We start from the raw sequence: 135,530 nt of genomic DNA, 5'->3' as shown, positions 1-135,530 counted from the left end.
CCAGGTTTACGCCATTCTCCTGCCTCAGCCTCCCAAGTAGCTGGGACTACAGGCACCCGCCACCTCGCCCGGCTAGTTTTTTGTATTTTTTGTAGAGACAGGGTTTCACCGTGTTAGCCAGGATGGTCTTGATCTCCTGACCTCGTGATCCTCCCGTCTCAGCCTCCCAAAGTGCTGGGATTTCAGGCTTGAGCCACCGCGCCCGGCCAAATGTCAGTGTTTTAAATCTGTCACTAAAAAATCATCTAAAAGTCCCAGAAGTCAACCAGGTGCATCAGTGCACACAGAAAACAATCTAACGTAAACCATAGTGTAGAGATTTTTAGTTTCTAGTCAAGAACCCAAAGTTCTTGAAGAGGATCCAATTACAAGTTTTGGGGAATAGGAAATCCTAATGAGTGTAGGACATCATGCTGACAGGAGGTGAGGATAATCTCAGATGTCTGGAGAAGCAATAAACAGTGAGTTAGGGCAGGAGAGAGGCAACAAAGCCTGAAATAATCCCCACTAAGAATTAGTATTGCTAACTCGAGAATTTTAATTAAACAGAACAATTACAGTTGTCAATTGGAATAGATTCAGCATGTAAAACGCCAGGAATCCATGACGATAATCAATCGGAACAAACACTATGATGAGCTGAATAAGAAGCTTACACTGTGGTCTAGGATTTGTCTTCTCCTAGGTCATTGTGCCCTACATCCCTGAGACGAGCATCATGCTCTCCAGGAGGGTCCCATCCTTCCATTTGTAAGGTTCTGTTGTATTTACGTTGGGGAAAACTCCACCTCCTACCAAGCTATAGATCAAGGTTCAAAAGAGAGCTCCCTGGAAAACTCCTTGGTGCTTTGTTCACTGAAATGTTGTTTCAGGAGAGCATATTTCATCTTAATGGCTGTCATTGCTGGGAATCCAAACGCTAATTCCCAAGGCATTCTCAAATTATCATCTGTATCAGCTTCTGCCATAGTCATCCGCACCAGTGTCACCAACAATATTGTTACTAAGAACATAATTTTTAAAAAATGTTTGCTTTATTTTTTTGTCCTAAGGACAGTGATTTCTATAATGGCAACAATTGCAGTGATTTTCAAAATGTGATCTGGGGACCCTTGAGACCCTTTTAGTGGGTCTGTGGGCTAATATTATTTCATAATAATTCTGACACTTATTTTTCTTTTTCATTATTATTTTCAGATGACATTTATATTGCAAGAGATTGAATGCAGAAACAAGAATTCAGCTGTCTTTTATTAAACAAGACATTAGAGAGATTTGCAAAAATGTAAAACAGTGTCACTCTTCTTTTTATTTTAAAAATATAGCTATTTTTCATAAAATATGTATGCTAACATAAAATGGGTTTATTATTATTTTTAAATGAATTAACCAATTTTTTTGTTTTACTCTATAATATGGTAAATGTCAATAGTTATAACCTACAGAAACACAAATTCTTTGGATCCTAAAGCTCCACCACCTAACGTGCTATAGATCAAGGTTCAAAAGAGAGCTCCCTGGAAAACTCCTTGGTGCTTTGTTCACTGAAATGTTATTTCAGGAGAGCATATTTCATTTTAATGACTGTCATTGCTGGCATCCAAACTCTAATTCCCAAGGCATTCTCAAATTGTCAACTGCATCACTTCATTACTTTTTAAGAGTATAAGCGGGTCATGAGACCAGAAGGTTCAAGAACTGCTGCCTTAGGGTATATACCACACTAGTAATGTTCATTTATGTTCAAATGACTATTTTTCAAAGTATTTGGAGTATCCCTTCCTGCACGCTTATGTTATGATCTAGATATACAAATCCATTTAATTCATTTTGCTGTTGATGTCTAGGGATTGGATTTTTTAATATTTGGTTCTACCATTAAATAAAATATTTTTACATAGTCCCAAGGTCAAATCAAATTATATCCAAAGAAATCTTTCTCCTTCATCCTAATAGCCTCTCTCACCTTAGAGTAATAGTTTTAAATGTTATGATGTATCCTTCTGTTGTTTATTATAGGCATATATGTTTGTATTCTTAACACCCTTCTATTAGATAAACAATAATGTGCTACATAACAATTTTCTCTATCTTGCCTATTTCACATATATATCTTAAAGATCATTTATAATATGTGGAGATTTTCCTCCTTTATTATTTCACAGCTGCAAAATACTCTGGGTTTTCTTCCTTTTCAGATTATTGCTCTGTAGTTCTTCCTTGTCTTGGTAGCTGCCTGACAGTTTTGAAGAAGTTCACAAAATGCCACCTCAAAATATGTCACTGGCGGCACTTAGGGAACAGCAAATGCAAGGTGGGGTTTTCTCTGAATTCCCCATATTTGCCTATAGACAATCCCTCCAAAAGGAACTAGAGTGTCATCAGTCCCCTCCCCATCAATCTCATCACCCAGGGAAGATTAACTTATATCACCGGAGAGGAGACTGGAAGTTGATACTATGCAGTCACCTATTCTTTGGAGGGACCATTCATCTTTTCCAAAAATAATTTCCTTTCCCCTACATTGCCTACATCCCCCTTCCTGTCTTCCCTATGAAGAGAGTATATAAACTTCTAGATCTCACTGGATTTGGGGGCATTCACTTCTTTTTCATATGATACCTCCATGAACAAAATACATTTTTTTTTTTTTTTTTTTTGAGACAGAGTCTTGCTCTGTCTCCCAGGTTGGAGTACAGTGGCGCGATCCTGGGTTCACGCCATTCTCCTGCCTCAGCCTACCGAGTCACTGGGACTATAGGCGCCAGCCTCCACGCCGGCTAATTTTTTTTATATTTTCAGTAGAGACGGGATTTCACTGTGTTAGCCAGGATGGTCTTGATCTCCTGACCTCGTGATCCGCCCACTCGGCCTCCAAAAGTGCTGGGATTACAGGTGTGAGCCACCACGCCCGGCCACAAAATAAATTTTTGTGTCTTTCTCTTATTAATCTGCCTGCTGTCAATTTATTTCATACACTTAATTATCAAACCCTCAGAGGGCAGAGGGAGTCTTCCCTCTCCTACAGTTCCAGTCAGATTGTTTTCTAGTTGTTTTAAACATAAGGGTTGATCTAAGATGTCTGGCATACCATTACTGAAAACAATTACTAAAAATAGAATCAATAGTATAGTATTTGTTAACATGTTTTAAAAATATCAATAACTAAATTATTCTAGGACTTCCAATTCTTAAAATCTTCAAAATGTAGTTGTATAAAATGATATAGATCAGTGCTGTCATACTCTCTGGTCCAGGGATGGATTTCTCCTATAATAATTCAAATTCCCACTAATGATGTGTAAGTTAGCAAATTAGTTGCCATGTTTGTTCAGTTGTGTATCACCACCAAAGAAGTAAGTTGCTAAATTAAATGTAAATAAATACCTAGCCATAGAACTAGAGGAAGAGATTAAACAATGTGTTGTTGGATCAAGAAATCATGTTTCAAAATTTAAACAAATGAATGACTTTTATAGTTCAAGTGTCTGTGAAGTCCAAAATAAAAATACAGACATTAATTGCACTACCTTATTGGTAGAAGAAATAGCAAGTACCTTAAAAAGTGCATATCATATTGGAATCAAATCTCTTGAAGGCTAGGCAATTCATCCTGACTATGTTTTTCTCACCAAAGAGCTTAACATTGAACCATCAAAATATATTCACTTTACCATCTGGGACATTTTAATCAAACCTCTCATCTGTTCAATCACATATTTCACTTCAGAAAGAAGAACTTTCACTTCTGCCTTGTTTTTCAGAACTATCTATATCTACCACTTTTCACATTAAGATGATCCTTCTCAAGCCATCAGAGAACTAAGTGACATCTGCAATGAAATGGCTTTACCAGTTTTGTCCTTTGGTAATTCTGTCATCTATTTTTGCTGGATCCAATCCCTGGAGACCATCCTGCCTTTCTAAGGGATGCTTCTCTCTTTCAGCTACCTTCATGTCCTTTAATGCAATTGTTGCTTCTTTCTGTCCTGGTGTTGTGCTTTGGCAGTGGTCACACCCATGGAGCATAGACTTCTAACAAGGCACAAAGCATGACTTTGAGTTTTCTGTTGTAATTTGATGGAATTGGCCAGGCGCGATGGCTCATGCCTGTAATCCTGGCACTTTGGGAAGCCAAGGCAGGCAGATCACCTGAGGTCAGGAGTTCGAGACTAGCCTGGCCAACATGGCAAAACCTTTGGTACTTCCTTTGGTAGAACTTTCACTTCTGCTTTGTTTTTCAGAACTATCTATATCTACCACTATTATCTACTAAAATATATCTATATCTAAAAATATCTATATCTACTAAAAATATAAAAATTAGCCAGGCGTGGTGGTGGGTATGGTGGCGGGTGCCTGTAATCCCAGTTATTGGGGAGGCTGAGGCAGGAGAATCGCTTGAACCAGGAGGTGGAGGTTGCAGTGAGCCGAGATTGTGCCACTGCACTCCAGCCTGGGTGGCAGAATGAGACTCCGTCTCAAAAAAAAAAAAAAAAAAAAAAAAGGAATTAAGAAACATTGAAAAATATATACCATTCACTGTGAGAAAAAACTTCATCTCCTCCAACTGGGAATCTCAGTCCATTCTATGTATGAAGGTGATGGCCTGCAATAACCTTTTGAGGCTGCTATCATCCTATCCCTAGTTTATGGGTGAAAAAATTGATGGACAGAGAATGGGAGTATTTTCAGTATATCACTTAGAGAATCAGTGAGAGAGTCAGTCTATGAACTTTGTGGTGGTGGGTGGCCTTCCCTGTAGAAAGGATAGATTCCATGATCTTTTGTACCATCAAATAAAATACTTACAAACAAATGAGAACTAGCCATTTGTATTTGTTTTGTTTTAATAATGCAAATAAGATGTCATTCTAGACCTAAAAAAAATGTTTTTCTCCCTCTTGTTTCCAAATTTTAGGATAAAAGGCAAATAGAAATTTGTTCTTAGAGAACCCTGGACAAATTCTCTTTATGAGGGAGGATCAAGCAATTTCACTATATCATCACCACACAATTAAATTTTGCCTTTCCTGTGAGAAACCAGCATGTATAGCAGTCTGCCTATTGAGTATCGTACTGAAATTAAGACAGATTAAAGTCTGTATGAAACTTTTTCAAAAGAGACTATTGAAAAATTGCAACTTGTAGGTCACATAATGCCTGCAGACACCCTATATGTCTTTTGTCTAAAATGTCTGCCAACTTGCAGTTGACCATCATTGCTGTCTTGAAAGCAGTGATGAAGTAACATGAAGTAACTTTAGATAGGGAATTATGAGCACTCTCTGTCTAAAGTAGTAGCCCCAGTAGAAAGACCCTCTTTTTTCACCCTCCTAGAGGGTGGAAAATTTAGATCTGCCCAAGTAAAGAGCTGAAAAATCTCATTGTGGAAAAGACATAAATGTTTAATTATTTGCAATACATTTTTTGAAAATGTAGCAGTTTAAACGTTAACATATCCTCATTCTTAGTTTTTGTTTTGTTTTGTTTTTGTCTTCCTTATTGCTTATTATCAAATAACCAAACTTGGGCCTAGCCCAGAGAAGGGAGTCACCCATTTCTGACTCCTGTGGACTGTTCTCCATGTAGGAAAGCAGTTATTAAGGGCTAAATTGTGTGCCTCCCCATCCCTAATAAATGAAGTCCTAATCCCCAGTACCTCAGAATGTAGCCGTAATTGTTTACAGAGTCTTCTTTTTGTTTTGTTTGTTTGTTTGAGACAGAGTCTCTCTCTGTTGCCCAGGTGGGAGTGCCACAGCGTGATCTGGGCTCACTGCAAGCTCTGCCTCCCGGGTTCACGCCATTCTCCTGCCTCAGCCTCCCAAGTAGCTGGGACTACAGGCGCCCGCCACCACGCCCCGATAATTTTTTGTATTTTTAGTAGAGACGGGGTTTCATCGTGTTAGCCAGGATGGTCTCGATCTCCTGACCTCGTGATCCGCCCGTCTCGGCCTCCCAAAGTGCTGGGATTACAAGTGTGAGCCACCGTGTGTTGATAGAGTCTTTAAAGAGGCAATTAATGAAAATGAGGTAATTAGAGTAGGCCCTAATCCAATATGACTGGTTTCCTTTTAAGAAGAGGAAATTTGGGGATAGGCATGGTGACTCAGGCCTGTAATCCCAACACTCTGGAATGGTGAGGTGGGAGGATAGCTTGAGACCAGGAGTTCAAGACTCCATCTCTTAAAAAAATGTTTTTTAAACTACAAAATAAGAAGAGGAAATTTGAACACAGACATGCACAGAGGAAAGATGACCTGGAGACCCAGGGAGAAGATGCCATCTACAAGCTAGGAGAGAGAGAAGAAAGGAGGAGGAGGAGGAAAGGGAAGAGAAGAAGGAGAAGAAGAGGAGAAGAAGGAGGGAGAAGGAAGAAGACGAAGAAACTAATACTGCTATGTCTCAAAAAACAAAGAAACCACACCTTAATCTCAGACTTCTAGCCTCCAGAACTGTGAAAAAATTAATTTCTGTTGTTTAAGCCACTAGGTCTGTGGTACCTTGTTATGGCAGTCCTAGCAAACTAATACAACAGTCAATACATTAATACATTATAATGCTACATGTCCAATCCTTTGTCTCCTTATCATAGATACCACTAGCACTTACTAGTGGATCATAGATACCACTAGCACTTACCTCCCAGGCCTGGAAAAATAAATTAAGTAATGCATAGTATCTAGAAAATAGTACACACTCAATAAATGGCAGCTGATGACTAATGTTATTTTTTTCCCCAATGTGGCAAAAGCAAGATATAAGTACCTTATGGTTTAATCCTTGTGGGCAGATCATTAAATGCAGAGCCATAATGCAAATTTTGACATTCAGGAGTCCGTAACAGAGTATTAGAGCAAACTAAATCAAGAATTTTCAGATATACAGGGAAATAAGAAAGATGAATATGTGAATAACAAAATACTGAAAATAGAAAAAGTAGATGTGGCACTGAAGCAGGTTGTTCTGATATTCCACATTAGTGAAGAACCTACCAAGCTGCCTAAAACAGAGGGAAGGAGTACAGCCCTGGAAGCCCTTTGGAGATTGACATCCTACTCCATATTTGCTAGCCTGGTAACTTAAATACCTCAATGAGTGTGTAATTCTCTTTATTGTCTGCAATACGGAGATAATAATAAACTCCCACTTTTCTTACAAGTACTTTATGAGATGATGTCCACTGCTTCTAAGCATGTTCTTGGAACCTGGATGAGGTGTATATATGAAAGTTACTGTGAAATAGTCATTACAATTTACTTTTCCTTTCAACAAAATAAGCTTGAGAAATAAAAGTAAGCATAATTTTGTAAATGTTCCACCACAATGTAAGCTTCTCCAGGTCATATATTTTTGTATTTCCTGAGTTGAGCATACAGTAGTGGCTCAAATAAATAATACATTAATGAAACTAGTGTTTTCTCAGATCTGTATCAAGTACCACTAGAGTTGTGGACAATGTTTATGAGGAGTTTATGAACTTTGGTTTTTTAAATGTTGGAACAGAGAATAAGAATATCATTCTCTTTTCTATTCTCTTTAAATATTTCTGATTAAGTGACGGGAAAGAAAAGTGTCAATTTGGTGCTAGCAGATGTTTAAGGCCTCTCTAACACTTGTTAATCTTTCCTCTCTCTCTTTTTTTTTTTTGTTTTCAATTTTGTAACAAAGAACAGTTTTTAGGCTCTAAGTAGCAGACAGCAAGCAGCATATAACTAGAATTGAATACTACTGTTTTATTTTATACTGTTTTATAGTTACCTTCTCTTTATGATCAGAGGTAGAAATTTTCCACTGGAATACTGATGTAAAGCTTTTAAAATAAATTGATTTCATTTTATACATAGTGTAGCTTGTATCCAAATACAGCAAAAAGAAAAAGAATTTTAAAGTGGTACTCACATAACTGAAGTTTGAACAATACTAAATAAAATAACCAATGTCATAAAACAGGAAATGGCAAAAGATACTATGGTTATACAGCCAGCCTTCTGTATATGTGGTTCTGCTTCCATGGTTTCAACCAACCAAGGATCCAAATATTTAGGGGAAAACATCAAAAATAACAACAATAAAAAAGTGACATAAAAAAACACAATATAACAACTATTATATATATCATTTGCATGTTTTAAATATTATGCGTAGAGATGATTTAAAATATAGGGAAGATATATGTGGGTTATATGCAAATACTACACCATTTTATACAACAGATTTGAACATCCAGGGTTTTTGGCATGCTAGAGGAATCAATTCCCTATGACACTAAAGACTACAGTATTTTATATTATCTTTATAAATTATATGTCTATTTATATTATAAGAACATATAAATTATGCTGTCTTTAATATTAACTATAACTGCTATAGGAATTCGGAAAGGGTAAATATTCTGGAATGCTGCAATTTGAGAAAATTTTTTGGAAGAGATATGACAAGGCTCAACCTTGAAAGAAAGGGTTGTATTATCCATTACAGTGTACACATTATCCCCCAAATATAGCAGCTTATGACAGTAAACAGTTATTACCTCTCAGAGTTTCTGAGGGTCAGGAATCTGGGAGCAGCTTAGCTGAATGGTTTTTACTCAGTGTCTATCTCTCATGAGGCTGCAGTCAATGACTGTGATTACCTAAAAGCTTGACTGGGACTGTAACTTCCAAGTTGCAAGAAGAGGCTCACTTATGTAACTGTTGGCTGGAGGACTCATTTTCTTCCACACGTCTCTAGAGGGCTACTCTTAATAAGCGCTGGCTTCCTTCCTCTGCAGTGAGTGATCCAAGACAGATTGGCAATGATGGAAATCTCTTATCTAATCTTGGAAGTGACATACCATCACTTCTGCCATATTCTCACCAACCCTGGTGCAATGTGGAAAGGGCTACACAAAGGTGCAAATATCAGAAGCCATCTTTTAGGCTGTTTCCACAGTACACACTGAAAAATGTGTCTCTCAGTCCTTACAGGCATAATATCACCTGGGGAGTTTCAAATATACCAGTTGCGGCCAGGCGCGGTGGCTCATGCCTGTAATCTCAGCACTTTGGGAGGCCGAGGTAGGCGGATCACTTGAGGTCAGGAGTTTGAGACCAGCCTGGCCAGTATGGTGAAACCCTGTCTCTACTGAAACTACAAAAAAATAAAATAAAATAAAATAAAAAATAAGGCATGGTGGTGGACGCTTGTAATTCCAGCTACTCGGGAGGCTGAGGCAGGAGAATCGCTTGAACCTGGGAGGCGGAGATTGTTGTCAGCCAAGATTGGGCCACTGCACTCCAGCCTGGGCAACAGAGCAAGACTTCATCTGGAAAAAGAAATGTGTGCATATACCAGATGCTCAGGCCCCGCTCCTAATCAATTAAATCAGAATCTCTGCAGTAGGGTCTAGTTAATAGTATTTTTTCCCCCACAAACTTCTACCAACGATTGTGATGTATGATTAAAGTTGGGGACCATTAGTTGAAAGAAGAATGAGAAATAGGGAATATAAACCTGATAAATAGGCCAGGCACGGTGGCTCACACCTGCAATCCCAGCACTTTGGGAGGTCAAGGCAGGCAAATCACCTGAGATCGGGAGTTCTCGAGACCAGCCTGACCAACATGGAGAAACCCCGTTTCGACTAACAATACAAAATTAGCTGGGCGTGGTGGCGCATGCCTATAATCCCAGCTACTCTGGAGGCTGAGGCAGGAGAATCACTTGAACCCGGGAGGCGAAGGTTGCAATGAGCCGAGATTGGGCCATTGCACTTCAGCCTGGGCAACAAGAGCTAAACAAAGAGTCTTCATACCCTGACTCACCCTGGGAGGTTTTCCTTCCTTCTATCCTTTCTGAAAGGTTGAGCAAAGAAACAAACAACAACAAAAAACAAAAACAAAAAAACTGATATATCATTGAAAGGGCCATTTGATTATTACCTAATTAGTGGATAATGTACTACACAAGGAAATATGAGAGATTTTGCTGTCTTGCTCTGAGACAGGTAGAAATAAGGTACTGATCTAAAGAAGTTGCAGAACACCGGCCAGGTGCGGTGGCTCACGCCTGTAATTCCAGCACTATGGGAGGCCAAGGAGGGCGGATCACGAGGTCAGGAGATCGAGACCATCTTGGCTAACATGGTGAAACCTTGACTCTACTAAAAAATACAAAAGATTAGCCGGGCGTGGTGGCAGGCTCCTGTAATCCCAGCTACTCCGGAGGCTGAGGCAGGAGAATGGCGTGAAACCGGGAGGGGGAGCTTGCAGTAGCCGAGATCTGGCCACTGCACTCCAGCCTGGGCGGCAGAGCGAGACACCCTCTCAAAAAAAGAATTTGCAGAACACTGAAAGTCAGAAGTAGGGACATGCATCACATGGTGGGCATGGCTTTAATATTTGAGACAGTCTTATTTGTCACAGGCCCATGTTTGTGGTGTTTCTAATGCTCCCAACTGGACGCAGATTCAAAATTCGTGATTCTCCCACCAGCATTTGCTTAGTTAAGGAAGCTGTGGGGAACGGGTACTATTCTGGGAAAAAAGGCAGCTGTTGAGAGTGAAAGACCTTGAGTTCCCATATCTTTAGGGAAGAGTCTGGCACTTCTTTGGGATTCTTCATACCCTGACTCACCCTGGGAGGTTTTCCTTCCTTCTATCCTTTCTGAAAGGTTGAACAAAGAAGTAATGACATGTGGAGTACCTTGCATATTATCCCTTTAAAGTCCAGGAACAGGGGGTTAAGATGGGTACAGCTGATCACACAAAACCCACAGCTTTCTACAGCTACTAAAAATTTGAAATTTAGGACAATACTATCCAAAGCTACTACAGTGTGATATAAGGTCCTATACATTCTTGAGGCTGCTTCCCCATTTGTGTTACTCCACTTCCAGTTACTGTTCTCCTTGTTCCCTCAGTTCCAGCCACACTGACCACTTTGCTGTTCCTTGACTAATACCAGGTATCTCTCCTTCCCACAAACACCTCAGGGCCTCTTTACTTATTCATTTTTTATTCTGCCTACAATCCCCAAAGGCCCACTCCCTCATCTCATCTTTTTTAAAATTTCAACTTCTTGATGAACATTCTATGATTATGTTATTTAAAATAAGAAATACAAAGCCTATCTTTCTTTTCTGCTTTATTTTCCTCCCCAACATTTAATATTATCTTACATCATAAAAGATATATATATATATATATATATATATAGTTCCCTTATTAGAAAATAAACTGTGAGTGCATAACTTTTTGTCTGTTTAGTTCACTGTAATATTTCTGGTCGGCGGCCGGGCGCGGTGGCTCACGCCTGTAATCCCAGCACTTTGGGAGGCTGAGACGGGCCGATCACGAGGTCAGGAGATCGAGACCATCCTGGCTAACATGGTGAAACGCCGTCTCTACTAAAAATACAAAAAAATTAGCCGGGCGTAGTGGCAGGCGCCTGTAGTCCCAGCTAATTGGGAGGCTGAGGCAGGAGAATGGCGTGAACCCGGGAGGCGGAGCTTGCAGTAAGCCGAGATCGCGCCACCGCACTCCAGCCTGGGCGACTAAGCAAGACTCCGTCTCAAAAAAATAAAAAAAAATAAAAAAATAAAAAAAAAAATATATATATATGTGTGTGTGTGTGTGTGTGTGTGTGTGTATATTTCTGGTCTAGAAGAGTTTCTGGAACACAGCATGTGCTCAACAAGTATCTACTGAAAATAAAAAGGAACTGGAAAACAGCACTGCATGGGCGGAGCTTTGTGATTCAGTTTGATAGATAGGTGAGGGTGCCCTAAGCCTTTCAAGTGTTGAATAAATATATAAGATTCCTCTTTAATGTACATGAAATATGTGTATAATCATAATTCACAAAGTATTCTCACTGATCCTTACAACACTGACACGACTATGAATTGCTGTTATCTCCAACTTACAAATATAGAAGCTGGGTGTCAAATAAACCAAAATCTTGACCTCTTGAAGTGGTCATTTGTTTTAGGAGTTGGTCTCCTAATTTCAAAACTGAATACCGGTGTAAGTCCCATAGGCCAACCTTGAAAGAGAAGATAGGTAATGTGGGTTAAAAATAGATTACAAAAAATTTTTAAAAAGAAAAATGGATTACAAAACAAAAATATTAAAGACAAATAGAAGACTATCTAGAAACAAATTGTATTTCTGAGATTATTAGGTCTAACAGAACAAAAATTATAAAGATACAGGAAAGACAAGATCTCTGCTTGCTCATAGGCAGGGTGTATATGTGTGGGAATGGTTCAAACAGGAAGGAACTCTGGAGAAGCTTCAAGACAGGAAAACAATGCAAATTGTAATAGACATAAAAAAGGTTTCAGGGGAAGTAAGACTTGGGATGGTCCTCAAAGTGTGGACAAAAAGTGACTTTACAGAAATGGAGGACAGCTATAAGAAACATTTCAGGAAATAATAATTGTACTTTGAGAGCCTAATATTATTTCATTCCTTGACTGTATCAGTAACAGTACTAATTTCAGATTGAATAATGTTGGTGGATCTAGTAAAGCAATAGACGTCTTCTTTCTTTCTTTTTTTTTTTAGTTGGAGTCTTGCCCTGTTGCCCAGGCTGGTGTACAGTGGTGCCATCTTGGCAGACTGCAACCTCCACCTCCTGGGTTCAAGTGATTATCATGCCTCAGCCTCTGGAGTTGCTGGGATTACAGGCATGTGCCCACCAGGTCTGGCTAATTTTTTTTTGTATTTTTAGTAGAGACAAGGTTTCACCATATTGGTCAGGCTGGTCTTGAACTCCTGATCTTGTGATCTGTCCACCTTGGCTTCCCAACATACTGGGATTACAGGCATGAGCTACAGCGCCAGCCTAGCAATAGACTTCTGCAAATGTTTCTAGCAACATTTTGGAAGTTGGAGAGAAGACAGTCATTGGTTTTGACTGCAGACTTGGCTCCTTAACTGTGCTTGGCGCCTTAACTGTCCTTGGCTCTCTGAGCTCATAAATTCAGCCTAGATTTTGTGCTTTTCATTCACATAGGCCCATCTAAGACCTCCAGCTTTTTAATGAGAAAAGATTGATTAATACCTAGAAAAACAACAAAGGTGTTAAGTTTCATGATTCTGGTATCTGATAGTCTGTAGCACAATTGGGACTTGTATTTCCACACTGATTACTGGAAAAGGCAAAATGGTTTTCCCAGCCTAAACACTGGGAGACTGCACTTCTGTCATGGAGAAAAGGCCTTCCCATGACTCTCCTGCCTTCACATTTCAAAAATATTGCCTTTTTGTTTATAATTTCCCCCTTATTACAGAAAAAACCAGTAAGGAGAATATAAAGTGAGATGAAATGTGGAGCTGACTCAGAAAAGAAACTGACCTACATTCTAAACTCTTAATCAAGGAAAATTTTGATCATGTTAAAAGTATAGTAAACAGAAATGCCATTCTTTATAGTGGTGAGACATTAAAGGTGAGAGGAAAGCATGAAGCACAATCAAGTTACATCTTAGAGGAGCTTCATAAGACAGGTGTGAAAGTCGGGAGAAGTGTGGAGTACTTTGGTCTACCTAGGACAAATGTAAAAGAAATTAATTAGTAGAAAAATTCCATCTGCCAGCATGGCATGTGGATTAGCAAGGAATGATCCAGACCTCATTTCTAACTGGTGGGAAGAGGTGATGTAAATTGGTTCTTATTTCTTTCCTTCTTCTTTCTCCATTTTAATCTCAATACCTTTAGGTCATTTTGTGCAAATTAGGCCTAAAGTGGAGGTAGCAAGAAAGCACATTCCCAGCATTCATATTACAAAAGAAAAATTGAAAGAGAATGCCACCTGGATTACATGCTAGTCACTGAGCATCCTACCAGGAGGCCTGAAATTGTGGTGTAACCTGTAAAACGTCCAATGATATTTCAGTAGAGGTTGATAGGACTTTTACTTTAAAGAATACTTGGTTTTCTAGAGAATAACTTACTCAACAGGGGATCCTCAGCGTTGAAATTGAGTCCGGATAAGTGAAATACGCACAATAAAACTCCCGTTTTGTGTATTTGACGTTTGTAACATAAAATTCTTGGTAGCAGATAATATTGGAAATATCATAAGGCCACAATGTATCTACTGCATAAATTAAGAAGCATTTATGAAAGGCTTTAGGTTAAAGCTAACTGAACGTTTCAAAACTAGGGATAAACGAACGTCAGTTGTTTAGGAAGTGTGGGTATCTCTGAAAAGAGTCTTTAGGGTGTGGGTCAGGAAGAACCTGGTGGAGTTCCAAGTGGACGAACCAGAGAGGAGCTGACTTGGAGCTCGTGTACTTGGTGACGGCCTTGGTGCTCTCGGACACCGCGTGCGTGACAGGCGAACAGCGGTCTGGATCTCCCTGGAGGTGATGGTCGAACGCTTGTAATGCCCCAGGCGGGAAGCCTCGCCAACGAAACGCTCGAAGATGTCATAACGAAGGTGTTCAAGATCCCCATTGCTTTGGAAGAGATGCCGGTGTTGGTGGACCTGCTTCAGCACCTTGTACAAGTACACGGTGCAGCTCTCCTTGCGGCTGCGCTTTCGCTTCTTGTCTTAGTAATAGCCTCCTTGGAATCCTTTTTCAGGGCTGGGGCTGACTTGGTGGGGTCAGGCGTGCTGTAATTTAACTGCAGAAAAGGTACAAATAATAGGAAAAAGCGGCCGGGCGCGGCAGCGCGTGCCCATAATTCCAGTAGTTTGGGAGGCGGAGGCGGAGATGGGCGGATCACTTGAGGTCAGGAGTTCCAGAGCAGCCTGAACAAAATGGCGAAACCATGCCTCTCCAAAAACATCTAAAAAATTAGCTGGGCGTGTGATGCACGCCTGTAATCCCAGTTACTGGGGAGGCTCAGGGAGGAGGATCGCTTCAGCCAGGAAAGAGGTTGCGGTGAGCCACGATCGCGCCGCTGCGTTCCAACCTGGGGGCAAAGCCAGACCCTGTCTCAAGGAAAAAAAAAAAAAAAGTGGCCGGGCGCGGTGGCTCACGCCTGTAATCCCAGCACTTTGGGAGGCCAAGGCAGGCGGATCGCCTAAGATCAGGGGTTCGAGAGCAGCATGACCAATATGGTGAAACCCCGTCTCTACTAAAAATTACAAAAATTAGCCGGGCTGTGGTGGCTGGCGCTTGTAATCTCAGTTACTCAGGAGGCCGAGGCAGGAGAATCACTTGAACCCAGGAGCGGAAGTTGCAGTGAGCCGAGATGGCACCACTGCACTCCAGCCTGGGCGGCAGAGGGACACCATGTCTTTAAAAAAAAGAAGAAAAACCTGTGCGTTGTAACGTCCTATTCACGAATTCTTATGCAAATGAGGTGATTAATACATTAGTGTGTAGGACTGGTGGCGATTCTAGATGACGTCATATGCATTTTTGTCCAATCCAAAGAAACGTGTTTCATAACAGCGATTCCATTGGTTTAAATAAAACTGCAATTTGAGCCAATGGCACAGCTTTATTTTCGCGCCCAGTATTGACTATAAGTAGTGGAGTTCTGGCAAAGTTCTCTAATTTCTTCTCAGTTTGTCTACCGATCGTTTCTTCGTCATGTCTGGACGCGGCAAGCAGGGAGGAAAAGCTCGCGCCAAGGCGAAGACCCGCTCTTCTCGGGCTGGTCTCCAGTTTCCCGTGGGCAGAGTGCACCGGCTGCTCCGCAAGGGCAACTATGCTGAGCGTGTCGGGGCCGGCGCCCCGGTGTATCTTGCGGCGGTGCTGGAGTACCTGACCGCCGAGATCCTGGAGCTGGCGGGCAACGCCGCCCGCGACAACAAGAAGACCCGTATTATCCCGCGTCACCTGCAGCTGGCCATCCGTAACGACGAGGAGCTCAACAAGCTGCTGGGCAAAGTGACCATCGCTCAGGGTGGTGTCCTGCCCAACATTCAGGCCGTGCTACTGCCCAAGAAGACCGAGAGTCATCACAAGGCCAAGAGCAAATAATGTCTCCATAGCGTCACTTTACAATACAACGGCTCTTTTCAGAGCCACTTACTATTTCTGCGGGAGAGCTGGGCCACTGGTTAAACATTCGGAACGTTTATTGTGAAAAGAAAAGCATTTTTCATCTAAAGCTTAGTAATGACTTTAGGGAAAACCTTACAGGATTCAGGTGACTTGTTTAAGTCAGAATGTGAACAAGTCATTTAATACAGGGCTTACAAGAGTGTTCGCTGTGTTTATTCATCGCGTGTTATATGTACTAGAGCCAATAAGAAAAAAATCCAGGGCCAGGCGCAGTGGCTCACGCCTGTAATCCCAGCACTTTTGGAAGCTGAGGCGGGAAGATCGCTGAAGCTCATGAATTCGAGATCTGCCTAGGCATCATAGCCGATACAAAAATTAGCCGGGCGGCATGGTGCATACCTTTAGTCCTAGCACTTCAGAGGCTGAAGTGAGACAATCGTTTGAGTGGGGGAGGCTGAGGCTGCAGTGATCCGAGCCCGCGCCACTGCACGCCAGCCTGAGTGACAGAGCGAGACTCTGACTCGGGTAAAGAAAAAAAGGAATCCAGTACAGAATGATAGTCATATCAAATTGGCTATATCAATGCCGAACACAGTAACGCCGAAGTAGCTGGCGCCTAAGTGGCTTAAACGCGGAGAAACCACGTACTGATGATGGAACAAAACTGACCAATCAGATTATAGAGCGGGGCTTTTAAAATTTAAGAAGCTTCTTTGTAGCTAGGCGTCAGACAAAGTTTGACACCAACTTCGAAAACTGCCTGCCTGATCTAACACATTGTGCACAGCAATTTTTTAGAGATCTCTGGGTGGCTCTGAAAAGAGCCTTTGGGGCTTTGTTGCGGTTTTCACACGCCAGCTTCCTACTTCTTTTTGGCAGCCGCCTTCTTGGCCTTTGCAGCTTTAGGTTTTGCTGCTTTGGGCTTAGCGGCTTTGGGCTTTGCCGCTTTCGGCTTAACTGCCTTGGGCTTGGCAGGACTCTTGGTTGCCTTTTTCGGTTTGGCCGCGGCCTTGGCCTTCTTAGGGCTCTTCGCCACTTTTTTGACGCCAGCCGCCGCGGGTTTCTTCGCCTTCTTCGGAGTCTTCTTCACTGCCTTTTTCGCCCCTGCAGCCTTCTTGGGCTTCTTAGGCGTGGCCCCCGCGGGTTTCTTAGCTTTAGCGGCGCCTGCCTTCTTGGCTTTGGGCTTAGCTTCCCCGGAGGCCGCCTTTTTGTTGAGTTTAAAGGAGCCAGAAGCACCAGTGCCCTTGGTCTGCACCAGGGTGCCCTTGCTCACCAAGCTCTTGAGGCCCAGCTTGATGCGGCTGTTATTCTTCTCCACGTCGTAGCCACCGGCCGCTAAGGCCTTCTTAAGAGCTGCCAAAGAAAGGCCATTGCGCTCCTTAGAAGCTGCCACAGCCTTGGTGATCAGCTCTGAGACTGGGGGCCCAGTCGCTTTGCGCTTAGCCGCGCCAGCGCCGGCCGCCTTCTTAGTTGCCTTCTTCTTAGCGGGGGATTTCTCCACAGGCGCTGGGGTGGCTGTTTCGGCAGGAGCGGTTTCCGACATGGTGGCAAGAAACTGCTAGAAGAGAATAAGCTCAAAATCCAAAGAGCAAGTTTTGCATTGCTGCTATGCTCGGGCCCCGGGCTTATATAAGCCGGCGCTGCCCTGTGATTGGTGGAGCGTCCAATCCACCGCCCTCTGGCCGCCGCCGCTCGCTGTTGGACTCCCAAATTGTGTTTGTTAGTCCTCAAAATTTGATTAAATGCTTAAAACAACGGTACAGAATTTGGCACTTTGAAGCTCCAAAGGAGGAAAACAGCCTCCAGGTTCACATACTTGTTTGTGTTTTCACGAATCTCGTGCAATTGATGAAAGATATTTTTAAAAATCCCTTCTGCTTTTCACAAGAATCCAATGGGCTGAGGGCATCATGTTAGTTAGTAGCGTGTCGCGATAAATTTCTATTAAGTATCCGGTGAAAGTTATTTTTTAAAATTCGCCCATGAGTTCACGCTTTGATTTTTGCAAGAGAAAAGACACTGGGTTCCTTGGTTTGGGCATGAACTTTGTTTCTAACTGTAGCAAGTAACACAGGCACGGGACAGCTGGTTGCCTACAGCCCCAACTTAACCACACAGACTTGACTTTACAAACTGGTTCTGTGTCCTAGGAGTTTCCATGTGCTGATGTCTTTACAGAATGGGATTTTTCAGCTTGGAAAAGTTCCACGGTCAGAGTGACTTCTTCTGCATTGCAGCACCAGTAATTCAAGTCGCTTTGACTTAAGAATCCAACTACCCAGATTCAAATTCAAACTTAAATGTGTTATGTTTTCTAATTGAAGTGTTTTCCCTTTTTAGTTCCTGGGCAAATCCATTAAAAAGTGGAAGAAAAATAACAGATAATTCAGTTTAGAGAAAATTCAAACCTGCGGAAAATTATTCAAGAGCGCCCTGTCATCCTCAAATACACAAACTGTTTAGGGGACCCAGGATTCTGTTAGGTTTTCAAAATGTTCTCACTGCTCCCCCTGAGTCTCCACCCACATTTAACAAGCTGCACCATCAGGAGTACTCTCTTCTATAAGCAGCCAGGATACATCAATATGGGTATTTTTGTGTGTTTAAATGCTAGTATTTTAGAAGAATATCTGGCTATTGACTGAAAAGATTGGATGGGATATTGAGCGACTTCAGGTTATAGAAGTTCAGAGGAACTCAGGAAAACACAGGCAAATACATTGAGGTTGAAATAAATGGTGAAGTTTACGATTTATAGGATGTGGAGGGGATTGGACAGGATGCCTGGATGATAAAAATGATCAAATAATGATTTGGATTCCTAATGAAATCAACAGTCACTTATTTCTCACCCTTGAAATGCTGTGCAAGAAAATTTAAAGTAGCCAACACATTTCATCTTCTCTCTAAGAACTCCTGGAGAGGTTGGCAGACTATGGCCAAATCTGGACAATGGCTTGTTTCTGTATGGCCCTCAAGCTAAGAAGTGTCTTTACATTTTAACAGTATTGTTTAAAACAAAAACAAAAACAAAGGCTGGGCACGGTGGTTCATGTCTGTAATCTCAGCACTGGGGAAGACCGGGATAGGAGGGTTGCTTGATTTCAGGAGTTCAAGACCAGCCTGGGCAACGTAGTGAAACCTTATCTCTACTAAAAATACAAAAAATATTGCTGGGTGTGGTGGTGCATGCCTGTAGTCTCAGCTACTTGGGAGACTGAGGTGGGAGGATCACTTGAATTCAGGGTGTCAAGGCTGCAGTGAGCAGTGATAGCACCACTGCACTCCAGCCTGGGCAATGGAGCAAGATGCTGTCTCGAACAAGCAAACAAACTAAAAACTAAAAAGAATGTGTGACAGAGACTATATATGGCCTTTAAACTCCAAACTATTTATTATCTAGCCCTTTTGCTGTGTTATAAATTTATCCACAGAGACACAGATTTTGTACAGGCCTCTTACCAAACAATGCAAATTGAGAACTAAAGAAAAGGAGATCTTCACAAGAAAATGTTCTAACCAAGCACTTTCTGCTGTTCCAAACACAAAACTTAGAAGGTCCAGGAGAAAAAAACCCCAAAACTCCATGCGTAGTGGGAGCAGGGGTATAACAATAAGAGCTGACACTCATTCAGCATTTACTACCTGCCAGGAAGTAATCTTAAATATGTTCTACAGGTTTCTATTAATTTGCCACATTTACAGCTATGCAGCATGAGGCCCAGATAGAGAATGAATAACTTGCCAAAGGTTATACAGCTATGAAGTGGCAGCTCTAAATTTTAAACCTAGAAACATGGCCTCAGCTCCATTATGGAGGGAAAATCCTTGAAGAGGTGAGAAGAGAACTATCTTTGAAGCTTGGAAGAGGCAGTGTCAAGTTGCTCCTACACCTAGCAGACAGCCACTAAAAGAGCTCTAAGTTAATTGTGGGAAGAGGCTTCTGGCCCCATGGATCAAAAGTGGTTTGTTGTTGTTGTTGTTGTTGTTGTTGTTTTTCTGAATCAAATCTTAAGTTTCTGAAAACTGTATATGCTTATCCAACCCTTTAAATGTGTGGACTTTTTTGCTCATCTGTGGTGATGGATATCACAAAAATTATGCACAGACCTTTTCTTCTTTCTTTCCCTTCCTTCCTTTTTTCTATTTATTTATTTATTTATTTTGAGATGGGGTCTCACTCTGTCACCCAGGCTGGCATACAGTGGCCCGATCTCACCTCACTGCAACCTCAGCCTCCCGAGGAGCTGGGATATTTTTGAGATGGAGTCTAGCTCTGTAGCCCAGGCTGGAGTGCAGTGGTGCGATCTTGGGTCCAAGTGATTCTCCTGCCTCAGCCTCCCAAGGAGCTCTGATTACAGGCGCCCACCACTATGCCCAGCTAATTTTTTGTATTTTTAGTAGAGACGGGGTTTCACCATGTTGGCCAGGCTGGTCTGACCTTGAGATTCGCCCACCTCCATCCTTCCTTCCTTCCTTCCTTCCTTCCTTCCTTCCTTCCTTCCTTCCTTTTCTTTTCTTTCATCAATTATCCTTAGTGAGCCTGTATTTTATGTGTGGCCCAACACAACTCTTCTGCTTCCAATGTGGCCCAGGGAAGCCAAAGGGCTGGACACCACTGCATGCCTCTTTGCAAGAGTGAATCCAATATGAGAAAGAAGGGAAGGCACAGATACATGGCTGAGCTGGCTGAGAGCACTGGGGAGAAAAACTGCCTTCACATCTCTGCCAAACTCTAAACAGCTGAAAATACTGGACAAGTTTGGTTAGAAACCAGGAAGAGCTTTAAATACCACTTGAAGTTGAATACCCAGACTGATTCTCTCGGAAAAACCAAACCAAACCAAACCAAACCAAACAAAAAACAACAACAAAAAAAACACCTCATGAAAATCCAACTCCACGATCTATGACAAACATATTGTGAAATGACAGGAAAATACTTTTTAAGGTCCACTTACAGAGCTAAAAGTTCATTTCACAGTCGGTAGGTTAAAGTATCCCTCTTCAGAGGCCCACTACCTAACACATGGCTTGCTAAACATTACATTGAAACAGAACAAAAGTGTTGAGCTTTTGGTCAAAATTGTTACTTGCGTGGGGTACAAATGGCAACTTTGTTACATGTATATGCTCCATGGTGGTCAAGTTACATGGGGTATACGAGAGCTAAATAGCTTACATTGTACAAATTAAGTAACGTATCATTCATTCTTTCCTCCCTTCTGAGTCCTGATTGTCTATTGTTCCACTCTCATGTGTGCAGTTTTTAGAGCCTGATTTTTGGTTTTTGGTTTTTTTTTGAGAGGGAGTCTGGTCTGGCTCTGTAGCCCAGGCTGGAGGATAGTGGCGCGATCTCGGCTCACTGCAACCTCCGCCTCCCAGGTTCAAGCAATGCTCCTGCCTCAGCCTCCGGAGTAGCTGGGACTACAGGCGCGTGCCACCCTCCCGGCAATTTTTTTTTTTTCAGTAGACGGTTTCATCGTGTTAGCCAGGATAGTCTCGATGTACTGACCTTGTGATCTGGCCGCCTCGGCCTCACAAGAGCCTGTGTACACTCACTATATTACTTGTTCCCTTCCTTAGGGGCAGATAGACAAGCAGGAAACACATTCCTCAAAGAACAGTAATACTTTTCAAAAGTTAAACTTCATCTGCACAATTGTCCCTATGACATATGTCTTTTTTGAATGGTAATCCTTATCAGTAGGAGCAGGTTCTGCATGTGGAATTGACTTAGCATACCAACAGCCTGTGACCTAACTCCTGCATTAGTGTGTTGAGCCACGACTATGTTTTGTCCACAACTTGTAAGTAACATGGATTTAAGACACGTCTCAAAATCTACAGCTTCCTTTCGGTGACAATTGAGGGGCTCTGAAAAGAGCCTTTTGGGGTTGGACAGACTTTTTGGGATGATAGAAAAACATTTATGCCCTCTCCCCTCGGATGCGGCGCGCAAGCTGGATGTCTTTGGGCATAATAGTGACGCGCTTGGCGTGAATGGCGCACAGGTTGGTGTCCTCAAATAGCCCCACCAGGTAGGCCTCGCAAGCCTCTTGCAGCGCCATCACCGCCGAGCTCTGGAAGCGCAGGTCGGTCTTAAAGTCCTGTGCGATCTCCCGTACCAAGCGCTGAAAAGGTAGCTTCCGGATTAGCAGCTCAGTGGACTTCTGGTAGCGGCGGATCTCGCGCAAAGCCACGGTGCCGGGGCGGTAGCGATGGGGCTTCTTGACTCCACCGGTGGCCGGAGCACTCTTGCGAGCCGCCTTGGTGGCCAGCTGCTTGCGCGGCGCTTTGCCGCCGGTGGACTTGCGAGCTGTCTGCTTTGTCCGTGCCATTGCTAAGTAGGCCTAACTACTTAACACAAATGAGAGAAAAAAAACGGATCATCCCTGTATTTATAGCTGCCCTCGCGTTCTGATTGGACAGTAGACTGTGGCATGCCACGTCTCACACACGGAATTGGCTCCCAGTTTAATCTGCCAGTGAAAGGGAGACATTCCGCCTCAGCTTTGGGTCAAGAAACGTAAAATGGTTTTGATAGCTAAAGAAAAACAAAAACGGAAACAAAAAATCCCCCTAAACTCTAGGAATTTTCATGCATCAAAATCCTGTTTAAATGTAAGCTTGAAAAATCTAAACTTGCCTTGCACTATTTGAATTATGTGGTGTCATTATTGGTTTGACAAAAAGTTAAGGAACGTGAAGGAAAAGTGAAACTAGAGTAAATTTTTAAGTGGAGGTATTGAAGGGGATATGAAACTCGAGCGTTGTAGGTATGCCAGTATTTCTCAAATTTAAACGTACTTAAGAATGTTTTAGAAGTTGGCCGACTTTTTCTGTAAAGGGCGATATTGAGGCATTTTGAGCGTTGCGGACTAGTGTCATAGTTACACAGCCCTTGCATTCATAGCGGGAAAGTAATCGACACAAGGTAAATGAGACCGGATGTTCCACTGTGACTTGCAAAAACCGGAGGCGTTATAAATTTGGCCGTCTATCAGAGAATACGACACTTTTAACCACTAAGTAATGCTGAAAGGGGCACCGAACCGCAATAAACCTTAGAGACTGCTTATGTAGAATCGCTAATTTGCCAAAACTGCCATACGTTTAGATGTTCTTAGGACATTAAGGCTCTAGTCTACAGCCCTTTCACAGATTTCATGGGTGGCCCTGAGAAGGGCCTTTGAGGAATGGGATAAGTAAGGAAAACACTCAGCCGCCAAAGCCATAGAGGGTGCGACCCTGGCGCTTGAGCGCGTAAACCACGTCCATGGCCGTGACTGTCTTGCGTTTGGCATGTTCCGTGTAGGTAACTGCATCGCGGATCACATTCTCCAAAAACACCTTAAGAACTCCGCGCGTCTCCTCGTATATAAGGCCTGATATGCGCTTAACGCCTCCTCGCCGTGCCAGGCGTCGGATGGCTGGCTTGGTGATACCCTGAATATTGTCGCGCAGGACTTTGCGGTGGCGCTTAGCGCCTCCTTTGCCCAGACCCTTCCCACCTTTGCCGCGCCCAGACATATCTTGTACTAAGTAAAATGCAACACAGCGAGTCTCGCAGCAGTACTTATACATATAGTGATAAATCGGACCTGATTGAGAACTGTCCACACCAGCTGCATCCGGTCAGTCAATCGCAGACCTTACGCCCTGCCAACGACTTCAGGAAAAAAATGGAAAGGGCGGTGCTTAAACTCCAGATTCTGAAAATGATGCCCAATTAAAAGTTACTGAGCTCATCTTGCCCTTCCACAGTGTTTTAGGTTGACCGCCGCTGCAACGACATTCCTTTGGCTGGATCGTTGCAGCCTGTTTTTCCTGTCACTTCTTAGCATCGATTGCTGTAGTGCTTTGTGGCTGCTGGAATCAAGTGGCGCCATCTCTAGAGGGGTAATCACAGTCGTTTCGGGCAGTTGTGAAATCGTGTGTAGAAACTGCTTCCGTACAATCTCGAAGTGATCAGCCTGTGGAGTGGCTGACTGCGAAAGACTACACCTGATGATAGCTCCAAGGTGGGATTCCTCACCTTTCCCAAATTTGGTTCTCTATTCTTTTCCTTACCTTTTATTCTTTCTGTAGCTGTCCTTTCTGTTCGTTTACCTCCCTCCCCGACCACATTTTTGGGGCAAGAACTGATTTCCTATTTTTTTTCCCCTCATTCCACCTAGAAACACTTCAGGAAGCTGTTTGAGAAAGAAAGGTGGCTTTTACCCTCTAGTTCCTTCGAGTGGTGAAGATGCCGCTTGAGCTCCCTCTTGTTCCTCTTTTCTGTTGAACTAGGAAATCAGCTGTGCCCGGAAACCCTGTCTTTTACATTTACAAATAAAATGCAGGAGGGAAAGACCAAGGATGACTTTATTCCAAGAAAAAGAGTTTCAAATGGCTGGACTCTGTGGCTTACGCCTGTAATCCCAGCCCTTAGGGAGGCCGATGCAGGTGGACCACGAAGTCAGGAGTTCGAGACCAGCCTGGCTGAGATGGCGAAACCCCTTTTCTACTAAAAATAAAGAAAATTGGCCAGGCATGGTGGAGGGCGCCCATAACCCCACCTACTCGGGAGGTTGAGGCAGGAGAATCGCTTGAACCCGGGAGGCGGAGGTTGCAGTGAGCCAAGACCTCACCACTGCACTCCATGCACTCCAGCCTGGGCAACAGAGTGAGACTCCATCTCAAAAAAACAAAAAACAAAACAAAACAAAAAAACAGTTTCATGTTGGGTGACCTTCCTGACCTAGGCTGGCCCTGCTTTGCCCTGCCTTCCAGCTATCAGATTCCGTTTCTCAGTAATGTTTACCTTTTATATTTCAAAAGTGTTAGATTATTTATGCCTTTAACAAACATGTAAGTTTATTCTAAAAGTCAGTCTCTCCAAGTATATTATGAACTATTCTATGATTACTGTATGTGCAAAACATTACATACTTATGTTGTATCAGTTAATCAATTTCTCGCTGAGCTAGGCTGGTCTCCCCCCCCCCCTTTTTTTTTTAACAGAGTTTCGCTCTTGTCCCCCCAGGCTGGAGTGCAATGGCGCGTTCTCTGCACACTGCAATCTCTGCCTCCCGGGTTCAAGCGATTCTGCAGCCTTAGCCTCCTAAGTAGCTGGGATTAAAGGCACCCGCCACCACGTTCAGCTAATTTTTGTATTTTTAGTACAGGCGGAGTTTCGCCGTGTTGGCCAGGCTGGTCTCAAACTCCTGACCTCAGGTGATCCGCCCACCTCGGCCTCCCAAAGTGCTGGGATTACAGGCATGAGCCACCAGGCGGGGCCTTTTTCCCTCTCTTTTAACAATGGAACCTAAGTGCTTAAACTTGAAGGTTTAAACCCTGTATCTCATGTGGCGCATTAATCTCAGCAATCCTCTTTTCCAACTACAGAAAAACTAGGCAGCATTTTGGACCATAAAACAAGGTATTGAATATGTTATTTTATAATTAATTTTTTCAAGATGAAATCTAGAAGCACTGAAAACCCTTATAAGTGCTCCTTTATCTGGTGAAGGAAACTGTAGAATAAGAAACTTTTATTTTACTCTGTTAGGCTTTGTAGTTGGGCCCTACAAATTAATGAAGCAACAAAAACAAACACAAATTAAATTGACAAAAGACAGATTAACAGGGGAAAAGATTTATTGCTGTATATATGCATATGGGAGCCTTCACAGAAAGGGAATAAAAGCCCATGGAGGCAGACAGACCCGGGGGTTTGTATACCATTTTAAAGAGGTGGTGGTTTCCTAGGGGAGTAAACTGTGGGAAGGAAAATATAGGGAGTAAACTAATGGAAGACAAGGATTATCTGATGAAGTCTTGTATGCAGGTTCAAGTCATCTCAGGTGGTAAGAATTGTCTCTGAGGGCCATTCTCCTCTTCTGATATAACCAAGGAGGACATCTTTACCAAGGGAAATGTCTTTTATACATGAAAGGAGTTGTTTTTGTTGCTTCATGAAAGAGAAACTTTTACCGTTTTCAGTGCTTTTTCTGTGTCAGCTGTTTCTCAAAATAATCCTTATAGCCAAGTGGTATATTTTGGGGGAGGAATATTCTGGTTGTCTATATAACATCCTGTAAACCAAAAGGTATCTGAGGCAGGTGTCAATCAATTTAGAAAGTTTGTTTTGCCAAGATTAAGGATGGGCCTGTGATACAGCCTCAGGAGGTCCTGATAACATGTGCCCAAGGTAGTTGGGGTATAGCTTGCTTTTATACAGTTTAGGGAGACAAAAGATATCAATCAACATGTGTAAGATGTACGTTGGTTCGGTTCAGTAAGGCAGGACAACTCGAAGTGGGGGCTTCCAGGTTAGAAGTAGATTCGAGACAAAAGACTGCATTCTTTTGAGTCATTGATCAGCCTCCCATTGAATACACAATTTAGTCTGGCTCAGTGAATCTGCATTTTTACGTAAATAATAGGGCAGAGGACGCAATCAGATACACATGTGTCTCAGGTGAGCCTCAGAAGGATGACTTTGAGTTCTCTTTATCCTTTGTCCACAAGGAATTTCCTTATGGGAAAATTGTAAGGGAGGTATGTAGCTTTTTATTATAGCTATCTTATTTAGGAATAAAATGGAAGACAGGTTTTGCCTGACATAGTTCCCAGCTTGACTTTTCCCTTGGCTTAGTGGTTTTGGGGTCCTGAGATTTATTTTCCTTTCACAATCCTATGAAAGATCTCTGGTTTACTGATTGCCTTGAAAATATTTTGCCCTTGGGCTGGGCGCGGTGGCTCACTCTTGTAATGCCAGCACTTGGGGAGGCTGAGGCTGTTGGATCACCTGAAGTCAGGAGTTCCTGACCAGCCTGGTCAACCTGGTGAAACCCTGTCTTTATTAAAAATACACACGAAGCGGCCGGGAGCGGTGGCTCACGCCTGTAATCCCAGCACTTTGGGAGGCCGAGGTGGGCGGATCACGAGGTCAGGAGATCGAGACCATCCTGGCTAACATGGTGAAACCTCGTCTGTACCAAAAATACAAAAAATTAGCTGGGCATGACGGCGGACGCCTGTAGTCCCAGGGGAGGCTGAGGCAGGAGAATGGCCTGAACCCAGGAGGCGGCGCTTGCAGGGAGCCAAGATGGCGCCACTGCACTCCAGCCTGGGCAACAAAGCGAGACTCAGTCACAAAAAAAAAAAAAAGAAAAAGAAAAAAAAAAAAAAAAAACGAAAAAAGAAAAAAAATACACACAAAAATTATCTGGGCATAGTGGCGCATGCGTGTAATCCCAGCTACTCAGGAGGCTGAGGCAGGAGAATTGCTTGAACCTGAGAAGCGAAGGTTGCAGTTAGCTGAGATCACACCACTGGACTCCAGCCTGGGCAACAAAGCGATACTCTGTCTCTAAATAAATAAATATAAATACAAAAATGCTTTGCCCTGGGAATATTTACATTGTTGGGGCTCAGAACATAATTCCCCAAAGTATGGCATATTGACATGCTGTAGCTTCTCAGGAGGCTGAGGCAGGAGAATTGCTTGAACCCGGGAGGTGGAGGTTGCAGTGAGCCGGGATCACACCACTGCACTCCAGCCTGGGCGACAGAGCAAGACTCCATCTCAAAAAAATAAAGTAAATAAATACAAATAAATAAATAAATAAATAAGTGCATTGCCCTGAGAATATTTACATTGTTGGGGCTCAGAACATAATTCCTGAAAGTATGACATCTTGGCATGCTGAGTACTTTGAACTAAAGGAGATTGGAGGACCCTCAGAAGCAAAGTCTTTCCGACCTCCTCCTGTTCTCCCCTGGAAGAGAGTCATACAAACCAGAAGGTCTCTTCCCCAAAGTAGGTCACAGAAACTACAACTGCTCTCCCTCAAAGCAAGCCTTAAAACCTAGAAAGTTACCCTCCCTTCTCCCTTGAAGACTGTCATTCCAAAGGGGTCCTGCCATATCTAGGAGGACGGAATGCTATACAGAGAGGCCAAGAAGAATCTGGACAAGGTTTGCTAAGTTTCTTCAATACTGTCTTTGTCTAAACACATTTCTAAATGTCTGTCTATTCTTCATTGGAGGTACATATGAAAATAGATAGTTTTCCCTGGATCTTTGGAGCTTCATTTCTGAAGTCTCTAGTGTCAGGTAAAACTTTGATTAGATTCATTTGTTATGCTTTACATTTGTCAACCTTTTTTTTTTTTTTTTTTTTTTTTTTGAGACGGAGTCTCGCTCTGTCGCCCAGGCTGGAGTGCAGTGGCATGATCTCGGCTCCCTGCAAGCTCCGCCTCCCGGGGTTCGCGCCTTTCTCCTGCCTCAGCTTCCCAAGTAGCTGGGACTACAGGTGTCTGCCAACAGGCCTGGCTAATTTTTTTGGAATTTTGGTAGAGACGGGGTCCCATCGTGTTAGGCAGGATGGTCACCATCTCCTGACCTCGTTATCCGCTCGCCTCGGCCTCCCAGAGTGCTGGGATTACAGGCGTGAGCCACCTGCCCCGGCTGTTAACCTCTTTTTTGTTATAGTTCAGGCTGTGACCCTTATGGTCTCCCAACTTCTGTGCTCTACAGCATTGACATCTGTGTTTTTCAGATATGTAATTTTTTTTTTTTTCCCCCGAGGCAGGCTCTTGCTCTGTCACCAAGGTTGGAGTGCGATCTTACCACCTCAGCCTTCCCAGATCCTGGGACTACAGGTGTGATCCACCATTCATGCCCAGCTAATTTTTATATTTTTTGTAGAGATGGGGTTCCACCATGTTGCCCAGGCTGGTCTCGAACTCCTGGGCTCAAGCGGTCCACCTGCCTCAGCCTTCCAACCTGCTGGGATTACAGGCATGAGCCACCACACCCAGACCCTTGAAAATTCTCTGTGTTAAATGGTTAAATCAGATACTTTGTTAGTTCTCTTCTCCTGCCAGCATGGAAACGAATAGAAGATTTCTTAATTTAAAAAAAAAAGTTTGTTTCATTTAAATTAAGTACCTTTTTAAATGACTCCTTTTTGTTTTCCTCACTTATGATAATGTTAATTGATATGACAGTTGCTCAGTATATCCTTGTTGGTTAACTGGAATATATTGTGTATTCTTTTCACATTAAAAAAGAGTTGTACTGCCTGAGGCAGGCAGATCACTTGAGGCCAGGAGAGTGAGACTAGCCTGGCGAAGATGATGAAACCTCGTCTCTACTAAAAACACACAAAAAATTAACTGGGCATGGTGGCCTGTACTTGTAATCTCAGTTACTCAGGAGGTTGAGGCACGAGAATCAATTGAACCCAGGAGGCAGAGGTTACAGTGAGTCAATATTGCAGCATTGCACTCCAGCCTGGGTGACAGAGCAAGAAGCTGTCTCACAAAAAAAAAAAAAAAAAAAAAAAAAAAAAAAAAGTTGTACTTCTACCATGCTCAAGATTGACTAGAAAAAAAGAAAACAAAAGAAATAAATAATAGAAATTAAAAAGATATTTTAAAAAGAGATTTAAAATATTTACTTTTCCTGGCCGGTCGCTGTGTCCCACGCCTGTAATCCCAGCACTTTGGGAGGCTGAGGCGGGTGGATCACGAGATCAGGAGATCGATACCATCCTGGCTAACACAGCGAAACTCTGTCTCGACTAAAAATACAAAAAACTGGCCGGGCGTCGTGACACGCGCCTGTAGTCCCAGCTACTCCGGAGGCTGAGGCAGGAGAATCCCTTGAACACGGGAGGTGGAGGTTGCAATGAGCCGAGATCGTGCCACTGCACTCCAGCCTGTGCGACAGAGCGAGATTCCGTCTCAAAAAAAAAAAAAAAGTTTTACTTTTCCAAGAGAAATGCTAGCAGTATTTTCATTTCCATATAATTCCCTCTATGCTTAAGCAAATGAATGAAGTGTGCTTATCTTTTCGATGTTCTGGGGGATGCTTGCTGATCTGCAGTTGTCTCTGACAATTTCTTAATGTCCTTACTTTAGAGTACTGTAACCGCCCAAGGTTGCCCCCTGCCTAGATAGAGCCTATTTATCAATACAGGGGAATTGCAATAAAGAAAGAGTAACTCACGCAGAGCCCGGCATTCGGGGAGTACAGGTTTTTTGTTTGTTTGTTTTGTTTTGTTTTAGCGGTAGCAAGGTTTATTGTGAAGAGCGAAAGGACAAAGCTTCCACAGCGTGGAAGGGGACCCGAGCTGGTTGCCCAGGGAGTACGATTTTTAAGGATAACTTGGTGGATGGGGAGAAGCCAATGAGCCGGGAGTCCTGACTGGTCAGGGTTGAAAGCACAGGGAATCGAAGCTGTTTTCTGGCACTGAGTCGGTTCCTGGGTGGGGACCACAAGATCAGATGAACCAGTTTATCGATCTGTGTGGTGCCAGCTGATTCATCAAGTGTAGGGTCTGCAAAACATCTCAAGTGCTGATCTTGAAAGCAGTTTAGGGAGGGTCTGAATCTTGTAGCCTCCAGTTGCATGACTCCTAAACCGTAATTTCAAATCTTGCGGCTCATATTTGCATCTAGTCCCCAGGCAAGAAGGAGATCTGCCCCAGGAAAGGGCTGTTATGGTTTATGGTTTTTGGTTTTTTGTTTTTTGAGATGGAGTCTCACTCTGTCGCCCAGGTTGGAGTGGAATGGCTCGATCTCGGCTCACTGCAATCTCTGCCGCCCAGGTTCATGCGATTCTCCTGCCTCAGCCTCTCGAGTAGCTGGGATTACAAGCGTCTGCCACCGCGTCTGGCTAATTTTTGTAGTTTTACTTGAGACGGGATTTCACTATCTTAGCCAAGCTGGTCTTGAACTCATGACCTCGTTATCCACCTGCCTCGGCCTCCCAAAATGCTGGGCTTACAGTTTTTGTTTTTAAACTATAAACTATGTTTCTCCCAAAGTTAGTTCAGTCTATGGCCAGGAATGAACAAGGACAGCTAGGAGGTTAGAAGCAAGATGGAGTTGATTAAGTTAAATCTCTTTCACTGTCTCAGTCATAATTTTGCAAAGGTGGTTTCAGTGTTGGCCTCAATCCTTTTTAATATAGCTTAAAATTTCCATTTGATATGCCACCTATTTATCTCATTGACACCTAGTTTTGTTTGTTTTGCATAAGGCTTTAGAATTGGTTGATAGGTTGTGTTTTACATGGCTTTTCCCCCTCTTTGGTCTTCATTCACAAATAGTTTATTTATTAGTACTTCTAGTTCTCACTTCACCTGCTCCAATACGCACACATAAACACACCACACACACAAAGACACCCCCCCCCCACATATATATGTGTATGTATATATATAGAGATGTGTGTGTGTGTGTATATATGTATATAAAACACAATGAGACCCTGTCTCAAACAAAACAAAACACCATTTGCAATTCAGTTTTTTCCTCTCCGTTAATTTATTCTCTGAAATCTTGCATTCTACTTCATTGGCCTTTGCCAGGTCAGAACCTTAAACATGAGACATGGAAACATCAAGTTTTCCTTCTTCCTTGGCCTCGCCTCAGAGAAATGACCATCCCTGCTCTCATCCTCAGAGCATCTTTAAGCGTTTTTTTGTTTTGTTTTTTGAAACAGGGTCTCACTGTTGCCCAGGCTGGAGGGCAGTGGTGTGGTCTACGGCTCACTGCAACCTATGACTCCTGGGTTCCAACGATTCTCCTGCTTCAGCCTCCCAAGTAGCTGGGACTGAAGGCACACACCACCATGCTCGGCTAATTTTTGTATTTTTTGGTAGAGACAGGGTTTCACCACGTTGGCCACGCTGGCCTCCAGCTCCTGACCTCAGGTGATCAGCCCACCTCATCCTCCCAGAGTGCTGGGATTACAGGCATGAGCCACCGTGCCCCACCTGCATCTTTAAGCTTATAATGCCTCCAAGTGGTATTAAGACCTATTGAGACGCCAGGTAAGGTTATAGCCCCAGCAACTCCAGAGGGTGAGGGAGTAGTATTACTTTAGCCCAGGACTTCAACGTATCAGTGAGCTACGATGGCACCACCGCACTTCAGCCTGTGACAGAGTGAGACCCTGTCTCTAAAAAAGCAAAACAAAAAGATCAATTAAAGAACTTTGAAGATACAGAATCCACTGCCCTTCTTGACTTCTCTTCCTCTTACCGTGCCCTTATTATTATTATTATTATTATTATTATTATTATTATTTGAGACAGAGCTTTGCTCTTGTTGCCCAGGCTCCAGTGCAATGGTGGGTGCAATGGCGAATGTCAAGGGATTCTCCTGCCTCAGCCTCCCGAGTAGCTGGGATTACAGGCATGCGCCACCACGCCTGGCTAATTCTGTATTTTTAGTAGAGGCAGGGTTTCTCCATGTTGGTCAGGCTGGTCTCCAACTCCTGATAGGTGATCCACCTGCCTCGGCCTCCCAAAGTGCTGGGATCTCAGGCGTGAGCCACAGCGACCGCCCTCTGCCCTCTTGCCTGACGTTTACTATGCCATATGTGCTATATTCTTTGAGTGCTTATGGTTTTTTGTTTTTTTTTTTTTTTTTGGAGACGGAGTCTGGCTGTTACCCAGGCTGGAGTGCAATGGCACGATCTTGGCTCACTGCAACCTCCGCCTCCCAGGTTCAAGCAATTATTTTGCCTCAGCCTCCCGAGTAGCTGGGACTACAGTCGCAGGCCTCCACGCTCTGCTAATTTTTTGTATTTTTAGTAGACGGGGTTTCACCGTGTTGCCCAGGCTGGTCTCGAACTCCTGAGCTCAGTCAAACCGCCCGCTTCAGTGTCCCAAAGTGCTAGAATTATAGGCGGGAGCCATTGCTTCCCGCCGAGTGCCTACGGTTTTAAACCTGACTTGTAAAACTCTATCAAGAAACCTCTTAGTTTCTCCTGAAAGTCTTTCAACCTATCATTGAAAGGATCAGAATTTACTTGTAAAGAATTTAATTGGCTGTGCTTGGTGGCTCACACCTGTAATCCCATCCTTTTGGGAGGCAAAAGCAAGAATGTCAGAGGCGTGTGAACCAGAGCAACTCCATCTTAAACAGCAGCTGGTAAAATATGGCTGAAACCTCCTGGACTGCATTCATAGACGGTTAAAGCATTCTAAGTCACGGCATGAGATAGGAGATCAGCACAAAATACAGGTCATAAAGACCTTGCTGATAAAGCAGATTGCAGTAAAGGAGCCAGCCAAAACCAAAATGGTGATGACAGTGACCTCTGGTAGTCCTCACTGCTACACTCCCAGCGGGCCATGACAATTTACAAACGCCATGGCAAGGTCAGGAAGTTACCCTATATGGTCTAAAGAGGGGCGGCATGAATAATCTACACCTCGTTTAGCATATCATCAAGAAATAACCATAAAAATGGGCAACCAGTCTGTTCTACGGAGTAGCCATTCTTTTATTCCTTTACTTTCTTAATAAACTTGCTTTCACTTTGCACTGCGGAGTTGTACTGAATTCTTTCTTGCAAGAGATCCAAGAACCCTCTATTGAGGTCTGTATTGGGAACCCTTTCTTTAACAGGAGGATCGCTTGAGCCCAGGAGTTCAGACCAGCCTACCAGCCTGGGCAACATAGCAACCCCGTCTCTATTAAGAATATATATATTTTTAAGTTTATTCAAATGAAAGCTGGGAATAGCCATTTGGAAAATAGACTCCAGGATCAATGGAATTAATCAGAGCGCCAAATATAAAAGTAAAGATCTTGCTTATATCGATAGAAAACAAAGAAATTTAGTAGAATTTTAAGTTTCTGTACAAAGGTGACTTACGAGTTACAATTTGACTAGTTACAGCTTGTTTTTATTTTCTTTCACATTTAAAAGAGTGTATTTAAAATTCCATCTTATACAATATGATAGTCAGGAAGTCTTTGTGTAAGATAGAAAACAGGGAAGTTCATCTATAATGAGACTCAATAGTGAAGAGGTAAGTGGTCTTCCCTGGTGTCCTGTAGTCATTTACAACATTTTACCACAAAAGGCAGATTTATAAGAGAAAAGGCTTACGAATGTGTTAACGTGCACATAGGAGACAACCGCAGAGTGTTTACCCACTTTCCAACTAGTATACAGAAGTTTACATTCTTTGGGCAGAAAATGTTTACAGAAAGAATGTGTGCTTGGGTCGTAGCTAAACAGGTTAACCAAAGGTTCTGAGAAGAGGGATTCTGCTGAGGAGCAGTAAATGATTACTAGGTAGAATGAGTGGATTGGGGAAAAGAGATTAACTTGTAAATAGTTCTCTTTGGAATTTGAATGCTCCTGGGAGACAACATTATCTTGAGGGTCTGTTCAGGTACGGTTACATTCTTTTTTTTTTTGAGTCAGAGTTTCACTCTTGTCACCCAGGCTGGAGTGCAATGGCGCCATCTCGGGATCTCGGCTCACCACAACCTCCTCCTCCCGGGTTCAAGCGATTTTCCTGCCGCAGCCTCCCGAGTAGCTGAGATTACAGGCATGCGCCACCACGCCCTGCTAATTTTTTGTATTTTTAGTAGAGACGGGGTTTCTCTGTGTTGGTCAGGCTTGTCTCGAACTCCCAACCTCAGGTGATCCGCCCACCTCAGCCTTCCAAAGTGCTGGGATTACAGGCGTGAGCCACCGCACCAGGTCAATGGTTATATTCTTGATCTTTTTTTTTCCATAATAGATAACGAGATTACAGGATAAAAAGAATAAAAAACAGTTGTTCTCGTTGGTGGGCTGGGACTTTAGGCCAATAAAGGAACTTCAGAGAACAACTTCATCTAGTGCTTTGAGATAGAGGATTTAGAGATTTTGCAAAGCATGGTCAGAGAGAACTTGAAGCTTCTTCAGTTCAGCATGTCAACCCACCATATTTTTGGTTATTAGTTTCTGAGCCTCAAGAAGATGTAACTGTCATGAGGTCTTGAGCATCATCTGGTCTGAGTTAGACAAAGGACAGTGAAGGAGGCAGATAATGCATAACTAAGATCAGTGATTGGAAGCGGGGAGGTCTGGATCTGTCCTAGACATTTACAGAACAAGAACAATGAGGAAAAAAGTTAAACTATAATCTAAGAGGCATAATTGAAAATATGCTACATGAATCAGTCTTCAGGGCTTAAGTTCACCTTTGGCATAATAAATTTAGAAGTCCCTGAAATTTTATTTTATTTATTTATTTTTTATTTTTGAGACGGAGTCTTGCTGTCACTAGGCTGGAGTGCAATGGCGTAGTCTCAGCTCACTGCAACCTCTGTCTCTCGGGTTCAAGTGATTCTCCTGTCTCAGCTCCCCAAGTAGCTGGGACTACAGGCGCACCACCACATGCAGCTAATTTTTTGTATTTTTAGTAGAGACGGGGTTTCACCATGTTGGCCAGGATGACCTGGATCTCTTGACCTTGTGATCTGCCTGCCTCTGCCTCCCAAAGTGCTGGGCTCACAAGCGTGAGCCACCGCGCCCAGCCCTTTTCTTTTACAGTATGAATTGAGTGGCAATAGTAAGGTTGATGGAGTCTTGAGTTCAGCTCTTGTTTTTGACATTTACTTATATCTTGACCTCAAAAAAGAGAGCATTGGTTAGTATTCATCCACTATATTTTACTTATTCAATGACTTAAATTACCTCTACTTTCATGTTATCACAAATATCTTTGATGAATACTCTTGATCTGTCCTCATATGGGTCTACAGGAGAGTTTTCTTGGAGCATAGGCCTGGGCACAGAAGGAATGGTTCTCCAAATGTCTTTTGCAAAGCCACTATCACTAAACCACCACATGAGAGTGAGTTTCTCCATCTCCCATCCGACACTAAGTTATACCTAGTGCTATAAACTGAAAGTTTGTGTCCTCACAGAATTCACTGTTGAAGCCTAGTCTCCAATGTGGTGATATTAGATGTGGCCTTTGGGAGGCGATTAGGTCAATTTCCCAAGGGAATTATTTACATTTAATCTCTGTTCCCCAAGCCATTTATTCACCCTATTAATTATTTATTGTCTGTAAACAAAATTACCTATATTTCCCATCTTTTCTCTCCCTTCTGAAATCAGGCTATTTAAGTATTTGGGCCTTATTGGGATATTGGATGATCACTCAATGATTCTCTCCCATGTATACATCATAACTTCATTTGCCATTTCTCTTATTAATCTGCACTTTGTGAGTTGATTTTTCAGTGAAACTTCAGATGGCAAAGGGGAAGTTTTTCCCTTGGTTCTCTATAGTACTTGTATAGATTAAAAATTTAATGTAGCTTGTACTAGTTTCCATCTCAGAAAATTCAGTATTTCTAATCTTGTGCAGATAAGAAACCTTATTATTATCAACAGATATATAGAAAAACATGTTTTTTACATTTTAGAACCTTTTTGTTGCCCAGGCCGGAGTGCAGTGGTACAATGTTGGCTTTGCCACCTCTGCCCAGGCTGGAGTGCAGTGGTACAATCTTGACTCACTGCAACATTCGCCTCGTGGGTTCAAGTGATTCTCTTGCCTCAGCCTCCTGAGTAGCTGGGATTATAGGTGCGGGTCACCCCATCCGGCTAATTTTTGTATTTTTAGTAGAGACAGGGTTTTCTCGTCATGTTGGCCAGGCTGGCCTCAAACTCTTGACCTCAGGTGATCCACTCATCTTGGCCTCCCAAAGTGCTGGGATTACACGCGTGAGTCACTGGGTCAGGCCTAGAATCTCTTTCATATTGAGAACCATATTTTTGGGAAACAGTTTTTGTAGAATCTCAAGATTCCATTTGAGTGGAAATCTACATAAGCTTTATTTATAATATATTTTCAGTGACTTTGTTTCCTGTCTTGTTTTATACGCTTTCAGGGCTTCATCACTTCTGGGAAGGAGGGAGTGGTTCTGAAGCATTTGTTCTCATCTTTTCTGCCTCCTAAACAAAAATGTTTCCTGTTTTGGAACACAAGATTGGAAAATGTTGCTTTGTGAAGCAGAAGCTAACAGAAATCATAAAAATAAATAAACAAATAAATACTGGCCATTAGCAGAAGTGACATCATTACAGTGATTTGTTTCTGTGTTACTAATCAAACTGTATTATTTCCCAAATCTTGACCAATGACAAGAGTGACTTCTCAATCCAATCTTATCAGAGAATTTAGGTGTATTTCCCCAGTTCCATGAGGATGAAGGTTGTTTTAAACTTCTGCTTTGATTTCTGAAGTTTCAATAATTTGAGTCTCTGGAATTAACCAACAGTAGAAAGATAAACAGGAAAAAAAAAAAAAAAGACATACACATTTATTACCTGCATATGCACAAGAGCCTCACAAAATACAATGCTCCAAGAAATGATACTGTGGGCTAGGGGAGGTACCCAAACGTCGTTAGGATGTTGATCCCAGCCAGTGTCCAGGCCCTTGCCACTGTTGCCAGAAAGAATCCAAGGACAAGTCAGAAAATAGTGAAAGTACAGAGGTTTATTGCAAAGTGAAAAATACACACTCAAGGAAGGAAAGGGCAGGCTTACTCAAGAGAGTCAGTCTTGCCCAGCAGTGATTGGGACGTCTATCTTTGTGGGTTTCTTTAACCAAGGGGTGGAATATTCATGAAGATTTCTGGAAAAGGGTGACAATTTCTCAGAACTGTGGTGCTATCCATTTTTCCATGAAATATGGGTGTTCTCAGAACTGTCATGGTGTTGGTGGGTGTCTGATTTGTATGTTAATAAGTGTATAAAGAGGTCCCAGGTGAAAGCTCGGTCAAATCCAGTGCCATGTTGGGTCAACTAGGACTTACTCAGCTTAGCAAACATTTCGGTTTTCAGGGTCTTTTTGGCTCCTAGCTTGTGCAGCTATTTCAACAGCTTCCTTTTTGCTAGTCATGTGAAACTGCTGCCTGGAATTTTCAATTCTCTTGTGACCACCCTATATTATTTCTCTCTCAGAAGGGCCAAATAATTGATGTTTTTATACCATTCTGAGACTACAGAAAGAAAAAAGGTCTTAGGACTTCTGGGGGGTTGGAGGAGGTGGTGACACAAGTTGTAGGAGGGTGAGGGAGGAAAGGCAAAGGTTTTCTTGTTATATAGATAAAGTCTCTCTGGTAATCGCAGAATAGCTGACAGCCTGTGACAAAGTAGTTTTCTCTCCTTTGAGTCAGTCTTAGATACTTCTTTAGGCAGGAAAAGGGGCCTCAGAGAAAGCCAGTACTTGCATCCATGGTTTACTAATGTAGATTTTCTTGATAGGTATAAAGTTCTCTTACAAAAGAGTTTTTCAAAGCTATTCCTATGTTTGCAGTTTCTCTGAATAGCCATCTTGAAATAGGACAAAGTGTACTTTGGGATGGCATATTTTAGTCTCCCACAAGGGGTACTCCACACTAAGATTCAGAGATAAAATCAAGTTCAAGGAGTATTTTTTGTGCGCCTAATGTGTTTTCTGGGGCACTGTCCAAGGCCCTAGAATATACTACTGCATTTAACCTTTAAAGCAATCTCTTGAGGAAAGTAAAGTGAAGGAAATAAAACTCTTTTACCCCAAAAGATATTTCTTTGACCTATTTTGAAATGGCTGCCTCAGGGCCCGCAGGCCAATGAGGCCCTGCGAATCATCAGTCTTTTGTGGGGGAAATTTCCATTTGTTGCCAGGCCTTCCCTTTCTAGTCCTTTCCTGGATCTAGGAGAGATTAACTGAGAGTCTGATACCTTTTTTATTTTTACTTTTTTAAGAGACCGTCTTGCTCTGTCACCCAGGCTGGAGCGCAGTGTTGCAATCATAGTTCACTGCATCCTTGAACTTGGTGGGCTCAAGTAATCTTCCTGCCTCAGCCTTCCGAGCAGCTAGAACTACAGGTGTGCGCTGCAACACCCAGCTTTTTTATTTGTTTTTCGTGGAGACAGGATTTTGCTGTTACCCAGGCTGATCTCAAACTGCTGGGCTCAGGGAATCCTCCCTCCACAACCTCCCAAAGTGGAGGGCCTGAGCCGCCACGCCCAGCCTGACAAGAGACATTTACCATCTATTTTTTCTGAGGACTGCTGCCTGTGAGGTTTCAGCTACATAACAAGACCCCCCACCCCTTGCTAGCCAAGCCTCTTCCTTTCTCCCTCCTATAATCTGTTTTGCCAGGATCTAAGCTTGCATTCTTTCTATAACCTCAAAGTGATATATAAATTTCTGTATCTCATTGGTGGGTGGGTCTTCATTTTGAAGTCTCTCGCGTCTATGTGCTAAATACACTTGTATGCCTTTTCTTCTATTAATCAACCGGCCTCACGTCAATGATTTTCAGCTAGTTTCCAGGGATCCAAGGCCAGTGCCCGTTTCACAGTTAAGAATGGCATTTCATATAACCTGTAATCTAATTGTTAGTTATGGGGTTCAGGACATGCTATCCCCAATGTTCGGCCCCAAAGGACAGCATGTGCAAGGATTTTGGCTTTCCCCTTGAAGCAGATTGACCTTGGATGTACAGATTTCCTCGGATAAAGTAAGACCCTTTTGTGAGATGGGCCCAGAGAAAAGGACCATCTTAGAAGACAAAGGACACAGGAAGGAATCAGAATGAACAAGCCTTGACGAGTTTCCCCCAGTTTACCCCTGTTTTAAAGTTGATTTAAGTCAACCAATGGTGTGACAGCTATCCTCCGTGAGAAAGTAAGTGGCTCTGAAAAGAGCCTTTGGAAACAAGTAGGAAACCCAAGCTAGAGCAGGGGATTATGCTCGCTCACCACGAATACGACGCGCAAGCTGGATGTCCTTAGGCATAATAGTGACGCGCTTGGCGTGAATGGCACAGAGATTGGTGTCCTCAAAGAGCCCCACCAGATAGGCCTCGCACGCCTCTTGCAGCGCCATCACCGCCGAGCTCTGGAAACGAAGGTCAGTTTTGAAATCCTGCGCGATTTCTCGCACCAGGCGCTGAAATGGCAGTTTGCGGATGAGCAACTCAGTCGACTTCTGATAACGGCGGATCTCGCGCAAGGCCACAGTGCCTGGCCGGTAGCGGTGGGGCTTCTTCACACCGCCAGTCGCTGGAGCGCTTTTGCGCGCTGCCTTGGTGGCCAGCTGCTTCCGCGGTGCCTTGCCGCCGGTGGACTTGCGGGCTGTCTGCTTCGTCCGAGCCATAGTTGAGAAAGTTATGCTCTGAAAGAAAGCACTGAATGAACAGTGGCTTCTACCAGAATTTATAACGATGATCTGATCCTGATTGGTCAGAACTGCTGTGGGAATAACCTGATTGGTTCTTAGTACTATCTTCATTTGGTTCCTGCCACCTCTTCCCCCGCCAACCCCTCCCCCCGACGGAGTCTCATTCTGTAGCCCAGGGTGGAGTGTGGTGGTGCGATCTCAGTTCACTGCAACCTCTGCCTCCCAGGTTCAAGCGATTCTGCCTCAGCCTCCGGAGTAGCTGGGCACTTGCCACGACGCCGCTAATTTTTGAGTAGAGAAGGAGTTTCACCGTGTTGGCCACGCTGGTCTCAAACTCCTGACCTCAAGTTACCCGCCCGCCTCGGACTCCCAAAGTGCTTGGATTACAGGTGTGAGCCACCGCGCCCGCCCTCCGTGCCAATTTTATTTATTGTTTTCAACCAATCATGTTAAGATTCCCCCAATGAAAATATAATCTGACCTAGAATTTGTATAGGTCAGTCGTAGTCTTAAATTCATTTCCAATGGGTCATTTTTCCTATTTCGGATCGTGTAAAAATATATACAGTAGAACAATGTATTTGCTAGTACTTCCAAAAAGTAGTTCCGTTTTGTAACTGCTTAATTAAATCTTTTAATGACTATATCAACACCCAGAACAAAAACAACTTAAATTTAGTCTGGCACATTCTCCGCTAAAACACCAAAACCTTAGTTTTGCCCAGTGTAGTGTGGGGAAGGAGTTTGATAGGTGCTTGAACCAATAAATGGTATCTGACCTCTTCATTAACTGAGTTTAAAGCAACCCAATGGCTTATTGGATTAATTATGTAAATCATTGTTTAATTTCATTAGCATGCGCGGAATTATAGGTTTGGGTCAGTGATTAGATTTTTGCCAGTGAATCTGGGTAGTTCTGACAACAGCATTTTATTAGGATGGAGATTTTAGTTGATCAAAGGACTACCAGGTTCTGGTATTGATAAAGACCCATAAAAACAACAAAAATGTTGGTTTAACATTTGTTGTATTCACAGGAGCAAATGATCACCAGAAATACTTTTGTTTAGGTTTTGTTTTTCTTTTTTTGAGACGGGGTCTCGCTCTGTCTCCCAGTCTGGATGCAGTGGCGAGGTCTTGGCTCACTGAAATCTCAAACTCCTGGGGCTGAAGTGTTCCTTCTGCTGTCAAGTTTCTTCTGCCGCCAAGTACAGGCAAGGGCCGCTGCGCCCTGCATTGATTTTTTCTTTTTCTTTTTTTTTTTAGATGGAGTCTCGCTCTGTTGCCCAGGCTGGAGTGCAGTGGCGTGATCTCGGCCCACTGCAACCTCTGCCTCCTAGGTTCAAGAGATTCTCCTGCCTCAGCCTCCCTGGCAACGCTCGCCACCACGAACGGTTAATTTCTGTGTTTTTAGTAAGGACGAGGTTTCACCATGTTGACCAGGATGGTCTCGATTTCTTGACCTCGTGATCCACCCTCCTTGGCCTCCCAAAGTGCTGGGATTACAGGCGTGAGCCACCGCGCCCAGCTTTTTTTAAGAGGCAGAGGTCTCGTTATCACGGTGGTCTGGAAATCAAAGTCCCAAGAGATTTCTCCCCTCCCCACCCACCTGCCTCAGTTTCCCAAAATGCTGAGCACGCGTAAACCACCGCGCCCGGCCCCAAAATGTTTTTTAAAGACCTAGAAAGGTGTTTGTGGGGAGGGTACAATGAAGGACGGTCGTTTAACGGTATAATGAAGCAATTGGATAGTATTCACTAGGCCTGATTCAATACCTGCATTTTACCCAATAGGAAACTAATGACCTCAGTGCTTGAACTCGGCCACAAATTTCTGATAGGTTTGGAGAACAGTGCTCAGTTCTTCCGTAGAAACGGTGGGTGGCTCTGAAAAGAGCCTTTTGTCTTATAAGTTTACACTTTTAAAGTCCAGTCCTTACTTGCCCTTAGCTTTGTGGTGGCTCTCAGTCTTCTTGGGGAGCAACACGGCCTGGATGTTAGGCAGAACACCGCCCTGAGCGATGGTAACTTTACCAAGCAGCTTGTTGAGCTCCTCGTCGTTGCGGATGGCCAGCTGCAGGTGGCGCGGGATGATGCGAGTCTTTTTGTTGTCGCGGGCTGCGTTGCCCGCCAGCTCCAGGATCTCTGCGGTCAGGTACTCCAGCACCGCCGCTAGGTAAACCGGAGCGCCGGCCCCGACCCGCTCAGCATAGTTGCCCTTGCGGAGCAGGCGGTGCACTCGCCCCACGGGAAACTGGAGCCCGGCTCTAGAGGAGCGGGTTTTGGCCTTGGCGCGAGCCTTGCCTCCCTGCTTACCACGTCCAGACATGATAAAACGACCTGTGACCTAAGTCAGAAAGTGACTGGAAGGAAACTAGAGGGACGCATTTTATAGCGGCTGCTGGGGGCGAAAAAGAAGCTGGGCCATTGGCTAAGCTTGCGGCTCTCTCTTAATGCAAATAAGGTTTCTGAATATACGTATTTTCATTGGACTATATTGATATCGACGTCATCTGAGTAACTTCCAATCAGACAGAAGAGTTTCTCAATCTCATCTGCATATAGACTTGTGAATAAATAGGGCATAACCTAGCTTGTCTTCATTCTTTTTTCTTGAGTGGTCTTTCACTCTCCTCCGCCATGCCTGACCCGGCTAAGTCCGCTCCAGCCCCCAAAAAGGGCTCTAAGAAAGCCGTAACCAAGGCCCAGAAAAAGGATGGCAAGAAGCGCAAGCGCAGCCGCAAAGAGAGCTACTCTATCTACGTGTACAAGGTGCTGAAACAGGTCCACCCCGACACCGGCATCTCATCGAAGGCCATGGGCATCATGAACTCCTTCGTCAATGACATCTTCGAGCGCATCGCGGGTGAAGCTTCCCGCCTGGCGCATTACAACAAGCGCTCGACCATCACCTCCAGGGAGATCCAGACGGCAGTGCGGCTGCTGCTGCCAGGGGAGCTGGCCAAGCACGCCGTGTCCGAGGGCACAAAGGCCGTCACCAAGTACACCAGCTCCAAGTGAGCTCGCCCGCAGCTGCCGACAATCCAAAGGCTCTTTTCAGAGCCACTCACGCTTCCAGAGAAAGAGCCGGTGCATTTTGCTTGTAGTCTTTTGAGTGGGCTACGGCCGGCCTCCGTTAGGAGGGAAGATGGCGGGAAAAAGTTGCGTGTCAGTATATACGCTCAGTCTGACAAATTTAGTTTAGGTCCTTAGGTGCCCTTGGGGAAAAAGCCTTGCAGTTGTGCTTTAAACTACAATCACAAGTTTGCTTTCGCTGACTCCTTCCTTTTTTTTTTTTTTTTTTCTTTTTGAGACGGAGTCTTGCTTTGTTGCCCAGGATACAGTGCAGTGGCGCGATCTCGGCTCACTGCAAGCTCCGCCTCCCGTGTTCAACCAATTCTGCCTCGGCCTCCTGAGTAGCTGGGATTACAGGCGCCCGCCACCGTGCCAGGCTAATTTTTGCGTTTTTAGTAGAGACGGAATTTTACCATCTTGGCCAGACTAGTCTGCAACTCCTGATCAACCCGCCTCGACCTCCCAAAGTGTTGGGATAACCGGCGTGAGCCATAGCCCGCGCCCGGTCGGGTTAATCTTTAAATGCCTGTAACGTCCCCCTTCTCTGATTGGTCAACGCTCTATTTGAAAAGCCCGCCAAGGGCTGCAATTTGCCAGATAGTCTCATTCGGGTCGTGTTTTTCGAAGAGGTTCTCCGGGCATGGGAATGAATTTTCCGTTATCTGCAGGTGGGATTTTAAAGTCCATGATTAGGAATCCTGAGACAGAAGTTGGAGAATCCCTCATTTAAAGAGAAGCGGACCCCAGAAGAGATCACAGAAATAGGAGGTAAACCAAGAGCGTGGGAGTATAAGGGAGTGGAGACTTTCAAGGCATGATCCCCTCTTCTCAACAGTGCCTGAATTCTCAGCATTGCATCCTCTGCCACAGCGTTATCCTCTCTTAAATAAATAACTTCTACTGTAAATCTTTAAAAGCAAAATAGCAAGCCCCTCCACAATTCCACTCCAGGCTTTAAAATCACCCCGTAGCTTTTCCTTTATTTTCCTGCCGTCACTTCCTTTGCAGCTCTGGGTGGAAGGCTATCTCGGACGAATAGTGTCGTCTCTGTCACAGGTGACAAACAGCCCCGAATTATGCCAACTGGTTAGCGGGTCGTGCAAAATACATGTAGGATTTGCCGTTCACTACCTTAAAATGTTCTCTTCCCCAGTACCTTGTCATTAGTTTGGCGCCTCGGGCTTGGCGACAGAGCTTATCGACAAGCTAAGCTACTTGGAGAGCAGTCCCCTAATTTCATCATGTTCCTTAACTTGGCATCACATTTGTCGCCTCCCTTCATTCCTCGTCGCTCTCTTTTACGAGATTGCCCATCCCGCGTCCCTGAGAGAACATCTGAGGGATGATTAGCCTCCGAGTGGGTGAGAGAGCACGTGTGACTTTCTCTTGCCATCTTGTGGCAAAAAAAGCAAAAGCACAAGTTCAAGGCGTTGTGTTTTCTGGTCCCAGTTAAAATGCTTTCTTCTTAACTTTCTACTGAGTCAGTGGGCTAGGGTAGGGTTTCCATTTTTCACTCCTTTTAATTGCAGGATTCAAGCTTCTTCAAGAGTCGTTAGTGCGGAGGTTAAAAGGGAGCGGGAGGAGGGTGGGGGAGGTAAATAGAAAGAGCGAGGAGTGGGTAAGGGAGGAAGTCCTGTTGAGTTTTGTGATCTGGTCAGAGCTGTCCAAAAGAAATAAACAAATAAAATCAAAAGCCAAAATGCTTTGTACCCTAAAATAAATAATAATAGGATCACGCTTTCTAGTTCTATTAGATTAAGACCCCACACTTACAACTCAATTTAACCTTAATTTTCCGTTTAAAGGCCCTGACTTCAAATACCAACTACACTGAGGGTTGGGACTTCAACATTAAGTTTTTTTGTTTTGTTTTGTTTTGTTTTGTTTTTTGAGACAGCCTCACTCTGCCGCCCAGGCTGGAGTGCGGTAGCGCAATCTAGGCTCACTGCAACTTCCTCCTCCTGGGTTCAAGCGATTCTTCTGCCTCAGCCTCCTGAGTAGCTGAACTACAGGCAGGCACCTGCCACCGCGCCCAGCTAATTTTTGTGTTTTTAGTACAGATAGGGTTTCACCATGTTGTCCAGGCTGGTCTTGGACTCCCAAAGTGCTGGGATTACAGGCGGGAGTCACTGCACCTGGTCTAAGTTTGGGGGAACACAATGAAGTCCATAACAGCACTTAAGACCATTTTCCGTGCTTTCATCCCAACTTTCTATTCCAAGTTCTCCTTTATAAAATATCTACATTTAGCTTAATTTGCAGATAAGGTGACAGTTATGATATTCCTTAAACCAGAAGTTAAAAGTCAGTTGCTCACAAAGGCCCAGCACATTAGAGCAAAAATATCTGGATATTAAAAATCATGCCTTATCTCTATAAAGAGAGGTGCTATTTGCTATTTTTCTTGAAACACACTAACTTCTGACACCATATTTCATTTTTCCAGTTTTGATAGAGATAATCGACCAAGATATATTTAACTGTTTTCTTAATTCTGCTGTAAGAACAACCATAGCACAAGCATATTGATAAATGCCAACTAATATGGAAACTAACAGGACCAGTGGGAACTTGAGAAGTGAAGACAAAACCTGTGCAATTTGGTTTCACTGATTTCTCCCTTCTAGCAATGCAAGCACACGGACAGTGTGACTTCTAATTTTTCAAGATTATGTGCAGCTTAATATGAAATATTATAAATTTTCAATATTGACAACTAATAAAACATTTATATCATGGTACAGACTATTAAAAAAACAAATCTGCTGACTTCATCAAGCCCTTCACCTCTAAAATAGAGATCTCGTGAAGCCCTTCATCCTTGAAGTTGAGATCTCTGGACATTAACAAAGATTCCTGTATCCATGACAAGCTTTTCACCAAGCTGCTCTTTCTGCCATCAGGGCCCACATCAAATGCCCCGGACTTCCCAACTTTCTAAATCCTCAGCTGAAAGTAATTCATTCCTCACTTGGCCCCTCTGGATAGCACATCAGGCCTCACATACATCAGGCATTCAAGAGTTATTTTCTGCCAGTTAAGTAAACAGGCAAAGTGAACTAAAGAAAAAACAAAAAATTCAGTTCTCACAGCTATGAGGTAAAAGTGGTGAAAGACGTTCAGAGTTGTTCATCGTGGATTGAGTAGTTACCCGGGTAAATAAACCTGTTCTTTTCTATTTATGTTACATTTGTCTTATTTTTAAATTAATGTTATTCTTTGTGGGGGTGGGGACTTCCTAGCGAAAACCATAAGGCCTGCTAGACAAATTCTAAAAGAGCTGTAACACTATTTTTTATTATTAATATTATTCTTAATTGACAAATCATAATTGTATACATTTTTGAGAAAGAGTATGATGTTTTGATATATTGTTGGGGCTCAGAAAACTATAACCCAAAATGAAGGCCTCAGCAGCAGCCTCAGAAGCAGAAGCTTTTCCCTGACCTCCTGCCCTTCTGTCTCTGATCTGTCATTCTCCCTCAAGCTTAGCCACAGAAACTAAAATCTCTCTTCCCCAAGGCAGGTCATAAAAACCAGAACCCCTTTTCCCCAAAGCCAGCTGTAAAACCTACAAATATTATTGTAGCTCCCCTCACCCACCCCATTCCACAAGGCTTTTTGTATGAAAACTGGCCATTTATGGTCAGAAATTGTCTGCCCTCCTTTGTTTGACTATAGGTCATAAGATCCCTATTCCAGAGAGGGACCTGCCCCATACCGAGAAGGAAGGAATGCTGCTCAGAGAGGCCAAGAAGAATCTGGACAGACAGGCCTTTCTGGGTTTCCCTACTGTGTTTATTTTCATTAGATCCTACCCTTCATGTCCAATCATTTCTACAAGGCTGTCCATACTTTATAGAACCTTAAAAACAATGGACAATTTCCCCTGTATCTTTAGGCCTTCATTTTGAAGGGCTCCCATGTGATGTACAACTATGATCAATTTTTTTTTCTCCTATTAATCTGCCTTTTAGTCAGTGATTTTTCAGCAAACCTTCAGAGGGTGAAGGGGAAGCTTTCCTTTACTCTGTAATGTAATTCAAGGAGTGTTTCTTTCTTTTTCTTTTTTTGCCTTCACTCTGTTGCTGAGGCTGGAATGCAGTGGCACCATCCCGGCTCACTGCGATCTCCATCCCGGCTCACTGCTGTCTCCACCTCCCAAGCTTAAGCCTCATGTCTCACTCAGCCTCCCAAGTAGCTGGAACCACAGGTATGCACCACCACGCCCAGCTAATTTTTGTACTTTTCGTAGAAGGGGTTTTACCCTGTTGGCGAGGCTGGTCTGGAACTCCTGGACTCAAGTGATCCGCTCACCTTGGCATCCCAGAATGCTGGGATTTTCATGTGTGGGCCACCGTGCCTTGGCCCCTTGCCTCTATAGTGTATACTGAAGGAGTTCAGTAAATATCATCCCAAATATTTGCCGCATTGTAAATATGCCGCATTGTCATGCTGATTAATTCATGCTAAAGTCATTTGGGAAATAGCAAATGCACAGAGGGGCTTTTTCTGAATATCTTTTATTTGATTAAATGCAGATTCTCCAGGAGAAGGAAGTTAATTAATCATGAAAATCCTTCCTAGGCATTTTTATCTATCTTGGGAAGATTAACAGCAACAGAAGTGGAATGGAGAAGAGACTAGAAATTGGCTCCTCGTCCAGATAGGCCACTATCTACTCTGAAAGCCCATTCCTGTTTTCATTATCGTACTCTTCCTAGGTCGCTCCAACTCCCCTTTCTCCTTACTCCTCTATTTAAATAGAGAAATAATTTAACTTGTAGAGAGTTGATAAAATGCTGAATGGTTCCGAGTGATGAATGTGGAAAGGAGGTGGGGAGAGAGGAAAGCTAGTCTTAATACCCTTTTCCTCCAAACCTGAGCAGTTCTTGGCCAGAGAAATAGTCTCCCACACAAGGAGTTTCATGGCATCTCTAAGAAATTCTGAGATTAGAAAATCTCTGTAGTTGGCATCCAAAAGAATAAAATGGGCAACTGAGGACTAATAATTTGAGGAATTAGAAAGTTTAAGTTCTATCCACCACTCGCCCTGGCTGCCATCACCTCATTTTATGTCATTTACTGGATTGTCTGTTCTTCCTGGTCTCTTTTTCCTCAACTAAAAGTGATTTCTAAAGTCTCTTCCAGAATAAATAGTTGGCTTGTGAAAATAGATCTCCTCCATATGGATCACATGAAGCTATCACTAACAAATGTCACATACCATAAGACTTGTTTCAATCATGGAAAAAGTAGTTCTACACTGCCAACCTAAATAACAGAGGGAGGCTCTCTAAAATAAAATATATCTTGGGGGACTAGAGCATTGTAATGGGAATATGCATGCCAGAGTAAATAAGGTGAGTATATAGGAAGGTAAAAAAAAGACAAGGTTAAAAAATCAATTATTTACATAATTGTTTAGAAAGAATTATCCTTGACCATAAAGACTGAGGACTAAACTCTGATTTTTATCTTGCCCAAATTCCCAAATAAGGGGTCTGGGGAGTCATGCCCTACAAATCATAAATTCTCATCAGATGGGTTTTATTTAACCCTATATATCATGAGTTACTTTCCAACCTGACTCTGGCATAAAACATTATGAGACAAGGAAGAAAATAAAAATATTTTACACCAAAAACCATGTTTCTTTGCCATATTTTGAAATGACCCTGCAAAGTTGTTTTTTTGTGTGGGGGAAAATCTGCGTCGGTAAAGAATCTCTGTTCCAGACCCTCCCAATCCTAAAGAGATTAACTAAGATCTGAATAGGAAACATTTGTTGTCATCTATTTTCTCTAAGGGCAGCCACTGTAAGACTTCAAAAGAACTTGGTCTCCACAATCTTTTTCTTAACCTGAACACTCCCTTTCTGTTAATCCCAGGTCTTCAGACAAATTCAACCAATTGTCAACCAGAAAATGTTTAAATTCACCTGTAGTGAGGAAGCACCCCATCCCCACCCCCCACCCCAACACTCCTGCCCCGCCTGGGCATCCTGCCTTTCTGGACCAAACCAATGTATTTCTTTTTTTTTTTTTTTTTTTTTTTTTTGAGAAGGAGTCTCGCTCTGTCGCCGGGGCTGCAGCGCAGTGGCCGGATCTCAGCTCACTGCAAGCTCCGCCTCCCGGGTTTACGCCATTCTCCTGCCTCAGCCTCCTGTGTAGCTGGGACTACAGGCGCCCGCCACCTCGCCCGGCTAGTTTTTTGTATTTTTTTAGTAGAGAGGGGGTTTCACCGTGTTCGCCAGGATGGTCTCGATCTCCTGACCTCGTGATCCGCCCGTCTCGGCCTCCCAAAGTGCTGGGATTACAGGCTTGAGCCACCGCGCCCGGCACCAATGTATTTCTTAAATGTATTTGATTGATGTCTCCTGCCTCCCTAAAATGTATAAAAGCAAGCTGCGCCCTGACCACTTTGGTCTCATGTTCTTAGGACCTCCTGAGGGGTGTGTCACAGGACACAATCATATTTGGCTCAGAATACATATCTTCAAATATTTTACAGGGTTTGACTCTTTTCATTGACAAGATCAATAACGAAGGTAACACCAGTTCAAGGTTAGACAGACAGTTACTGGATGGATGTCCTTATAAAAATATTTTTGTGTAAATCTGCAAGGGCCTTTATACAAGGTTGTGGTTTTTATAATGTTTTGTGATAGTTTTTATGATCAGATATACAAATATAAAAACTCACTCCTCATGGCCTTCCTGGGCTCTATTTGTCAGAGTTTTCTTAACATTAGTGATTACATTTTGATTCTGACAACTTTCACAATACACTGACAGTGTGCTCTGAGGTCCCAAAGTGTCTGTCTTTACAAAACGACTATCTTTATATAGCTGCTCTCTTTTCAATTTCATGCTTGCTAATAGGAAACTATATACAGAAAGAAGAATGACAGCCTTGTACAAGATTAGGAGGTAAATTGAATTCACTACTTTGGAAGGAGGCTCTGTCTACAGTCACGATATCCAAGAATAAACTGAAAATTCATTATTAAATAGGATCCAGGAGAAAATAAAAAGTACAGTTCCGTTTTTCTTGTTTTTTTTTTTTTTTTTTTTTTTTTTTTTTTTGAGACGGAGTCTTGCTCTGTCGCCCAGGCTGGAGTGCAGTGGCGCGATCTCGGCTCACTGCAAGCTCCGCCTCCCGGGTTCACGCCATTCTCCTGCCTCAGCCTCCCGAGTAGCTGGGACTACAGGCGCCCACAACCGCGCCCGGCTAATTTTTTGTATTTTTAGTAGAGACGGGGTTTCACCGTGGTCTCGATCTCCTGACCTTGTTATCCGCCCGCCTCGGCCTCCCAAAGTGCTGGGATTACAGGCGTGAGCCACCGCGCCCGGCCTTTTTTTTTTTTTTTTTTTTTTTTTTTTTTTAAGATAAATCACATGTGTCCCTGCTTATCTGTGTGATTAGAAAGTTTCTTACTGAGAACAGTGTTGAGTTTGAGACCAGCCTGGGCAACATGGTGAAACCCTGTCTTTACTAAAAATACAAAAAATTAGCTGGGAGTGGTGGTGCACACCTGTAATCCTATCTACTTAGGAGGCTGAGGCAGGAGAATTGCTTGAACCCGGGAAGTGGAGGTTGCAGTGAGCTGAGATGGTGCCATGGCACTCCAGCCTGGGCGACAGAGTAAGACCGTTTCAGAAAAAAATTGTATTGCCATGGGGCTATATATAAGCAGGAGTGAAAACGAAACGTGACAGATGAACATCAAAGTCATAATAGACTTGCCCTGAGAAAGTCGTTAACAGGTCTGGGGATGGAATTGAAGAATACTTACATTTCATGAGTGTTTTCCTCTTTTCTCTAAATATAAAAGAAACCTGTAGTGAATATGTCATGATGTTAATAATAGATCAAATCCGTGTGGTCACTTTTAACTCTTCTATAATTTTTTAAAAGGTAAAATAAGGTGATGAGTAATGAGAAATGCTGATGTTTCGGTTTAATGAATTGAAAATTGTGGCTATTAACTAATATTTACCAACTCACCAGTATCTAAGATGTACCAGGCCTTGTTCTAGGTATGATGGCAACTACAGTGCCAAAACACAAAAATCTATCCTTTTAAATTTACTTCCCATGAGAGAGAAAATACTAAATGAATAAAGACACAATATACTGCATAGTAATAAGTGCTAAGGAAGAAAACAGACTAGGAGCAAGACATTTTTTGGAAGAGTTGTTATTGAAAATAACTTCATGGTCTGGCGAGAGGGTTCACGCGTGTAATCCCAATACTTTGGGAGGCCGAGGCAGGAGAATCATCTGAGCCCAGGAGTTCGAGACCAGACTGGGTAAAAAAAGTGAGACACCTTCCTCCCACCTCCCATCTCTACAATTTAAAAAAAAAAAAAATACAGCTGGGCTAGGCGGGGAGCACTTGTACTTCCAGCTACTCAGAAGGCTGCTTAAGCCCACGAGTTCGAAGTTGCAGTGAGCTATGATCGCGCCACTTGGACTCCAGCCTGAATGACAGAGTGAGGCCCTGTCTCAAATAAAATATAAAATAAAATATAAAATAATAAAAATAAAATAAATACTTCCAATTCTCTTTAACTGAATCTCTAAAATTTAACTACCTATAAACTGGAAACTCTAAACTTAAATTATAGTTTACAGGCCGGGCGCGGTGGCTCAAGCCTGTAATCCCAGCACTTTGGGAAGCCGAGACGGGCGGATCACGAGGTCAGGAGATCGAGACCATCCTGGCGAACACGGTGAAACCCCATCTCTACTAAAAAGTACAAAAAAAAAAAAAACTAGCCGGGCGAGGTGGCGGGCGCCTGTAGTCCCAGCTACTCGGGAGGCTGAGGCAGGAGAATGGCGTAAACCCGGGAGGCGGAGCTTGCAGTGAGCTGAGATCCGGCCACTGCACTCCAGCCTGGGCGACAGAGCGAGACTCCGTCTCAAAAAAAAAAATTATAGTTTACAAAATGATAGTATGTAGAGGTGGAGGTATTTCAGCTCATGGACTTAGTATCAATTCCCGCTCTGTAAGATGGGATACCTCTGATTTCTTAACTGAAAGCTGCTTTCTCATTTTCTCCTCTAAGGAATGTGAATACTTCCATTTGCTGTCATTTTCCCTTTGATTGACCTAGCAAGGGAAGGAAGGGTGGTGACAGTATATCCCAAGTAACTTTTTGGGGATGGGGGGAAAAAAAAAAAAGGCTAGCAGAGGATGGTTTCGATCCATCGACCTCTGGGTTATGGGCCCAGCACGCTTCCGCTGCGCCACTCTGCTACACGTGGAAGTCTGCTTTGCCGGGAAATTCTTTGTGATGTTTACCTCAAAAGTTGGGGATTTTGGTTTTTTGGTACAGTTAAATAAATCTGATTTCCACCCCCCACCAAGGGCCACTAGTCCTATTTATGCTGCAAACATGAGGATGAGTTCAGCGTGTAGTGGTATCAACCATTCTGAAAGCAAAAAAAGGAAAACCTCGATGTTTCTGTAAGAAAATAGCCTGTCGCTACCCTGCCTGCTTTATCATGTAGTCAGGACGTAAGACTAAGGCAAAAAACCGTATAGGGAAAATATCCAACTTCTGAAATGTAATACGTAGTTTTCAAGAAGCATAAAACGTCACCGCTGCATTGGCCGGGAATCGAACCCGGGCCTCCCGCGTGGCAGGCGAGAATTCTACCACTGAACCACCAATGCTTGCTGTGCAGGTAAGCCTTGCCGTCTCTAGGAATGCTTTGCCATTTTTCAGGAATCCAACTGATACCATCGACTTTGTTTTCAAAAAGATATTTAGGTAGCTTTCCGTTCTTATTGAATAGAGCCTCATAACAGAGCCTTCTTGCCTTCTTCCCTTCTTTTCAGGAAGAAAAAATCCCTTTCACTGCAACTTCAAAGCGTCTCTGGCAACACTGGAGGCTGGCCCGCGTGTGGGCTGCCCGGCTCCGGCACGGTCTCAGCGGCGCAGTTGGACTGCTCCGACTGGGCCTGCACCTTCACCACGCGGGTGCGGGCTCCTGAGCTGACTCTGTCCGCCGCTGCAGGGCCCTGGGTATCCACTTGCCAAGTGGTCTCAAGCTCCGGACTCTTTAAGTTTCAGGAAGCGCTATGGAAGATGCCAAATTCCTTAGTTTGGGAGGCAGAAGACATTTTATGACCGTGGGGAGGCTCAAAGTCCAGATGGGTTCAGGAGGGAACGGGAGAGGTAGAATAAGGTTACATGAGCACGAAGAATAAAGAAAATGAAGTGGAGGAACGCGGAGGAAGAGAATCCGAGCAGAGGATAAAGGAGGTAGGGCGGCCAAAAGAGGAGGGAGGAGGGGAGGAGCCAGAGGGAAGGGGAGGCAAACAGGAACCTAGTGTTGCTCTCCACTGGTCTCCCCAAAGAAAAGGGAGGCAGTGGGGGATTTAAGAGTTTTGTGGATTTACCTTATGCTTCAGTTGCCATGGTTATGGGGTGGCACTGGAAACTTCTTCCTGGCAAACTGAGCGCAAAGGTCTCATTGAAGAATAATTTCCACAACGGGTGCAGTGATGACTCTAATACAAATATAAAAATGAACCCGGGTAAAAAAAATTTGTGTAACTCAATGAGGTAATTGGTGAGGTGTTGATACCTGTTCAAAGGAGAATCCAAAGAGTGCTCGCAGCACATATAGGAGAATCCAAAGAACAGATGCTATTTATAGATCAGGAATATTAAAATAGGTGTGTAAATGAGGCCAAAACTGTTTTGGTGAGATGTTCCCCAAACGTGTTTAAAGAAGATGGCCATCCATTTTGTCCCTGCCGCAGTATATAATTAATTTGCATGTCCATAGATACGAAGAATTTTGTATTGCCATCATTATCTACAATTTGCAGAGTTGTAAAATAGTTCCCGTACAATCGGAATCAGATGACACAGAAAGATGTGTTATAGTTTTCCTTTGAAGCACAAATTTTTCCAGCAATCTTTTCCTTTTTAAGGTAGATTGCTGCTCAACCTTGCCTGAGCATAAATGTAAGGGCCAAACTCAGAAGTTAAACTTGCTTTTGAAAGCTTATCAATGCCAAAAGCACTGGTCTGATATTCCTGATCATATTCTGGGGAAAGTCTTGGGTGGGGATTCTTTTCCTTTCTTTTCTTTTATTTCTTTCTTTCTTTTTTTGTTTTGTTTGTTTTGGTATCTTTCTGTCGCCTAGGCTGCAGTACAGGGCTGGTGATTCTTAAGACCTCGGTTCACAGAATGTGAATGTTTGTGTCTCTCCAAAATTCATATGTTGAAGCCCCAGTTCCCCATGTGACATATTTGAAGGTAGCTGGGAGGTAATTAGGTCATGAGGGTTAAGTCCTCATGAATGGAATTAGTGCCCTTATAAGAAGATAGAAAGACGTTACCTCTTTCTGCCATGTGAGGACACATCATGGAGGTAACTGTCTGCAAACCAGGAAAAATACCCCCTTCAGAACCAGGCTATGCTGGCAGCTTGATCTTTCCAGCCTTAGAACTGTGAGAAATACATGTCTGTTTAAGCTACCCAGTCTATGGTGGCAGTTTTTGTTGTTGTTGTTTGTTGTTTGTTTGTTTTGAGATGGAGTCTCGCTCTGTCACCCAGGCTGGAGTGCAGTGGCGTGATCTCGGCCCACTGCAACCTCCGTCTCCCGGGTTCAAGCGATTCTCCTGCCTCAGCCTTCTGAATAGCTGGGATTACAGGCGCCCGCCACCACGCCCGGCTAATTTTTGTATTTTTGGTAGAGATGGGGTTTCACCATATTGGTCAGGCTGGTCTCGAACTCCCGACCTCGTTATCCACCCACCTTGGCCTCCCAAAGTGCTGGGATTACAGGCGTGAGCCACTGCGCCCAGTCTATGTTGTTTTTTATAGCAGCCCAAGCTAAGACAGTGATGAAAGATCTGGACTCACTCTCTAGAAGCCTGTGCATGCACACACATATCTGCATTCGATTTCAGATATGGAACCTAGTTTAAATGAGGTAGGTTAGATACGGTGATCATAGCGTCTCTTAAAGGAGAACAAACTTGCTAAATAAATGGAGAGGACAAATTGCCTGACAGTGCACAAACCAGCCGCATCCTGGACTTATGGTTGGTGTCATGCGCGTTGGTGTGAAGAGACCACCAAACAGGCTTTGTGTGCACAATAAAGCTTTTTAATCACCTGGGTGCAGGTGGGCTGAGTCCGAAAAGAGAGTCAGCGAAGGGAGATAAGGGTGGGGCCGTTTTGTAGGATTTGGGTAGGTAAAGGAAAATTACAGTCAAAAGGGGAGTTGTTCTCTGGTAGGCAGGAGTAGGGGGTCACAAGGTGCTCAATGGGGGAGCTTTTTGAGCCAGGATGAGCCAGGAAAAGGACTTTCACAAGGTAATGTCATCACTTAAGGCAAGGACCGGCCATTTTTCACTTCTTTTGTGGTGGTATGTCATCAGTCAAGGCGGGGCAGGGCATTTTCATCTCTTTTGTGATTCTTCAGTTACTTCAGGCCATCTGGGCCTATACGTGCAAGTCACAGGGGATGCGATGGCTTGGCTTGGGTTCAGAGGCCTGACAGTTGGAACATTCTGCAGCAAAGAATTAGAAGAGCAAAAAGGGGGGAAAAAATCCTCCAATAGGCGCAAGCACAGAAACCCGTGATTGGTGTCCTTAAATTGACCTATACTCATTATAGCAGTAAAAAACACACCCCAGGGGGATATTTAACATGCTAATGAGACATGCGATGTATGTGCTACCATGCAAAACCACAGTGCACCAAGAGACCACCCAGAACATGTTTTATAGCAATGTCCTCCCACCTGCTCATGAATAATCATGTAAGACTCCCGTGAGGCGAGTTTGTCCAGTATCAGCCAGTACTGTCTCTTGAGCAGCCCTCTCTGATCAGCTTTATCAGAGTGTACTTTCGCTTTGCAATAAACTCTTGCTTATTTAGGACTCACTTTCAAATTATTTTGTGCAGTGAAGTCAAGAACCTGAACTGGCCCACCAGCAACATTAGAAACCGTACTCCAGTAGTTCTAGGGCCTCTGCTCTCCCTCTTTTAACCAGGAAGGTGGTTTTCAGCCGGGCGCGGTGGCTCATGCCTGTAATCCCCGCACTTTGGAAGGCCGAGGCGGGCAGATCACCAGAGGTCAGGAGTTCGAAACCAACCTGACCAACATGGAGAAACTCCGTCTCTACTAAAAATACAAAATTAGCCGGGCATAGTGGCGCATGCCTGTAATCCCAGCTGCTCGGGAAGCTGAGGCAGGGGAATTGCTGGAACCCGGGAGGCAGAGATTGCAGTGAGCCGAGAGCACGCCATTGCACTCCAGCTTGGGCAACAAGAGCAAAACTCCGTCTCAAAAAAAAAAAAAAAGTAGTTTTCATCAGTACCATCCCTCTCATGCTGCTCATTCATTCATTCTCACACCTACTCTTCAGCCTCGCCTTTGTGAAGGCCCCCTCCTTGGGGAAGCAGCTTAGATGGGAAGGGGATGGGGAGCAGATAATGTGTAAGTAGGTACACACCAAGCTGTATTCCTGAAAATCACCCACGAGGCCCTACTTCCCTGCCTCCTGCCACACATGCCTCCTCTCCTCCCACGCCAGGCCTTGTTCACTGTGCTTCAACCAATGAAGAGCCAGGTAATTCTTTAGCGCCTTCCAACCACAGTGTATTAGCCTGTTCTCATGATGCTATAAAGAACTGTCCAAGGCTGGGTACTTTATAAAGGAAAGAGGTTTAACTGAGGACTGGGGAGGCCTCGGGAAACTCTCAATCATGGCAGAAAGGGAAGCAAACACGTCTCTCTTCAAATGGTGACAGGAGAGAGAAACAAGAGCCCAGCAAAGAGGGAAGCCCCTTATAAAACCCATCAGATCTCATGAGAACTTACTATCACAAAAATAGCATGGGGAAAACTGCCCCCATGATCCAATTACCTCCCTCTGGGTCCCTCCCATGACACATGGGAATTATGGGGACTACAATTTAAGATGAGATCTGGGTGGGGACACAGCCAAACCATATCACACAGACTCAGTACAGGCTTTGCAGTTTGTCTTCCCTATGCCCATAAACCTCTTCCCCAAGAAATTCCTGCAGGTCTTTCACCTTCTTCAATTTTACTCCTCCTTTAAGTGTCCATTTGTCATCACTGAGGGCTTGCCTGATCACTATTTGACGCAGCAACATCTGCCTTCAAACAGAGAAATGTACACACCCTACCCCTCTTTCTTGCTTTGCATTTTTCTTCATAGCAGTTAGTTCCTTCTGACCTAGCATAAATTTCACTTTATTTCCTGTCCACCAGATTAGATGTCCCCAAAAGAAATGGATTTTTGTCAGTTTTGTTTACTGCTGTGTCTGCAATTTCTGAAAATATGCAGGCACCGAGTAGATGCGCAGTAAGTACTTATCAGTAAAGTAATATCTTTTCCTCACCCATCTCAAGGTTCATGGCTGAGGCCCCTATAACAAAAGACAAATTAACAACAGAAACTTATTTATTCTAGGTTTTATGTGACACAGAAGCCTTCAGAGACAAATTTCAAAGATACCTGTGTATTTCTATGCTAAGTTTGATGAAGAAATGGATAGCTGGGGAGAAATATCATTGTAGGACAGAAGGGGTATGATCTAATGGTAATAAACTGGGGGGATCTTAGCAGACCTGTTTAGATTCTTCTGTATTCCTATGTCTTCAGAGATAAGGACATTTCTTTTTTTCTTTTCTTTCTTTTTTTTTTTTTTGAGATGGAGTCTTGTTCTGTTGCCCAGGCTGGAGTGCAGTGGCACCATCTCGGCTCACTGCAAGCTTTGCCTCCCAGGTTCATGGCATTCTCCTGCCTCAGCCTCCTGACCAGCTGGAATTACAGGCACCCACCACCACACCCGGCTAATTTTTTGTATTTTTAGTAGAGACGGGGTTTCACCGTGTTAGCCAGGATGGTCTTGATCTCCTGATCTCGTGATCCGCCTGCCTCGGCCTCCCAAAGTGCTGGGATTACAGGCGTGAGCCACTGCGCCTGGCCAAGATAAGGCGCAGTGGCCAAGATAAGGCTTTCCTCCAGGTTTAGGGAGGGTACCTTTGGAATGAAAGTGAGAGTTAATACTTCACTAATTCACTTTATGACCTACTTTAAAGGAAGGTTAAAGAGTGACCTTCCTGCTTCTGATGTTTTCTCAAATGCCAAGGTGCCATATTTTGGGGTAGCATGTCTTGAATCCCATCAAATGAATGAGTAAATTTGTACCCCTTAGCATGGTGTTGTTCACCTCGTAGACACTTGAAGGATGCAATGTTGGTTGGTTACTCAGCATTCAATTTGACAACAGCTCAATTTTCAAATAGTGTAAACCAGTGGTTCTCAAACTTTGGCATGCATCAGAATCACCTGGAGGGCTTATTACACAAAGATATTTAGGCCACAAACTCTAGGGTTTCTAAAGCAGTGTGTCAGAATAGAATGCAAGAATTTGCATTTGTAACAAGTTCTCAGGTGATGCCATCAAGGCATTCCATACCTTGCTGGCTGTAATACTAGCTGCGTCAAATCGGTATAGGTCTATAGCAATCTCACCTCCTGCCTCCTCAGAAGAAAGAATTAGACTGAGGGTCATAAGGCGGAGGGAGAGATAGAGGTAAGGTTTCGAGCAGGAGTGAAAATTTTATTATTATTATTGTTATTATTATTTTGAACTAGAGTCTCACTCTATTGTCCAGGCTGGAGTGCAGTGGGCACAATCTTGGCTCACTGCAATCTCTGCCTCCTGGGTTCAAGCAATTCTCCTGCCTCAGCCTACCAAGTAGCTGGGACTACAGGCACACACCACCACGCCCAGCTGATTTTTATATTTTTAGTAGAGATGGGGTTTCGCCATATTGGTTAAGCTCGAACTCCTGACCTCAGGTGGTCCACCTGCCTTGTCCTTCCAAAGTGCTTGCATTACAGGCATGAGCCACTGCGCCCTGGGAGAGAAAGTTTATTAAAACGTTTTAGAGAGGAATTAAAGGAAGTAAAGTACACTTGGAAGACGGCCAAGTGGGTGACTTGAGAGACTCAAGTGCGCTGTTTGATGTTTGACTTGGGACTTTGTATGTTAGCATGCTTCCATTGGCATGTTTCCAGGGAGTTGCATTCCTTTTCCCCTGATTCTTCCCTTGGGGTGGACTGTGCTCATGCACAGTGGCCCTGCCAGCACTTGGAGGGGCTGCATGCACAATGTGTTACTGAAGTTGTACACATGCTTACTTGAGGCTTTCTTCTTCTTCTTCTTCTCCTTTTTTTTTTTTTTTTTTTTTTTTGAGATGGAGTTTCGCTCTTGTCACCCAGGCTGCAGTGCAGTTACATGATCTTGACTCACTGCAACCTCCACCTCCCTGGTTCAAGCAATTCTTCTGCCTCAGCCTCCCAAGTAGCTGGGACTACAGGCATGTGCCACCATGCTTGGCTAATTTTTGTATTATTACTACAGACGGGGTTTCACCATACTGGCCAGGCTGGTCTCGAACTCCTGACCTTGTGATCTGCCCTCCTCGGCCTCCCAAAGTGCTGGGATTACAGGCATGAGTGACTCTCATTTTTATCAACTTTTGTCTCTTGTTTTTAGAATTTTCTTCATGCTTAACAATCCTGATATTCTCATTTTTTTGCTCAAGTTTTCCTGTGAAAAACCAAGTTAACCTATAGTGTTTCTCTAGTGAAAAGGACATTTCTCTGTTAGATTGGCTGGACAACCTTGACTAGATAATTGTCATGTTTCAATTTCTGCCCGTGTACAATGGAAATAAGAACATCTGTTCAAAGAGATAAGAAATGTGATTTCTTTGAAAAGAATAAGTTATTTCTTAAATAGAAGATGTAATTCAATTACACTTTTAACACATATGAAAAGAGTGGTTTAGTGGCAAACAACTGGAATTTGGAGGTACTGGCCAGAATTCAAATTTTGGAACTCCCTGTTACAAAGTATGTGTCAATCTGAGCCACAGTTTTTTTTGTTTTGTTTTGTTTTTGAGACGGAGTCTTGCTCTGTAGCCCGGGCTGGAGTGCAGTGGCCGGATCTCAGCTCACTGCAAGCTCCGCCTCCCGGGTTTACGCCATTCTCCTGCCTCAGCCTCCGGAGTAGCTGGGACTACAGGCGCCCGCCACCTCGCCCGGCTAGTTTTTTGTATTTTTAGTAGAGACGGGGTTTCACGGTGTTAGCCAGGATGGTCTTGATCTCCTGACCTCGTGATCCGCCCGTCTAGGCCTCCCAAAGTGCTGGGATTACAGGCTTGAGCCACCGCGCCCGGCCGAGCCACAGTTTTTACCTGCTACTGAGGGACAATAATATTTGAAACGTTATTGTAGCAGATACTCAGTGAGAACTTACTATGTTCCCAGAATTATGCTGAACCATTAAATTTCTGAACTCTTACAGTATTCCCTGTAATCCAGTAATAGTTACTATACCTATTCTGCAAATACAAACGCTGTTGCATTCTTGAGCTTACCAGAAAGTATTGTGAACCCCCAAAATTTGAGACAGGTCTCAGTTAATTTAGACAGTTTATTTTGCCAAGATTGAGGACACACACCCATGACACAGCCTCAGGAAGTCCTGACGACATGTACCGAAGGTGGTTGGGGCACAACTTGGTTTTATACATTTTAGGGAGACATGAGACATCAATCAATATATGTAAGAAGAACAGTGGTTCCCTCCAGGTAGGCGGGGACAACTCAAAGCAGGGAAGGGCTTGCAGGTCACAGGTAGGTGAGAGATAAACTGTTGCATTCTTTTGAGTTTCTGATAAGCCTTGCCAAAGAAGGCAATCAGAATATGCATCTGTCTCAGCGAGCAGAGGGATGACTTTAAATAAAATGTGGGGGAAGGTTTGCCCTGAGTAGTTCCCAGCTTGACTTTTCCCTTTAGTTTAGTAATTTTGATTTTTCTTTCACAGTATCAACAAAGTTTTCAGGATACAACTCAGACTTATAGTCCTTCCATAAATGGTCCTAAAATCATTTGTTGACTGAAACATGGAGGATTCCAGTTAGCCAGCTAGGCTATCAGGAGTAACAGTGAACTTCACACATTGCAATTCACAACTGCAATAGCAACTATGTTGTGACTGTCACCTGGCCAACATGATTGTAAAAGTCATAGATTATAGATGAACAGCAATTTTTAAGAGAAGTTAAATGTGAGAAAATATACATCTTAGAATTTATGAAATTTGGAATATAAACTGTGGGGCATAGAAGCAAACATCTATAACTGAACTAAAATTCTCTCAGGCTTGCAACAAAACGTGTTGTCAGGGAACATATGTTGCTATGATTTGAATCCTTTTAACTATACTGATAGATGTTTTATACTCTAGAACATGGTCTATCATGGGAAATGTGTGTGCGCTTGAGAAGAACGCATATTCTGCTGATGCTATGTAGAGCCTTCTATAAATGTCAAATAGATCACTTAGGTTGATAATGTTCAAGTCTTCTATATGCCTACTGATTTTCTGTCTATTTGTTCTATCTATTATTGATGAAGGGGTGCTGAAATCACCTATAATCATGGCATACCTACCTCTTTCATCTCTACCAGATTTCTCTGTATGTATTTTGAAGTTTAGTTATCATGTGTATAAATGTTTAAGATTCACATGTCCTTTTGGTGGATTGGTTTATTATTATTAAATGATTATATTCTTGGCAATATTCTTTACTCTGAAATCTACTTTTTCTTATAATAACATAGCCAATTCTTTTGATTAATGTTACTATGGCTACCTTTTCCAATCTTTTACTATTTACTTTTGTGTGTCATTATAGATACATATATATACACATACACAAACACACACACACATATATTTTTATTTTATTTTATTTTATATATTTTTTGGAACAGTCTCCCTCTGTCACCCAGGCTGGAGTGCAGTGGCACATTTCATGGCTCACTGCAACCTCCGCCTCCCGGGTTCAAGTGATTCTAGTGCCTTAGCCTCCCAAGTAGCTGGGATTACAGATGTGCTGCTACTGTGTCCTGCTAATTTTCATATTTTTAGTAGAGACGGAGTTTCCCCATGTTGGCCAGGCTGGCCTCAAACTCCTGACCTCAAGTGATCACCTTGGGGTCCCAAAGTGCTGGGATTACAGGTGTGAGACACCATGCCCGGCTAGTGTCCTTATATTTAAAGTACCTTTCGTATAGACAGCATATAGTGAGCCTTGCTTTTTTATCAGTCTGATGATCTGTGTCTTTTTATTGGAGCATATGTGGGACACATTTTGGTACTGGAAATGGTGTTTAAAAAAAAAAACCTGTGACATATTTATGGGACTATTATTGTTATTCTTAATGTAAATAACTTAGAAAAGTAAAATATGATAAATATGACAATGTATTTTGTGTCTATATTTAAATTATACACAGAGAGACAGACTGTATTATCTTCCTAATAATTCCACTATCCATATGGTGCTAATACTCATGCACCTTTTAAAAACTATATTGATTTCTTATATCTGCACAAAAGATTTTATTTTTTCACCAATTTTTGCCCTGTGGTCAATTCAGTGTATGTACTGAAAAATGATATAATCTATGTGTTTGTTGTTTTAAACAGGAAAATGTATACAGTTTACAAATTCTCATAAGATAGTAATGATACTACGAGTAGGAATACAGTTGGATTCTTGCTCATTTCCTTAAGAATCTAAAATTTAAAAATCTGACCCTTCAAAAGTAAATTTTATGCTCTTTTCTTTGGAAGATGATGGACTATATAGCCCTAAATGATACAGATGATGCAGTACCATGAATGATGGCCCTTCCCAAAAGATATGTCTACGTGATAATCACTGGAATCTGCAAATGTTACCTTATATGGAGAAAGATGTGATTAAGAATCTTGGGAGGAGGCATTTATTCTAGATTATCTGAGTGAATTCTAAATGCCATCATGAATTCCTGTAAGAGACAGGCAAAGAGGGATTTGACTGAGGCTCACACAGAAAAGAAAGAGATATGAAAATGAAGCCAGAGCTGAGAGTGATGTAGCCACAAGACAAGGATGAGCAGGGCATGCCAATAGTCACTAAAAAACAAAAAAAGCGGAAACAAGTTCACCACCACCACCACACCTCCTCTGCCCACTACCCTCCAGAGAGAACATGGCCTTGCTAGTACCTTGATTTCGGACCTCGGGCTTCCAGAACTGTGAGATAATAACTTTCTATGGTTTTAAGCCATCAAGTACATGACAATTGGTTATGATAGCCCTGGGAAACTGATACAGTTGATTACTTCACTGTATCCTTTGTTTAAATATTCCATTAAACCCCATCTTTTATCTTCAGGAAGTTTTTTAAAAATCTAACCAAATTTCTCCTATATTGTAATTGGCAGAGCCATACACTTTTTGGATTGAAAGGGATCTTATAAGTCACATAGTCCAACTTCCCTTGGACTACTTCTCATATTTGAAAATCGTTTCTCCACAGATATTTACCCATTCAAGCCATTTCATGTTTTCTAGCATTGACTTCTATATGCTAAATCAGAATAGCTTCCATCCAGTTCTTTCCTTGGAATCAACTCAATTTCTTTTACATGACATTATTCCAAAGGTTTAGTTATATCTATCATTTTCTCTGCCTGTTTTTGTTTCTTTGGTCATTAACAGAAATTGTTATCACAAATGTTATTTCACAAAAGAAAATTCCTAAAACAGAATTTAAAGAGGAAAGGCATTTTCCTCTTTAATCTCTATTTTATATAGAATTTTATTTTCCCAAATTGCCAGAAATGGTCAGCTATTTCATCATGGTATAACATCTATTTGTGTGTGTGTGTGTGTGTGTCCTTATATCATGCTCAGATCTACTTTTTAATTTTTATGCATTAGTAGGATTTCTAACCTTTATGAGACAAACTAAGCTATGCACATGATTTCCCTTTAAATACCTGAAGAAAGCTCTGCTTCATACTTTGACAAAGCATTTTCTACTCAACATTGAAAAAATAAATGCCTTCAATAATTCTTCAAGAGGCATGATGTTCTGATTTTTCAATTCTCTAGTCATTATTTTGTGTAGGCATTTTAGTTTTATAATGTATCTCTTAAGATAAAAATCCTCAAACTAAAGCCAATAATCTACATGTTTTATTATCCATATGTCTTAGCTGGGCTTCTATGGGATTCACTGCCAGTCATATTTCTACTAATACTATTCTGTAGTATACGAATGAAGTAAATGAGTCCATCTTGATTTATGTTAAATTTCATCCTTTTATTTATTGCTTTTATTTTTTAATTTTAATTCTGATTTCTCTAGAATTATTAATTTCCCAAAGTTTAATGTCATTTTTAACTTATGAAGTCTGTTCTCTTTAAATTCATGCAAGTTATTTATAAGTGCATATTATAGTAGGACAAAACACTTAAGTCTTATAATGGTATTTTCAGGGTGATAGTGTTTTATTAATCACCTTTTGAGTGAGATTTTACAAAAAGATAGGGACAAATGGAACCGCTTTGACATTTTGGTCATTATTGCTCCATGTTGTACAGAAATAGATAAGAATTGTTTGCAAATTCTATTCAGAAATCAAGATTTATGGAAGTCCTAGCCAGAGCAATCAGGTGAGAGAAAGAAGTAAAACACATCCAAATAGAAAAAGAAGTGCAACTATCTCTGTTCACTGAGAATATGATTCTATCCCTAGAAAACCCTGAAGACTTTGCCAAAAGGCTCCTGGAACTGATAAACTACTTCAGTGAAGTTTCAGGATACAAAATTAACATTCAAAAATTAGTAGCATTTCTATACACAAATAATGTTCAATCTGAAGCCAAATCAAGAGGGCAATCCCATGTACAATAGCTACACACACACAAAATTCCTAGGAAGACATCTAATGAAGGAGGTAAACGATCTCTATTAGGCCGGGCGCAGTGGCTCACGCCTGTAATTCCAGCACTTTGGCAGGCCGAGGAGGGTGGATCAAGAGGTCAGGAGATTGAGACCATTCTGATTAACACGGTGAAACCCTGCCTCTACTAAAAATACAAAAAAAATTAGCCGGGCATGGTGGCAGGCGCCTGTAGTTGCAGCTACTCGGGAGGCTGAGGCAGGAGAATGGCATGAATCTGGGAGGCCGAGCTTGCAGTGAGCCGGGATCGCACCGCTGCACTCCAGCCTGGGCGACAGAGTGAGACTGCTTCTCAAACAAACAAACAAACAAACAAAAAGATCTCTATTAGGATAACTACAAAACACTGCTGAAGAAATAATAGATGACACAAACAAATGGAAAAACATTCAATGCTCATGGATTGGAAGAATCAATATTGTTAAAATGGCCATATCAGCCAAAGTAATCTATAGATTCAATGCTATTCCTATCAAACTATGAACGTCATTTTTCACAGAGGTAGAAAAGCTATTCTAAAATGCATATGGAACCAAAAAAGAGTCCCACTGGCCGAAGCAATTCTAAGAAAAAAAGAACAAAGCCAGAGTCATCACATTACCCGACTTCAAACTATCCTATAAGGGCTACAGTAACCAAAACAACATGGCACTGGTACAAAAAGAGACACATAGACCAATGGAACAGAATAGAGAACTCAGAAACAAAGTCACAAACATATAGCCATCTGATCATTGACAAAAATAAGCAATGGAGAAAGGACTTCCTATTTAATAAATCGTGCTGGAATAGCTGGCTAGCCATATGCAGAAGAATGAAACTGGGCCCTTATCTGTCACCATACACAAAGATTAACTAAAGATAGATTCAAGTTTTAAATGTAAGACTCAAACTACAAGAATCGAAGAAGAAAACCTGGGAAACACCATTCTGAACATGGGGCTTGGGAAATAATTTATGACGAAGTCCTCAAAAGCAATTGCAACAAATACAAAAATTAACAACTGGGACCTAATTAAACTAAAGAGCTTCTGCATAGAAAAAGAAACTGTCAACAGAGTAAACAGACAACCTACAGAATTGGAGAAAATATTTGCAAACTATGCATCCAACAAAGGCATAATGTCCAGAATCTCTAAGGAGCTTAAACAATTGAACAAGCAAAAAGCAAATAACACCCATTAAAAATGGACAAAAGAAATAAACAGACACTTCTTGAAAGAAGACATATAAGGAGCCAACGAACATATGAAAAAATGTTAATCATCACTAATCACCAGAGAAATGCAAATCAAAACCACAGTGAGATATTATCTCATACCAGTTGGAATGGCTATTATTAAAAAGTCAAGAAACAACAGATGCTGGCAAGGCTGTGGAGAAAAGTGAATACTTATACACTGTTGGCGGGAAAGTAAATTAATTCACCCATTGTGGAAAGCAGTTTGGGGATTTCTCAAACAACTTAAAACTACGATTCCACTCAGCAATTCCATTACTGGGTATATATCCAAAAGAAAACAAATCCTACCGAAAAAACACATGAACTCATATGTTCATCACAGTACTATTCACAATTGCAGAGACATGGAATGAGCCTAGGCACCCACCAACAGTGAATTAGATAAAGAAAATGTGGTACGTATATACCACGGAATACCATGAGTCATAAAAAAGAAAAAAATCATGTCATTTGCAGCAACATGCAGCTACAGGCCATTAACCTAAGTGAATTAACACAGGAATAGAAAACCAAATACTATATGTTCTCACTTATAAGTGGGAGCTAACCATTGGGTACTCATGGACATAAAGATAGCAACAGTAGACACTAGGGACTACTAGAGTGGGTAGGTGGGGAGGGGGACAAGGGTTGAAAATCTAACTATTGATACTGTGCTCAGTACCTGGGTGACAAGATCAATCATACCCAAAACCTCAGTATCACAAAATATGCCCAGGTAACAAACCTGCAAATGTACCCCCTGAATCTAAACTAAAAGTTGAATTAGAAAAAAAAAAAGAAATCAAGAATTATAGGCTGAGTGCAGTGGCTCACGCCTGTAATCCCAGCACTTTGGGAGGCCAAGGCAATTGAATCACCTGAGGTCAGGAGTTTGAGACCAGCCTGGCCAACATGATGAAACCCTGTTTCTACAAAAAATACAAAAATTAGCCAGGCGTGGTGGCACTTGCCTGTAATTCCAGCTACTCTCCATAGGCTGAGGCAGGAGAATTGCTTGAACCCAGGAGGCGGAGGTTGCAGTGAACTAAAATTGTGCTACCATACTGCAGCCTGGGTGACAGAGTAAGACTCCGTCTAAAAAAAAAAAAAGAAAAAAAAATTATTATACGTATCTCTATAACATAGTTTAGTAATTGTTATTCTAAATGAAGCCAGAATATATATGTATATAGTCACAAGGTAACTGATGGCAAAATATATATAAAATTTTGTCATATGGTTTTAGAACTTACCAATATGCAATTTATTAGATCAATTAATGGCTCATTTAAAAAAATATAAAATACTTCAATCTCCATCACTCTGGTTTCTCTACTATTTTCTCATAATTCTTTAAAGGACCCTGACATTGCCTTTGAGCTGACATCAAAATTTGTCTCTGGAAATCTAGTATATCATTTAGTTAGACTTTAAGATATGAATACATTTTTATTAAGGAATGTCCCCTCGTATTTCTATATACTCTATTAGTGTTTTCTCCTATTTTCCTTTAAATTATAACTCATTTCTAAAAATAAAGGATAGAAACTCAGCAAGCAGCATACCTTTATTTATTTTAACTGTTAGCACAGCTGTTCCTAAAGTGTGGTCTCCTAACAGGCAACATAAGTATTACCTGGAAATTTGTAGAAATGCAAATTATCAGGCCTCACCCCAGACTTACTGCATTAGAAGGTCTGGGGGTAGGTGACCCCCACCAATCTGAACTTTAAAAGCCCTACAGATGATTCTGATGCAAGTTAAAGTTTTAAGATCCACCATGTTGGGTTAGAATTATGCTGAAATTTATGTTGTTACTGTAAGGTTTTGAAGTAAAACATTCTAATTGTATTTCTTAGTTACTGCATTTTATACTTTTATGACATATTTGATAAAAGAAAAAATTGGAAAAAGAATAATAATGAAGCAGTTAATATAATTATAGTGTAACTCACAAAATCAACCAGATAATCAACTTATAGTGTTTATTTTCTCTAGCATTTTTACGGGCTCTGAAGTCCATATGGAAGAAGTTGAAATTACGATCTATGCTACCTCAAGGGAACTAACATGATATTAATAAGCATTTCTTTTTGTACAAGAAATGTGCATTAAACAAGCTGTGGACATGATTATATAATGTGCTTTTTAATGACTTAACCTATAAGTGCTTGCTTTCGTTTCCTTTTTTTTTGAGATGGAGTCTCACTCTGTTGCCTAGGCTAGAGTGCAGTGGTGTGATCTCTACTGCAACCTCCACCTCCTGGGTTGAAGCGAGTCTCCTGCCTCAGCCTCCCTAGTAGCTGGGACTACAGGCCCACACCGCCACGCCCAGCTAATTTTTGTATTTTAGTAGAGACAGGGTTTCACCGTTGTTGCCCAGGCTGGTCTTGAACTCCTGACCTCAGGCAATCCACCCGCCTCAGCCTCCCAAAATGCTAGGATTACAGGCGTGAGCCACCATGCCTGGCCCCTTTAAGTGCTTTCGAGGTTAACAGGAGAGAGATAATATATAAAATAGAGGAATAATTTTAAAAGGTTAAAAGCAGGCATTTGATTTCAGTCTAAAATGTAGCTACAACTTTATTTGGTAGATGGAATAAGACACTTCAACTTAGAAGTGCGAAGTACAGAAACAACAAGATCTAAGTAAAACTGGGGGTTGGAGAATCATTGTGGATTTTAGTATTGTGTTGATGTGCGACTAGTGTTAAAATTTAGGCTAGGGCTGTTAACCTTATATCGATAATTAAGACAAGGTTTTGGATACTTCTGTTAGATCTACAATTGTCTGAAAAATAATTTGTGCCATGGAGTTTGTGTGTGTATGTGTGTAAGGATGAGGGCATCTGTATGTGTATCAAATGTTTTCTTTCTGGGGAAAGAATTTCTAAGCTTTTATTCTGGTTTCAGAGAAGTCTAAGACTCTTCCTGATGTATACAGACTAGTGCTAAGATGTTTGAGACCTTAAAGATTTTAAGGCTACGCTATTTTGATAATTCATAAAAGATCAGTTCTCAAGATTTGTGCAATGAATATATTTAGGCAGTGGAAAACAGATATAGTTCTCTGTTGACATTTTATTTGAAGACCACCATAATAATTTTTCTAAGAATAGTAATGATAAAGCAATTTGGAGAGAATTAAATTATAAGCTATGTAAAATTGACGTCTTTAAAAGGCCTATAATTTGGGAATTCCTTATTTATTTATTAACACCCTTGCAAGCAACCTCTCAAAAACTCCCTTTACATCTTTGTTTCTAAGTGTGTGTGTATGTGTGTATTACTGAAGAAATGATTTCTGGATCAGAAAAGTCTAGTTTACATTGAATTGTACAAACATTGATGTAAAGTTTGACAAACCTTGAAAATGTTTTGATTAGTTTTTGGTGCATTGGAAGGCCAGTTCTGGGGGCTTGTTCAATGAAAATGTTTAGGCAACAGAAATAAATATAGCTTTTTGTCAAGGAAATTTTCTTTGAGGGAGATTACAATAGTTCTCTATAGTAATGACAAAAATAGGGCAACTTGCAGAGAAGTTAGTAAGCTAAGTAAGCATTGTGTCTTTAGCAAAACTTATCATTTGTATATTTCTTATTTCTTGATTAAGAAGACTCTTGCAACCAACTTTTTAAAGGCTTCCTTTACCTCTTTGTTCCTAAGTGTATATATAAGGGGATTCAGCATGGGTGCAATGATTCCATAGAAGAGAGAAACCATCTTTCCCCGGTCTTTGGAGTGGGGTGAAGGTGGTTGCAGATGCATGGAGATAGCTGTACCATAAAAAAGTGACACCACAATTAGATGGGAGCCACATGTCCCAAATGCCTTTCGTCGACCTTCAGCAGACTGGGTTCTCAACACTGCTTGGACAATAAAAGCATATGATATAAGGACAAGTGTCACGGGTATTAGAAGGAACAGCACACTGATGAAGAATAGTTCAGCCTCATTTGCTGTTGTCTCAACACAGGACAACTTGAGCAGAGCAGGGACTTCACAGAAGAAGTGATCCACTTCTTTGTGACCACACAGTGGCATCTTAAGTGTCCAGGTGGACTGTAATACTGAATTGCTAAAGCCACTAATCCAGGATGCAGCTGCCAACTGGAGGCAGAGCCTCTGGTGCATGACAATTGAGTAATGTAGTGGCCGACAAATAGCTACAAACCTATCAAAGGACATGATGGCCAGGAGAAGACATTCAGTGGAACCCAAGGCCAGGAAAATGAAAAGCTGGGCCACACAGCCACCATAACTGATTGCTTTCCTGGTGTTGCATATGTTTACCAGCATTTGTGGAACTGTACTTGTGGTATAGCAAAGGTCCAGGAGTGAGAGATTGCTAAGAAAAAAGTACATAGGGGTGTGGAGTTTGAAATCCAAATGTAACACAAGAATTATTGTCAGATTGCCAAAGATTGTCAAGATATAGGAAAACAGAAACATCACAAAGAGTGGAATCTCTAGCCATGGTTGATCTGTGAAACCTAACAGAATGAACTCCTGTGGGACACTCTTATTTACCCAATTCATGTTGAATGGTTCAACTCTTCATTCTCTGAAATACAAGAAGTCAGGAAGTTAACAACACACTTACTGATTTTGTCAGCTATAATCATTTTGCCAGCTATAATCATTTTGCTAGCAATTTACATAAAATTACAGACTGATCCAATTAATGTGAAAAAGTATTGATAAAAATATAAATATTTATCCATCCAAGTATTTAAAAAGTGTTTATATATTTGTAACAGCGTATCAGCAAAGTGAATTTCAAGAATCCATTTTTTTTTTTTTTTTGAGACGGAGTTTCGCTGTTTTGCCCAGGCTGGAGTGCAATGGCGCCATCTCAGCTCAATGCAACCTCTGCCTCCATGGCTCAAGCAATTCTCCTGCCTCAGCCTCCCCAGTAGCTGGGATCACAGGCATGTGCCACCACACCTGGCTAATTTTGTATTTTTAGTATTGATGGAGTTTCTCCATGTTGGTCAGGCTGGTCTCAAACTCCCAAGTTCAGGTGATCCTCCCGCCTCAGCCTCCCAAAGTGCTGAGATTACAGGCATGAGACACCGTGCCCGGCCTAATTTCAAAAATCTTAAGCCATATTTTCAGTTTCCAAATTGACATAATGTATCCTTTGATATTTTACTGTTTGTAAATGTATTTTTCACATTCTTCCTACCTAGATATCTACTGTGAGGTAGATGTAGATACAATTTCCTCTCATTTGAATTCATTCTAATTTCTCCTCAAGGCCAGTGAGATTCCCTGATTGTAGGAATCAGTTAAAATTAGTTAAAGCCACCTCCCATTATTCCCCTTCCCTCAAAAAAGTCATGTAGACAGTATCTAGTAAGTTATCAGACACAATTTAAGGAGACACATCCTTTTCATTTTAGAAGCTCATAGAATTTGTATAGATTCCTTAATAATATGATATTTGAAGTTGACAGGCTGGTCTCATATCCCTACCCTCTCTAATTAGTTACATTCATGATATTGGAATGCTTCTAACCCTTTGATCTCCACACTTCTCATTTGTAAAATGAAGATGATACAGTGGTCCCCCTTTATCAATGGGGGATACATTCCAAGACCACCAGTGGCTAGATACCTGAAACTGTGGGTAGTGCCAAACCCTATATATACTATGTTTTTTTTAATACCTACACAACTATAATAAGGTTTAATTTATAAATTAGGCACAGTAAGAGATTAAGAACAATAATAAAATGGAACAAGTATAACAGCTCCACACCCCCATTTATTGTAATAAATGTTATGTGAATGTGGTGGCCCTTTCTTTTTTTCTCTTCAAAACACCTTATTCTAGTGTACTCACCCCTCTGTGTTCTGATGATCTGATAACCGAGATGGCTACTCAGTGACTAACAGGCAGGTGGATGCTCTAAATCAAGCTTGTCCAACCTGAGGCCCACGGGCTGCATGCAGCCCAAGATGGCTTTGAACGCAGCCCAGGACGGCTTTGAATGTGGCCCAACATAGATTTGTAAACTTTCTTAAAACATCCTGATATTCACTGATGATTTAAAAAAAAAAAAAAAAACTCATCAGCTGTTGTTAGTGTTGCTGTATTTTATGTGAGGCCTAATACAATTCTTCTTCCAATGTGGCCCAGGGAAGACAAAAGATTGGACACCCCTGCTCTAAACAGAGGGAAGATTCCTGTGACTGGGTGGGACAACACAAGACTTCATCAGGCTATTCAGAATGGCGTGAATTTAAAACTTCTGAATTGTTGACTTCTGTAATTTTCCTTTTAATATTTGCAGACCGTGGTTGACTGTGGGTAACTGAAATTGTGCAGAGCAAAACCACAGATAAGGAAGGACTACTGTAATATTTTTCTAAGTTGTCTTGATGTGGAGTATAAATGATATGAGGTATAAGCGCACACATTTACCCTAGACTCACGCCTTTAGAAATGGAGAAAAGTGGATGAAAGGAACTATAGTGATCCAAGGTCTGAGGTGCTCAGAGAGGAATTACTTATGATTTTTAGAACTTTAAATTTCCTAGGGTTACCAATGGAAATGACTATGCCTGTTAAAACTCAACATCTGATTTCCTTCTTAACCCACAAACCATCAACTCCAACAAGAGGGGGTCATAGTAAGCATATGATGTGAGTATAAATGTGATCTTTACTGTAAATTGCCTAGCAAAGTGCCTGGCACATAGACGCACAGCCATGTCAGAGAAAGTACAACAGTTCTGCAGGAACTCTGAGATGCTTTGAGTAGAGGCTATTCAGCCCCATACATTTCCTGGAGGGACTAATACGCCAACTCTACCAGCTAAACATGTATTCATCCCCCCCAAAATCTTAATGGGACACTTAATTATTTTATTACTTTATCAATATCAGAATATTTGTTTTTCAATTTCCTTCATGTTCAGCAAAATGTTAGCAATGTGAATTTTAATTTTTCTAGTTATTTTAGAGCCATTCGTTCCCTAATAAATGTCTCCTTGACTCTCATATGAAAAGAAATTTGAGATTTGTAGTCATAGATGTGGATATGAAATGATATTCAAAGGTATTTTTAAGTGAAAAGAGGAAGTTACTGAACATTTGTATAGCATGATTCCATCAGTTTATAAAAAGAATATAATATTAGTATAACATATATATACTAATATATAAATTAAAAACTACCTTGAATGATACAGAAGAAAGTATTACTCCTAGGAAATCAAAATGGTGGTGAGTAAAGCAGACTTTACTAATAAATTTACCTATTTTTTGTTCAAGTTTTTAATAAGCAGACATTACTTTTGTAATTTTTTTTTAAATGACTGTGCTGACCAATTTATTCTCTGTATTCTACTTTCAGACTAGCATTGCTTTAGTTAAGACTTTGATCTCCATGAGGGTGAAAATATTATAAGAAATATAATTTTTTTATTTCTTGATAATTCCTTAAAATTCAGTCTGAAAGTACAAAGAGTTTTTTAAAGGATGGATTGTAGGAGCATTTTGTATCTTACTAGTAATATATATATATATTACTATAATATATATATATTACTATTATATATATATTACTAGTAATATATTTTGCTAGCAATTTACATAAAATTACAGACTGATCCAATTAATGTGAGAGACAGAGAGAGAGCGCCAAGGAATGCAGGAATCAGATAAAACAAGGCAAATGGCCTCAGTAAAGACAGATTTCATATACTTCACAATTTCTTTGAGTTGCACAAGTATTGAAGAGATCCCCTCAAACCCATAATTTTGGGATGGCTGAAATGCCCCAGTTCATTCAGGACTGCTGAATGTACTCCTGCTATCTTGACATAGTCACTAACAGAGTCACTCCTATTCTCAGACACGTTCCTGTTTGGTTAAATTATAACGTCTCCTGCATTTATTGCTCAGGAGATCTCTCACTATTAAGGACACTGCATGTGCTTTCTCCTTTAACATGGGTCAATGGCCCTTCCTTCCTGACCAGGCCGTCTGTCTTACTTTTCTCCTTAGAACTCAGCTAAGAGACTGCCTCACCAAAAAGCCCTTTCACTGAGGATTATAGAAGAAGGAGAGAATCAGTTAACTCTTTTCAAATTAATTGACTGCCTCACTCTGAGATTCAGTCCTTACAAAATAAATAAACTGCCCTCTCATCAATATAACATATTAGTGTATCCTGTTATGTAATATCCCCTCGCATTCTGTAGTAAGGGCACAAGGAGGGGGGAAATATTTATCACTCAGGTAGGAAGCCCTGGAGCTGAATAACAATGATGCAGCTGGAAAGCAGTGAGGGGAGGAAGCTGGAGATTTCAGACCACTGAATTCTAATATTCTGTCTTACTCATCTTTGCATACTTTCTCATCTTCTAAACAAACAGTTGCCTCAAATATTTATCCACTCTTAAAAGGATATCTTTAAATAGCTGTGGTATCCTTTTGTATTTCATACATTTTATGTAATTTAATTTCTGATTCATATCCCTAATTTTAGGATTAAAATGTTTGTCAACAACTAAAAAGCAAAACAAAACAAAACTAGGAAGTCCTTATCTGCATCTTTAAGATTATATCAAATGGGCTACTGAGTACTTACGTGTTAATACCTGCTCCAATTGCTTGCAATTGTGGCTAATGTCTTAAAGGTGGTAGATTTCTCTGCTTTCCAATAAAATCACATTGCCGGCATCTCCAGCTACAATTATTCTCATTTTGAATAGCAAACATTCCATTGACTAGCAAAACAAAACATTTGAATTATGTGATATATCTAGCAGATCAGAAAGAGAGCGTAGCAAGTGGATTAAAACAGAAGTTAATGGAAGAGAATTTTAGAAAGCTGCTGAGGGGATCTTTATAGTTTTTATCTGTGGTCACTTTAGAATGTTTTAATCCCTAGTTTAGAATACTTACCTAGATGAATACGCATCCTTACCTCCTTTCTTACCTGTGTATTGGTTGACCTTATATTTGTCATCTCCCTCTTGAATTTTCTCATTATATATTTTTAACATTAAAAACAGATGAGGCTCAACAGAGTCTTGGAAGCATCTTTTAAAATTGCACTGTGGAAAAAAAAATCGAGACAAGAGAGGCAACAAGAGTTTTAGTCCCAAACCTGCCATCCGAAGTCACTGTATAATTGGGCGAGTTAGTTAATAGCTTCGGCTGTCAGTTTTATTTTCTGTAACATTATAGGGTTGCTATTTTCCTTACAGCATAAAACTGTTTTACTTCTATGTTTTCTTAAAGTTTCTCATATCCCTGTGAGATACATTTCCAGATACCGTCTTTTTGCTGGAGTATGAGAATGAATCGTAGGACCATTTTCTCCACACAGCTGATACATTGTACAAGGAAGTTTGTAAAAGAAAAAAATTCCTGTTTATAAAAGATTAATTTTGTAGGTAGAAACCTGAAATTATATACTCAAAGAAATTACTTTCCTGAAGTCCTAGGTCTTGTAAGCAGCAAACTGAAGATTAGAACAAAAGACTGACCTTCTCTAAAGTTCTTATTTCCCATAGAAATTACAGATATGCTCAAAATAACATTATGTATAACAATAAAGCACCTAAAAGATGAAGCTAAGTCAGATTTTTCCAGCAGATAATTTGGTCTTTGCTGAGATTTGAATTACAGACTATAACATGAGTGCTTACTTAGAACACTCAAATTTTAATGTAATTTTATTTCATAATTTTTAGAAATGTTTTCTACTTACCTCCATTTTAAGCAATTAGAGGTAGATCTTTGTGTGTGTGTGTGTGTGTGTGTGTGTGTGTGTGTGTGTGTGTGTGTAAGAAGGCTTGAGTTCAAACGGGACTAATTTAAAGTGCACAGATAAACATCTTCATACATTTAGTTGTATAATTGATTTCATGAAATTTTTTTACTTATTTTAATTCCACTCAATATGCAGTAAGTCCTGAAGTTTCTACTCAGAGTTAACTAGATAATAAGGATGAAATATTGCTGATGACCAGAATGTGGTGTGCAGCATCACATCACTTGGAATTTAGGGTGTCAACTGCTATTCTCGGAGAATCTTTCGAGTCAGTTTTGCAAAATGATAAAAGAATTTTCTCTATTGATTGTAGTGTTTGTTTTGGTCACTGGCAGAAATCTCAATCACTGAACTGCAAAACCCTTCCCCGCCCCGGCGACCCCAGTTTATAGTAGTAAACAGCATACCCAGTGGGAAGAGAAAGGAGATGTCTATGAAGTGATGTTCCTCTTTCAAAACTGATTTGCTAAGCAAAATCCTTTCTCTAGGGACTGAATCCTCAACTTTTTCTAATGCAAAAGGCATGACAATGGGGACTAAACTACTTTATCAAAAAACACTGGAATTTTATGCTATTAAGATTGAAGTTAGTTTTCTTCTGTAAACTATTTCATGAGTTCTTTAAAGCCAATTACTTCTATCAGGAAAGAAGTCTTTATTTTTATTACTATTTTTTTAAAATCACAGCTGCACATGCCAAGGGAATAATTTTTTTTTTTTTTAAGACAGAGTCTCACTCTGTTGCCCAGGCTGGAGTGCAATGGCGTGAGCTCGGCTCACCGCAACCTCTGCCTCCCGGTTCAAGTAATTCTCCTGCCTCAGCCTTCCGAGTAGCTGGGACTACAGGTGAGTGCCACCACGCATGGGCTAATTTTTTTGTATTTTTAGTAGAGACGGGATTTCACCATGTTGGCCAGGCTGGTCTCAATCTTCTGACCTCGTGATCCGCTCACCTTGGCCTCCCAAAGTGCTGGGATTATAGGCATGAATCACCGCGCCCAGCCCAAGGGAAGAATGTTTTTATTTCACGTGTAAAATCTCTAAGATGCAATCCGAGATCATGTTCCCAAAACTTTGATTTCTATATCAGAAAATAAGCTACCATTTATCTCAAGAAAATAGTGTATTAATTTGATTTATGGTATATTTTGTATAAAATGGCTTTTTAAAAAGTTAATGTGCAGCAATGTATCTAGTATATATTTTCTTTGATGGATTTTGAGTTTTCAGTCTCAGTTTCTAAGGTCTTCCTCAGTTCAGAATTGTATCTGGCCCCTTAAATTGCCTGGTTTAAAGTTTATTTATAGTACAGTATTTAATCCAAACGTAATACTTTCATTTTCTATATGTTGTAATGTGCAGATTCATTTAAGTTGTTTTCTAGATTAATAAAATGAGAAGACATGTTTATAATTCTAGAAAAAATATTTGGTATCTATTAAATAGAAAAAAACACTTTTAACAATTTTGAAAAAATACTACAAATAGCTCAATAGGAAAATAAATTACATAGGCAGTTTAGAGAATAGCACAGTCAAATGATCAATAGATATAAGAAAATATGATCAAGTTGTCAAATATAGAAAGATATATCTTTTTAGTTCAACATCTCCTTCTGAGAGAAGGATATATTAAAGTAATGATGATAAAGCTCCCCATTTTCACCAGATCAGAAACAAAAGGATAAATGAATTTTATTGCTAAGGTGGATGAAGGAAGACAGTTACTCACAGATTATTGGTGGATATTTAAAGTGTTATAGGCATTCTGGTGAGAAATATGGCAATAGTTGCTTACAAACTATATATATTGTCATTCTAGCACTGTTACTCCTGGGAATCTTTCCTAGGGAAAGGAAATTAACAGTATGTAAGGACACATGGGCAATGACGTTTATTGTAGAGATATTTTAATGACCAGAGATAGAGAAAAACGTGGTTTTCTTTTTGGTAGATAGTTTTCTAAATAATTAATATGTTCACTGAACAGAATAATATGCATCCATCTAAAATAAGGAACTATAGGTCTAACAGACAGCTTGGAGATATTTTCCTGGGGTATCGCTGGGTGAGCAAATAAAGAAGCAAAAAAGGTAAAAAACATGGTCCCAGTTTTATAAAATAATTATTTAAGGCACCATAAATATGATTTTCTGTATTGTATGTCTGTGTGAGATTACATAACAAAAGACCTTTTTTTCCCCCAGAATAGTAAGAAAGGCCACTTCTTACATAATTAACAAGAGTAACTTGGAGAGAGGCAGACAGTAATATTAGGAGGAGGAGCGGGGTGAGGAGGAGAAAGAGGTAGATGGGACATGAAGTAAAACTGGAAAGAGAAAGAAATTAAGATTTTACATACAATTGATTTTTAAAAAATGTAATAGCAGTGGTTACCCCTGAATAGAAGACCAGGAATAAGGGGAAAAATTGTACTGGTGTGTGAACTTTGTTTTTTTACAATATTTTCAAAAAGGTTTTATTTATTTATTTATTTATTTATTTATTTATTTATTTAGACAAGAGTCTTGTTTTGTGGCCCAGGCTGGAGTGCAGTGGTGTGACCTTGGCTTACTGCAATCTCCACCTCCTGAGTTCAAGTAATTCTCCTGCCTCAACCTCCCAAATAGCTGGGACTACAGGCATGCAACACCATGCCCAACTAATTTTTTTGTGTTTTTAGTAGAGACAGGGTTTCACCATGTTGGCCAGCCTGGTCTCGAACTTCTGACCTCAAGTGATCCACCTGCATCGGCCTCCCAAAGTGCTAGGATTACTGGTGTGAGCCACCGGGCCTGGCCAAGAGGTTGTAATTTAAATAAACAAAAGTATAGTTTGAAAAGAAAGTAAAGAACTAAGCAAGAAAATATGAATAAATATAAATATTCTGTAGAATGAAACAATTATGCAAAAATGGAAATGATTTCAAAAGTTCTGAAACTTAGAAACTATCAAGTGATACCCACTTACGCAATTCTGGAAGTAGGGAAGGATCTGCTGAATTTATTATTACTAGCCAGACATGTGCCATCCTTTCAAAGGATTATTTCACTCAGTCCTCATAAGTGCTCTCTGAGAAAGCAATTCACTATTTGCATTCTATAGATGTAGAAACTGAGGCTTAGGGTGATTAAAATAGAATGTGTCAGGGAACTGGTGACATAATATGGCTGTTCCACTTTTATTTATTTATTTTTGTATTTTGTATTTTTTTTGTTCTTTTTTTTTTTTCATGCCTTCCTTCTTACCACTAGGACTTATTTTTCAGAAATATACTTGTTAGCATTTTAAAATAGAAAATGTATCGAATATTAGAACAAAATTCTGTAAGTAGCAAGGTGGGCAAAGTGTTTTCTGTCAGATAAATATTAAGGAAGCATGAAAGACTGGATATAACAACTTTCCCAGGAGAAATGGAGATAGGATAAGGACCAAATTTTACTAACATTTAAAATGAACCCTTAGTACTGGAGTCCAAAGGGAGTGGGTAGTATTCTAAGAAATCAAAGGGAATGCTGAAGCTTTCTCCAAACAAGGCTAGCCCAACAATAATTTCCTCAACTAATTCCATGTTGCCATAAGAAATCCAAAAAAGCAAAGCCTTCAATACAAAGAATCAAGTCCTGTTTTATAGTTCTCTCTCTCTCTCTCTAGATACACATGTGTGCATGTATAAATTTTTTGAAGCATTTGTGTGTGTTTTGGACCTGATACCCACTACTCCTAAAGTTTTCAGAGGGTATATCCTCCAAACAAGAATATTCTCCATTTCCAGCATAACCATCACAACTAGGAAATTCACACCATTGCAATACTGCCATCCAATCTACACACCACATTTAAATTATGTCAGTTGCCTTAGGAGTGTCCTTCATAATCAACTTTTCCTTTTGGTCTAGGATCCAACTCAGAGTTATGTGTTGTATTTAGTTGTGATGTCTCCTTAGTTTCTCTGTATCAGGAGCAGTTCTTCAGCTTTTCCTCATCTTTCATGACATGGTATTTTTCAAGAATGTTGGCCTGTCACTGAGTAGGTTGTCTCTCAATTTGGGGCATTTGACTTTTCTTCATTATTTATTTTTGGCAGGAATACAACAGAAATACTGTTATCTTCTCATTCATCATATTAAGAGGCATCTGATATCCATGTGTCTCATTATTTGAGATTTTTTACTTTTATTACCTGGTTTATGAAGTGTCTGCTAAGTTTGTCTGCTACAAAACTAATTAATAAGTATTTTGCATTTATTAACTGAGATGTATGTTGTAGAGAGTTACTTTGAAACTGTATAGACATCATGCTTGATGTATATATATATATAGACATCATGCTTGATATATCCAGGCATTGCCTGGATAAATTCCTTTCTACCTAGCAAAGGAAAAGGTGAACATCCTGAATCAGAGGAAATGACCACAGACTGGATTTATGGACTCCCAGGGCCCACATGAAATGAATTTAGGTGAAAACAGTATTTATCATTTGACTGCCACCAATCTCCACACTCAGTAGTTGACCAAGTAGAATCTCCCTTCTGGGGAGATTTCAGAGAATAATGTTTCTGTTAAACACTTGAAAGATGTATTGAACTCCAGTTGCATTATCTCTTTAGCCTGTGCATAAAGCAAATTGAGATTGATGAATGAAATGGATTATTATAAGCTTCATAAGGTGGCAATTTTAATTAATTGTTACTTTCAGTTTGACTTGCTGTCCTATTTGACCACCTTGACATCTGGCAACCTCTCACTGACACCTCGATTTTAGCCCACTGAAATAGATTTTTATCTTTTGATCTCCAGAACTGTAGGATAGTACATTTATGTTGTTTTAAGTCATCACGTATGTGGCAATTTGTAAAAGCTGCCACAGGGATATAATAAACTAAGTGAGCTAAATTTCAACTTTGGAGAAGAAATTAACTGTATTTGAATGTTCTGCTTCTATTTCTGAATCAACTCATGAGACTGTTAGCTTTGTGTGTGGCTGAAAGCAAGAGAAAGATCTTGAATCTGTCCATCTATAGGTGAGCAATTGTGGCTTTAGCTGTCATACCCAAAAAAATCCAAAAGTGCTTGATCTGTCTGAAGCAGATTGGAATGCTATATGGAGGCCATATATGCCTTGATAGAAGTATTTTAGCAGAGGCTACCAGATTTCTGCAGCATAGCCATGCCTTCTTTAGCAAAAAATGATCAACTGAGGGAAATAGAAAGGTGAGAATCCTAAATTACTGCTTTAAAAACAGGACATTCAGATCTTCAGACTTACGGCTAAAAAAAATAAAATAAAATAAAAGGAGACCTCACATTCTTAATTGTCTTAAGAAATGTAGATTATAGATATATGTATATAGATATACACATATATCTGCGCATAATTAAATGCAAAGCTCTTTAAATGAATTGCTGAGTGTATTTTACTGATTCTGTTAGCTTTTTATTTTGAAATAATTTTAGACTTACAAAAAGTTACAAAAATAGTTGAGAGAACTCATGTATACTCTTCAACTAGACATTTTACATAATCATAGCATAATTTTCAAAGCACAGGAAATTACCATTGATAAAATACTGTTAAAATTTTGCAAACTGGGCCAGCTGCAGATGCCCACACCTGTAATCTTAGCACTTTGCCGAGGTGGGAGGATCACCCAAGATCAGAAGTTCAAGACCAGCCTGGCCAACATGGTGAAACCCGGTTCTCTACCAAAAGCACAAAAATCAGCCAGGTGCAGCGGTGCACTCCTGTAATCCTAGCTACTCAGGAGGCTGAGGCAGGAGAATCGCTTGAACCTGGGAGGTGGAGGTTGCAGGGAGCAAGATCAAGCCATTGCACTCCAGTCTGGGTGACAGAGCGAGGCTCTGTCTCAAAAAAAGAAAGAAGAAAAAAAAAAGCAAACTCTTTCACAAATGTCCTTTTACTATCCCAGGATCTCATCCAGGATCCTACATTGCATTTAGTTGCTGTATCTCTTTAGTCTCCTCCTCCAACCTGGGACAGTTCCTCAGTCTGTCTTTCAAGACTTTGACACTTTTGAAGATTATTAGCCAATTATTTTATAGAAGTACCTTCAGTTTGGGTTTGTCTGATGTTTTCTTATGGCATATATTGAGGTTATATATGTTTGGCAAGAATATCACAAGAACGTTGAGGTGCTCCTTTTAGTACCTCATATCAAGATGTTCACGATGTTTTATTGTATTACTATGACAATAACTTTGAACACTTGGTTAAGATAATTTCTTCCAGGTTTCTCCACTGTAAAGTGACCATTTTTCCTTTTTAAATTTATAATTATCTTGAGAGGGAATATTTTGAGATTATGCAAATATTCTGTTTCTCATAATATTTTTGCTACTTACATTGGTGTTCATCAGTGATTCTTGCCTGCAACCATTATTTCTGTAGCATCTATTTTCTATTTCTATTGCTAATTCTACATTTATTTATTGGAATTCTACTGTAAAGAAGAGCTGTTATTTTCCCCCGTTTGTTATTTGTTCAGTCATTTATTTAAACTCATATAGACTCATGGGAATTTGTTTTATTCTATTGTTTGTAGTCCCAATACTATCATTATTTAATTTACTGCTAAAATTGTCCTAGATTTGGCCTTTGGGAGCTCCTTCAAGTTGACTCATGTATCTTTTTAACATGCCCCATCACTATTTGAGAACTTCTATACTCTGTGTCACCACCAGCTGTTCTAGGGTCATCTTGGACTTTTACTTCCCCAGCCCTAGAATCAATAATTTTTCTAAGGATCCTTGGTTCCTTTTACTGGAAAATATATTTAGAAATCAAGATCTAGGCACCAGGTGTGCTCATTGCTACTGATTTGTTATTGCTTCCAGACTCTCAGTGAACAGAGCATACACATACATTTTTATTTCTGTACCTAGCTCTGCGTGTGTGTGTGTGTGTGTGTGTGTGTGTGTGTGTGTGACCACAGTTCATACTAATGCCTCCGATTCCAATCTAAATACCACAGAGTTTATCTGCATCAACTCCCTCCATTCCTTTCTTGTACCTTCTTTCTTGGACAGTGAGAAATTTGGCTCTCATTATCCATAATATATGTACTTATTTGCTCAATTCTAATACACAAATAGCTTTAGAATTACTAATCCACTCTGTTGGGAATAACAATTTTACTAACTAGAGTACAATATTTATGTACAGTTCTTTTTGCTTTTATCCTTAGATGAGTCTGTCATCAGCAAAATAGTCAAGATACTCTTTTTCCCAAAGTGAATTAGGTTAGTTTTTTTTTTTCTTCCTTATCCTCTTTAACTTGCTTTTGTTGCTCATTTGTAATGCAGGTGGGTTAATTTATTATTCTCTGTATTTCTTTTGGGCATCTTCCATTCCGGTTGACTTTAATTATTTATTTAAATTTGGATATATGAAGCATTACTATGGCTATAAAAGTTAGAACACACAAAATGTTATATGTACTTACGAAAGTGTCACTCCCCCTCAGCCTTTCCATTCCACTAATTCTCCCATTTTTAATACTGTATTCCAAATCACCACCTCCTCTAACCCTGTGGGTAACTAATCTTATTAGTTCCTGGTTTATCATTCCTGTCTTTCTTTTTGTATAAAGGGGCAGATATGTGTATCGTTCATTACATGTCCTTCTTTCTTATATGAAAGAACTGTAAGATAGTACATTATATGAAAGGTAGTATAGACTGGGTACAGTGGCTCACGCCTGTAATCCCAGCACTTTGGGAGGCCCAGGCAGGTGGATCACTTGAGGTCAGGAGTTTGAGACCAGCCTGGCCAACATGGCAAAACCCTGTCTATACTAAAAATATAAAAATTGACTGGGTGTGGTGGTGTGCACCTATAATCCGAGCTACTTTGGAGACTGAGGCAGGAGAATCGCTTGAACCTGGGAGGCAGAGGTTGCAGTGAGCCGAGATTGTGCCACTGCACTCCAGCCTGGGTGATAAAGTGAGACTTCATCTAAAAAACAAACAAACAAACAAAATAGAACGATGATATATAGTACTCTTTGCACTTTGCTTTTTCCATTTAACAATATAACCTGAAATCACTCTGTATTACTTCATACAGATCATCTTTATTCTATTTTAAAAGTCTCTTTAAAAACTTTTTATTTTGAAAAAGTTACAGATTTACAAGAAATTGCAAAAGTAATAATAGAGGTCTTTTGTACCCTTTACCCAGTTTCCCACAATGGAACATCTTACATAATAATAGTAAAATAACCAGGAAATTGACTTTTATACAATCCATAGGTTTTACTCATTTAACTAGTTCTACAAGCATGTGTGTGTGTATAGTTCTATGTAACTTGTCACATGTAGATTTGTGTAACTATTGCCACAATCAAGATACACTATTGTTCCATTTCTACAAATATCTCTTGTGTTACTCCTTTCTAATTACACCTATCTCTTTCTGTTCTCGATGCCCCATCCCTAACTCTTGGCAACCACTAATTTGTTCACTATCTCCATTAATTTGTCATTTTTGAGAATGTTTGTTCATAAATGAAATCATATAGCATGTAATATTTTAAGATGAACTTCTTTCACTCAGATTAATTCCTTTGACATTCGTTCAAGCTGTTGCATGTATCAATAGTTTGTTCCTTTTTACTGTTGAGTTATATTTCATGACATGGAAATACCATAGTTTGTTTATTCACTCATTGAAGGACATTTAGGTTGTGTCTGTGTTTTGGTACTACAAATAAAACTACTATAAACAGCAATGTCTAGAATTTTCTGTGAGCATAAGTTTTCATTTTTCTGGGATAACTGTCAAGAAATGTGACTGCTGGGTTATATGGTAAGTGTATGTTTAATTTTTTAAGCAGTTATTTTCTAGAGTGGTTGTACTATTTACATTTCTACCAGCGATGTATTATAGCTCATTTCTCCGTATTCTTGTCAGCTTTGGTGTCATCAGTATTTTAAAAAATTCTTCTATTAAGTATGTAGTGATATCTCTTTGTGATTTTAATTTGCATTTCCCTAATAGGTAATGATGTTGAACATATTTTCGTGTGCTTATTGCTGTCAGTGGTAAACATCAGCTCTGTGGTAAACATTAGCTCCTGTCTTTTGGCCATTTTCTAGTTGGATTGTTTGCGTTTTCACTGTTGAGTTTTGACAGTTTTAAAAAAATATATTCTAGTTAGGAGTCTTTTGTCAGATATATGGTTTGTAAATACTTTCTCCCTGTCTATAACTGGTTTTTTAATGCTTTTAACAGGGCCTTTCACAGAAAAACATTTTCAATTTTGGTGAAGTCAACTTATTTGTTTTCCTTTTATGGATTACGCTTTTGCTGTCACGTTTTAGCATTTACTGAGATTCTTGAATATGTTGGCTGATGTTTTTCATTGGTTTTGAAAAACTCTTAGCCATTATCTCTTCAAATTTTGCTTCTGCCTTGTATTTTCTCACTTCTCTTTCTGGTACTCTATTTGTATCTTAAATTATTTGTATACATCTATACAAATCATTATGTTCATAATTTGTTTCTATTCTTTTTTTCTTTCTTGTTGTTAGTTTGGGATTTCTTCTACTTTTTTGTCTTCCAGTCACAATTCCTGTATTATGAGGTTAAAATAAGACTACAGGGGTTGGTGGGTTTTTTTGTTTTGTTTTTTTTTGGGGGGAGGGTTTGCCTTGAAAAATGAATTACATGCTAATATCCAGAACCTACAAAGAACTCAACCAAATTTACAAGAAAAAAGCAAACAACCCCATCAGAAAGTGGGCAAAGGATATGAACAGACATTTCTCAAAAGAAGACGTGCATACAGCCTACAGACACATGAAAAAATGCTCATCATCACTGGCCATCAGAGAAATGCAAATCAAAACCACAATGAGATACCATCTCACACCAGTTAGAATGGCGATCATTAAAAAGTCAGGAAACAACAGGTGCTGGAGAGGATGTGGAGAAATAGGAACACTTCTATGCTGTTGGTGGGATTGTAAACTAGTTCAACCATTATGGAAAACAGTATGGTGATTCCTCAAGGATCTAGAACTAGAAGTACCGTATGACCCAGCCATCCCATTACTGGGTATATACCCAAAGGATTATAAATCATGCTGCTATAAAGACACATGCACATGTATGTTCATTGCGGCACTATTCACAATAGCAAAGACTTGGAATCAACCCAAATGTCCATCAGTGACAGACTGGATTAAAAAAATGTGGCACATATACACCACGGAATACTATGCAGCTATAAAAAAGGATGAGTTTGTGTCCTTTGTAGGGACATGGATGCAGCTGGAAACCATCATTCTCAGCAAACTATCGCAAGAATGGAAAACCAAACACCGCATGTTCTCACTCATAGGTGGGAACTAAACAATGAGATCACTTGGACTCGGGAAGGGGAACATCACACACCGGGGCCTATTATGGGGAGGGGGGAGGAGGAGGGATTGCATTGGGAGTTATACCTGATGTAAATGACGAGTTGGTGGGTGCTGACGAGTTGATGGGTGCAGCACACCAACATGGCACAAGTATACATATGTAACAAACCTGCACATTATGCACATGTACCCTAGAACTTAAAGTATAATAATAATAATAATAAAAGAAAGAAAAATGAATTACATTTATGTATTTTTAAAAATAATTTCAACTTTTATCTTAGATTCAGGCGATACATGTGTAGGTTTGTTACATGGGCATATTTTGTAATGCTGAGGTTTGGGGTCTGATTGATCTCGTCATCCAGGTATTGAGCATATTATCCAATAGTTAGTTTTTTAACCTTGCCTTCATCCCTTCTCCCTTGTAATCCCCAGTGTCTATCTTTATATCTGTGCGTACCCAATGAACATGCTGTATTTGGTTTCCTGTTCCTGCATTAATTTGCTTAGGATAATGCCCTCCAGCTGCAACCGTGTTGCTGCAAAGGACATGATTTTGATATTTTTAATGGCTGCATACAATTCCATGGTGTGTATGTACTACATTTTCTTTATCCAGTCTACTCTTGATTGGCACCTAGGTTGAGTCCATGTCTCTGCTACTGTGAATAGTGCTGCAATGAACTTATGAGTGCAAGTGTCTTTTGGTAGAATAATTTTCCTTTGGATATATATCCAGTAATGGGATTGCTGGGTTTAATGTTAGTTCTGTTTTAAATTATTTGAGAAATCTCCAAACTGCTTTCCACAATGGCTGCACTAATTTACGTTCCCAACAACAGTGTAGTCAGACTAAATTTGTAATTTGTTATTATTTTACTGTTTATTTCTAGAATGCATATTTTATTCTTTTTTGTGTATTTCAATTCTCTGGTGAAAATTCTATAAGTTTATGTATTTTATCCATATTTTTCTCTAACAAAATAATCATAGTTATGATCAAATATTTGTTTGCTAACCTTAAAATCTGGTTCATCTAGGGATCTCTTTCTAAGTCCTCTTTAAAATTTTTTGATTATTGATTATATGGTCTTCTTGGTCTTCTCATGTCTAGTAACTTTTTATTATATACTAGACATTGTGTAAGTGGACAATAGGAGCAATAGATGCTGTTATTTTCCACCAAAGGGGTTTCTCCTTTAGGTAGATCAAGTAAGCAGATTTTCTTCCACTTCACTGTCCTTCACCCCTACTTTCATATCTCCTCACATACCAGCCACAGTAAGCATTTTGATTCTTTCATTTTGGTAAATTCTTCTAAATTATCACTTTTCCTTTCTCTCTATGTACATTTTGTTCTTTTTATTAGTAATTCACCCCTTAATCATCCATCTCTCTAAATTTTCTTCAAAATAAACTAAAATCAATGTAGAGTAAAATAAGTGCTAAAGTCAAACTGCAAATAAAGAGCTTCTGGTATTCTGCCAAATACAACAGAGAGGAATAGCTGTATTAGTCCATTTTCATGCTGCTGATAAAGACACACCCAAGAGTGCGAAAGAAAAAAAAAAGGTTTAGGCCAGGTGCGGTGGCTCATGCCTGTAATCCCAGCACTTTGGGAGGCTGAGGCAGTCGGATCACGAAGTCAGGAGTTTGAGACCAGCCTGGCCAAGATAGTGAAACCCCATCTCTACTAAAAATATAAAAAATTAGCTGGGCATGATGGCGGGCGTCTGTAATTCCAGCTACTCAGGAGGCTGAGCCAGGAGAATCACTTGAACCTGGGAGGCTGAGGTTGCAGTGAGCCAAGATTGTACCACTGCACTCCAGCCCAGGTGACAGTGTGAGACTCTGTATCCCCCTACAAAAAAAAAAAAAGAAAGAAAAGAAAAGAAAAAATGATTTAATGGACTTACAGTTCCACATGGCTGAGGAAGCCTCACAATTATGGTGGAAGGCAAGGAGGAGCAAGTCACATCTTACATAGATGGCAGCAGGCAAAAAGAGAGCTTATGCAGGAAAACTCCCATTTTTAACACCATCCGATCTCGGGAGACTTATTCACTATCATGAGAACAGCACAGGAAAGACCTGCCCCCATGATTCAGTTACCTCCCACTAGGTCCCTCCCACAACATGTGGGAATTCACGATGAGATTTGGGTAGAAACATAGCCAAACTATATCATTCTGCTCCTGGCCCCTACCAAATCTCATGTCCTCACATTTCAAAACCAATCATGCCTTCCCAACAGTCCCCCAAAGTCTTAACTCATTTCAGCATTAACTCAAAAGTCCACAGTCCAAAGTTTCATTTGAGATAAGGAAAGTCCCTTCCACCTATGAGCCTGTAAAATCAAAACAAGTTAGTTACTTCCTAGATACAATGTGAGTACAGGCATTGGGTAAATACAGCTGTTCCAAATGGGAGAAATTGGCCAAAACAAAAGGGCTACAGGCCCCAGGCAAGTCCAAAATCTAGTGGGGCAGTCAAATCTTAAAGCTCCAAAGTGATCTCCTTTGGTTCCATGTCTCTCATTCAGGTCATGCTGATGTAAGAGGTGGGTTCCCTTGGTCTTCGGCAGCTCCACCCTTGTGGCTCTGCAGGGTACAGCCTCCCTCCTAGCTGCTCTCATGTGCTAGTGCTGAGTGTCTGTAGCTTTTCCAGTCACACGGTGCAAGCTGTTGGTGGATCTACCATTCCGGGGCATGGAAGACAGTGACTCTCTTCTCATAGCTCCGCTAGGCAGTACCCTAGTAGGGACTCTGTGTGGGGGCTCCAACCCCACATTTCCTTTCCACACTGTCCTAGCAGAGGTTCTCCATGAGAGCCTTTCCCCTGCAGCAAACTTCTGCCTGGATATCCAGGCATTTCCATATATCCTCTGAAATCTAGGCAGAGGTTCCCAAACCTCAATTCTTGACTTCTGTCCACCTGCAGGCTCAACACCACAAGGAAGCTGTCAAGGATTGGGGCTTGCACTCTCTGAAACCACGGCCCAAGCTGTACATTGGCTCCTTTTAGTCATAGCTGGAGTGGCTGGCACACAGGGCACCAAGTCCCTAGACTGCACACAGCATGGGGACCCTGGGCTTGGTCCATGAAACTATTTTTTCCTCCTAGGTCTCCAGGCCTGTGATGGGAGGGGCTACTGCAAAGTTCTCTGACATGCCCTAAAGACATTTTCCCATTGTCTTGGTGATTAACATGTGGCTCCTTGTTACTTATGCAAATTTCTAAAGCCAGCTTGAATTTTTCCTCAAAAATGAGATTTTCTTTTCTATTGCATTGTTAGGCTGCAAATTTTCCAAACTTTTATGCTCTGTTTCCCTTCTGAAGCTGAATGCCTTTAACAGCACCCAAGTCACCTCTTCAATGCTTTGCTGCTTATAAGTTTCTTCCACCAGATACCCTAAATCATTTCTCTCAAGTTCAGAGTTCCACAAATCTCTAGGGTAGGGGCAAAATGATGCCAGTCTCTTTGCTAAAACATAACAAGAATCACCTTTGCTGCAGCTCTCAACAAGTTCCTCATCTCCATCCAAGACCACCACAACCTGGATTTCATTGTCCATATCATTATCAGCATTTTGGTCAAAGACATTCAACAAGTCTGTAGGGAACTACAAACTTTCCCACATTTTCCTCTCTTTTTCTGAGCACTCCACACTGTTCCAACTTCTGCCTGTTACCCAGTTCCAAACTTGCTTCCACATTTTCGGGTATCTTTTTAGCAGCATCCCACTTTCCTGGTACCAATTTTCTGTATTAGTCCATTTTCATGCTGCTGATACAGACATACCTGAGAATGAGAAGAAAAAGAGGTTTAATGCACTTATCATTCCACATAGCTGAGGAGGCCTTACAATCATGGTGGAAGGCAAGGAGGAACAAGTCACATCTTACATGGATGGTGGCAGGCAAAAAGAGAGCTTATGGAGAAAAACTCCCATTTTTAAAACCATCAGATCTCGTGAGACTTATTCACTACCACAAGAACACCATGGGAAAGACCTCCCCCCATGATTCAGTTACCTCTCACTGGTCCCTCCCACAACACATGGGAATTCAAGATGAGATTTGGGTGGGAACACAGTCAAACCATATCAATAGTCAAGTGCAACAGGAAGAATTTTTCACCTGGGCCTTGATTCTTTCAGTATTATTTTTATAAGATGAACATCCTCATCTGAAAGAACATCATAAGGAAGGAGATATAGTTAAAGGAGTAATGATAATTATCAAAGAGCTACTGTATGTCAGGGACAATGCTAAATATTTAGTGTTTCTTACCTTATTTAACTTTCACAACAACTCTTCAAAGCAATTTTTCTCTCTAATGATAGTAAATGAGCCTTCCTAATTTTTGAGCCTGCAGTGATTGTTTCTGAGCTAGAGTTTCAGCCATTCTCTAAAGGCTATTCTTCTTTCTCTTTATTCCAGAGATGATTTAAATTCTTATTCTTTATGAAAAATGGTCAGTAGTTTAATGCATTTGGAGCATAAAACAAACAGGCGCTCTTTAGATAGAGTTGGAAATGTGAAGTTGGTACAGAACTACATCAATATTAAAGAATATGCATGTATTTCTCTAGACAGGGTCATTTCAGGACTTTACGTATGGGCATAACAAAGCCTATATTTTAGGAGGGCTCCTTTTGTAGCAAAGCGAAAGATGGTTTGAAGTAGCAAGATACTAGAGATTAACAAAGGAACAGGCTAGTATAACAAATCATGCAGAAGTTAATGAGCTACTGAGCTAGCACAAGATGAGTAAAAACAAAAAAGTTAGTTGGAGGTATGAAAGACAGAGGTTAAAAGTAGCCCTAGAGACTTATTGAATATGAGCATTCAGGGAAATAGATGGCCTAAGAAAATGGTGGTATTTCAAGACTTGTTGACTGGACAAATCACAAAGGGATGAAAATCAAAAAGAGCAGGTTTGAAAAATAAAGTTTGAAGAAATAAGAAATAATGGACATTTGACATCAAATTTTATACATACTTGTGATGTAACTATTATAAGTAATCTGTTCTTCACTTCCACAAAATCTACAATGATAACAATTAAATTGCAATAAAAAAGACTGAATTAAATGTAATTGCATCTGATGGAAAAGATGACTGATATAGCTTTCATTTCTTTTCCTGAAGACATTCTATGATGTCATATTACAAAATGTTAAGTCGTATGGTAACACGTTGGGAAGCACTTCTTGCATCACATATAACCCTTTGATTGTATTATTTTATTTCACAGAAAGTAGCTTTCCATGACTATAATAGTTCCATCAGTTACAAGTTTAAATGTATTTGTAATGAGTTAGGAATGGTGGTGGGCCAAGAGTGAATAAAAGGGGTAGAAGCGAGGTGGCAAAAAATAAATTTAAATATTGCTTCTAAATTTTCTTCTTTGTTTAATAACTTAATATCCCTTCTTGAGTTAACTGCCCCATAAGGACCTCATCTCCTTCACTTCTCAGAGGGACTCATTATCTCAGATAGGAAATTCTTGAGAGCATCAAATTCTCTAGGTATTTTTCCCTAGTTTCCAAGAGAAAATATTAGCTAACAGATAGTAATATGAGCTAATAACTGAATCTAAGCATAGAAAGCAATTATCAGGAGGAATAGTCATCTGACCATGCCAAGAAGTTTGTTGGCATACAGAATTAATATTGATTAATTTTGACTGCACCTCTATGTGTTTCAGTATTTCTGTCTAAAGAAAACAAGTTGCATGTCATTTGTCTGTAAATTAATGGAGATGATAGTATTATCATTGTTTCTAGCTAATATATTCTATCTCTACTTATATAGTTAGTGGTATTAAGATTACATGACTTTAATAATGTTTATATTTAAAACATAGTATTTGACAAACTAATGACCAGATATTTTCTGTTCTGTTGACAAAAGTACCTGGAAATAGTCACTGAAGTTAGTAGACTATTAGCCTACTATTAAAATTTAAATAACATTTTAAATGTACAAACTGCATTTATATGTTATATTTCATGTGTGTCATCAATTAAAACCTTTGGTTGCAGAGGTAAAATGTAAAATTTATCTCCCTTAGAAGCCTTTGATAGGTAAATATAGAACATATGCTTTTGAGATACAGTTGTTTCTATATTGTTTACTTAATGACTATAACAGATAATCAAGTGATCTGAAACGATTGCATACTGTTATTTACTGCCTTTTTAAAAAACTAAAACTTGTTAATTTATTCTGACTTAGCTGATGTCATTTGTCAGTCAGATTGATAATAACTCTCTTGAAATAATTTTATACCAAATTTGGCAATTTTGAAATAAAATTATTTTAATATTTTTGGCCTTTTTAATATTAATTTTAAATGTCAAAAATCAATCTTTTTCTTTTTTTAATTCACCCTCCTCTTGATATACCTATATTTGTCTTAAATAGAAAACATTCAAGTTAAACTTTATGGTTAAGGATTTTTAAATTGCATAGAAAATTCATCTTAAGTAAACAAAATGGTGAAAGCACTTTATTAATAGCACTTCTTTGCACTGCATATACTAAGCAAGTGGTAGAGGATAGGAAACACAAAAAGAAACCAAAGCACACATATATCCTGGTACATCTTTTCCATGACTCTAGGTTCTGCTCTGAACTAAGTATAAGGTGGCCACTTTTGGTACCTTAATGCTTATTACTATGTACTGGTCTTGATGACGAAAATAGACTCTTGAAGATTTGGTGCTGTCTCTTGTTTCTCTCTTGGGTGAATCTGCATTGTGTGTGTGCATGCCTATGTGTGTGTCTGTGTGTGCTGGGAAGAGCGATATTTCCTCTGAGGCCATACTGTCCCCCAAACCTTGTTAGGGATAATTAGTGACAGGAGTTTTTGAAAAGCAGGTTTTACTCCATAGGGTGATCAGAAAAGGAAGTATCCAATCCCATATCAACTCCGAACCCTATAAGGAGAGTTTCCTTTTCAGACTTGAATCTTTAAGTGTTTCCTGTGCTGGATGTACATCAGAGAACCCCCAACTTCCCTCATGCTGCTTCTTATCTGGCTCCTTATCTGGGGCTGGGTGGTGGAGTATGTGGATGTACCTCATAGCTGTACCTCGGGTGATGTAACTATTGTGTGCTCATCAACATTCTCTCTTCATTCACTCAGATTTAGCTCTGCTAGGTACTGTTGCCCCTTTGTTTTTTTCCCATTCTTTTGGATTTCCTAAATGTCATCTTTCTCCTCTCCTTGTCTTCACTCTGGTCATCCCATTTGGACTTCCAAGTGAAGTCCCAAAAAGAGAAGCAACACAGACGTGGCTTTTCTGAGGTTGCAGTCAAATTTGGTAAGTTAATGGTGTAGTAAGAAATGTGACCTAGGCCTCTAAACTACCTGAGGATCTGGTTTCCCTAGAACCTTAGGCTGTGGCCAAAATCATGGACAATTAAATGTATTATGCCAATACCTCACAGTCTGTCTATGCACTTTATTTACATAGATTTGGTCAAATTTTAAAGATTGTGGTGTAATACCATTAATGTTAGGAGGAAGCTAGAGAGAGATCTTTGAGTTTATTAGTGGAGTTATTACCAAAAACTTAATTTAGAGAGTAGAACTTAATGTATTGGAAAATCTTAAGAATAAAATTATGAACTGTAGTTCTGCATTGCATGAGAGTATGTTGAATAATGAGCTCTCAGTAATTGTGAGTGGTAAGTATTGATACTGGGACTTTGAACTCCAACATGGAGAGTCAATGAAAGAAACAAAATGTTCTTCTAGGTTTCTTATGACTTTGAATTTACCTCATTTTCCATTTGGCACAGAACGAGCAGCCTATCTAGCTATGAAGTGTGCCCACATGTTTCTTAACCCTGGGACCTGATAATCCATTCCTCCAAACTAACTAAGCAGTAAATCCCCATTCTGGTTCTTTATAAGCTAATTAGCTAATAGTTGGTGTTGGAGTATTATTTGGTTCAATTTTTTAAAAATATTGTGAAATTTATATTACCTGGTCATGGTTACAGAAGTCACTCAAGAAAACAAGTTTGTCTTGTTTTCCAAAACAATAGTAACACATTTAAATGCCAGAACTGATGAGCTGCTTCACTATAATTAAATAGTTAATGTGTATGGCTCTTGTGAGAAAATTGTCATGTCACTGTATTTAGAAGCCATTCTATTGAATTCAAATAAGGATAGACATACACATATCATTTAAAATAATATTCTTGGCACACAAAGAAATTATGCATTAGTTATTTAAAGTCCATAAACACAGGAATGCAATTCTCACAAAGGGAAGGTTCGATAAGGAAGAGTAATAACTGAATTGATATGATCATATAAGGAGAAAGGCAGTGAACAGATGGCTTAACCACTTTGAATCAAAATGAAAAATTTATGAAGATAATCCTAGTTGAATAATCCCTGGTTGATTTGAAAAAGAAGAAAAATAATAAAACAACTTGGGTTTATTATATTCCACTTTATGGCTGATAAACATTCATAGGGAAAATGCTGATTATGATAACTATGGAATGAGACAGTCACTGCCAATCACAGTCGCCTTGCACTTTCTTCCCGTAAATACAGATGATGCCAGGCCTAGGCTTATTTTGGCAGCAGAGTTTCTGTGCCCAGTGAACTTGGTGTTAACCCATCCTAGCAGGCAAATTTTAACTGTATTTCTCATTTTCCGAATAAAAATGTGATTTGTTTCTCTACATCTTTGCCGGTAATACCAAGACAGTTACCTACCTACCTTATTCAATTTATAACCAATAAGTCTTTTTATATTGAACTTTGTGCAACAAGTCAAAGGACATGAGTTTTAGTCAAATTTTACAACTTATTTTCTCTATGTGCAGATTTAGTATAATTACTGCGCTGCTCAACTCTACAGTGAGAATTGTGATTGATGAAGTGATCTTTGGAGTGATATCACAGGGGATCTAGTCGGCTCCATGACCCATTCCTGTGATCTGGAGCAGGTTATTTCATCACTCTCAATAGCTTGATGTTGACAAATAAAACTGCTGACCTCCTGGGACTTCTTTGAGAATGAAGTGAGGTAAACTCTATCACACAGTTAACATTAGTGCCTTAGCTCATAAGAGGTACATATCGGTTACATTAATATTTAAATAACTTGTAATTTATATTTCTAAAACATTTTGAGATATCTAAAACACAGAAATTTACAAAGACTAATAGAAGAAAACATGTATACTCTACCATTCAGAATTAATAGCTATTCCTTTATGGCCATATTTTCTTCCAGATATTTTTAAAGAAATAAAACATTTTAGATAAAGAGAAAGTCCCAGTCCTTAATCCAATTTTCTCTCCAGAGGCATCCAGTATCATCAGTTTGGTATCGACCTTTCCAGTTCTTTTGTAGGTACCTATATGTTCTTCTTTAACCATTATATAACATCATCTTTTAAAATTCCCATTTTATCCAGCTAGATATTATCACATCCACCCTTCACTACTGTAGAAACTTGTTGCAGCCTCTGGACTGATGATTTTGACAATCCTTTAATTTCCAATGTCAACGTTTGTGTGTGAGTGTATGTTTCTGCAAAGATTATGGCGACTTAAATTAAGTGTCAAAGTTTAATGTATAAAATCTTAAAGCTGTTGCTGGGAACACATGTCATAACATGATTTAATTATGGCAAAGCATTCTTATAACAGTGGGTTTGTACCCTGTTTTGTGCCTCTATGTACCTGAGAGATACAAAAGATTCCCTTTTAACAGTCACAATACTATTGCTTTTTACTAACTGCTTAGTTAGAAAAGTATTCAAAAATATTAGTAAGTGGGACTCTGCCTTTAGTTAATTAATATTATATAGTGCATTCACCTTAAGACATAAAATCACCACCAAGTGATTAAAAATGTAAGGAATGAAATCTTTTCATTCTATGAGATCATAAGAATCAACTAAATACAATATTCGATTCGGCTTCTTAGAAGTGGATTCTTCGGGAGAATAAAATGTGGAATACTAGTTCCATTGGAATTGAGTTTGGGGATTGCCTTATTTCTGTCTTTCTATCTGTGTGGAAAAGCATTCCCAACATCAGAAAAGTCACTCAATCGCAGGGTTTAAATACATCTCAGCGGTGTAAAACAATTGATCACAGAGGCTTTGGATAGGCTGAGGATATTGAGGTGATGATGTAAGCTTTTCATTGCTGTCTTGTCTGACACATCTATGTCAGAGTCATGCCCAGTAAATAAAATGAATAGGATCAGAGATGTAGATATAAATAATAATGAAGTATCTTCTTCCTAAAATTTTGCTTGATCGCTTGCACCTTGTTGAGTTTAGATATGACTCTAGGTTTTCCAGTATTTATGAGACAGTATTTAGAATGAGATTTCACCTAATAGCAAGTCTGGTTCTCTGATCCAGAGACACAAACCACTATTTATTTATTTCTTTTTTTGAGATGGTGTCTGGCTCTGTTACCTAGGCTGGAGTGCAGTGGTGTGATCTCACCTCCCTGCAACCTCCACCTCCCAGGTTCAAGCAATTCCCCTGCCTCAGCCTCCCAAGTAGCTGGGATTACAAGCGCCAGCCACCACACCCAGGTTTTTTTTATTTTTTATTTTATTTTTTTTGGTACTGTTAGTAGATGTAGGGTTTTACCATGTTGGCCAGGCTGGTTTTGAACTCCTGACCTCAAGTTAATCCACCCACCTTGGCCTCCCAAAGTGCTAGGATTACAGGCGTAAACCACCACCATGCCCGGCCCAATCCACTTTGTCTATCCAAGGGTCACGTACGGCTAGAAACATTTACTACTTCTCCATTTTTAAAAAAGGTGGAACATTTTGAGTGTTAATTCCCTTAGCTTTTGAAAGTAATTTTTTACATCCTGCCCAATTGAAAAACAGTGATGCAAAATGTTGGTAAATCATCACAGCCAGGAGCAAAAAAAAAAGGAACTCTCCCAAATGCTCTGCTCCTCAGACCAAATAATGATTTAATCCATACCTATTAAAATTTTGGGTCAAGCATCCCACATATCTAAGGAAGTTGCCATTCTACTATTTTACCAATCATTCACTTCTGAAGGGCTATATCTCTGCTATTCACAGGCACTCATCTTTCTCTCAACAGGTAATATGTAGCCACAGGTGATGGAAAAGGATAATACAAGTTCTTTTGAAGGCTTCATCCTGGTGGGCTTCTCTGACCGTCCCCACTTAGAGCTGATCCTCTTTGTGGTTGTCCTCATCTTTTATCTGCTGACTCTTCTTGGCAACATGACCATCATCTTGCTTTCAGCTCTGGATTCCCGGCTGCACACACCGATGTATTTCTTTTTGGCAAACCTCTCATTCCTGGACATGTGTTTCACCACAGGCTCCATCCCTCAGATGCTCTACAACCTTTGGGGTCCAGATAAGACCATCAGCTATGTGGGTTGTGCCATCCAGTTGTACTTTGTCTTGGCCCTGGGAGGGGTGGAGTGTGTCCTCCTGGCTGTCATGGCATATGACCGCTATGCTGCAGTCTGCAAACCCCTGCACTACGCTGTCATCATGCACCCACGTCTCTGTGGACAGCTGACTTCAGTGGCATGGCTGAGTGGCTTTGGCAATTCTCTCATAATGGCACCCCAGACATTGATGCTACCCCGCTGTGGGCACAGACGGGTGGACCACTTTCTCTGTGAGATGCCAGCACTAATTGGTATGGCCTGTGTAGACACCACGATGCTTGAGGCACTGGCTTTTGCCCTGGCAATCTTTATCATCCTGGCACCACTCATCCTCATTCTCATTTCTTATGGTTACATTGCAGGAACAATACTTAGAATCAAGTCAGCTGCTGGGCAAAAGAAAGCCTTCAACACTTGCAGCTCCCATCTAATTGTTGTCTCTCTCTTCTATGGTACAATCATATACATGTACCTCCAGCCAGCAAATACTTATTCCCAGGACCAGGGCAAGTTTCTTACCCTTTTCTACACAATTGTCACTCCCAGTGTTAACCCCCTGATCTATACACTGAGAAACAAAGACGTTCAAGAGGCCATGAAGAAGGTGCTAGGGAAGGGGAGTGCAGAAATATAGTAAGGGGTGATTAAATTTTGGGATTGTCTTTTGACCCATCTTCTATACATGTTGTTAGACCTAGCAAATATAGGAATGTTTTGGCATTGCAGAATGAAGAAGCATTTAATGAGATGGGGGAATTCAATGGTTAGGTAGGTCAAGAAAGTAGGGACTGGGAGCAGCGGCTCACACCTGTAATCCCAGCATTTTGGGAGGTGGGAGTATTGCTTGAGTCCAGGAGTTTGAGACTAGCCTGAGCAACATAGTGAGACCCCCATCTCTATGAAAAATATAAAAAGTTAGCCAGTCATGGTGGTGCATGCCTACAGTCCCAGCTACTCAGGAGGCTGAGGTGGGAGGATCACTTGAGCCTGGGAATTTGAGGCTACAGTGACCATGTTTGTGCCACTGCACTCAGTCTGGGTGACAGAGCAAGACCCTGTCAGAAAGAAAGAGAGAGAGAGGGGGGAAAGAAAGAGAGAAAGAAAGAGGAAGAAAGAAGGAAAAAGAAAGAGAAAGAAAAAAAAAAGAAAGAGAAAGAAAAAGAAAGAGAAAGGAAGGAAAAAAAGAAAGATAGAAAAGAAGGAAAACATGTAAAACATGTAATATTCCTCCTGAGTTGACAATCACTTGTATTCCTTTCAAGTCCTTCTAAATCAAGCATCATCACCAGAAGCCTCCAAAATACTGGCCGTGAATATAGACACCAGCCATTTTTGTTCTCATACCAGTTTCTATTACAGTTATTTAATAGGTCCTCAACAATATATGAAAAGAAATATCTTAGAAGGACTTAGTAGGTCCTCAACAGTATATGAAAAGAAAGATCTTCGAAGTCGTGCTGAAGAAGTACTTATTTTTTTCTAGAAAGTTCAAATGTGCTTTTATAGTGCCAAATGCTTGAATGAGAGCCAAAATAAATTGTTTAATTATCTAGCTTTAGTATCTCCAACACCATAACCAACCATGGATTCCGCACATGTTGAATTATTTATATAATTGAGTTTAATGACATTTATGTTTGATTTTCTGAGGTGATAGAGAATCAAGAAGAAAGGAGATAAAGCAAGACCATGAGGTGTTTGCTTTATATAGAAGGAAGAATTTCTTGTTACTACTCGATCCTTGTTATTACTTGTTAATGGCAAAAGAAAGCTAAGGAGTCTTCTTGATTAAAATGTTTGAAGATTATTCAATCTCTGCTTTTCTCATATGTTGTCAGGATAACCTTGAATAGAGGCAGAGAGAAATGAGATCAATTCTGGGGGGCTGTTAGAATCTTAATGATTGGGTATTCCCCAAGTGTTGATTTCTTCACATTTACCTTAATGATAGCAGTACCTCAACAGTCATCAGGGAAATTGATTTGAATGGTTTATGTCAAATGAATGGATGTCCACCTTAAAGGTAAGTGTGTTTCTTCAGATCTGACATATCATTTGAATCAATCTCATCTCAAAACTTTGGAAAACATCTATTATGTTAAAATTTCTGCAAATGAATAAGGGATTCCAAAATTTGGGAGTATTGCCAGCAGCATCATTAGGAACTGGATACAAAATGGGTTTAGCAATTTCTCAGTTAAGCTCCCTCAAAAATTTTAAGAAAAGTCAGGTTAATCTAGAAGCCTTAGAAAATATACCACATAGTTAATGTATTTTCCTCCAAACATATAATTGTCAGATACAATGTGCGTATTTGCTACTTTTTGAGCTCTAACTCTTGTATTTTATCCAGGTGGATTATATTATATTATATTTAGATTAGTTAGGGTTTATGAGAATGGGGTTTTGGTTTGGTTTTGATTGTGGAAGATATTCAGTTATTTCCATAAGAAGGCAGAAAAATTAGAATATATTTGATTTTTCCTACATTAATTACACTGAGTAAAATATGATATTTGTCCATGATGATGTTTATTAAAGGGATCAATTCAGCCAACAGAATTGAGACCCACAGCTTAGCATTTTCCGTCTCTTCTACTAGAAAACAACTTATGATATGTGTCTTACTAGCATGTATATGCTATACATTTCTAAATAAATAAAAGTCCTTTTAGAACCATTCTCTAAAAACAATGATTATATTAATTTTTTATAATCTCCATACTGTTTAGACATGCCTTACTTTAGAATTCATAGGTAAGACAGAAGATTAAAAAAACAGAGTATAAATCTCTATAGATACATTGATTTTGGAAGCACCCTGTGGAATTTCCGACTAATTTTCTTCAAAACTTTATTTTTTCTCCATAAGCTTTATGTTAATTACACTCTCTTCTAAAAAACTTAGAATCATTATTATAGGTTTTAGGGAATAATCAGTGTCAGATCTCAAGGGAAAAATGTCCTTAATAACATTGGTTATGTCCTTAAAAACATTAACATGGCCCAGCATCACCTTTTACTTATTTTGTAGGATAGTTTATAAAGTTGACATAGCTTACTTAGGCATAAAGTGAGTTGAATCAAATATATTCTAATAGTTCTGCCTTGGGAATCGTTCATGGGAATCACATAATACTGCCCATAATTTAAAAAAAATCAGAAACATTTTATCCTCTACAGATTCTTCCTTTTGCTAATCTATGACTCATTCTTACAGTCTGGTCTTTTACACAGACAGAGCAGATGGAGGTTTAGATAAAAGAGCATCAGGATCCAACCCACTGTGCACAATTGCATATCTCTTAGCCATGATGCTGAAACTAACTCCAGGAGAAATAAATATTACATATATGCCTCTGTGCATGTTTTTCTACTCACTGTGATTTTGAATTATGATCTATAAGAGGACAGCTCAATGAGTGCCTATTAATCAGATTAGCACATCACTTTCCATCTTGTTGTCTTGATGGGTAATACAACAGCCATGAAGACAACTTTCATCTATTTTATATGTTGTCTATTTTCAAGGTTTTCTTCCTTATTTATCCATTCAGTAAATATGTATTAAGCACCTACTATGCACCAGGCATTGTTCTAGGTACTGGAACAAAATAAACAAAAATACACACCCACAAAATCATCATAGCATTGAGCTTATATTCTAGTGGAGAAGAAAGAAAACTGACAAATAAAAGAAACGTGATAGTTAATATCTTTGTAAGTGTTATGACGATAAGTATAACAGGGAAAGGTGGGAGGAATTATGGAAGGGCTGCAATTTCAAATGGAGGAAGTCAGGGAAGACCTTAGAAAGTATGTTCAAGCAAAGATCTGATGGAGATAAGAAAGCAAAGAAAACACATCTGTGGGAGAGTGATCCCAGCAGAGAAAGTCGCAAGCACAATATTTTTTATCTCAGGAAAATGAGGAAGAACCAGAGAAAGGGATTGAGTGAGCAGGAGGAAGATTAAGACCAGGTGTATCCTGAAAGAGCAGAAAGCGTTTCCAGAAGGAAGGAGTGATCAACTGTCTAACATGTGACTAGTAGGTCAAGTGAGATTAGAAGTTTCATGTCGTAAATGGGAATCATGTATATGCAATTCCTAGGAGAAAGATTTGTAAAGCCTCCTTCACATGATGTGCTTTCATAAGCTCCTCCTAGTTAATTCCACTCCTATCATCATAATATACCCCATCCAATAATAAGCAGTCAGGCCTGGTATCAGAAGTCAATATCTTAAGTTTTTCTTCTGGGTTTTTCAGTTACCTTCCAGTTACCTCCTGGTCTCTCCCTGACCCTTTCGTGTGGTATTGCATGCAGCTGCAGCCTATCAACACTCAGAGAGTTCTCACCTGAAGTCAGGCATACAGAGTCTCAGGAAAATCATGCTGCTGCAAGCCACTCTTTCTTCCCCCAAATCTGATACACATATGTCAAAGATAAAGTTAGCTTTGAGGTTATATAGATCCACAGAGAGAAGGGTCAAGTGTTTGAGAACATGGGCTTCCTTGCATAATTGGAATTTCATCTCTACTTTAGATTTAACTTCTCCATTCTTCAGTTTCTTCACTTAAAAATGTGAAATAATACTGCCATTCTCCAGGGGCTATTTTGATGTTTAAATGAGTTAATACATGAAAGCATTTAGAATGGTTCCTGGCATGTTGTAAGCACAATGCACATGTTTATAGTGTTGTCGCAATATATAAAACATGGTAGAGATAAAGACCGTTAGAACAGTATTAGCCTGAAACAAGTTGATAATAAGTTCAGATGGAAAAACAAAAAAATGAAAGAATAGCTAAGAAAACACTGAAAAGTAAAAACCATGAAGGAGCACTGGCCCTTCCAAACATTATCATAAAACTCTATAGTTAAAATAACATGGTACTAGTGCATGACTATGCCAGTGAAATAGAATAAAAAGTCCAGAATTAGACCCAAATATATATGGTAATTCAGTATATTACAAAGATGACATCTGAAATAACTAGGTAAAAATGGAATTATTTTTATTCGTGCAGGATCATGTAGATCATTATTAAAAAACATGAGATCCTTTCCTTACACCCACTACAAGAATAAACTCCAAAGGAATTGAGGATCTAGGTAAAATTGAAAACATAAAAGTATCAAAAGGAAATGGATGAATTCCTCTTGATGATTGACTAATTCGTCTACATATTAAAAAAAATTATGGCAAAAATATTGTAAACAAAGTCAAAATGCAACTGACAAAAGTAGTAGAAACTATTCACAATGTATAGCACAAAGGGCTAATATCTCTAATATATAAAGAACCATTGAAGGAGGAAGAGCCAAATATCAAATAGAAAAATGGAGAAATGAAGCAATCAACAAACCAGACAAAAATTATTCTCAACATATAAAAAATTTAAATGCACATATAATTAGACAAGCACAAATTAAAACAATATTGAGATACTATTTCTCACTTATTAGATTGGCATTAAAAATATTGGCATGTTCTTTTAGTGAAGCTCCGTGGAAGCAGGAGTTCCAATGGCCAGCAAGAGCTGAGCTGAGCTGCCAGTTGTGGGAGAAGTCAATTAAAACAACAGCCAAAATGAAAGGAGCAATCCTTTAAATCCATTAAAGTAACTGCCTTTAATCACTTACTCTGATAATATTGTAAAGCAGCTAAACTGGAGTAAGTGCTCCCCACACTTCCATTATACCCTGTGAACTAGCACAAATCTGGGGAATCTTCTCAAATGCTGAAAGTCCCAAACAAAAGGCTCCTGCAGTTCTGTCAGAGGCTTCCTAACCAGAGTGACTCCATCTTGAACAAAGGCTGGATAAAGCCAAACCTGCTGGGTTGCCTTCCCAGGGAGTTGGACACTCTTGGTTACAAGATGTTTATGGTTGAGGGACTGAGTTAATGATGTTAACTAACTAAAGACCCAGAACTTATTGAAATGTCCCAATACTTTAAGAATGAAAAGCATTCTTAGTTTAAGGATAGATTTTGCTTTAAAAAATAAAAGAATACTCATAAATTCTTACTGAAATCAATAGTAACATAGGAAAATAACAATACTAGTAGCCTGTCAGAAGCTGATCCTAGACTTTTAATAAACACTCTATTCTTAACACCCTATATAAGCAAGCAGTATGTTTAAGGTGGTGTGTTCCTCCTCTTGCTTTCTGAGGATGCTCTACTTTGTAACTGAAGTCTCTAATAGGTCATCTTAACTTCACTATACTCTGTGACTTGCCCTGAGTTCTTTCCCATGCAAGATCCAAGTACCTGCTCTTGGAGTCTGCGACAAGTCCCCTTTTTCAGTGACAGTTTTATGGACCCAGTGGTTGAAGGGAGGGACAGGAAGAAAGGCTGCAAGTAGAAAAGTAGTTAATATTGAGTAAAAGTGAATAAAAGTGCCTTTAAGTTTACCATCCCCTTCTTCCGGTATGGAGGTATTGGCAGAGGCACCTGAGGAAGATGTTGGCAAAAGACCCCAGATAAAGAGGCCTCTAAAAGGAAATGCCTGGGCTAGGAATGCCAAGACACCAAAGAGCATAGCAAGCCAGTGGGGGGCCCGAGTTCTTGGCTGCAGCTCTCCTAGGATTGCCATACATTGGCTGTACATCCAGTCTGGTGTGAGGAGGCAGTTTTCCCCTAGGGATTCTGCCAGGTAAAATCTTTGTAATTGCCTGTGACCAGACTTGAAACATCGCACATAGATTTCTAGACAGGAGCCAGAATTCTCCTAGTGTACATTGCTGTTGGGAATGCAAATGAGTTCAACCCTTCTGGAGGAAAATTTGGGAATATCTAACAAAATCACACATGCTCTTATCTTTCTACCCAACAATCCCATGTCTAAGAACTTACCCTGAAGATACATCTCCTTCAGTACAACAACACATATGTACAAAGTTATTTGTGCAGCATTTCTTATAAATTAAGAATATTGAAAACAACATAAATGCCTCTACATAGGAGTGATCATATAAACAATGATATAGTTATACAATAGACTATTATGGAACAAGGAACATCTTTAGGAACCAATATGCAGTAATTTCCAGGACATACTGTTAGGTGTAAAAAGCAAAGTACAAAAAAAGTATCTATAGCATGTGACTTTTGATGAAAGAAAGCAGAGGACATTAAAAAAATACATGGATGTATGCTCATAAGAAAAAATAAAAAGATAAGCAAAAATGAAGAAATTTATTTCTGAAGAGACAAGTAGAAAGAGGGTATGGAAAAAATGGTTCAGTGAGAATGATGATGGAGTATCAGGTTTATTCTTAAAAATTACATATTTTTGATACTAGCATAAAAAGTATTTTTAGTTTTCATTTCTATTTATCTGTTGCTACTAGATAGAAATGCAATTGAATGTTTGAGTATTTATCTTGTATATTGCAAACTTGCTGAATTCACTTAGTTCCAGAAGCTTTACTGTATACTCAATCAAGTTTTTTACACAGGCAATCATGTCATCTGTGAGTAAAGCTACTTTACATCTTCTTTTCCAATCTAGATGCCTTTTCTTTGCTTTGCCTTAATGCACTGGCTATAACTTCCAGAACAAAGTTCAATAGAAGAGATAAGAGTGGACATCCATGCCATGCTTCTTATCTTAGGAGAAAAGCATTCCGTTTTTCCTCAGTAAGTGTGCTGTTAGTTATACATTTTTCATAGATGCTCTTCAGCAATTTGGGGAAGTTCTCTTCTATTAGACTACTATCAAAATGGATGTTGCATTTTGTCAGACACTCTTCCTTCATCTACTAAGATGGCCATATGGCTTTTCTTTTATATTTTCTGTCTTGATGAGTGGCAGAATATTCTATCAGATGCCAAAATATGCCACTTCGGCATGAGGATTGTTTTGAGCTAAAGGCACATGAAAAACAGTAGGTACAAGAAAGGCACTCTGACCTTTCTTTTTCTTCCTAAAATCAGTAGATAAAACTTCCATTGGAAAGAAATGTTCTTATCACCACAAATGGGAAGTTGAGTCCAAAAGAATTCTATACAAACAGACCTTGTTAAAGTAACTCATATCTTCCTTTGCTCTCCCCCATTTATTTTAGTTATTTTTCTACAAATTGTCTTTCTTCAACGTAGTGTAGAAGCACTTGGGTTGTGCCACTTCTTTGGGTCTTCATTTTCCTATGAGGCCTCCCATGTGTATGTAAAAAATCTGTGTGCTTTTCTACTGTTAATCTGTCTTGTACCAATTTAATTCTCAGACTTAGCCAGAGAGCCTGAGAGGACAGAGGTAAGTTTTGCCTCCCCTACAATGTTTTATACCCATATTGAAATTTGGTCAGCTCTTCCTATGTACTATTTAGAAAGGTATATTGAAGTATCCCAATATGATTGTGGAATTGTTTCTATCTCTTTTTAACTGTCTATTTATCTTGTACATATTTTGAATAATTGTTATTGGATACATACAGAAATTAAAATTGTTATTTCTTCCTGGTGAATTGAATCTTCTTCCATTCCAAAATATTGCTCTTCTTTAGCTGTGCATCTTGCTTTAGCGTGTACTTTTTAAAAATAATAATAGAGCAACATAAGCTTTGTTTTCATTCACATTTACATATGCTTTTTACTATTCTTTTACATTCAAATATTGTGTCCTTATATTTAAGTCTTATTTTATAAGCAGCTTATGGTTGGATTTTTTTCCTCCAGTCTCATAATTTTAGACTTTTAGTTTATTTATTGTATTTGTATTCAATATAATCATTGATATATTTGGATTTATAGTTACTATGTTACTATTTCTATTTGATTCACTTGTTTTACATTCTCTCTTTTTTCTTTCTCTTGAATTTATCAATTTTTAAATTTCATTTTACCCTATACTAGCTAATTAGTTTTACATTCTTTAACATTCTTTCAGTGGTTGCCCTGGATCTTGTATGTGCATATTTGGGACCAATTATAGATTAACACAATTTATGACATTTATTATTTTTTAAAATCTTAGACAACCTTAATACCATTTGCCTCATCATGCCTTCTATGTTATTCTCTTTATGCCTTTTAATCCTATAAGATATTACTATTAATGTTTTGCACAATCAACATTCATTTACAGTTACCCATATGTTTACTTTTCCTTTTGCTCCATATCTTCTTGTATTTTTAGCATTTTCACTTGAGTTAATTTTACTTCCTTTTCAAAAACTTATTTTAGTATTTATTGTCATATCTCTCAACTGGCAATTAATTCTCTTGGTTTGGGTTTTTTTTCTAAATATGCTTTTACCTTGAATTGTACTGGTGCAGGTTAGGTTCCTGGCAAGAAGATTCTGAGACAGAGGTGGGTGTGCAGGAATTTATTGGGAGATACTCTGTAAAACACTTGGAAAAGAGAAACAAGCTTGGCAGAGGGAAAAGTTGAACTTTAATGCATTCACAAAGAAGACCTCAGCAGATCCCATAGGGAACTCTGAAACTAGGCTGGCTCTTAAAAATTGTCCCTATTTGAGGCAAGAGTGACTTTATGCCACCATTTTGATCGGTCATTGTATGTGGGCTGCTTCTGGAAGAAGGAATGACCTCTGGCAGGTCAGTTTTCCTTAGCTAAGACAACCCCTAAAGAAAGTTGACAGCTAGGAAATACGTCTTTTATTTCTGAATAAGGACTGGCTAGCATGTTGCAGTGTCTACCATAGTCCACTCTTTGTGTTTTGATCCATTTCCTTATATGTGTTCTTAGATACGTATTCTCTTTTAAAATTCCACGGAGCTTCTTTTCCTAAGGAAAACTAGTGAAGGTTAGTGAGATGATCTACAACTTCCATCACTCCAGCTGGTTTAGAGGCCACGGCTGATGTTTATCATAGCCTTTCTCTGTTATCTATTCCAGACCTCCCCCATCTTCAGCAGATCCTGGTAACTTAAACTGGTGAAGTGACTCAAATCTTGATTCCTGACTCTAGTCACTACGTCCTTTTAAAATTGGGCTTGCTTCACTTGTATGTTTGCTCTGAAAATTGGGCAAGGATTTGCCTAGAGTTGACAAAGATACCACTTCCTGTCTCCTCATGTAACAGTAGCTCTAGCTCTCCCTGATGATCAGGGTAAATTGTCCCTGCTTAAGGTGATGACTCCACTTCTTACCTGCTGGTCCCTTAGTCTGAGAAGCCTGATAAGTTAGATTGTTGCCTTGGTCTTTGGTGGAAGTTTTCTCCCTTTGGGAACCAGGACCTCTGAACCCACAAACCCCAAAACTGTGGGGATGGGATGCACAAATTCCTCAAGTGGATCACTGACAGTGATGAAAAGTACAGCCATTCCTGCTTCCACTCCTTGGTTCCCAGACCCATGTATTTTGTATACTAGATACAAAGTATCATCTAAGGGTGTTTGATTTAGAATGTCAACTGAATCCTGGAGCACACCTCCTAGTCTAGTAAAGTTCTGCCTCCATAGTGGTACTTTAGCCTTACCATTAAAAAGACATTCGTTGTTTTTTCAGGATAGCAGCTTCTGTGTGGTGTAATATATGACACAACCAATGGAGTCATAATCATTTACCCACTGCCATACTTCTTCACTGCATTATTCTTCACAAAATGTTATATGAAATCTCATGCCACTCTAATATAAACCACCAGATAGTAAAGAAGGTTGAAGACTTATAGGCAAGAAAGATAGGCTCATACCCAGCATATTCTTGCCTATACTTTTCAAAATAAATTGCTGCCTCTTCTGATTTGGAAAGTGTCTAAGCTGGTAAACTTATCTTCAATCTGGTCACCAATTTGCTAGATCAGTTTTGATAAGAGGGAGCCAAAGATGTTGGGTCCACACATTGCCTCCATCTCTTTTACCAGAACTACTGCATTTACAACTCCGCTGTGCCAGGACTGGGATGGTTAATGATAGAGGTTGGCTGATGCCAACTAGCTTAGGCAACTATCCAGATGTTGAGTCCATCTTCCATAATGGATAGTCCCTGGTGGACATTAAGGTGTAATGCAAAGTTCTTCACACTTATACTAACTTCCATGTAACCATCTACATACCCTGTTTCAGAAAAAGTGGTCTCAGATCTTCCATTCTTGCTCCTTAATTAATCAGCCAGGCCATTTTTTACCTCCCATTATATTCTTTCTTGGGTCACTTCTTTCTTCACACAAAAAATAGATGGCCTAGTTCACTTCCCAGAGTTCTTCCCATTGGGAAGATTTCTCACCAATGTCTTTAGGACCACTCATGAGTGGTGTTGTAGTGTAAAAGCAATCCATTTTCAGCTCCTGTGAACACATTGGGCTGACCCCTCTATGAGCTATGTATGAGCTTTCTTCTCTACTGCAAGCTAGTTATTAGCCACCCCCAATTTCTGCCACAGACAGACATAGAAATGAACTGAAGGAGAGGTCCCAATGCAAAAAAGATGAACATATAAGACCAAGCTACCTGCTCCTGAAGCTTACTTAGACTGCCAGCCTTGCTTGTGCCCTGTCCAGGATATACCATTTCCATCTAATATTGCATTGCTAACGGCCCACCCAACCTTATGATTTAATGAATCTGGACAGAACCCAGCTCATGATGGGCAGTTCTTGCCTCATAGTTACTTGACGTCATGCGGTCAGACTCTAACTCTACAATGCCTACTAGCATGTCATAAACTGGTTTTACAAACATTTATAGTTCTCTATTTCAGATAACTTTAAGAACTCTAGGGGTCTACACTGCAATTCTACTATTTGAGTTTAACCTGTGGCTTCACATGATGCCTAGAGTTGTGGAATACTATAATTATGTTGCAGTCTGGAATTTCTGAAGAGACTTTTCCTGTTCTAGGGCCCACTCAGAGATGGCAACCTTCCCTATTGGTAAATACGTTGGAGGAGTATCCAAAATGCATTTACTGCTGAGGCTGCAACTCACAAAGTCTTATGGGGAGCTTAGGAGCTAAGCTGGCCTTTCAGAGTTTTCCCAATAGAAGCAAAGAAGATGAGTCTTTGTAAACTGTGGAGGAGGTAAAACCTTGGCCAAGGCATTTCCCTATGGCCAAAGAAATTTCTAGGGATGATTCATCGGTCATCAGTATCTTAGGACCTTGGGGATGAGTGCCTTGGCCCTGAAGACGTTATCTGGGTGGAGCACCATAGTATCTATGAGACTAGGTCTGTAGATCAAGAGGAGCTGCATCCAAACGCAATGCTGGTCATAGGATCCTGGACTTTGAGGCTGATGCCATGATTGGACAGACTTTTGGGGATCATGGAAAGAAGTAAGCATATTTCTTATACGAAAAGATTGTTAACTATGATAGATTGATTATAAAAATATTTCTAATTCTATAGCCCTCTCTCTTTGTAAGTATAAATACACTTACAAATACATATTGTAAGTGTATTTATGCCACTTACAATGTAACTTTGTAGCATCTCCCATCAAGAAGTAAAGTCTATTCCCTGAGCCCTTGAATCTGAGTTGTTTTGTGACTTCTTTGGTCCACAGAATATGCCAGAGGCTTTGCATGGTTCCAACTCCCTTTCATGCTTCTCCAATTTTATCTTGAGAACATGCTCAGGACAGCAAGGTGAAAAATGACATACACTGAGTAGAGCTATTTTAGCCCAATTTTCTCAACTGAGGCTTCAGCCAAGGCTAGCAAAATTATTGTGCCAAACTGTATTGTCCACAGATACATACATGAGACTTGAGCAACTGAACCACTCAGCTAAACCAGGGACTTCTAAGCAAAAATAATTATTTTTGGATGTCCCAGGGATTTTGTGGTTATTTCTTCCATAGTATTATATTGAAAATAGATAGCAGATATAATTTATGACCCCTTTTGTAGGGCCACCATAATTTAAATACCAAATGTGATAACGACATTGCAAGAAAGGAAAACTAGGGACCAATCTCTTGTGAGCCTAGATATGAAAATCCTAAACAATTGTTAATCAATTTTATCTAGTGTTATACAAGAAGTATAGCATATTGCACTGGTGGTGTTTATCACAGGATAGAGTGGTGTAACATCTGAAAATCATTTCATACTATTTATCAATTAAAAAAATTTTTGGCAAATCTCTATAGATTTGGACAAAGCATTTGATAAAATTAAATGCCTATTTATTTTTTTAAATCTTAGCAAACTAGGAATATAGTGAAAATTCCCTTAAGCTCATGAAGAATACTTACAAGAAATCTGCAGCAGATATCATACACAATTATAAAGTATTGAATGAGACACAGAGGCCCACTATCATCACTTCTTTTTGGCATTATACTGATGGTCCTAGTTTGTGTAATAAGACAAGAAAAATAAATAAAATACACTAGAAATGGAAAGAAGTATAATTATCATTTTTTCCCAATGACATGATTGTATGGGTTCAAATGCAAAAGAGTCTACATAGAAACTATTAGACTAATTAAATGAGTTCATGAAGGTCACTGGAAAACAGATCAATGCACAAAAATCGATTGTATCTATACATATCAGCAACAGACAAATAATAAAATGAAATAGGGAGATAATTTGATCAAGATTTTGTGACAATAAAAATGACAGATTTTACTACTGGAGGTATTTTTAAAAGGAAGCCTCAAAAGAACACTTTCATCTTTGTACCCAAATAACTTCTTTTTGATAATTGCAGCATCAGATTAAGGGAATCACTCTTTTGACTGTCCTTTCTTGAAGGAAACCTTATTGTTGTCTTCAGTTACTTCAGATATTTCTCATATCACGTGATCTTACTATTCACTGCTTTAAAATCATTATTCTTATGAATTTCAGTATGGAGCATTTTATAATTATAGTAGAATTTCAGCCTCTTCCCACACCACCCTCATTTCCTCTTAACGTGAGCCAACGTCTTCAGTCTTTTCTGCTGTTATAGAATTTCTTTTACAGAAAATACAACTGGCTCACCTGCCTTATTGATATAGAATTTGATTCTAATTTTCAGCACATTTGCAAGACAGAGCATTTTATATAAAACATGATGTTCTCCCTCATTACTTTTCCTTTCCGCAGTGCATTCATCATTTATGTACATGAAAGAACTTATTTCCACTCAATAATTTTTGCAAAACATTCAGTGCAAAGAATAGTATAAAGTATATTTCAACCAAATACAGGCATCAGAATGAGATAAATATTGCTAAGGATTTATTCAGCTCTCCCACTAAAGCATTCACACATTCCTATGCTTTCACAAACTAGAATACTATTTCTAAGGCCAATAAGATCTGTAAGGTTCTCAATCTCACACCTTTCCAAATTTTCCTATGCATTTGTATCTAGCTTCCATTCTTGAATCCTTGCTTTTTGGAGGCCTAGCTAGACCCTGCCCTGAACTCTACATATACCCAATATACAGGCATAAGGTACCAAAATTACATTTATGAAAATGCCTAAATTCTTCCAGAATCATGCCACTCTAATTTTGGGGGCAGTAACTAAAATTGGTTGAGTCATAATATCAGTTCATGGAAACCTATCTAATCCAAGAATGCTCCAAGTTTTATCTGAGCTTCTACATACTAAACATAATGATGTTGCTGACCTTCCCATCATAAAAGGGAAAATATAAACTAAGAATGAGGTTTGGGTTGAGAACATGTTATGTTCTCAGGTACCATTAAATCAAGCACAAATACCCATGCACATTTGTGGCAGTAGCCCAAGACCCTCTCTTGTTTTGCTCTGATACACTGTTTTTCAAATTCTATATTCACCTAGTCTCTCAGATATTTAATACTTGGCATTTCCTAAAGAACTATTAAAGGTTTATCTTTCTCAATGCTCAGTTCCCCCTTACATACAAAGTTCTTCCTGAGAGCTAAGCCTGAGTGATCCAACCCCCAAGGCTAGTCACTAAAATATTACTGTAGCCAAGCCTAATTCATTCCGATATAAGGAGAGGTAATTGATTAGATGGTCATAAATTAATATACAAAATTATAATTATATTGTTTCAAGAGATCTTTCACTACTAATCAAGTAAGTAGTCCTCTGGGAAATTAGGGTAAATGGGGAGTGTTGAGTTTGGCAAGAATCATCCTTAAGCATTAGTCAAAGAGGAGAAATTAAACTTGAACAAAAATGTAGATTCATAGTAGATCTAGGTTTCCTAACAAATTATGTTAATTTAGGAAGTTTGTTTAACCTCTCTAAGCCTCCATTTCCACATTAAAAAAAATAAAGTGTAGCAATTGTAAGGATAGAAATGTAAGGATACAAATGTAAAACATTGTAAGGATAGTAAACATTGATATTATTATTAGTAGTAGTATTAAACTGCAGATTCTCCCCTGTTTCCAGTCCCTTGATAACTGAGCATTATTTCTTAATTTTTCACTTTAAGGACTACTGAAATTTTTTAGTTTATTTACCTTGGTTCATTCTGCAAACTAAAGATTTGTCTTTATTTTCTTATTTGTTTAACCCTCTGTTTTTGGTGTTTTTTTTTTCTTTAAATACTATTCCCTTTACTTAAATTATCTATTATAAGCATTTATGGGAAAAAAGAAAATTCAACATTATAAACATTTTCCCCTGATTAATCCCGCCCTCATGCTCACTCTTACTTTCAGTGATAAGCACTGTTACTAGTTTGGGAAGGTTTTAAATGGTATGCATTATTTTTTGTGGATTACATCTTACTCTTTTTCCCTGGTTTACTTGATGCCCCTTCCTTCTCCCTTCACAGTTGTCAGCCTCTGCCCTCTTCAGATTGCCCACATGAAGGAGCTAATAAGTATTCTTTATTATTCTTCACTCTCGTGTAATTCCATGCAGGTGCACAATACATAAAGTTATTGTTTATGTAATTAAGATCATGTTATTTATTCCTTTTTACATCTTCATTTTCTCACTCAGCAACATCACAGGCAAATACTTCTGGATTAGGTTAATTACTTAGTCAATTTCCTATTGAGAAACTAATTTTTCTCTACTTTGGCCACCACAAACATTGCTACAATAAAAATCATTATTTCTATGATTTGTGTACTGGTAAATTTACTCCATAGAATAGATTTCCATGAATGGCATTGCTATGTTGATGAGTAGAATATTTTTTTCAAGATTAACTGCCCTATTTATTTCTAAAATGTCAGTGACACTTTGAATTTCTAACCATAATTTATGAGAGCCTTTTCCCTTCAGCAACATTAGAAATAGGAGTTACTGCTAGTTACATTGTTTTTTCAGTCTGATAAGTGACTCATCATTACTACTTTAATATATTTGTCTGAATATTTGGGAATTTAAAATCATATATAGATTTTCTATTCTGAGTTCACAGTATATATATGGTCATATCATTTAGCATTTTTTCAGTTGTGTTATTTGTATTTTTCTTGGGCTTTATAAAAACTCTACTTATAGATACCAACCTTTTTCATAACCATATGAGAAAACATATTTTCTCATATCTACTCATCCTTAAAAGCTGATGAAACTACATATTAGAATGTATAAAAACAAATCCTGTATAGAAAAAACTATAGAAAAATATAAATCTTTTTTTAATCTTGGAAAAATATCTAGGAAATTACATTGAACTGAAGAAGAGTTTTTTAACTAAGGCTAGAAATTCAAAATCTATGAAAGAAAAGAAACCTATTTGGATACATAATGAAGAAAACTACTTTATGTAAATCAAGGTAAAAATATTTCTACATCAAATTAACTGGAAGCCTATTTTATTGCATAATAATTGACCTCAGGATTTCAGAGTAAATGGACAATTTTCTGTGGCTTGACAGAACTTGCTTAGTAAAAAGGAAACGAACACTCAGTTTGGTGGCACAAAATCCAGACTTTATTTGGTAAAGTATTTTAGTCCCTACTGTCATTCCCTTTTGTCTCAGAAACAATTGAGGAGACAATCCCCAGAGAAAGGGCATTAGGGAGAAAATCTAAACTAAAATGAAGTATCACATCACAGAGATCTCCTCCTTCTCTCTTCTCATCAGGTATCATGGTCAATTACCATAAACCACATGAGGATTGTTATCTTCCCCTGTAAGCCAGAGCACACCCAACATTCGAAAATAAAGTTTCCTATCCCTCTCATTTATTTTGTAAACCCGGTGAGGAGAATTCTGGAAAGACGAATAAATACCTTCTTACTTGGTAATATAATATCAGAAAAACATGTAGGATTATCTGTAATGCTTTGTACCTACTCTTATATTTTCTAAATTAATCCTGAATGGAGATCTTGTAATTTGCCACTTACAGAGTGAAACAAGGGAAAAGTGAACAAACTTCACTATATCAGTTTTACAATTAATAGCTTATGAAGAGTTTATTGAATCTGCATGCTTCCATTTCATCCTATTTGAATTTAAAGCTTCTTGGACACACAAATCATCCTATCACTAATGCTTAAAATAGAGGTAGGTAGAACACATTTCAGAAATTTATTATATAAAACTTGCTAAAATTTGGGTGTTTTGAGCACTTATGGACTGTTTATGATTATCTCACTTAGAAAAATTTGACTAAGGCTCCAGTTTCTTAATTCCATTTATTTGTTTTATACTACTATTTGCAATGTTTTGTTAACTCTACTGGAAATTAAAACTTTAGAGCAGAGCAGTCTTGGATTCAAGCCTTCTGTCTGCTATGTACTAGCCTGCGAAAATAATCTCTCTGAACCCCTAGATTCAGATTTCCACCTGAATAATTAACCTTTTGTGAAACAGACAAAAAATATTGGCAAACTTTTCATCTATTCTAAGCCAAATTGCACTGTTGTGTGAAAAAATTACTCCTAGTATTTATCCTTATACTCCAGCAGGAACATGGGGGTTCACTGTAGTATTTTTAAAGCTTTTTATACATTCTCAGAGGTATGATAATTATAGAAAACTTAGAAGCAAACAATTTTTATATCGAGTGGAAAACAGAAAACTCTGGTGTTACAATAGATTAAACTCCTTCCCAAAGTCATTGAGTAACTTGCCCAGTTGTGAAGTGACTTAGTAGCAGCATCTAAACTACAGCTGTTGTCATATTTCTTATCTCAATGCTCATTCCATAGTAAACAGCTTAAAATAAAATTTTCAGGACTTTGCTGAACCTCATTATTCTGAATCCTCTGTCAGCCATGTACTGAAAGACTTCAGTATGTAGCTGATGGATGCAATCCCAACTAATATGCAAGCAAATGGGTGGTGATTGTATTTATTCGGGCAATAAAATTGAAATATCCTGAGTTATATGTAGATAAAAGTTCTAAAAGTCCAAATAAACCTTTTCAGCTCTTGCTTTTTACAATACTCACTTTTGTTTTTGCCTTTTTTTTTTTTTTTTTTTTTGAGACAAGGTCTCTGTTGCCCATGCTGGAGTGCAGTGATGCAATCATATCTCATTGCAGCCTTAACTTCCTGGGCTCAAACAATCCTCCCACATCAGCCTCTTGAGTAGCTGAAACTATAGGCACATGCTACTACACCCAGCTGATTTTGTATTTTTGGTAGAGACAGGGTTTTAACATGTTGCCCAGGATGAACTCCTGGACTCAAGCAATCTGCCCTAGCTTCCCGCTGGGATTACAGGCAGGAGCCACTACACCTGGCCCAATACTCACTTTTTCTTACCTGCAGTTGTAACACAGTTGCTATGCTATCTGATCCCTTTTGTCTCGCATTATTAAAATATGTTCCTATCTTGACCAAAGGAAAGCTTGTTAACTCAAAATGAGAATGATATCTTCCGAAGATGCTGTAAACAGAATTCTATTCAGGACCAGAGGAATAGATTGTGTAGCCTTTTGAGGTGTCAGCCATGACTGGGCACCACCATCAGCACAGGTGTAATCCGTGAAATAACTGGTTATGTTATCTGCAAGGATTTCCGAGATACAAGTTTCCTACTTGTTTCCATTGTTAACAAGTCCTTCCAATCCAATGATAGTGATAAGAATAACAATTCAAATTACTTGAAACTTCTGTGTGCAAGATAATATTTCAACTTTTTTTTTTTTTTTTTTTTTTTTTTGAGATGGAGTCTCACTCTGTTGCCCAGGCTGGAATGCAGTGGCACGATCTCAGCTCACTGCAACCTCCATCTCCCAGGTTCAAGTAATTCTCGTGCCTCTGCCTCCCGAGTAGCTGGGATTACGGGCATGTGCCACCATACCCAGTTAATTTTTGTATTTTCAGTAGTGACGGGGTTTCACCATGTTGGCCAGGCTGGTCTTGAATTCCTGACCTCAGGTGATCCACCCACTTCAGCCTCCCAAAGTGCTGGGATTACAGGCATGAGCCACCACGCCCAGCCAATTTTTCAACTTTTTAACAAAAGTTCTCTTTTTTAGAGTGGATATGTATTGAGGTTACTAGATATTTGAAAGATGGGGAAATTTTGCCCCAAAAATGAGCAGAGCAGAATATAAGAATGAGTTGCACTACAGTCTCCCCAGTACTTTTCTTCTCCTGCAGGAGAAATTTGGGGCAAAATTTCCCTTACTGCTGTGGATCATGGACATTACCTATAACAGAAGTGCATTTAATACTTTTGTAATTGCTGAACCTCAGTGAGAAAGGGTGAGAAGTTAATTGAATTCCTCCCTTCTAGAATTGTCATTAGTCAGGGCTTCTTGGAGAGTTTGTTTTTGGCTGAATTCTAGGCAGAGAAATGCCAGATACAGGGCTGGTCAGGGAAAGCCACTGGCACAAGTAAGGAGAAAGCATATGCAGTGTCCTCAGTGATGAGGTATCTCTTGAACAATAATTTGAAAATTATTTTAGTCTCCAATATTACAGCTAGAGAGACTTATAACTTATCACCCAAACATGAACCCTTTTGAAGATTGAGCGGTTCTATTAGTAATTGTGTCAGAACAGCAGGAGTAAACTCGCAGTCCTGGGCAAACTGAGATATGCAGTCAGTCACCCTAATTATATAGACTGAGGGTATTTTCCAACACTTGTTAACTCAAGGAAATTGTGAACTTGTGAAATCTCTTTCTATGGATTCCACTTGTTCTGCTTTTCAGAATTCCTATAATGAGTGGCAACCCTTTTCGATTTTTTTTGTCAATAAGATGCCGAATGCCCAATGCCCCTGCAGTCCAGTCTTTAGAAAATGTCCATGTAGATTAATGTAGATTCTTTTTTAAAAATCTGTTAAGAGATAAAAGTCTAAATTCATATAAGATTGTTTCAGTTATAAAGTCTAAAGCAATGCTTGTCTTTATAGTAAAACATACAGTATGAATGTGTCCTCACTTAAAGTAATTATGTAATATATAATAATTTTTATTAATAATAAAAGGCATTATAATATTTATTAAAAATTAGAAAGAGCAAGGATAAAGTCAAATATCAAAATCTGATTTTTCTCCCTCTTTCTATTTCCATTCCCCAGAAGTAACAACTTTTAACACGTCTGTATCCTTCCAGGTAATTTTATGCATATATGAATATGACCAATATATTATATTCCCTATGTAAACACAGGGACGCATGCTAAATACATGTTCAGGAACTTGTTTTTTTCCTTGAGGATTTGAGTATTTTTGTACATTTATAGCTATATCTGAATTTATATCTATACCACATTCCTAATTTTATTGACAGCTGCATAGCATTGGGACTCATTTGAGAGGCTATAAAAGCTTTCCCTCCCATTCTATACTAAGAACTGTAGAATAAGTGAGCAAAATTAAAATATATATTGAATAATAATTTAAAATTTGTGATCTTATCCTTAAACTTACACTTTTACACTAACAAAATAATAATAAAACAATAGAGGGTGGCGTTAGCAAGATAGATGACTTGGAAATTTTTAACGGGTAGCTTTGACTTATATTAGTACTTAGCAAATTTAGGACTCTGAACAGCCTCTGCCTTGAATGTCTCAGAGTTCCTGTATCATATGATACTTTCATTCACATTGCTGTGTGCCATTATGCCAGGCAATTTACATTAAAGATCACATTTATACTTCACATCAGATAGTTACTATTATCTCTGTTGTTAAAGTTGATGGTATTGGAGCTGTGGAGAGAATAAGAAGATAAATTTTAACTCACAGAGTCATTTTTTATTGGCAACCCTGGGACATTTAGAGTTCTGAAAATTATACATAATTTTTCTCTGAGCATCAGAAGATGACTACAGTTCCTTTTGTCTACACTTTGTACCACTATCCCAGGAAGGCACTATTATACTCATTTTATAGATGAGAAGCTTGAAGCTCACAAAGAGTAAGAAGTAATCCCAGGAGGATGTAACTAATGACTTATTTAGTAGGGACATGGACCCAGATTATCTGCCTCCAAATTCCATGCTAATGTCTTTTTATTCTGATTTGATAAAGTCCTAGAAGGCAAAAGATGTTTCCTTGAGATGTGTCTAATAGCTTGCTAAAGCCTATATGTATAGTTTTTGAGGTGGTCTAAATAATTTTAATTGTTTCACGTTGTATGTTCCCACTGATAAGTGGGAACTAAGCTATGAGGAATGACACAACGGACTTTGGGGACTTGGGGGAAAGGGCGGGAGGGAGCTGAAGGATAAAAGACTACACACTGGGTACGGTATACACTGCTCAGGTGATGGGTGCACCAAAATCTTAGAAATAACCACTAGAGAACTTATTCATGTAACCAAACACCTCCTGTTCCCCAAAAACCTATTGAAATAAAAAAAAGTAAGAAACTAACAAATTCTTTGTTTCAGATGACAAGACAGTTTCCTTAGCATTGAGAAATTAGAGTGAAAAAAAATGTGTTAGGGATTATGACTGAATCTAAAAATAGCTATCTATGTGGAAAGTATTAGAAAGATTAACCAAACGACAAAAAATCAAAGAACAAATTTTGTGATAGTTGTTTAAATCAGGAATCTACTTTTTACATTTTAGCTTTCACTTTTGCAGTGATGATACAGATATAAAAAGATTAAATTTTAGAAACACTTTGGTAATTATGAGCATTTTCAGCTGTATATTTTTCATGTTATAAAACAAGCAATATCAATTCTGTAAATATCTTCAAACAGGTAGTAAAATGACTATAAGTAACTGAAATAGTCAACAAATGGGTGTTAATTGACTTCCTGAATTTTTCTGTTTCAGGAAACCAAGAGTTGAAACATTGGTCATGAATTGGGTAAATAAGAGCATCATACAGGAGTTTATTCTGCTGGATTTCTCAGATCGACCTTGGCTGGAATTTGTACTCTTTGTGGTCTTCTTGATTTCTTTCGTCATGACCATCTTTGGCAATCTGACCATTATTCTAGTGTCACGCCTGGACTCCAAACTCCATACCCCTATGTATTTTTTTCTTATCAATCTGTCACTCCTGGATCTTTGCTACACCACATGTACAGTCCCACAAATGCTAGTAAATTTATGCATCATCAGAAAAGTAATCAGTTATGGCGGCTGTGTAGCTCAGCTTTTCATATTTCTGGCCTTGGGGGCTACTGAATGTCTTCTCCTGGCTGTCAGGTCCCTTGATAGGTTTGTAGCTATTTTTCAGCCTCTCCATTACTCAGTTATCATGCACTAGAGACTCTGTCTCCAGTTGGCAGCTGCATCCTGGATTACTGGTTTTGGTAACTCAGTGTGGTTGTCTACCCTGACTCTCCAGCTGCCACTCTGTGACCCTTATGTGATAGATCACTTTCTCTGTGAAGTCCCTGCACTGCTCAAGTTATCCTGTGTTGAGACAACAGCAAATGAGGCTGAACTATTCCTTGTCAGTGTGCTCTTCCATCTAATACCCCTAACACTCATCCTTATATCATACGCTTTTATTGTGCGAGCAGTGTTGAGGATACAGTCTGTTGAAGGTCGACAAAAAGCATTTGGGACATGTGGTTCCCATCTAATTGTGGTGTCACTTTTTTATGGTACAGCTATCTCCGTGTATGTGCAACCACCTTCACCCCGCTCCAAGGACCGAGGAAAGATGGTTTCTCTCTTCTATGGAATCATTGCACCCATGCTGAATCCCCTTATATATACACTTAGGAACAAAGAGGTAAAGGAAGCCTTTAAAAGGTTGGTTGCAAGAGTCTTCTAATCAAGAAATAAGAAACATGCAAATGATAAGCTTTGCTAAAGACAAAATGTTTACTTAGCTTACTAATTTCTCTGCAAGTTGTCCTACTTTTGTCATTACTGTAGAGAACAATTGTAATCTCCTTCAAATAAAATTTCCTTGACGAAGAACTATATTTGCTTCTGTTGCCAAAATGTTTTCATTGAACAAGCCCCCAGAATTGACCTTCCAATTCACCAAAAATTGTAATCACAACATCTTCAAGGTTTGTCAAACATCCCATCAATGCTTGTACAATTCAGTGTAACTTAGACCCTTAGAAAAGCCAGAATTTCTTTCTCCAATATCACACACACACACACACACACACAAAAGCACACACACACTAAAGGAGGCTCACTGAAACTCTCAAACCCCACCACTTCAAATTTGGATCTGGGTTAACAATTCTAATTTTAAAATTTCCACTCCCACATCAGCATAATAAGGAAATCTATAATAATTTTTATTCTAAAATTATAACCAGATTTTCCATTTTCTTACCATATTTCTGTAGTCATGTTTTTTCTACTAAATGAAAGCATTCTTTTTATTTCCTTTGCAAATCAAACCCTAGATATTTATTAGGTCCAGCTAATTTTCTTTTACGTGAATTTTTTTTCCTAATTCTCCCAACTATCATATTATCTACCATTCTTTTAAACCCTAAAGCACTTACAGCTTAGATTCCAAAATAGCACATTATGTAATGATTTCCAAAGATTTATTGTTTAGTACTTTTGTCTTGCATAATAGTAGTCTAATTATATTTTATTCTTGAGTGTACAAAAACTACAGCATACATTTTACCACATCACCTGTAGAAGTCATCGTAGTGCTGAGGAAATAGCATGCATTTACATTATTAGTTGATTCTTTTGGTTATTGAGTGATTAATTTACATTATAATAATTTAACAACCTTGCTACCCTTCTTTATCCATTGTTTTCTTCTACTAATGCATTATACATGTAGAAAATACAGTAGCTTAAAATATATTTATCATGTTTCTTATCAAAACCTACAGCACTTTTGCCATAATAAAATGTTAACAGAGAAATAAATCTGGTTTGCCAAGTTCTGACTTCAGTTTTCTCTCCTAATGGGAATAATTATCATAAAAAGCATAAATTGTAGCAAAATACTGATAAAGTATATTTAAAGCGTAAGATAATAATTTTCGGCCGGGCGCGGTGGCTCAAGCCTGTAATCCCAGCACTTTGGGAGGCCGAGACGGGCGAATCACGAGGTCAGGAGTTCAAGACCATCCTGGCTAACACGGTGAAACCCCGTCTCTACTAAAAAATACAAAAACTAGCCGGGCGAGGTGGCGGGCGCCTGTAGTCCCAGCTACTCGGGAGGCTGAGGCAGGAGAATGGCGTAAACCCGGGAGGCGGAGCTTGCAGTGAGCTGAGATCCGGCCACTGTACTCCAGCCTGGACGACAGAGCCAGACTCCGTCTCAAAAAAAAAAAAAAAAAAAAAAAAAGATAATAATTTTCTCACTGAAAATTAATTCATTGCTAAAGGTCCAAATAAATGACAGGTCAGATTACTGGAGACAAACGTGTATCTCAAAGCCAATGTCAGTGTAGTTTGATGAATTATGAGGACATAGAAGAGAAAACAGAATTCCAGAAATTGAAATAGTTAATTTTTAAAATGAGAGGTTGATTGATTTAACTAATTTTATAATTGCAGATTTGGTTTTAACTAGTATTTATACTTGTATCCTGGTGTATAATTTTATACTGGTAACTTCTATAACTAAGCTATTATCAGTTACCTTGAGAATATAAAAAATATATTAATGATTCATCTAGAACAACACACATTAAACTAACTGTGTCTCTCCTTTTTTGCAATTCTGAGAAATTTATTTTTCTAATACAAACCACTTTTAAGGAGAATGTATTTTGGATTTTTTTATACTTATAATAAAATATACATAAAATTTCGTAGTTTAACCATTTTTAAGTGTACAGCCAGTGGCATTAAGTGCAATCACATTGAGCGTCAATCTCCAGAATTTTTTCATCTCCTGAAACTAAAACTCTGTACCCATTAAAAAATAACTACCTATATTCCATATTTTGTCCCCACCAGCCCCTGGCAACTGCTATTCTCTTTTCCATCTGATTTTGAACAGTCTAGATACCTCATATGAATGAAATTGTAGAGTGCTTTTTCTTCATGGCTAACTTATTTCACTTAGCATAATGTCTTTAAGGTTCATCCATGTTGTAGCATGTGTCAGAATTTCCTCCCTTTTAAGACTGAATAATATTCTATTGTATGTATATACCACATTTGGTTTATCTCTTCATCAGTTGATAGGTATTTGAGTTGTTTTCACCTTTTGGCTATGTTGAATAATGCTGCCATGAATATGGGTGTATAAATATCTGTCTGAGTTCCTGCTTTCAGTTCTTTTGGGTATATACCTAGAAGTGGAATTGCTAGATCATATGGTAATCTTACTTTTAATTTTTTGACAAACTGCTATACTGTTTTCTATAATGGTGGCACCATTTTTCATTCTCACTAACTGTCCACAAGGGCTGTAATTTCTCCATATAGCTCATTTTAATAAAATTAATTTTTATAAAGTGTTTTGTGATATATATATTTTATGATACAGAGAATAACCAGAAAATAGTAGAGTTCTTTTTGTTCATATCTATTTCTATATTCTCACTCAAAAATTGATTAATGGAAATTACTCAAGAAGAGAGGTTTTATTGTAATGGGACATAAATATTCAAATAAAAGAGCAATCAGGTCCAACCAGGAATAGTAAACTAAATTTAGGGAATAAAACTGCACATCATATTTTGGAGGCTGAGGCAAGAGAATCGCTGGAGCTCAAGAGTCGAGGCCAGCCTGGGCAATATAGCAAGACCCATCTCTAAAAAAATAAAAAATAAAATTGGACATCAATGCAAAAGCTTTTACTACATGTTATATTCTATGTAATAGTAGAAATTATAAGATTGCCAGTGACTCTCATAAGGATAGAACTAAGGACATATATTCATGGTACCACATGTAGATTATCAAATTCAGTTCAACTCATAATAATCCTTATAACAGATATACCTATCCTTATGGGAGTTTTTGTAATAAATTGCATCCATCATAACCATTTCCACTGAGGTCCAGAGAAACAAAATGTGAAAAAGAAATGACAGATAAATTGAAACATTTGGGAAAATGTCATATAGAAAAGGAGTTAGACTTTATTTGTTGGTTTCTAAAATAGAAAGAACTAGTAAGAAGTATGTGGAAACAATATTGGTTGTATGGAAGGACTTGCTCACAGTCAGTAAAAAACAAAAATGGAATGATTTGGCTTCATGAATAATAAAATTTCCTGGCCAGGCACAGTGGCTCACGCCTGTTATCGCAGCACTTTGGGAGACCAAGGCAGTCAGATTACTTGAGGTCAGGAGTTTGAGAGTAGCCTGGACAACATGGTGAAATCCCGTCTCTAAAAAAATACAAAAATTAGCCAGGCGTGGTGGCACACACCTGTAGTCCCAGCTACTCGGAAGGCTGTGGCAGGAGAATCGCTTAAACCCGGGAGGCGGAGGTTGCAGTGAGCCAAAATCGTGTCATTGCATTCCAGCCTGGGCAACAAGAGCAAGACTCTATCTCAAAAAAATAAATAAATAAAAAATTTAAAAATAAAATAAAATAAAATTTCCTTAGCAACAGTTATTCAAGTATATCACTTTGTGGAAATATTTCATATGGTATTCAAATACTGGAAGGATGGTTGGATTACATGACTTACAGGATGATTTCTAACCCAGAGATTCTGTGAGTCTGTGAGTATAAATAAAGAAGGAATTTAACTTAGGAATAAAATAACTGTCTAGAGCCAAAAGTTCTGAAGTTTTGGAATGTTTAATTAAAGATTAGGATGAATAGTTATCTATAGACATTCATAGACTGAAGCTATGTAGCCTATTATCCTCTGATTAAGCAGCATAACATTAACTTGCTTTTTATTGTTTTATGACTTTTAGTAAATTTACACAGTTGTTCACCAGTTGTACTTTATGATTGTTTCCAGTTCGGGTTATTTTGAGTATGTTTATATGAAAATGCATAGACAATTTTTTATATAGATAAATTCTCATTTTTCATGAGCACACATCTAGGAGTAGAAATGCTAGGTTGTAATGGCAAATCTATGTGTACATTTTTAACAAAATACGAAGCTGTTTTTTACAGTGATTATACCATTTTATATTTTTCTCCAGCAACACATGAGGGTTTTAATTTCTCCCCATCCTAACTGACACATGTTTTCAGACTTTTGCAGTATAGCCATTCTAGAGTATGTGTAGTAATGTCTCATTATGTACTTATTAGCATTTTCCAAGTGATTAATGATGTTGAGCATATTTTCATGCACTTATTAGCCATTTATACAGCTCCTTTTATAAAATATACATTCAAATATTTTGCCCATTTGTCAAATGAAGTGTCTTATTATTATCAAGACTTTTCTATGTATTGTAGACACAGTCTTTTATCAGATACATATTTAGCAATTATTTTCTCCTAATCTGTAGCTTTTTTGTTTCTTTTTCATTTTTGACAGAGTCTCACTCTGTTGCCCAGGCTGGAATGCAGTGATGCAAACTGAGTTCAAGCTTGTTTCATTTTTAACACCTTCATTGAGATATAATTTACATACCAGAAAACTTTCTCATTTAGAAGTACTGTTCAGGCCCTGCCAGGTTCAAGCTTGTTTCATTTTTAACACCTTTATTGAGATATAATTTACATACCATAAAACTTACTCATTCAAAAGTATAGTTAGCAGGTGGGGTGGCTCATGCCCGTAATCCCAGCAGTTTGAGAGGCTGAGGTGGGAGGATCACTTGAGTCCAGGAAGGTGGAAGCTGCCGTGAGCCCTGATTGTGCCACTGCACTCCAACCTGGGTGCCAGAGCAAGACCCTCTCTCAAAATAAAATAAACAAAATGAGAAGTAAAGTTCAGTGGTTTTCCAGTACATTCACAGAATTCTGTAATCATCACCACCGCTGAATTTTAGAAATTATAATTATCCCCCATAGAAACCTTGTGTACCTTAGCAGTCATTTTCCATTTCACCTGCTCTTCACTTCCAACCCAAGCCATTGGCAACCACTAATCTACTTTTCATATCTATATGTTAGCCTATTCTAGACATTTCATATACATGGAGTCATATAATACACAGTCTTTCGTGACTGACTTCTTTCACTTAACATAATGTTTTCAAGGCCCATTCATGTTGTAACATGTTTCAGTACTTCATTCTGTTTTATTGCCAAATAATATTCCATTGCATAGATATACTTAATTTCATTTATCCATTCATCAGTTGATGAAAATTTCAGTTGTTTCCACTTTTTGGTCTTTATGAATAATGTCACTATGAACATTTAAGTATAAGTTTATATAGACACATGTTTTCATTTCTGTTGGGTATATATTCTATGTATGAGTGAAATTGCTGGGCCATATAGTAACACCATGTTTAATTTTTTCTTTTTTTTTTTTAGACACAGTCTCACTCTGTTACCCAGGCTGGAGTACAGTGGCACAATCTCAGCTCGCTGCAACCTCTGCCTCCTGGGTTCAAGCGATTCTCCTGCCTCAGCCTCCCAAATAGCTGGAATTACAGGCACCCGCCACCATGCCTGGATAATTTTTGTGTTTTTAGTAGAGACAGGGTTTTGCCATGTTGGCCAGGCTGGTCTCAAACTCCTGACCTCAAGTGATCTGCCTGCCTCGACTTTCCAAAGTGCTGAGATTACAGACATAAGCCACTGCACCCAGCCACTATGTTTTCCAAAGTAGCTACTCTATTTTAATTCCCACCAACAACATAAGAGGATACTAAGTTTCCACTTTATTGAAAACACTTTGGTACTGCCATTCTTCATTATTATAGACATCCTGTTGGTTGCAAAGCAGTATCTTGTGGTTTTGTTTTTATTTCCCTAATGACTAGTGATATTGAACATCTTTTCATGTTTTTATTGGTCATTTGTATATCTTCTTTGGAGAAATGTGTATTCAAACCATTTGCCCACTTTTTAAGTTGAGTTGTCTTTTTATTACTGAATTACAGAAGTTCTTTACATATTCTGGGTACAAGTCTTTGTTGGAGATATAATTTGCAAAGATATTCTCCTGTTCCGTATTTTCAATTACTTGATGGTGTCCCTTGAAGCACAAAGTTTTTCAATTTTGATGAAGCCCAATTTATCTTTAAGTATTAAGAAACCACTGTGTAAATGAAGACCATAAAGATTTTTACCTGGGTTTTCTTCTAGGGACTTATAGTTCAGCCTCTACATACATTTAGGTCTGTGATCCATTTTGAGTTAATTTTTACGTATGGTGTGAGGAAGGAGTCCAGCATCATCTTTTTAGATGTGCATATCTATTTGATGTTTGTCCCAGCATCATTTGTTGAACAGACTATTCTTTCTTCAATAAATTATCTTAGCACCCTTGTCAAAAATCCATTGACCATAAATCTGTAAGTTTATCTATGGACTCTCAATTTATTCCATTGATCCATATGTCTACCTTTATGCCTGTACCCTGCTTTCTTTAAAACTGTAGTTTTGTAGTAAGTTTGGAAATTAGGAAGTGTGAGTCCTTCAACTTTGTTCTTCATTATTAACATTGCTTTGACTATTTTGTGTCTCTTGCATTTCTATACTAGTTTTAAGATCAGCTTGTCAATTTCTGCAAAACAAAACAAAAAACAAAAAACAAGAAAGCCAGCTGTGATTTTGTTACAGATTGCATTGGATCTATAGATCAATTCGGGGGGTTTTGTCATCTTAATAATATTGTTTTCCAACCCATGAACATGGGATGACTTTCCATTTATTTAAATCTTTCATTTCTTTCTACAATGTTTTATAGTTTTCAGTGAACATGACTTTTACTTTTTTTAACAGAGCTCCAAAAGAGGTCAAACCTCTCTATTGACTGAAAGGCTGCCAGAGTTTGAATACGATGCCACTGAGCTTGGGATCCCCAAGTTAAAATATCACAGACCCCAACTAGCTTACTAAGATTCAGCAGTTTCTCTTGGATAGACCATTTAACTTTGTTTGTTCTGTGCCTTAGCTTTATTTCCAGAGTTGCAGAAAAGACAAGTCACAGATCGGGAGAAAATATTTGCAAAACATACATATCATGACCCACGAGGCCCCTCCTCTGCCACTGCCACTGCCACTGCCACTGCCACTGAGATGCTCTATCTCACTTCCTACCTATTACCTTCCCTTGTGAGCAACACCTCCCTTAGTGCCAAGGACATCAAGAAGATCCTGGACAGAGTAGGCATGGAGGCAACTGATGACTGGCTAAACAAGGTTATCAGTGAGCTGAATGGAAAAAAATATTTAAGATATATACCAAGGTATTGGTGAGCCAAAGCTCAACAATAAGAAAACACGTAAACCAATTAAAAAATGGGCAAAATATCTGAACAGACACCTCAACAAAGAAGAAATACAAATGGCAAATAAGCATGTAAAAAGATAGTCAATGTCATTTTTTGTTAGGAAATTACAAATCAAAAAACAGGGAGATACCACTACATTCTCATTAGAATGAACTAAAATCTAAAAATCGACAATACCAATTGCTAGCAAAGATGCAGAGTGGCAGAAAGTCTCATTCATTTCTTCTGAGACACAGAATAGTACATCAATTTCCTGATCACTGTAATCCATTCCATGACCCACATAGATATTTTTCTCCCCACATGTTAGGAAAGCAGATCTCCCATGGTATTCATGGACTTCTCTTTCTGAGTGGAAATTCACAAGGGTATCTTCTAGTTATCTATTCCAATCTCCCCCACCCTCGTCTAGCATCTTGAAGGGTCTTGGTTGCTAACCTGAGATTGTGACCCAAACCTTCATTTCTAAAGGTCTGAACCCTTGGTAATCATGCTGTCTTCAGTCTGAAGTTGCTGCATCTGTCTATTCATAGTTATGATGGAACACAGGAGGTAGCCAAGTGGATCTCCTGTACTCCACATGAATTCTTCTGTGGCCCCTTGTCTAAAATGAGCCCTGCTTCCTCCTGCTGATCAGGGTCAATTTCCCCTGACAGTATGGTAAGGTAGTTATCTATTGCTGCATAACAAATCACTCCAAAACTTACCAGTTTAAAACAACAAACATTTATTACTTCACAGTTTCTTTTAGGTTAGGAATTGAGGCACAGCTTAGTGGGGTCCTCTGGCTCAGGGTTGGTCTCACACAAGGATACAAAGTGTTGGCTGGAGCTACAGGCATCTTAGGTCTTAATGGGGTTTCCAATCTCACCCACTGATAGTTGGCTGGTCTCAGAAGACCTACTTGCAGGGTTACTCATTTAGACCTATTCATACGGCTGCTCCATGACATGGAAGCTATCTTTCTCCACCATGAGTAATCCATCAGAACGAGTGAGAGTGAGTGCAGGCAACATGAAAGCCAGTCTTTTTATAACCTAACATCTTGGAAGTGACATCACAACACTTCTGCTTTATTCTAATTGTTAGAAATGAGTCAATAAGGTCACAGGATCCTTCAGGTGTCACTTTGCCAGCCAGAAACCTCTGTGGCCGTCTGCGCCTCTGCTTGAGTTTAGCTCGTGCCCACTGGGCTCATTTTGCCCACTTGGCTCAGCAGGCTGCACTCTGTTTGCACTACTGGCCCAGATCCCATGCCCGCCGAGGGTGAGCCAGGCACAAAGTAGTGAGGGTTGTGTGAGTGAGTGTGGGGTCTGGCCACTGAACATAACCAGGTGCACCAACTGCTGTGGCGGAATAGGCAGCTCCTGGTGCCGACTCCACGCAAGGCTGTGGCCGGACCAGGTGTACGGCAAGCAGCTTCCACTGCAGGCACTGGCGCCTGGATGAGGGGAATGTGGTGGTGCCTGAAAACTTGACGATGCCACAAGAACCCCAAGGGTTGGGCGGGGCACATGCTACATCTCTCTTGTTCACACCACCTGCAGCTTGGTAAATGGAGAGAGGGTCGGTTTCAGCCTGTTTGTGTTACAACTGGTTCAGTCCCACCATCCCACTCCAACCTACTCCTGGGCTGGCCCAACCACACCCTGCCTCCCATTGCATGGGGCAGCCACCTACACCAGTGAAGGTGGGTAGGGCTATAGTGTTACAGCTCTGGTAGGGGAAATCCTGAGGTCTGGGCCCTCAGAAGAGTCCCCAGTCACCAGGTTTCACTCCCACAGTTTGACAAACAGGAGTGTGTCACTGCCCACAGCTCAGTGAGCCAGCCTGGAAAGTGTTACAGCCCTTTTCACGCCTGCCATTCCATGGGTCTCGAGTTCTTGACCTGTGTCCAGGAAGAATGAGGTCACATGGACAACTGGAGGGTGTTCAAGGTGAAGAAGAGCTTTATTAAGCAACAGAACAGTTCTCAGCAGAGAGGAGACCCGAAGTGGGTAACTCCTATTCACAGGCAGGATTGGACTGAATCTGGGGTTTTTATGGGCTCAGAATAACCCCAGGAAGGTTATAACCATCCTCGAAAAGGAGGAAGTACATGCTGATTGGTCCATGGGCAGGAGAATTGGTCCATGGAGAAAGTACATGTTGATTGGTCAATGAGTAGGCCCGGAAAAACCATCTGATTAGCCAAAAGGCATCAAGGAAGTTCTCAATCTATGTCTTGGACTCCATTTGGAACTGGCAGCCCAGTCCCGAGGCTTCAGGCCATTCTTGGCTTGAAGGTCGGGACTCACTGCAGACCCGCCCCTTCTCACCTAGTAACCTATTTGCCTCCTGCCATCATCAATAAGACTAACTCATACTTAATAGAAGGGATTACACATGGGGGAATATAGCAGTAAACACAATACTTAATGGAAATGAAAATATCAAAGAGTGGAAAAATAATAAGCACTTAACAAACATAATAGAATAAATAATCCAATGTTTATCTTTTTCACTGTCTTGGATAAGATAGTAATTGTGACACAATATTGTAACTTCCTCATTCTTACCTTTCTCTGAATTGTGAGATCCTTGAGGGCACATATGTAACATTTATTTACATCCCAAATGTCTTTCACAGTGCCTGAAAATGTCTAATGATAGAAACATATTGCATATCCCAGAGTCATTCTGCATTATAAGATTTTATGGGAATTATTCCTGAAGGATACACATAGAACAAAAAAGTCACTGACAGAGAATAGCTTTCCTAGGTACTCTCACTAAATCTTTACTTACCAAAATGCCATCCAGAAGTGAGGGGATGATTATTTGAGTTCTATTGGGAAAGTTTCAGATTTGATGGTGTGAATAATAGTATTGGGTAAATCCCCAGGGCTGCTGAATAGCTCTAAGATGCAACTGTAAAGCAAAGGGAAGACAACAGTGACAGGAGCTGACTCACTTTAGCTCTCCACTGTAATTAGTCCTTAATTGACTATTTCTCTTCTAAGGCAGACAACCCCAGAGAGTATTCCATTTTATGAATTATAACAAAACTCATTTGAAACTTTTTAATAGTTGCATGCAGCATAGGCAGAACATGTTAATCGATTCTACTCTCCCAAGAGCTGGATCCCTGTGGACATGGAGAAAACAAGATCACTGCTGTTGGCAGCTGAATTCTAATAATTATTATAATGAGATCTCTAAGGTCTTGTTCTTCCTTCCAACTTTTATAAAGAACTGCAGAAGTTGAAAATCACTTTCCCACTTGCTCTAATTTTAAATGTTACCCATCGATGTCATCACTCAGACTCCCTTAAGATTTTTCAGTTATGCAGAGAGAATCACATGAGTAAATGTAACCATCTTTTAATTTTACCAGAAAAAGATGGCCTAAGAAAAACTTCTTTTATCAATAAATCCAAACATTTCTCATTCTTTAGTCTCTCCAATCTATAATTCCATCTTTTTTTCTCATCTCCTTCAGAACTTAACTATCAGGGACAATAAGTCAATTGTTAAATGAGTTAGTGGGTTGAGTATCTTTCCTTTTTACTTAGAAGACAGAGAAAACATGAAAAAACAAATGACATTAAACTGAAGCTTAATTTTAAAAATTTACTTCCAACATTTATTTAACACTTATAAATGTTAAAGCAACATATAGTCATAATTATATATTACATTTTCATATGGTTATATGTTAACTTTTTTATTTTTACAAGACTAAATAGGGAAAATTAAAAATTCACTTATTTGAAACTCCTGTTATCTTTGCATATTTATGTAAATCATAGTATTTTAGAAATTGAAGAGGAAGAAATTCGTGCAAACCCATTCTACAAGGCCATTGTTATTCTTATACTAAAACCAGACAAAATGCAACAAAATCAGAAAACTCCAGGCCAATATCCCTAATGAACATAGATACAAAAACTCTTAACAATATAGCAAACCAAATTCAATAGCACATTACAAAGATCATTCACTATGATCAAGTGAAATTTGTCCTATGGTTCCAAGGATGGTCCAACATACACAAATCAATAAACATGATATATCATGTTAGCAGAATCAAGGACAAAAATTACATGACAAATAAAAGGCATTTGATAAAATTCAATAGGCTTTATGATAAAAACTCTCAAACCAAGTATACAAGGAACATACCTCAAAACAATAAAGTCCATATATGACAAGCTGACAGCTAACATCATACTGAATATGGAAAAGTTGAAAGATTTTCCAATCTCTAAGATTTGGAAAAATATAAGGATGCCCATTTTTAGAACATTTATTCAACATAGTACTGAAGTGTTAATCAGAGCAAGTAGGCTGGACAAAGAAATAGAAGACATACAATTTGGAAAGGAGAAAGCCAAATTGCCCCTGTTCACAGATGACATGATCTTATAGATAGAAAACCCTAAAGACACCACCAAAAAAACTGTCAGAACCAATAAACTAATTCAGTAAAGTTGCAATATACAAAATCAGTATCCAAAAATCAGTAGTGTAATAGCAAACTATCTGGAAAAAAAAATCAAGAAAGCAATCCCATTTATAATCACTACAAAAAAAGATACCCAGGAATAAATTTAACCAAGGAGATGAAAGACCGCTACAATAAAAACTATAAAACATTGTTGAAGTATATTAAAAAGTACACAAATAAATAGAAAGATATCCATGTTCGTGGATTGAAAGAATTAACATTGTTTAAATGTCTATGATACCCAAAGCAATCTATAGATTCAATGCAATCTGGAGTGCAATGACATGATCTCGGCTCACTGCAACCTCCACCTCCTGGGTTCAAGCAATTCTCCTGTCTCAGCCTCCTGAGTAGCTGGGACTAAGGGTGCGTGCCACCATGCCCGGTGAATTTTTGTATTTTTAGTAGAGATGGGGTTTCACTGTGTTAGCCAGGGTGGTCTCGATCTCCTGACCTCGTGATCTGCCTGCCTTGGCCTCCCAAAGTGCTGGGATTACAGGTGTGAGCCACCGCACCCGGCCTGAAATAATTTTTTTTAGGGTCAGTCATGAGTTTCAAATAACATCAGTTTGAGGAAAATGTAAGCTTTAGTCTCTCACAGCAATGAATGTGCTCAATGTTTCTTCTTAAGCTATGAGCCATTCTTAAAGAAATCTCTGTAATCCTTAACTTCTCTTAGAGACAATATTATGATTTTGGAGGTTCTTGGGGGCCAATTTTACCTTCTCCAAAGGGTAATCAGTGTGACTTCAGTTTTTTGTTTGAATATAATTTTATGAGCATCAGTCAACCAAATTTCATGTGTTTATTTTGTATGTCATACATTCCAGTAACTTTGCCAATTGAACCTGTAAATAAAAGTTACAAATCCAGTGACTATGGCAAAAAAAAAAAAAAAAAAAAAAAAAACTCTTTGGATTTAATATAATTTTCAATTGAAAATTATATTAAAATATAAATAAATTAGACTTCAATATTCTTTCCTAAGAAAACTGACAAAAATCTCAATTTAAGTACAAAGAAGTATTCAAATACTGTTCATATTTGTGCTATCTTGCCAAATTTACTTTTTTGCCTCACCAAACACCAAGAGTATTTTACCATAGAAATAAAAAGCCAAATTTTAAGGATATGAACAGCTATGGCCCAGACTAAAACCTAAAAATGGACCTAAGAGTTTTGATTCCCAATCATCTGATGATTTCCCTGATGACTCCATGATTTCCCACAAGAATTTACTCTTCTATTTCCTTCTGCTGCACTAGTTAATTACCCAAAGGGAGCATGCAACCCCCATGATCTTTGCAAGAAAATATGTTATGCCAACTTTCAGGTACGGCTTTTGATCCTAAGATATTACCCCTCCATTTTTTCCCCCATCTGGGTCTATAAGATCTTTCAAATCTGCCTTGTTTATTTTCTGGAGTCAGCAGGACATCCTTGTCTTGGAGTTTTGGTTGACAGCTCCAGAAAGCCTGCTGAACACCAGGTGTTTGTCCCAAATGGCAGGTAGACAGAGGAAGAATGTGAATACTATGTGCTATTACAATTGCCTCTTTTCTCTATAATTTAATTACCCTATTGCAATTACTCCATTTTACCATTTTCTGAAGTAGTGCAACACCATTACTCTATCACTTCAATCAAATTGTAAGAAAAGTAATCACATGGCTTTGTTCCTCTTTTATCTTGAGAGAAAAACTAGAATGTAAAGCAGAGAAGAGAGTTTGGGGCTTGTCAGGTTATTTCTTGACAAGTTGAGATCGTTGTAATCACTTCTTTTTTTTTTTTTTTTAACTCTAAATTTTTTTCTATTTATTTATTTTTATTTTATTTTATTTACTTATTTATTTTTATCTTTTTTCTTATACTTTAAGTTCTAGAGTACATGTGCACAACGTACAGGTTTGTTACATATGTATACATGAGCTATGTTGGTGTGCTGCACCCATTAACTTGTCATTTACTTTAGGTATATCTCCTAATGCTATCTCTCCCCTCTCCCCGCTCCCCACAATAGGACCCGGTGTGCAATGTTCCCCTTCCTGTGTCCAAGTGATCTCATTGTTCAATTCCCACCTATGAGTGAGAACATGCGGTGTTTGGTTTTCTGTTCCTGCGATAGTTTGCTGAGAATGATGGTTTCCAGCTGCATCCATGTCCCTACGAAGGACATGAACTCATCCTTTTTTGTGGCTGCAGAGTATTCCATGATGTATATGTGCCACATTTTCTTAATCCAGTCTGTCACTGATGGACATTTGGGGTGATTCCAAGTCTTTGTTATTATGACTAGTGCCATAATAAACATACGTGTGCATGTGTCTTTATAGCAGCATGAGTTATAATCCTTTGGGTATATACCCAGTGATGGGATGGCTGGCTCGAATGGTATTTCTAGTTCTAGATCCTTGAGGAATCGCCACACTGTTTTCCACAATGGTTGAACTAGTTTACAGTTCATTTCACTGTTAGCTTGAGTTGCCTTCTCCTTTGCTGTTATATCATTCCCACTGGCACCTGGAAATCCTTCCAAAATGTTTTCCTGGCCTGGGGCCATCACACAGCCCACCTGCATGGCCAACCTAACTGCTGAGTGTTTGGTCTTATGACCTTGAATAGCCATGTAGGAACTCTATGGTGGACTGAGCCACTACTGGGTAAAGACTGGATCTCTGTACAAACTTGGATAACCGGACAATACATATAAATAGGTACCCTAGATCCATC

At 39.6% G+C, this 135,530-nt stretch overlaps 10 protein-coding genes, 3 non-coding genes and 1 pseudogene across 13 annotated transcripts; 4 read left to right on the top strand and 10 right to left on the bottom strand.

The window, feature by feature from the left end:
• Positions 1-12,221: 12,221 nt before the first annotated feature.
• LOC102117365 (histone H2B type 1-M-like) lies at positions 12,222-14,722 on the bottom strand (annotated as a pseudogene).
• Positions 14,723-15,496: 774 nt separating this feature from the next.
• Positions 15,497-17,902, top strand: LOC102118844 (histone H2A type 1-H-like). The gene has a single exon (XM_005553742.5). The coding sequence runs from the start codon at positions 15,535-15,537 to the stop codon at positions 15,925-15,927; it is 393 nt and encodes a 130-aa protein (XP_005553799.1). The 5' UTR covers positions 15,497-15,534; the 3' UTR covers positions 15,928-17,902.
• Positions 16,149-17,553, bottom strand: H1-5 (H1.5 linker histone, cluster member). Its single transcript, XM_005553743.5, has one exon. The coding sequence runs from the start codon at positions 17,492-17,494 to the stop codon at positions 16,814-16,816; it is 681 nt and encodes a 226-aa protein (XP_005553800.3). The 5' UTR covers positions 17,495-17,553; the 3' UTR covers positions 16,149-16,813.
• Positions 17,903-21,818: 3,916 nt separating the features above from the next.
• Positions 21,819-22,328, bottom strand: LOC141410150 (histone H3.1). The gene has a single exon (XM_074038673.1). It carries the CDS (start codon positions 22,290-22,292, stop codon positions 21,882-21,884), a length of 411 nt encoding a protein of 136 aa, XP_073894774.1. The 5' UTR covers positions 22,293-22,328; the 3' UTR covers positions 21,819-21,881.
• A 117-nt stretch (positions 22,329-22,445) lies between these two features.
• On the bottom strand, positions 22,446-23,510 carry H4C13 (H4 clustered histone 13). Its single transcript, XM_074038674.1, has one exon. The coding sequence runs from the start codon at positions 23,482-23,484 to the stop codon at positions 23,173-23,175; it is 312 nt and encodes a 103-aa protein (XP_073894775.1). The 5' UTR covers positions 23,485-23,510; the 3' UTR covers positions 22,446-23,172.
• A 13,071-nt stretch (positions 23,511-36,581) lies between these two features.
• Positions 36,582-39,946, bottom strand: LOC107129591 (histone H3.1). Its single transcript, XM_015449757.3, has one exon. The coding sequence runs from the start codon at positions 39,911-39,913 to the stop codon at positions 39,503-39,505; it is 411 nt and encodes a 136-aa protein (XP_015305243.1). The 5' UTR covers positions 39,914-39,946; the 3' UTR covers positions 36,582-39,502.
• Positions 39,947-40,851: 905 nt separating this feature from the next.
• Positions 40,852-42,301, bottom strand: LOC107126377 (histone H2A type 1). The gene has a single exon (XM_015449764.3). It carries the CDS (start codon positions 42,263-42,265, stop codon positions 41,873-41,875), a length of 393 nt encoding a protein of 130 aa, XP_015305250.1. The 5' UTR covers positions 42,266-42,301; the 3' UTR covers positions 40,852-41,872.
• Positions 42,302-42,538: 237 nt separating this feature from the next.
• On the top strand, positions 42,539-46,198 carry H2BC17 (H2B clustered histone 17). The gene has a single exon (XM_015449768.3). The coding sequence runs from the start codon at positions 42,577-42,579 to the stop codon at positions 42,955-42,957; it is 381 nt and encodes a 126-aa protein (XP_015305254.1). The 5' UTR covers positions 42,539-42,576; the 3' UTR covers positions 42,958-46,198.
• Positions 46,199-46,239: 41 nt separating this feature from the next.
• LOC123573203 (U7 small nuclear RNA) lies at positions 46,240-46,302 on the bottom strand. The gene has a single exon (XR_006697934.1). It is a non-coding gene; the product is annotated as a U7 small nuclear RNA (small nuclear RNA).
• Positions 46,303-52,204: 5,902 nt separating this feature from the next.
• Positions 52,205-52,276, bottom strand: TRNAM-CAU (transfer RNA methionine (anticodon CAU)). Its single transcript has one exon. It is a non-coding gene; the product is annotated as a tRNA-Met (tRNA).
• A 349-nt stretch (positions 52,277-52,625) lies between these two features.
• On the bottom strand, positions 52,626-52,696 carry TRNAG-GCC (transfer RNA glycine (anticodon GCC)). Its single transcript has one exon. It is a non-coding gene; the product is annotated as a tRNA-Gly (tRNA).
• Positions 52,697-52,926: 230 nt separating this feature from the next.
• Positions 52,927-98,961, top strand: LOC102121359 (putative olfactory receptor 2W6). The gene is made up of 3 exons (XM_065544287.2): positions 52,927-53,288; positions 95,180-95,382; positions 97,448-98,961. Exon 3 carries the CDS (start codon positions 97,468-97,470, stop codon positions 98,404-98,406), a length of 939 nt encoding a protein of 312 aa, XP_065400359.1. The 5' UTR covers positions 52,927-53,288; positions 95,180-95,382; positions 97,448-97,467; the 3' UTR covers positions 98,407-98,961.
• LOC102121760 (olfactory receptor 2B6) lies at positions 53,175-120,956 on the top strand. Its single transcript, XM_045390590.3, is given in 2 exon segments — positions 53,175-53,288; positions 119,850-120,956. A coding segment is annotated over 1 exon segment (930 nt). The 5' UTR covers positions 53,175-53,288; positions 119,850-119,874; the 3' UTR covers positions 120,805-120,956.
• LOC102120985 (olfactory receptor 2B2) lies at positions 69,730-70,701 on the bottom strand. The gene has a single exon (XM_015449745.3). It carries the CDS (start codon positions 70,669-70,671, stop codon positions 69,730-69,732), a length of 942 nt encoding a protein of 313 aa, XP_015305231.2. The 5' UTR covers positions 70,672-70,701.
• Positions 120,957-135,530: the final 14,574 nt, after the last annotated feature.

The sequence above is a fragment of the Macaca fascicularis genome, chromosome 4 (genome assembly GCF_037993035.2).
Source record: "Macaca fascicularis isolate 582-1 chromosome 4, T2T-MFA8v1.1".
Lineage (NCBI taxonomy): Eukaryota > Metazoa > Chordata > Mammalia > Primates > Cercopithecidae > Macaca > Macaca fascicularis.
Note: the sequence above shows the minus strand (reverse complement) of the source record. Positions and strands in the feature narration are given on the sequence as shown.

Bases quoted from the DNA above. Each gene is read 5' to 3' on its own strand.
- LOC102120985 (XM_015449745.3), bottom strand. From the start codon at position 70,671: ATGAATTGGGTAAATAAGAGTGTCCCACAGGAGTTCATTCTGTTAGGT.
- H1-5 (XM_005553743.5), bottom strand. From the start codon at position 17,494: ATGTCGGAAACCGCTCCTGCCGAAACAGCCACCCCAGCGCCTGTGGAG.
- LOC102118844 (XM_005553742.5), top strand. From the start codon at position 15,535: ATGTCTGGACGCGGCAAGCAGGGAGGAAAAGCTCGCGCCAAGGCGAAG.
- LOC107129591 (XM_015449757.3), bottom strand. From the start codon at position 39,913: ATGGCTCGGACGAAGCAGACAGCCCGCAAGTCCACCGGCGGCAAGGCA.
- H4C13 (XM_074038674.1), bottom strand. From the start codon at position 23,484: ATGTCTGGGCGCGGCAAAGGTGGGAAGGGTCTGGGCAAAGGAGGCGCT.
- LOC102121359 (XM_065544287.2), top strand. From the start codon at position 97,468: ATGGAAAAGGATAATACAAGTTCTTTTGAAGGCTTCATCCTGGTGGGC.
- LOC107126377 (XM_015449764.3), bottom strand. From the start codon at position 42,265: ATGTCTGGACGTGGTAAGCAGGGAGGCAAGGCTCGCGCCAAGGCCAAA.
- LOC141410150 (XM_074038673.1), bottom strand. From the start codon at position 22,292: ATGGCACGGACAAAGCAGACAGCTCGCAAGTCCACCGGCGGCAAAGCG.
- H2BC17 (XM_015449768.3), top strand. From the start codon at position 42,577: ATGCCTGACCCGGCTAAGTCCGCTCCAGCCCCCAAAAAGGGCTCTAAG.